The sequence below is a fragment of the Balaenoptera musculus genome, chromosome 14, assembly GCF_009873245.2.
Source record: "Balaenoptera musculus isolate JJ_BM4_2016_0621 chromosome 14, mBalMus1.pri.v3, whole genome shotgun sequence".
In the NCBI taxonomy this organism is placed as follows: Eukaryota; Metazoa; Chordata; class Mammalia; order Artiodactyla; family Balaenopteridae; genus Balaenoptera; species Balaenoptera musculus.
In genome coordinates, this window is record NC_045798.1 from 19,195,571 (window position 1) to 19,339,749 (window position 144,179).

The 144,179-nt window shown below is 46.5% G+C and overlaps 3 protein-coding genes and 1 pseudogene across 5 annotated transcripts in view; 3 read left to right on the forward strand and 1 right to left on the reverse strand.

Annotated features, from left to right (window-relative positions):
• Nucleotides 1–241: 241 nt before the first annotated feature.
• LOC118880101 (SV2 related protein) lies at nt 242–84,487 on the forward strand. Its single transcript, XM_036823482.1, is given in 18 exon segments — nt 242–468; nt 21,698–21,858; nt 25,016–25,101; nt 26,360–26,458; nt 30,627–30,698; nt 37,088–37,212; nt 49,799–49,849; nt 53,195–53,340; nt 55,200–55,231; nt 55,234–55,301; nt 55,303–55,327; nt 58,394–58,467; nt 70,303–70,379; nt 73,667–73,774; nt 77,366–77,477; nt 78,396–78,477; nt 81,330–81,419; nt 82,857–84,487. Coding segments are annotated over 18 exon segments (1,650 nt in total). The 5' UTR covers nt 242–433; the 3' UTR covers nt 83,064–84,487.
• On the forward strand, nt 59,647–64,580 carry LOC118880100 (annotated as a pseudogene).
• A 3,360-nt stretch (nt 84,488–87,847) lies between the features above and the next one.
• Nucleotides 87,848–107,529, reverse strand: DAO (D-amino acid oxidase). 2 transcript variants are annotated; one of them, XM_036823875.1, is made up of 11 exons: nt 107,331–107,529; nt 103,154–103,356; nt 101,671–101,785; nt 100,361–100,437; nt 99,649–99,714; nt 97,802–97,856; nt 96,460–96,564; nt 95,444–95,526; nt 91,977–92,094; nt 91,205–91,303; nt 87,848–90,004 (listed from the first exon to the last, which is right to left on the reverse strand). In XM_036823875.1, the coding sequence occupies exons 2-11, from the start codon at nt 103,345–103,347 to the stop codon at nt 89,873–89,875; spliced, it is 1,044 nt and encodes a 347-aa protein (XP_036679770.1). In that variant the 5' UTR covers nt 103,348–103,356; nt 107,331–107,529; the 3' UTR covers nt 87,848–89,872. The 2 variants fall into 2 exon arrangements, with proteins under 2 accessions (XP_036679770.1, XP_036679771.1); XM_036823876.1 differs by having other exon boundaries at nt 107,441–107,527.
• A 14,033-nt stretch (nt 107,530–121,562) lies between these two features.
• Nucleotides 121,563–144,179, forward strand: part of SSH1 (slingshot protein phosphatase 1) — a 55,535-nt gene continuing 32,918 nt past the window's right edge. The window contains exons 1-2 of one of the 2 annotated variants that reach the window (XM_036823362.1): nt 121,563–121,741; nt 126,207–126,247. In XM_036823362.1, the coding sequence (XP_036679257.1) occupies nt 121,673–121,741; nt 126,207–126,247 (110 nt within the window). In that variant the 5' untranslated portion in view covers nt 121,563–121,672. Of the gene's footprint in view, nt 121,742–121,901; nt 121,973–126,206; nt 126,248–144,179 lie in introns of those variants that run through there. The other variant, XM_036823364.1, reaches the window with a different exon arrangement.

Consider the following 144,179-nt stretch of genomic DNA (forward strand, 5'->3'; position numbering starts at 1 on the left):
ATATTATACCAGTAACAACCTTAATGAATCTCTACAAATAAACATTTAGAGAGGCGTCGTCAAGCAAAGAATGCTCATTGGTACCTAGACAGCCATTTCACAGGCTGGTGTGCCCCACAGGCATCCCAGTAAAACACCACCAGCCACAGACAGCCTGTAAATTCCGCTAACCTGAAGGGCTCTCCCCGCCCCCTCTCCCGCACAGCTAGCTCCGCCCTCCACCTCCTCCTCTCCGCCCACTCTCGCCGCGGCATCCCGGCGGCGGCGGCTTTGTCTCTTGGGCTGGTTCCTGGCGGCTGCCTCCCCGGAACAGCTGCCACCGAGGGAGGAAGCGGCGCGGTCCAGAGCCCTAGTGCTGAAGCCCCCGAGCCCTCGTCATCCACCACCACCATGTAAGGGCCATGAAAAGGGCTCGTCCTGGCGCAGCGCGGACATGGAGGAGGACTTATTCCAGCTAAGGCAGCTGCCGTGAGTATCCTGGGGGCGAGTGAAGGCAGACAGGTTTTCCTTTAAAAAAGGAAAACCTGCAGAGGGGCGTCTCAGCGTGGCTTCCTGAATTTAAAGGGAACTGTTTCAGAGGAGAGAATTAGGCCTGGAGGAGACAAGCCATTTTCCTACCCCATCAGCTCAGCATCTGTATCTCTGACTCAGTTCGATTTTTCAGATCCGTCGGAATCTTATGGGGACCTACCCGTGTTATGTTTTCCCTTATAATGGCTCTCAATCCGAAAGGGATTTTGAGGTCTGTGTTTTAAGAAAGCATTAGCTGCTGTTTTGAAATGCGGACTGAATTGATGAGTCCATGCAATGACATCGGTCCTTTCCAGTCCTTCTCCTGTGCTGTGAAATTCCGAATTTTCCTGCAAGGTCTTTTAGAAGGGAATGATACTGATGTTGCAAACTGGTTTCTAAAAAGCTGGGATTCCTTCCTAGAGAGGAGGCTTCAGCAGAGTCTTGTTGTTTATGAGGTGTGTGAATGAGAGGGCTGTGCATCGTTGCTGAAACCTCTTGCCTTCTTCTGAATGAACGGCTTTTGTAACAGCTAGCTAGAGTGAGACTCACTGTCAACGGCTATCCTTGGGAACTCAGGAATACACTGCTTAGAGGATTGGAATTTTTCAGGGATGCCAAATTTGCTCTGTAAATCTTGGGGGAATACAGTCAAGCAGTGGCAAGTACAGGGAGCTTGTAAAGGGGCTTACAAATTTCTCCTACCACAAGCTGATGGTGATTTGTTAAGCAAATTCCAAGAGTGTGAGATGGGGCATTAAAAAGAACATTAATGGGGGTTTTGTTTTAATTTTTAGAAGCACTAGCCATTTGGATGGTAAAACTAGACACCATTTGGAATTGTTGGAAAGGATACATTGGTTAATATGAGTGTATTTTCTTGACTTAAATGTTTTTTTCTCTCTAAGCCACTGAGGAATTCTCCCAAGTGACTTTTAGCGTGACTGATACAGCTCTCTGAAGCTATAAGTACTGAAGGGTATTGTAGTGTCTGCTTCTCAGTGTAAAATTAATTTTCGTTAAAATTTTTAATTAATTAAATTTTTACTTTTAAGCTTTTATTAATTGATCCTCAAATAGCATATCTTATGTAACACAGCATTATTTCACAAATGCTAAAGGACACTCAGTTATAATATCCAAAGCCGATCTATGAATACATAAAAATGTACATATGTGAGTGCAGATATCTCAAGGAAAACATACCACATTCATTGAAAATAAATATGTTTAAAAATGAACCTATTATCTCTAAATAAAAAATAATTCAGAAACTAAAATATGAAATTTGGTACTCAGAATAAGAATACATATTGGAACTGCAGTTTTACTGGGAGAAATTTTCAAATGCTGTCAGAGCATGTGAACTTTGCAAATTACTCAAACATTCATGTATATTTAATCTAATACATAGACATGATACTAGAATGACAATTCCTTCCTTAATTTAAAAAAGTAAAATTAATAAGAGGTTTTTACTTAAGCTTTAAATTAATTTAGTTTTTATACTAATATATAATATAATATACTAATATAATATATACTAGGGAAAATAAAGTTCAAAAAGAAGCACACACAAAAAAAGTCTCTCTCTTCCCAAACCCCAGTGTTAAGTTTCTTGATTATTTTTCTGATTTTTATACACATAAATACATATAATATCTATTAGAGAGGCCAAATTGTGTGCTGGTTAAGAGCACTGACTCTTGAGAAGACAGACTTGGCTTCCAATCCCGACTGTGCCACTTCCTGGCTGTGTGACTTCGAGCAAGTGACTTAACCTTTCTGAGACCCAGTTTCCTTAGCCATAAAATGGGAATCATAATAGTACTTGATTCAGAGGGTTATGGGGAAGATCAAATGAGATAATGTGTGCTAATCCCTGGCAGATACAAAGAAGTCGCACATATTAACTATTATTATTATGACATCTGAAAAAGAATTTATAAAACAAAATCTGTAGACTCCTTATACTGGACTCCCCCAAAATGTAATCTGCAAACCCCAAAGTACATTTGAATGATGTCAAAATTAGCCCTGAACTATGTTAACCTCCATTTATAAAAAAGAGTAAAAGAAAAGGAACAGCCATGTGAATCTGAGTGGGTTACACATCACGACATAGGTGTTTTTTAAACCACACCCTATATATATTATTCACAGATTGCTGGCAACAGACTGCCTGAGAGCAATATGGGTTTTTAAAAAATCAGAGTGCCTTGTAGAAGGTGGGCAAGCGTGGACCTTGGAACAGGCTCAGTCCCACAGGAGGCCAAGTGTTAATAGATTATAAGCTGCTAGGTAGTTTACAGGGTCAGGGGAGGGGGAAGAGGGATGAGGGTGTCTAAGAAATAGTCCTTTCCTGCACTTAGAGGCACCTTCACACGGCTCTAGGATGGGTCATTGGAGACCACAAACCACCTCTGCCTTTCACCTGCTGTCTACTCAGGCACAGCACCATGTACAGGAGATTCAGAAAGCTGAGATTTTATATCTAGTTCTGCCTTATTGTGAGATCTTATGTAAGTCAGATTTTCCTGGGTCTCTCCTTTCTAGGATGATTTCTTTTTTATTTATTTATTTAGTTAGTTAGTTAGTTAGTTAGTTTTGGCTGTGTTGGGTCTTCGTTTCTGTGCAAGGGCTTTCTCTAGTTGCGGCAAGCGGGGGCCACTCTTCATGACGGTGCGCGGGCCTCTCACTATCGCGGCCTCTCTTGTTGCGGAGCACAGGCTCCAGACGCGCAGGCTCAGTAGTTGTGGATCACGGGCCTAGTTGCTCCGCGGCATGTGGGATCTTCCCAGACCAGGGCTCGAACCCGTGTCCCCTGCATTGGCAGGCAGATTCTCAACCACTCTGCCACCAGGGAAGCCCTAGGATGATTTCTTGAAAGCGAGTTATGCAGACTACATTGATTGATTGATTGATTCATTCTTTCATTCATTCATTCATTCAGTGATTTTCCTGGGTACCATCCTAGGTCAAGGGATTCTACAACCAAATAAGATACATGGTCTTTGCCCTCAAGGAGCTCACAGTCTAGAGCTTCAATGTCCAATACAGTAGCCACTAGCCACATGTGGCTATTTAAATTTAAATTATGTAATTAGTATGTGAAATAATTTTCATGTATAATACACAATATAAAATTTGACTTATAAGTAAAATAAGTGATGTTTGAAAACTCCGTTCCTTAGTTGCATTAGCCACGTTTCAAGTGCTCAGTAGCTACATGTGGCTAGTGGCTGCTGTAGTTGCATTGTGACAGCATGGGTCCAAAACATTTCCGGAACTGCAGGAGGTTCTACTGGACAGCACTGGTTCGATGGGAGAGGCGGATGTTGAACACACAATTGCACAATAATTATGAGAATTGTTTTAAGGGCTACAAAGGACAAGTGCATGATGCAACAAGAGTAGTTCTAGATGGCGGAGGGGAGGGTCAGAGAAGGCTTCCTTGAGGAAGTGACATTGGAGCTGAACCCCCAGACATGTGTAGGAGTCAGCCAGAAAAAGAGATAGGATGGAGCATTTCAAATAGAGGGAATTGTGTGGGGGGAAAGCTCAAAATCAGGCCAGTGGAGCTTCATGAGCAAGTGGCGTGAGGGAAGAATGCAGAGGATGGCAGGGACCCGGCCACACAGGGCCCTGTAGTAAGGACAAGAAATTGGAACTTCATCCTGTGTTTGCTCAATCCACTCTCTCTCCTTTCTTACCAACCCCGTCTTTCAAGATTGAGCTTAAGTCCATCACCTCCATGAACCTTCTGACATCTCCTGGGCTTCAGCAGCAGCAGGGGTAAAAGTGTGGACTCTTGAGTCAGGCAGATCTGGGTTCAAACCCTGGCTCTGCCACTTACCATCTGGGTGGCCTTGGACTAATGACTTCATCTCCCCAAGGTTGGGTGCTCATCGGTAAAGTTGGGATAATGGCGGTATCTGCATGGCAGGGCTGTTGTGAGAATGAGGGAGGTCACCACTGGGAAGCTCCCAGTAGAGTGGCTGGCTCTATGTAAGGGCTTAACCAGTGGTGCTGGTGTTATTTGTCTTCCTGGCTCTGGACTTGTTTCCCTTATCCTCCAGCTTGTTCAGGTAGCAAAGTACCTAGAAGCCATGGTCTCCTTATCAGAATACTAAGAAATGTCCTAATGCCAGCTAATGGAAGCACATGCCCAAACTGGAACACCTGATCTTTCCTGCACTCTGCTCCTCTTTCAGCCTCACCCATACCAGTTGATGGTAACTCTGTCCATCCCATTTGGAGTCAACTTTGACCCCTCTTTCCCTCATATTTCACTTCAATCCATCGGGAGATTCTATTGGTCCTGCCTTTAAGCTACATCTAAACTCCTACCAGGGCTTCCCTGGTGGTGCAGTGGTTGGGAATCTGCCTGCCAATTCAGGGGACACGGGTTCGAGCCCTGGTTTGGGAAGATCCCACATGCCGCGGAGCGACTGGGCCCGTGAGCCACAACTACTGAGCCTGCGCGTCTGGAGCCTGTGCTCCGCAACAAGAGAGGCCGCGATAGTGAGAGGCCCCCGCTTGCCGCAACTAGAGAAAGCCCTTGCACAGAAACGAAGACCCAACACAGCCATAAATAAATAATAAATAAATTTAAACTCCTGCCACTTCTCTGCACCTCTACTGCTAATCCTTGGTTCAAGTCCCCATCATCTCTCACCTGGATTGATTCCAGTGGTCATCTTGCTGGTCTTCCTGCTCCTTCCCTTGTCTCCCTACGGCCCATTCTCAACACAGCAGCCAGAGGGATTCTTTTTTTTTTTTTTTGAAAGCTATTTTTTTTTTTTTTTTTTAGAAATTCACGTTCTTTTATTTATTTATTTATTTATTTATGACTGTGTTGAGTCTTCGTTTCTGTGCGAGGGCTTTCTCTAGTTGCGGCAAGTGGGGACCACTCTTCATCGCGGTGCGCGGGCCTCTCACCATCGCGGCCTCTCTTGTTGTGGAGCACAGGCTCCAGACGCGCAGGCTCAGTAATTGTGGCTCACGGGCCCAGTTGCTCCGTGGCATGTGGGATCTTCCCAGACCAGGGCTCGAACCCGTGTCCCCTGCATTGGCAGGCAGATTCTCAACCACTGCGCCACCAGGGAAGCCCCAGAGGGATTCTTTAAAAGTCAGGTCACATCCCTCCTCTGTTCAAAACCCTCCAGGGCTCCCATCTGACCTTGTCTCTTCTACTCTCCCACCCCCTCATGCAGCCATTCCGTCTCCTTGTTTTGCCTCAAACACACCAGGTAGGCTTCTGCCCCAGGACCCACTGTTCTCTCTGCCTAGAAAACTCTTCTGCAAAGTATCTGCTTCACCTTTGTCAAGTCTCAAATGCCACCATCTCACCAAAGCCTCCCCAGACCACCTCCTTAAAATTTGCAGCCCTCTCTCACAGCCATTAGGATGGCAACTACCAAAAATAAATAAAAATAACAAGTGTTGGTGAGGATGTGGAGAAATTGGAATTCTTACACACTGACTGTTGGTGAGAGTCACAAATGGTACAGCCTCCATGGAAAACAGTACGGTGGTTCCTCAAAAAATTAAAAATAGAATTACCATATGACCCAGCAATTCCACTTCTGGGTATATAGCCACAAAAGAATTGAAAGCAGAGTACTGAGGAGATATTTGTACAGCCAATATCATAGCAGCATTATATGCAATAGCCAAAAGGTGTAAGCAACCCAAGTGTCCCTTCATGGATGGGTGGATAAACAAATGTGGTCTATCCGTACAGTGGAATATTGTTTAGTCTTAAAAAGCAAGGAAATGCTGACACGTGCTACAACGTGGATAAACCTGGAGGACGTTATGCTCAGTGAAATAAGCCAGACACCAAAGGACAACTGGTGTATGATTCCACTATATGAGGTTCCTAAAGTAATCAAATTCATAGAGACATAAAGTAGAATGGCAGTTGCCAGAGGCTGGGGAAGTAGAGTAGGGGGATCTGTGTAGTGGGTACAGAGTTTCAGTTTTACAAGAGGAAAAGAGTTCTGTGGATGGACAGTGGTAATTGTTGTACAACATTGTGAATATAGTTAATACCACTGAACTGTACTCTTTAAAAAAATGGTTAAAATGATCAATGTTATCTTATGTGTATTTTACCATGTTCGAAAAAAATTGCAGCCCGTTTCCCCCATCTTCCAGACCGTGTTCAGCTTTTTCCTTTTTTATAGCACTTATCACCTACTAACATACCATGTAATTTGCTTACTTATTGTTTAGTGTCTGTCTTTACTTACTAGTATGAAAGCTTCACACACGGCGGGGGTCTAATGTATCCCAAGAACGTGGGGCATTGCCTAGATTCCATCTGATACTGGATTTCAGTATAGACCAGGCCAAAGGATTAAATAAGAACTGTATGAATGAAAAAATCAGAAAAATCTGTCCATCATCGTAATCATTCTCCTTGACAGTGGGGGCCACCATTATTAAGTTTTAGCAGCTAAAGCATTGAGTCCCCATGGAAAGATCACACATAGCCTTGTTTCATCCTATTTGCCATTCTGCTTCCCCATCCCTTTCCATTAAATCAGGGAGGTTGAGAGAATGCAGTTTGACTTACTGATTACATGTTCTTTGTGCCCATAAGGATTCATTCTTGGTTCTAGAGAAGGAACTGGAAGCATATTTTGTTTGCTCTAAATGAGGAGACTGGTGTACAGAGACAGGAGCAGAGTAGGCGGCTAAGGCCCACGTGGGACTTCATGTTGGCTCCCATCCCCCTGAGGCTCATCGGGGCAAAAGGAAAGGATTCCTGGCCAAGGAGGAGAGATGGAGTTTCACTGTCACCCACCTCAGGCAAAAAGTAGGGAGTTATTGTAATAGCCTAGGAATCCTCAAGGTTAACCCACCACAGGCTTTTAAAACCTCAAGCTCCATACAACTCAGTAACAAAAAACCAAACAACCCAATCGAAAAATGGGCAGAAGACCTAAACAGACATTCCTCCAAAGAAGACATACAGATGGCCAATAGGCACATGAAAAGATGCTCAGCATTGCTAATTAGTAGAGAAATGCAAATCAAAACTACAATGAGGGGACTTCCCTGGCAGTCCAGTGGTTAAGACTCCGAGCTTCCAATACAGGGGGCGTGGGTTCAATCCCTAGTCGGGGAACTAAGATCCCACATGCTGAGCAGCAAAATAAATAAATAAATAAAAATAAAGATAATACTAAGTTTCTTAGAACAAAACAAAAAAACTACAATGAGGTATCACTTCACACAGTCAGAATGGCCATCATCAAAAAGTCTCCAAATAACAAATGCTGGAGAGGGTGTGGAGAAAAGGGAACCCTCCTACATTGTTGGTAGGAATATACATTGGTGCAGCCACTATGGAGAACAGTATGGAGATTCCTTAAAAAACTAAAAATAGAGTTACCATATGATCCTGCAATCCCACTCCTGGGCATACACCCAGAGAAAAACATAATTCGAAAAGATACATGCACCCCAGTGTTCATTGTAGCACTATTTACAATAGCCAAGACATGGAAACAACTTAAGTGTCCATCGATAGATGAATGGATAAAGAAGATGTGGTGTATATATACAAATTGGAATATTACTCAGGCATTAAAAAGGAATGAAATAATGCCATTTGCAGCAAGGTGGATGGACCTAGAGATTATCATACTAAGCGAAGTAAGTCAGAAGGAGAAAGACAAATACCATGTAATATCACTTATGTGTGGAATCTAAAATATGATAGAAATGAACTTATTTGCAAAACAAAAACAGACTCAGAGACATAGAAAACATACTTACGGTTACCAAAGGGGAAAGGGAGTGGGGGAGGCATAAATTAGGAGTTTGGGATTAGCAGATACACACTACTGTATATGAAATAGATAAACAAGGTCCTACTGTATAGCACAGGGAACTATATTCAATGTCTTGTAGTAAACTGTAATGGAAAAAATATGAAAAAGAATATGTATATATATGTATAACTGAATCACTTTGCTGTACACCAGAAACTAACACAACATTGTAAATCAACTATAGTTCAATTAAAAAAAAAATAAAAAACAACTCTCAGGCTCAAAGCTGCTCACACCTCATCGTTTCAAACACATGCCAGCCAGCTTCACCTCTAGGGAATATGTGTTTCAGTGACTTAAGAGGAACAGTCTGGAGGCCAAAGAAAGAAAATCTCCTTGCAAAGAGGCCATTGCTTAGGTGGTCTTAGGCTTTAGAGAGGGTTGTTCGAGGGCCTACTGACCCTGACAGTGGCTTTACAGCCCAGCCAAGCTCTTCTCTGGGCTGTCTAAAAGAATAACAGATCTGAATGTGAATCATCATGTGATCTTTGGCAATTCATTTAACTTCCCTGAGACATAAGAGGGTGCCTGGGCCACCTTCAAGGGCATTTTTGGCTTTTTAAAAAAAATTTATTTACTTTATTTTATTTTGGCTGCGCCTGGTCTTAGTTGCAGCACACAGGATCTTCGTTGAGGCATGCGGACTTCTTAGTTGTGGCATGCATGCAGGATCTAGTTCCCCGACCAGGGATCAAACCCGGGCCCCCTGCATTGGGAGCGTGGAGTCTTACCCACTGGACCACCAGGGAAGTCCCCATTTTTGGCTTTAAAAGACTGTGATCCTAAGCTCTCTAGATGGATGTGCCTGGTACCATCTGGCTTATGTTGATTATTCTGGTGTCATTATTAAGAGCATCTCTTTCTTAAACATGGGGTTTTTAACCTCAACACTATTCACATTTTAGACCAGATGACACTTTGTCACGAGGGGCTGTCCTAGACATTATAGGATGTTTAGCAGCAACCCTGGCCTCTACCCACAGGATGTCACAACCACTAGCTGCCCCTCCAAGTTGTGACAATCAAAACTGTCTCCAGACATTGCCGGTATCACCTGGGAGACTGAATGGCTGCCCCATTGAGAACCACTGCTTGTTGAATGAAGGAGTGAATAAATAAGTTGCAAAGACAAACTGCCTGGAAAGTTGTCCCCCAGGCTTTCAGTTCCCCCAGTTAGAAGTTACCCATCCCCCCCACTGAGGCCACATCACAGAATGATTAAGTGTGTGGGCTCTCTGCTCAAGTAGACCTGGATTTGAATTCTGACTTTCCTGCTGACTTGGAAGGTAACCTTGGGCAAGTTACTTTTCTTCTCCGGGCCTCAGTTTCATCATCTGTAAAGTGGGGATAGTAATAGTGTCCACCTCACAGGGCATAAGGCACATAAAATACTTAGTGGAGCTCCCAGCACACACATGGTGAGGGCTTAACAAATTTTAACTATTTTATATATATATATATATATATATATATATATTTTTTTTTTTTTTTTTTTTTTTTTTTTTAATTTATTTTTGGCTGTGTTAGGTCTGTCGTTTCTGTGTGAGGGCTTTCTCCAGTTGCAGCAAGCAGGGGCCACTCTTCATCGCGGTGTGCAGGCCTCTCACTGTCGTGGCCTCTCCCGTTGCGGAGCACAGGCTCCAGACGCGCAGGCTCAGTAGTTGTGGCTCACGGGCTTAGTTGCTCCGCGGCATGTGGGATCTTCCCAGACCAGGGCTCGAACCCGTGTCCGCTGTATTGGCAGGCAGATTCTTAACCACTGCGCCACCAGGGAAGCCCTTAACTATTATTTATTTGTGTTCATTGCCTTTTGTCTAGAATATAAGCTATTGGTCCATTATCCAGGGAACAAGCTCAGTGCTATTCAGGTCAATGGGGCGTGGCAGGAAAATACAAAAAAATAAAATCCACAGAGAACTATAGTTTCCATTAATTATAGACTTCTAGACATTCAGGAACGGAAAGGACCTTAAAAGTCATCACTCCAACCCCTTATACCTCGTATTCTCAATTCCACGCAAGAGGGGATCCGAGTAGTGACTTCTAAACATCTGTGGCCACCATCAACATCTTATTAAAATTCAGATTCCTGGGCCCTGGTCTGCAGAGATGCAAAAGCTTTAGGTCTGGAGAATGGCCAGGAATTGGCATTGTAATTGGTTCCCTAGGGGGTACTCTTGTCCTCAGAGAAGAATCTGCTACTGGTTAAGATCATGGGTTCTGGAGCTACTCAGGCCAGGAACCTAGGATACTATATACACTCTAGGGGACTTGGACCAGAACCTCAGTTTACTTGTCTATAAACTGGGGATATTAATAACACCTCCCTCCTAGGGTTGCTGAAGAGATTATATAAGATATACATATGCTAGGGACTTCCCTGGCGGTCCAGTGGTTATGACTCCATGCTTCCAATGGAGGTGGCGTGGGTTCGATCCCTGGTCGGGGAACTGAGGTCCCACATGCCATGGAGCGGCGGCCAAAAAATAAACAACAACAGTGTGATTAAACTAGCCAAGATGACTAAATATAATGCCACAAAAACTCAAGAAAAAGATATATATGCTATCTGTATATTTACTGTATATAAGTATATATAGCATTTAGGCTTGCCCTTGGCATGCTGAGTGTTACATATTAAACATCATTACTCCTGAGTCCATACACGTGGACACCTGCCTTTCCTAGACCACCTTTCGTGAAGGGGAGCCCACTACCATCTAAAGCAGCCTTTTTCATCTCTGGACTTCTCTCCCTGAGAAGCCTCCTTATATTGAGTTGAAATCTGTTTCCCTCTTTATACCCAGCAGTTCAAGCTCTATCCTCAGGGTCCAACTTGAACACACACCTTCTTTCACATACCAGAAGTTCAAATATTGGAAGACAGAGGTTCAGCCCCTGAGAAGACTCTAACCAAATCAGACAGATGAGCGAGTCCCCAGGTCTTATCCTGAAGGAGACAAAGCAAGTCCATTTGCCAGTGACCCTGGCAGTTTCTGCTGCTCCAGGTCCACAGCAGCTAACCCCATTTGTCAGTAGGTTTCAGATTCCAAAGAGGTCCCAGTGTGATGTAGCTGAGTACCTGGGATGGAGCTGAGGGGTGCTGGTCATCAGTTTTGTTGACTGAGTTCCCCAAACATGAGGACACTTGTTATAACTCGGCCCTTTGCTGGTTAGCTTTGCAGATGGGCCTCCCTGTGTGGCTGTTTTCCTCTACTGATTGGAAAAGTGGGGGTCGGGGTGGGGAGGATGAATAATAAAAGCTTCAGCACCCCACTGCCCACCCACCCTGCTGTACCCCCTGGTCCAAGCCACCATCACTTCTCACTCAGCTGACCACACAGTCTCCCTGCTTTCTCTCCCCATCTTTGTGTGTTAATCATGCTTTTTATTTTCTATATTCTGATGTTTTGACATCTTAGGGCCTCAAAGATCCTGGAGGGCACTCCCCTTCCAGGGTTAATCAGTAAATAACTCACCTGCCAGTGTACTTTCTGTGTGCCAACCAAGCAATCCAGAGCCATTAATCCACCTGCCCTAATCACTCCAGAGCCAAATACCAGACAACTGGAGACAGTCCCTATGTTCAGAGCCTGGAGAAATTACTCAGACTAGCCAATCCTCAGCCTGGTGACCCTGCCTCACCTGTTCCTTCCTATGGAAACCACAATAAAGACTCTTGCCCACATTTTCCCCTCACTCTTGCCTCATTATTGACCCTGGTGCTTTCCCATTTGGCTCCCCAGGTGTGGTGTACCCCCTCTTCTTGGAATCTGTGAGTATAACAGAGTCTAATCTTTTCAAAGGCAGTTGTCTCCTGATCTGTTTGCCTTGCCACACCTAAATAATAATAAAACCTATATTTTAGGGACTTCCCTGGTGGTGCAGTGGTTAAAACTGTGCCCTTCCAATGCAGGGGGCGTGGGTTCAATCACTGGTCAGGGAACTAAGATCCCACATGCTGCGGGGCCAATAAATAAATAAATATAAGTGTGACAAAAATTTTTTTTAATAACCTATATTTTAAAACAGTCTCCCCAATCTGTTCCTCCTCTTGTAGAAAAATGTGCCTGAATGATCTTCCCTAAATCAACTCTGATCATCTTCCACTCTGTCACCCCTACTTGAAACCTTTCAATGGCATCCCATTGGTCTTAGGATAACATGAAAAATCCTCCCTGTGGTGTCCAGAGCTCTGTATAATTCAGCCTGTTTTCTCTGACCTCTACTCCTTGGTCCTACCTCTGGGTCTTTGCACTGGCTGTTCTCTCTCCTCCCCTGTCTGTGTGGGACTCTCCTGGTCCTCAGACCTCAGGGAAGTCTATCCTGACTACTCTTCCCTCCAATCATTCTTTATCTTGGCACCCTGTCTGTTTCCCTCTCAAGATTCATTCATTTGCAAATGTATAATGATTTCTTGTTTACTAGTACATTAACCGTCTTCCCAGCTAGGGCATCTACTTCAGGAGGGCAGGTGTATTTTATCTCCTATTGTATCCCAGCCTTCAGCACATAGTCAGCACTCAATAAACTTATTAAAGTACTGAAGGATGATGGTGCCAGGCTCTTTGAGATGTTCTGTTAACTCCTTTAGTCTCCATGGCAACCCTGTGAGATAGGAATTACCATCTCCCTTCTACCAGCAGGAAACTGAGACCCAGAGAAGTAAAGTAACCTAACCTCATAGCTACTGAATGGGGTGGGCAGGCAATTCACACCCAAATCAGTCTGTTTGCAGAGTTGGGCTCGTCTTTCTATGACAATCCCCCTCTCTTCAGACATTAAATGCTACCCTGTAATAGTCATACTTAGGTATAAGCTTCCTTTTCAGTCTGATAGATTCACGAACTCAGGGGATAAATATCCAGAAGCTGAGATGAAAAGAAATCAAGTCTTTACCCTAATCAAGTCTCAGACCCTAATTTAAGGTACTGAGGTGAATTACATGATGGTACAAGTGAGATCTTTGGGTTGACAGCTATTTCCTCAAGCTCTTATCTTCTTTCGATAGCAAAATTATGTAAAACAAATGTTCCCTGCTATTTTGGTAAATTATATGCTATATATACACAACAAATGCCAAGAAATGAGCCAGCTTGTTTCGAAGCCCTCATCTATTTAACATATGCCACTGCTATTTTCTTTTTCTGTCATATTACTTTTTTTTTTCCCTTGGGAAATCTTGGCTCATGTAGCTGATAACTGCTTTCAGGAACCCAGCTGATTCAAAATGTAGTCTGGCTTTCTGAGTATAATTTAATGTCAGAGGTCTCTCTTTACTTTCGTCTTAAAACAAGTAAAGGGCCCTGGCTTCTAGTGAATTGCCAGAGAAGGAATGTGAACACATCCTGGTTTAAAACTCCAGGGAGCTAAGCCATTTTCTCAAAGTCGAATTTCACAAAGGTCAGTGTACTCCACGCTCAAGGCAGAAAGGTGACTTGAACCAAGCTGGGTTAGAGGAAAGCCAATATTGACACCATGCTCCTCAGTTTCCCGTTCATCAATCTCAGTTAATCTTCACGGCGGTCCTGCAAGCCTGTCCTCATCCCATTTCACAGCCGAACGAGTCTGTAACGTGCTTAGCTGATGTTACAAGATCAACAAGAGCTCTGTGAATAGTCGCTATTGTGATTTATATTGATTATTTAACTAATAGATGTGCAGGTTAAAAAATTTACATATTGCAGCGGGATCCAAAATGAAAAGTTAAAAAAAAATGTCTTTCCCTTAAAACTCCCCATTCCCATCCAATCCTCCTTCCCAGAAGCAACCAGTCTTAGGCTTCTTAAGTATCCTTCCAGAATGTTCGACTGTAGAAGCAAAAATATTCTTGAGCCCACTTGAACATGCACACAGATTCCCTAGGGACCTGGTTAAAATGCAGATGCTGATTCAGTAGATCTGGGTCAGGGCCCGCCACTCAGCATTTCTACCACATCCCTAGGGGAGGCTGGGGTCTCTAGTTCGAGACCACACTTTAGTCTTAGTACTGAGGACCTAGATCACGGGACCATAGTCTAGCACGTTTAATAAGGAGCCCCAGCAGGAACTCCCTGGTGGTCCAGTGATTAGGACTCAGCACTCTCACTGCCGGGAGCCCGGGTTTGATACCCGGCTGGGGAACTAAGATCCCGCAAGCTGCGTGGTGCAGCCAAAAAAAAAATGAGCCCCAGCAATCTTTTCCTGCTGGTTCTTGCAACCAACATGTGTGTGTGTTTATTGTGTGTGTGTGTGTGTGTGTGTGTGCTTATTGCGTTAAAATATACACAATAAAATTTACCATTTCAACAATTTAAATTGTACAGTTAGCGGTATGAATTACATTCATAATGTTGTGTTACCTTTCCCGCCATCCATCTCCAGAATTTTCTTATCTTTCGCAACTGAAACTCTGTACCCGTTAAACACTAACTCCCCAGTCCCCTCCGCACCACCCCCCATCACCTGGTGACCACTGTTGTACTTTCTCTCTCTGTGAATTTGACTATTCTAGGCCCTCTCAGATAGGTGGACTCATACAATAATTGTCCTTTCGTGTTGGGCTTATTTCATTTAGCACTATGTCTTCAAAGTACATCCATGTTGTAGCACGGGTCAGAATTTCCATCCTTTTTAAGACTGAATAATATTCCATTGTATGGATAGACCACACTTTGTTTCTCCATTCATCCACTGATGACCACTTAAGTTGTTTCCACCTTCGGCTAATGTGGTACAGATCAATATAAATAAAAATTTTTTTTAACATTTTCTTTAGTGGATGTGCCATCATCTATCTAATTACTCCTTTCCTGAAGATTGTTTCTGGTTTGGTATCACCGCAGCAAAGCTGCAAAGAGTGTGCTAGCACCAGAAGAGAATACAGCAGAGTGGCTGGGAGCAGAGACACTGAAATCCGATGGCTTTGCCGAAGCCTGGACACTTACTGTGTGACCTTGGGCAAGCTGCCAGCCCCTCTGTGCTTGAGTGTCCTCATCTGTAAAAAGGGGACAATGAAAGTGGGAATAAATAAGATAGTTGACGCACAGTGCAAACACTAGACTTGACACACGCAAGCTAACAATCCACATCTGCCGTTATTTGTAGGGTAAATCGTTGCCTGCTGTGCCTGTCCCCACAATGAACTGCCAGCAGAACGCATTCTGGGTGGGAGCTCAAAGCACTGAAAAATTTGAAAGATAACACAGATTACCTTCCCAAAAGGTTGCAGTGGTCGCTGTTAGTCACAGAAGGAAGCACAGAGCCTTGGACGGTCCTGGGGGAGAGGATGTGATGAGAGGGAGAGTGTCAGGCCACATAGCCATCTCCTTCTGTGACGTTACCTGCAGAGTCAAGGGCGAGCCATGGGCCTTCCCCTCACCCCTGAAAAGGCATTGATGATGCACATAAATGTTCATTTTCTTACCGCGCTTAATAATTCTCGACATTTCTATCTTCTACAAATACTTTGGGGGACTGTTTATGTTTTTGATTTGGGAGGTTGCTTCCTGGGGACAGGGTGTCCTACTCCTTTGTTGTTCCCTCCCTGGAACCCACTTCGCACCACCCCTTGGTGGCTTGCAGAGTTGAAATGTCACCCTCCGCCCCCGCTAGCCTCTCACTGCATCAGGTTCGTTTTATTTGCAGCTTTTCTCACAATGTGCAGGAATATCTATGTAGTAATATATACATCCACATGTATTATATTTAAATACATATTTATTTATATTTACAAATATATTTAGAAACATTAATTTATATATTGATCTATAAATATACAAAATAATGTATAAATATTATATATAAATTTATAACTATATACAAATATATAATTATATACATATGTAATTATTTATATATAAAAATTACAAAATACATGTGGATATATACATAAAATTTTTTATTGAGGTATAGTTGATTTACAATATTATGTTGGTTTCAGGTGTACAACATAGTGATTCACAACTTTTAAAGATTAGACTCCATTTATATTATTATAAAATATGGGCTGTATTCCCTGTGCTGTATAATATATCCTTGTTGCTTATCTATTTTATACATAGTAGTTTATATCTCAATCCCATAACCCTGTCTTGTCCCTTCCCCCTTCCCTCTCCCCACTGGTAACCACTTGTTTGTTCTCTATATCCGTAGGTCTGTTTCTTTTTTGTTACATTCACTAGTTCGTTTCATCTTTTAGATTCCACATATAAGTGATAACATACAGTATTTGTCTTTCTCTGTCAGACTTATTTCACTAAGAAGTAATAATATCCATGGTAGTGCTAAGGGTTGAGGATTTGGGGCTTCTGGGGGGAGGGGGAATGGCAAAATACACATAAGATAAAATTTACCATCTTAACCATTTTTAAGAGTACAGTTCTGTGGTATTAAGTGCTTCACGTTGTTGTGCAACCATCACTACCATCCATCTACGGAAAGTTTTCATCTTCCCAAACTGAAACTCTACCTGTTAAACACTAAGTCCCCATTCCTTCCTCTCCCAGCCCCTGATAACCACCATTCTACTTTCTGTCTCTGAATTTGACTACTCTAAGTATCTTATATAAGTGGAATCATGCAGTATTTGTCTTTTGGGGACTGGCATATTTCACTTAGGATAATGTCTTCAAGGTTCATCCATATTATAGCATGTGTCAGAATTTCCTTCCTTTTTTGTTTTTGTTTTTTGTTTGTTTTTTGGCTGTGCAGCTTGTGGGATCTCAGTTCCCTCACCAGGGATTGAACCCGGGCCCTTGACAGTGAAAGCACGGAGACCTAACCACTGGGCCGCCAGGGAATTCCCCTTTCCCTTCCTTTTTGAAACTGAATAATATTCCATTTTATGTATAGACCGTATTTCGCTTGTCCACTCATCCCCTGATGGACACCTAGGTTGTTTTCACCTTTGGGCTATCGTGAATAGTGCTGCTGTGAACATGGACGTACCTTCACGTACATTCACAGTGTTGTACAACCTTCACCTCTACCTAATTCCAGAACATTTTCATCACCCCAAAAGGAAATTCTGTACCCATTAGGCAGTCACTCCCCATCCCTCTTTCCCCAGCCCCTGGCAACCACTGATCTGCTTTCTGTCTCTGTGAAGTTGCTTCACATAAATGGAATCATATATGTGTGACTCTCTGTGTCTGGCTTCTTTCACTCAGCATCGTGTTTCAAGGTTCATCTGTGTTGTAGCTTGTGACAGTGATTTGAGGACTTTTTACAGTAGTTGTGCTGGAGGCTGCTCACAGCTCTAGTGAGCAGATTGTTAAATATTCAGAACATCTCAGAGCCTGTTATTTAACCATTGAGAGCTTAAAATTGGTCCCAGTGGGAGTATTTACCCCACAGATATTGGCAAATGCTACACATCAGTATGGTTTGGGGGGTTTGAGACTCAGTTTGTGGGCACTGGCTTCAGAGCGTCCCCATAATCCCCATCAGCATCCCTCCAAAGCTACCCCCAAATAAATTTTGGGGTGGCCAAAAACTTCGTTCGGGTTTTTCATCATTGCACGGAAAAACCCGAACGAACTTTTTGACCAACCCAATACATACTCTGAATAAAATGGTGCTCTTGCTGTAAAAGTGTTGCTTAAATGAAGCCCCAGATTCCAACTTCATGCCAGATATCTAAGCCTAAGGCAGTCTGTCTCCTGGCCTTTGCTCCCAGGTGACACCTGCCTTCCAGCTGCAAAGGACACCCCAGCTCTGGACTGCAGGGATGTTGTCTGAGTCCTGTGCCACAGGGGTTCTGGGCCTCTCGGGTGAGGAGGGTAAGCTGCAGGCACCCAGCTCAGCCAACAGAGTAGGAGGCTCCGCCCCTCAGCACTAGGGGTGGGGAAGGTGGGGTGGGCAGAATTGTTTGCCCGCCTCTGATGCGCTAATTCGGTCGCTGGATCAGCCAGAGCAGCACCGCCTGGGAACGTGCTGGAAATGCAAAATCTCAGTCTCCAACCGAGACTTTCTGAGTCAGACGCTCTTGGAGTGGGGCCCCGACTTCTGGGTTGTGACCAGCCCCACAGGGATTTTGAGGCTCCATCCAGCTCAAGAACCCCTGCACAAACGTGACAACCTGAAGAGCTGTCAGCCAGGCTGGAATCGAGCTGTGCCTTTCGATTCCTGCTCCAGGTCACATCATTATCCACTGTCTGGCAAGCCCACCCACACAGGGCAGCTGAGTTCGGGCTTCACATTCATTTCCCAGACACAGGTGAATGCCTGCGAGAGGCACTGATGCTTAGTGATTAGGACCCAGGGCTCTAATACCAAAGACATCCAGGCTGAAGCCTCAGTTCTTTCAAGCTGTGTGACCTCAGGCAAGTGTCTTAACCTCTCTGAGCATTTGTTTTCTCATCTGCACAATGGGGATAATAACATTAACTAATTCATAGGTTGATCATCAGGGTAACTAACAGGAGATAATGTAAAAGGCATAGCTCTTAGCATTTAGTAAGTGCTCAATAAATAGCTGTATGGTTGGAGGGCTATTATTTGTAGCAGATACCCTTGGTGCCTGTCGCAGATTCCCTTTACCAGATTGATCATCCCCCAGCTGCTGCCAATCATGGGTGCTCACAGCTCACAGCTGCAGTCATCTCTGGAGGGTTTCCTTTGACTGAGGGGAGCCACTTCACCTGGGGATACCTGGGAAGTTATGCCTTCCATCCCTGGGGTGGCATGACCAGTGACTGACTGATTCAAGCCCAGCCCCCAGACCTCTGGGTGGGACAATCTCCATGGTACAATTCACACTCCAGAGCTCCCTGTGGGATCACATTTCATACAATGGAACATTATTCAGCCTTTAAAAAGGATGGAAATTCTGACACATGTAACAACATGAATGAACCTTGAAGATGTTATGCTAAGTGAAATAAGCCAATCACGAAAAGACAACTACTGTATGATTCCACTTATGTGGGGTCCCTAGAGTAGTCAAATTCATAGAGGCAAAAAGTAGAATGGTGCTTGCCAGGGGCTGGTGGGGAAAGGGGATTGGAAGTTAGTGTTTAGTGGGTACAGAGTTTCAGTTTGGGAAGATGAAAAAGTTCTGGAAATGGACAGTGGTGATTGTTGCACAATATTGTAAATGTATTTAATGCCACAGAACTCTACACTTAAACAGGGTTACAATGTTGAATTTAATGTTATGTGTATTTTACCACAGTTGAAAAAAAGAGAATCCCATTTTAGGCTCTGCTTCTAAGGAATTCGACCTATGACAAAACTATTACACCTAATTTATAGCAAGGTAAACTGAGGCTCAGAGTGACTATAGGTATATCTTATGCTGTGGGGATGGTAATGGTCACCACCTCTCAGGGTTATTGTGAGGGTGAAGTCAAATAACGATGCCTGTAAAGAGCACTGATCAAGGAAGAGTATTAATGATGAAAATGTGAGAGATGGAGACTGGAAAAGAGACATGGTGGCTTCAACTGAATTACGGTCAAAAGTTGGCAATTTCATGTGGTTCAACCTATTAGTAGTGTCTGGTCTTTAAGCTGGACAGCAGAATCAAAGACATTTCTCTCATTGTTATCTATTCAATCTTATATTCTTTAAATATTTCAAAATAAAAGATTTTGGATGGGGGGGAATGGAGTAAATGGAGAGTAATGGAAGGGTTTGAATGGTATCCTGTCTTTGGCCTGAAACACAAGGCTTTGATCAGACAGACCTGGGGGTGAACCCTGGCTCCATGCCTCTTTAGCTCTGTGACCAGGGGTAAGTCCTGTGACTTCTGGGCCTCAGTTTCTTGTCTGTAAAATGGTGATAATAATACCAACCTCATAGAGCTGTCGTGCAGAACAAGTGCATGGAAAGCAACACCTAGAACGAGGCACAGATGCTGCTAGACGGTGGTGGGCGTGGTGGAGATTGCAGTGGTGGTGGTGGATGGGATGGAGTGTTTGCTCCAAGCTTCAATCCCAGCCGATCCGCCTGCAAACCCCATGCTCTACACTCTGCTGCGTATTTCCAGCCCACGATGAGATTGACAGCTGGAGCTTTCCAAGCCCAGCCTTGCCATCAAATGGAGTTCAGGTATTTACAAAAATTGCCGTGATTTCATCTCTTTCTCCAAATTCACAAGCAGGGAGTGTTCCCCAGGCTTCTGGAATCTGAAGATTTACCCTTTCTATGCCAGAGTACCAGTTATTCTTGGTGAAATGTATGGAATAATGCAATAATTAATTGATGATGATGATGTTGATAGCAATATTTTTTACTTAGAAATTTGTCCATTTTTACCTTTTAAAAACGTTGCCCAGATTTGCCCTCCCGTCCCTCATCAGCCCTCGGCCCTTCATGCCCATGTCATCGCAGACTCCTTTTTTCAAAGCTCTGGGAGAAATGGGCATTACTCATTCCATAGGACTCTCTCCTGGGAGGGTAGGGACTCGTCTCTCCTGTTACTGCTGTCACCCTGAAACCTACCACAGGGCTGGCAGAGAGCAGGAGTTTTGTGTTTGGGGGTGAGGAAGTTGGAGGAGACACGTATTTTTGCCTCTGAGTCCCAGATTAAGAAGTTGCTGCTCAGAGAAGTCAAGGCGTTTCCCAGAGTAACAAGAAGCAGCACAGTGTGAAAGAATGTATTGTGTTGAGAGTGGAGTCCATGGGGTCTCAAACTCAAATGCCTACAGGGCCAGACAAAGGGGACAAAGTGCCAAGTGAGTGGAACACAGAGCAAGTGTAAAGATAAGTGGCAGGAGACTGTCAGGGCTGGAGGTTATTTGGAGAACACGAGACTGTGGTCACCTGTGCATCGTGTGTCCCATCTACAGGGGATACACTGCCCTGGTCTAGCCACGTTGGTCCCTTATTAGAATGTGTGCCCCAGATGGTCAGATATTCTACTTTTGAAAGAGATGTCAGGAATCTGGATTTTTATGTGAATTCTCCTAATTTTAAAACATTGGCATCCACTTTAAATTAAAAAAAAAATACTGTGTGGGCAACTTTTGGTGGGCATAATGTAACCCTTAGGTGACCAAGCTGTTACTTCCATTAGATATAGATAGAGGAACGTAAGTTCTGAAACACATGTACTTCCAACCAGTTTTTAGGTCTAGCGCAAGGATATCCTCATTCACATAACTTACCATGTGAACAGGGCTCCCCCTGGAGTTGTGCAGTGCCTAACCCATCCAACTGTACTAGGCAGCCCTTAAAGTTGTCACCCTCCCCACAGTCCCACTCAACAGAAATGCCCACCCCCACCTCTCCTCCACCCATTCAACTCTCTAGACCATGAGAGAAAGCTTGTCACCTGTCTTGGACACAACAGCTATACTGCAAGGCCATTGAGGAGGAGTTCTAGCCATCATGACCAGATTTGCTCTGTCCTCTAGGGTGGTGAAATTCCGTCGCACAGGCGAGAGTGCAAGGTCAGAGGACGACACGGCTTCGGGAGAGCATGAGGTCCAGATTGAAGGGGTCCGTGCAGGCCTAGAGGCCGTCGAGCTGGATGATGGGGCAGCTGTGCCTAAGGAGTTTGCCAATCCCACCGACGGTGAGGGGACCCTGCAGTTGGGGCATCGGCCCAGGCTACAGTCAGGGGCTCTGAGGCACCAGGGTTGCCTCTCCAGGTGGTATGCTCAGAGGGATCTTGTGAAGGGGCAGGTAGGAGGACCTGGAGGCCAGGGGTGACACTGGAAGTGTGGGGCTGGACCTACATGGCTTTCTTCAGCAGGCAAGGTTATATCATAATCCCTGACAGTCAACAACATTGACTAACACTTGGCTGAGGATGGCAGCCACAATGATGATGATGATGATGACGACGATGATGATGATGGTGATAGAGATGATAATGATGATGATGATGAGATGGTGATGGTGATGGTGATGGTGATGATAATGGTAATGATGATGGTGATGGTGATGGAGATGATAATGATGTTGATGATGAGATGGTGATGGTGATGGTGATGGTAATGATGATGGTGATGGTGATGGAGATGATGATGATGATGATGAGATGGTGATGGTGATGATAATGGTAATGATGATGGTGATGGTGATGGAGATGATAATGATGTTGATGATGAGATGGTGATGGTGATGGTGATGGTAATGATGATGATGATGGTGATAGAGATGATAATGATGATGATGATGAGATGGTGATGGTGATGATAATGGTAATGATGATGGTGATGGTGATGGAGATGATAATGATGTTGATGATGAGATGGTGATGGTGATGGTGATGGTAATGATGATGGTGATGGTGATGGTGATGATGATGATGATGATGAGATGGTGATGGTGATGATAATGGTAATGATGATGGTGATGGTGATGGAGATGATAATGATGTTGATGATGAGATGGTGATGGTGATGGTGATGGTAATGATGATGGTGATGGTGATGGTGATGGAGATGATAATGATGATGATGATGAGATGATGATGGTGATGGTGATGGTGATGATGATGATGATGGTGATGGTGATGGAGATGATAATGATGTTGATGAGATGGTGATGGTAATGATGATGGTGATGGTGATGGTGATGGAGATGATAATGATGTTGATGATGAGATGGTGATGGTGATGATGATGGTGATGGTGATAATGAGGGTGGTGATGATGGTGATGATGATGAGATGATGGTGATGATGATGATGATGAAGCTAGAGATGATGATGGTGCTGATGATAATGTAATGATGGTGGTGGCAATGGTGATTGTGAAGATGACAGTAGTGATTAGAGCAGCAGACACAGGCTGAGGATTTACTCTGCGCCAGGCACTGTTCTAAGCACTTTACACATATTACCCATTTAATCGTCACAACAGTTCCAATTGGAAGTATTACGATTATCTTTCCCATTTTCCAGGAGAGGACACGGAAGTACAGAAAGGTTAAGTATCTTGCCCAGGGTCACACAGCTAGAACTTAGCCAAGCTGGGTTTACACCCAGGAAATCTGGCCTCAGAGCCCACATTCCTACCCATGACCCTGTGCTCCCTCTGAATACAGATGGTCAAAAAGAGGACTTGAAGCGGTGCTAGGGACCTGGTCTCCCCTCACCACCTGATGATGCTGATGGATGAAAACATTCTTTGCATTCCTGAAAGAGATTCCCAACAGGAGAGAGGATTAATGGCTTGAACCCAAGGCCTGTTGTTGGCAGATCTAAGGAGGCAATGACTGGGGAGGGAGGGGAGGCAGAGGTTAGAAGCAGTGGCTTCAGGCTCAGGCTGATCTGGGCTCAATTCCCAGATCTTCAGTGTGCCAGCTACATTAACAGTGGGCAAGTCCGTGTCTTCCTCTGTAACATGGGGCTAAGACTGAGCCTTAACTAGTAGTTGTGACAGGGAGTAGATGAGATAATGTACATCAAAGCTCTTAGGGCAGTGCCTGACCCACAGGGAGCACTCAATAAATACACCATTATATTATTACTGTTACTGTTCTTATTATTGATGATGTTTTAGGACTCACTCTGCTTTCTCCTCAGTATTTTTACTGAAGGAAACCAGACCCTGCTGGTGTGATAAACACCAGCTCATACTTCTAGAGAAAATTATGATTGCTATAAGGGGCCCATGATTGAAATTCTGATAAGATGACAACTCCCAGCGGAGGCTGATGAGATCCTCAGAGGCCCCACAGGAAGGCCACCCAGCATGCTCCTGTAGTATTTTTATTTTTTAGTTAACCTTTTATTTTGAACTTTTTTTTTTTTTTTTTTTGACCTTGCTGTGTAGCAGGCGGGACCTTAGTTCCCCGACCAGGGATTGAACCTGTGCCCCCTGCATTGGGAGCACAGAGTCTTAACCACTGGACTGTCAGGGAAGTCCCTGGATTATTTTAAATTTACAGAAAAGTTGCAAAGATAGCACAGAGAGTTCTCGTATACTCTTTTTTTCTTTCTCAAAATCTTTTTTGTTTGTTTCTTATTTTTTCATATGCTCTTCATACAGCTTCCCCTAAAGTTAACATCTTACTTAACCATGGCACACTTGTCAAAACTAAGAAATTAACACCAGTGCAATACTATCCACGGAACTCCAGACTTCATTCAGATTTCACCAGTTTTCCCAGCAGTGCTGTTACAGGAACCAATCCAGCACACCACATTGTATTTAGTCTTTTCGTCTTTCTCAAAACACTTATGAGCTTCTAAATTATATCCTTATTTTTTTCTGAGTATACAAATAATATGTGTTTATTTAGAAAGCATTCAGACATGATCAGAATGTACAAAAAAGTGAACGCTGACAGGTAACCCTGTTGACAGTCTGTGGACACTTAATCTTACTTCCCGTGGTCCATCTTGCTTTGTTTTCTTTAAATTAACAATGTACTGTATGCATCTTTCTATATCTGCCCAGTTTTAAACAGATGGGTTGTATTTCATAATGTAGATATATAAACATTTATATATAATATATAAAATAATTTAACCAGTTCCCTGTTGATAGACATTCTGGGTTGTCCAATTTTTCCTTTTGTAGAAACGACGTTGCATTGGACTTTGCAGCAAGATATACCTTCATGCTTGCTGGAAGGTTTTTCTAGGATAAGTTCTAGAAGCAGCATGCACTGCCTTTAAAGAGCTTGGCCAGGGACACCCCCCCGCCCCAGGCCCCCCATACTAGGACAACTGCAAGATGCACTGACTCCTTCCTTCACCTCCCCCTTCTCCTTCCCAGATACTTTCATGGTGGAAGATGCGGTGGAAGCCATTGGTTTTGGAAAATTTCAATGGAAGCTCTCTGTTCTCACCGGCTTGGCTTGGGCAAGTATCTCTGGGGACAGTGACCTCACCTTCAGTTTCCAAGGAACACCGGTGCTGCTCAACTGTCTTTCCATGGTCTACATGGAAGGACACAGCTCCTTCCACATAGAGCCTTTGCTTGAATCAGCAGAGTTTGGGTTGAGTGACCCTGGGTGATAATGAAGGTCTGGGGGTTGGGGGCTGCGGAGGTTAGGTGTGGTTGACAGTTGCCCTCAAGGAGAAGTTGAAGCTTCTGGTTAATTAAGTGGTTCTCAACCCTTTGAGGCTCAGGGCTACTATAAGATTCTGATGTCATCTGTGAGGCTCACCCTAGAAAAACATGCACAGATCAAAATGTGCCTTCTGTTCTAAGGGGCTCGTGATCCCTCGTCAAACTCCCTTAATCTACCTAAAGCAAATAATGCATCTAGACCGTTAATACAACTGAAATTGATTTTTGTGACTAGTGCAAGACTGAGATTTAACTACATAGTTTCCCAAACAGTCATCAATTTCACCACATCATTTTTCCCACTAATTGCAGAGGCCGCCTTATCATCCACACATTCCCATGGCTCAATGGGTTTGCTTCTGGACTCTCATTTCTGTGCCATTGCTCTGTCTGTTTAATCCAGTAAAGGTACCACTATATTTAATTACCAGGGCTTCCTAGAATGTTTTAATAATGTTAAAAGGTCACTCATTAACTATACTGACAATTCTACATGAACAATGATCAAAGAGAAACTAGTTTTTAATTGAGCTATAAGAGAAAAGGTCATTGTCTCTCTACCTCTATAAAAATGTTTTTCTGATTTTCGAAATATGATATTTTACCACTTCATTCGGGGAGTGCCCCTAAGTTTTTTCAAACACGGGAGAACACACACACACAAAGAATGTTGAATGTCTAGTTGTCCATTCCTGCGTGGCACCACACTGTTTTAACTACCGGAGCTTTCAGTGTGTTTTTTAAATTTAATTTATCTATTGTATTTTTGGCCGCTCTGCAGTGGCATGCGGGATCGACATGCAGGATCTTACTTCCCCGCCCCGGTCAAACCCGTGCCCCCTGCATTGGGAGGGTGGAGTCTTAACCACTGGACCTCCAGGGAAGTCCCAACTTTCAGTGTGTTTTGATGTGTGATAGGGCATTCAGCAGAAGGTAGAAGAGGGATTTTTGTACACACACTCGCTTGGGGTCGTGGACTTGGTGAGGGGCCAGCCGTCCCCGGCCCGGCAGCATCCTGGCCTCATGATCTGTGCTTGCTCCCTGCAGATGGCCGACGCCATGGAGATGATGATCTTGAGCATCCTTGCGCCGCAGCTGCACTGCGAGTGGCGGCTGCCCAGCTGGCAGGTGGCGTTGCTGACCTCGGTAGGCAGCCCAGCAGCTCTTTCCTGTTGTGCACGTTTCTGGTCCCCTGGGGGGGGGTGTTCTGTAGGATGTCCCCCTCCTTCTTCTGCTGCCAAGGACTCAGCAGAAAAGACTTAAACCCTGAATGGAAACACCATTACCTCAGATTCCTCCTCCCGTCTCCATCTCACGTATCCTGGCAGCTTTGCAGCCAACTCTAACCCCTCCTGGGGGTTCCAGCTACCTGGGGGGCCCCAGATATCCTGCTCAATTGCTAGGAAGCTGGAACGCACCTGATCGTATCACTTAAACCTTATAAGCCTCACTCTTCCAAAAGGAGATGCCCGTTCCTCCCACGTGAGGGTGACTTGAGGATTGGAAACAACATAGTACATGTTCAATAAATCATAGGAGCTGCTGTTCCCTGGAACTAAGGCTTGGAGGAGCATGAGTCAGACGCTTAATTTTTGTCAGAGATAGTTCAACGGCAATCTTCTAAAAGGGAGGGGAATGGCCAGGCTGGATAAGAGGAGAAGAATAATGATACCCACAAAAGCTAATATTTATTGAGCATTTACAGTGCAAATGCCTTTATATACACTGTATGCAATATATGGGTAATATACATTGTGCTTTTTAATCCTCACAACGCTATGAGGTGGGTACTGTTGTGAGCTGAGGAAGATGAGTGCAGAGAGGTTAAGTCACTCACAAAAGGTCACACAGCCTAGCTAGTGGCAGAGTCATTGCTGACTAGCAATGCCTCCCAGAATGTTGTTTTTCTATGGACAACTGTTCTAGAATGGCCTGAGTGCCTTTGGCCTTTGGCAACAAGGCAGTAAGGAACTTCATAAGCACATACATCTGGATTTTTGTGATTTAGTTACCTTGAGATGTGTGACCTTGAATGAGACGCTTTCGGCTCTATTTCATCATCTGCAAAATGGGGGTGATAACGCCTGTTTGACTTCGGATGGTCAACAAAATCCCTAGAGTGCCTAGCACATAGCAGAGGTCGGGTAAATGATGCTTCTTTCTTATATTCCTCATTCTCACTAATACCTCCTAAGGAATCATCACAGGTCTGTGTTTTTGTGATGCGAGGCCTTTTTGATCCCTTGTCATTGGTTCCTAACAGCCACCATTTATCAACGAGCACTTATATGCCAGCATCTGTGCTAGGGGTTTTCCATGCTTTACCTCTTTAACCCTCTCAACCTATGAAAGAGGTGCTCTTATTACTGCTCCCATTTCTACAGATAAGGACACTAAGTCTCAGACAGGTGCGATGACTTGCCCAAACTCACACAGCCTATCAGAGGCAGAGGCAGGACTGAAATCAAGGCCAGGCAGACTCAGAGCCCCTGCCCCCAGCTTACTGCCCTGGATCACTTTCCTGTGGTATTAGGTTTGGACTCATGGGCTGGTAAAGCAGTGAAGTTCCACGGCCAAGTTTTCTGCAGAAAAGTTAGGGCACTGCAGGAGCTGCTTCAGCTGCATAAAGTACAGAAGAAGGATGAGACTGACCATCGTTGCTGTCACAGGTGATACTGTGTGAGATTACCGTAATTACTGTGATATATAACCCGTACTCTTCGGTGCCTAGGTCTCCCTTGGGAGAGTGAGAATGGGGGAAAACGGGTGTTTACAGGGATGCTTAACTCTTTCGGGATGTAAGGATATCATTTAGCACATGACTAAGGCCACACTTTACCCCAAGACAGTAATCATCAAACACTTTTGCTCTCGCTAATCTAGAAAAGAATTGTGTAAAAACTATGCAGCCCCCAGGAGTCTCACAAGGTTTTAAATTGACGTTAAAACTTTAAAATTATAGTTGCAGCTTATATAATTTCTGGAGTATTGAAATATTAAAAGTTCGAATAAAATTTTCATATCACTCTTTTCATTTTTTATTTTTTTTAAATTTATTTATTTATTTATCTATTTATTTATTTTTGGCTGCGTCAGGTCTCCGTTGCTGCGCATGGGCTTTTTCTAGTTGCAGCGAGCGGGGGCTACTCATTGTTGTGGTGTGTGAGCTTCTCATTGCGGTGGCTTCTCTTGTTGCGGAGCATGGCTCTAGGCGCGCGGGTTTCAGTAGTTGTGGCTCACGGGCTCTAGAGCGCAGGCTCAGTAGCGCACGAGCTTAGCTGTTTGGCATCATGTGGGATCTTCCCAGACCAGGGCTTAAACCCATGTCCCCTGCACTGGCAGGCAGATTCTTAACCACTGCGCCACCAGGGGAGTCCCATATCACTCTTCTTAATGTGTCCAATGGAATTGAAATATTTATCTGCTACCCACCATCACCTGTGTAAAAATAACATGAATAAGCTCTTCAGAAGAATTTGGAAATTTTGCATTGTCTTGTTTTCTTCTTGAACTGGTATTTTCATTCCATTTCTCCATATAATTTTATCTTATTGTAATGTTTTATTATGCTTGGAAGTACTTCATTTGTCACCCTATCATAATTTTTGTGACATTTTAAGTTATTGTTTTTAATTTTCTGAGATCATAAGGCTCTGAGTATTAAAATTTTTCTTCTGCAGTAAGTTATCATGATAATTTTTAGTAATAAACAACAGATCAAAACAAGATATAATTAATTTTGATAAATAATTGCTAAACATAAGTCACTTTATCAGGAACACACCTCTTCATGAGGGCTACGGAGTGTTTCCCAATTATGTCATGCATTCTTGAATCATTACTTATTGCTAAAATGAGACAGGGTACAGCCACTATGCTACTCCTACTTTTCATATTTATTGAATGGATACGAATATGAAAGGCTTTGTTCACATATAAAAACTTTGGGGGGAGGGAACTGAAGGAGTTTTGTAATAACTCAATAAACTAATGCCACTTGATGTTTTTCAACAACTTCCAAGTTTCATGCTGAAAAGCGCACAGCAGTCGTTTATGAAAAATTATTTTTAGTGATCTAATTTGCTGACAGCTTGATTAGGCTGTCCGGCAATTTGGTTAAAAATAATAAAATGGAATTGGAATCAAGATGACTTGTGAAAGGATTTGTAACTGTGTCATTGGTGTCCTTCTGGAGGCATCCTGGAGGGTTTAACCTTAAAGCAATGCGCTGTGAGGTGCATTGGGAGGATGCAGTAGGGAGAAGTGGGGGAGGGGTGGTTGAGAAAGGGAGGAGGGAACTGGTGAGACCCCTAACCTGTTCTCAGGAAAGAATCTCTATGGAAGTTGAGGACTTGGAAATGAATTCCTTTAAAACTATCCAAATCTGCTTCTCCCTTGGAACACCTCTGTGTAGCCGGTTTGGACCCCGCTGCTCTAGACCATGCCTGGAGGAATGCTTTTGGGTTCAGACCACACTAAGCAGTGCCATTCCCATCTCTGGGCCTCAGTGGCCTTATATGTAAACTGGGGATAATAATAGTACCCACTCCTTAGGGCTGCTGTGAGAATTAGGTAAGACATATGTAAAAAGCATTCAGTGTGGTGTCTGACACTTGGTGAGTGCTCCGGAAAGGATAGAACAGTGAAGAGAGCTCTAGTCAGCCTGCTTGGGTTTAAGACCTGTCTCTACCCTCTCCTCCCTGGGATAAGAGCAGGTTTCTTAAAACTTCTGAGCCTCAAGCTACCCATCTATAAAATGGGTATGAGCATTCATAACTCATCTGCTCTGATCAAGGGTTAACAACGGAACGAGGACTTTGCCCAGCACACAGTGAGCACTCCATGGTTGCTGTCTCTTGCTAATGGCTTACAACTCCCATCCTAACCTCCTGTCTCCTGTTTTCATATCCTCCAAACTCTACCTTGCAACCTTTAACATTTTTTTAGCCATAAGACATTTCTTGGGTTTGGTGAGAAATTGGTAAAATACTAGCTCTGCAGCCACGCAGCCTGATTCCAACCCGGGCTGCATCACTTACAATTGTGTGACCCTGGCCATGTGACCTCCCCTCTCTGAGTCTCTGTTTCCTCATCTGTGAAATGGGGATAATAATAGCACCCACCCTGTAGGATTGCTGTGAGGCTTAAACAGTAACATGAAGCATGTAGACTAGTATTTGCATCTCAACACAATCTCAGTAAAGCTTGCTTCATTCTTATTACAGGAGTGTGACGTCACACATTCAATTTGGTGTTCCCTTTCTCTGCGATGCTCCGTGTCATTATCTAACAGAAACTGTCTTTGCCCACACAGGTGGTCTTTGTCGGCATGATGTCCAGTTCTACCCTCTGGGGAAACATCTCAGACCAGTATGGCAGGAAAACAGTAAGGCAACTTCTCCTAAGCTCGTGTCCTCTGGGTTATCTTTGTGATGGCGTTGACAAAGTAGCAAAACTTGTGCTGACTGAGCATTTGGTGGGGGTCTAATTAATTCAGAGATACATTGAAGGGCAAAGAGAAGACGTTGCTCTGAGGCTGTGGACTCTTGAAATCACACATCCCTAGTGGGGGCCAAGGATGTGCATTTCAGAACGTAGAAGATGCTGTGGTGCCCACCCCCATCCCCTTGGCGCTCAATCTGTCTGTGCCTCAGTTTCCTCATCTGTAAATGGGATAATAATAGTCTTCCCCATAGGGCTATTACGGGGAGTAAATGACCCTTGTGACAGAAAGCTCTTGACACAGAGGAAATGTTTCTTCAATTTCCATTATCCTTCCTATTTGCCAAGCTCACGGTGCCAATAAATGGCAAGGCCAGTGTTAAAATGCAGGTGCATCTGGCTCCAGAGTTCACATCCTTCACCTTGACCTTGGCTGCTGGGAGACATCACTGAACGATTCCCTGGAATTCAGTTGATTAGTTGAACATTCATCCACCCCAGATAGATGAAGCCTGGAGGGGGCTGCCTGCAGAGGGTTCCTCCAGCTCTCCTGAGCAGCTTGCTAAATACCACACCCAACATAAAGCTGGCGTGACCGGAGAGAGAGAGAGAAAGTGCCACCAGATTGTACAGCCTCCTTCTCCCCAGCATGGAATTCTGGCCCAGCCTCGTGGAGGATGGATCCGGCTCTAATTATAAAGCTTCCCCAGAACTCCTCCAGGACCAGCAGGCGAGCCAGACAGCTGGTGAGCCTTGGCAAGCTCGGAGAACCTCCTCTTAGCTCCTTGATCTGCCTTGGCTCAGCTGGGAGGTTTCTGTGAGGGCGTCTGCTGCATGACTTTGCAGGAGAATCACATATGGGGTTAGGACTCGGTGGAATGCTTTGATTCCTACAGAAGTTTCTACAGCCTGGGGACTTGTGGCAGCTGCAGAAACGAAGGGCGACTGTGGGTGTGTGGCCTTGCGCAGATGGAGATAAACGCATCCGGGTTCATAACGTAGCTCCCCCTGTTGAGCGAGGTAACCTTGAGCCAGCTGCTTCACCTCTCTGAGCCTCAGTTTTCCCATCTGCAAAATAGGGTTGACAACAGTAGGAGCTCAAAGGATTGCTGGGAGGATTAAATAAGAAAATGCATATAATACACTTAGAACAGTATTTACAGATGCATGGTTAGCCTGTGATCAATGGTAACTACTTTTGGTTGGGACTCAAAAAAAAAAGATTTAGATTGTGATCAGGTCATCCTCTAGTTCAAAGGCTACAGGACCACGTTATCTCTAAGGAGGAAAAGGAGGTGGCTGGCAGGCACTGGGCCTCTCTTTTCAATATTTTGAAGATCCTCGGGTTTCCTTGCCCTGTGACTATTTTCCTTGTACTTGAGCAAGATTGGAGAGTACCAGGAGGCTTGAGTCAGACAGTCCTGCAGGTGACTGAGCAATGCTCATGGCAATGAGATCAGCATGCTCCTTTGGGGTTGCAGGCCTGGCATCCAAGTGGCAGCAAGACTTTCAGCTTCTTAGAGCAAGAGCTTAAAGTCTTTCCAGGCTACAGGTGGCAAACAGGTGGGCCATGAGCCAAATGTGGCCCCCAGATGTGTATAATTTATCCCATGCAATGCTTTATGGGATTTTGAATCAGTTGCCTCCGTTTCAAAAATGACATATTTTTGCATAAAAATAAAAAGAGGTGTGGGTTTTTGGAAAGCTGGGTTATCTGGCAGCTTGGGATCCACACTCTGTGATGTTAGCTTTCGGCTGGAGCTGAGGCTGGCAAGGCAGGGCAAGTTCTCTTTCAGTCACCCAGGCCCACCTGTCCTCGCTGCATTACACCTGCATCATGTGTGTATGTTCTCTGCCAGAGGTAATGGGGAGCCATCAAAGGTCCTGGAGAGGGGGAGTGGCTCATTCAAAGTACAGCTTTGGGCATTGGAAATCCTGGCTCCAGTTTTGACTCTGCTGATGCTGAACAAATCACTCAACTCCGTCGGCCCTCAATGTGCTGATTTATAAAGTGGACATGAAAATAACAACGTCTTTCCACAGGCCACTGTGAGGATCCAGTGTAATGATGGGGCTGCGAGTTAAGAAATGCAAATGAAAGTTCCATGAAGTCAGAGACTCTGGCTGTCATGTGGCCTGCCCTAGCCCAGGACAAAGCCAAGTGCTTAGCAAACAGCAGGCTGTCAATATGTGCAGAGTGAATGGATGAATGAATGAATAATGTACATTAGGACCTCAACTGCCAGGCACACAACAGGTGCTCAATACATGTATAGTGAACAAATGAGTGAATGAATGAATGATACATTTCAGTACCCCTACCTAGTGCTGGGCACACAGCAGGTGTTCGATACCTGTGTATTGAATGAATGAATAATATATATCAGTATCTCTAAGTGTCTGGCATACTGCAGTCACTCAATACATGCTTATTGTTGAATGAATGAATGAGCAAATTAATGAATGTATAATATCTATCCATCTATCTCTAGAGCCTGGTATACAGAGGATGCTTAATAAATATGGAAGGAAGAAAGGGAGGGAGGGAGGGAGGGAGGGGAAACAATCTAAAAGGCAGAACAGATGTTAGGTAGAACGACAACTGTAGTTAATGAGAAGCCCAAAGGACATTTCTGCAGAGTCCCCAAGCAGTGCTTAGATGGGGCTTGCTGGCAGTGCCGGTGCCTTTGCAATAGCTATAACAGTACTTCCAAATGGTTGCTGAGTCCTCATTTTCTGGGCGGCTGGAAAGCCCTGGCATAGGCGGGCAAATGCAGAGCCAGCTGCACTCTGCTATGACCTGACAGGACAGATCAGCCTGCTTGCCTTTGCTGCCTGGCATGGGGGCAGCCGGTGACCTCACTGGGATAGCACAGTTGCCAGCCCCGTGAGAGAGGCTTAGCTGCCAAGTGCCAGTCTGGGTGCCCTCCTCTCTCCCCTCTCCTCTTCTCCTGCTGTTTTCCTTCTGTTCTTTTATTTTCTCTGCTGCTAATGATGTCTTGTTACTGATTCAAGACTCTTTGGGTTCCAAGGAAGAAAATCCCTATTAAGTTAGCTTAAGCCAAAAGAAAGGAACCAAGTATATGTGTGGCAGGTACCAATATCATAGCCCTGGGTTTAGGGGAACAGAAAGGTTGCTTTATTAATTATTATTGTTATTTATTATTACAATAGATCCAGATTTTCCTGGACTTTAATAATTCCTGCTCCACCTGTTCTCTTATATACTTTATATCTTTCTTTATATCAACATTTTTTAAAATCCTTAAATGCATGTTTTTTGAAAAGGAAACTTGATAGAGAGTCTTAAATGGGAAATCAATAGCAATTGCACTAAATAGGAAATATCTGCAAAAAAAAATACAAAGAAAACAGTGTTATAAAATTCTAGCTGGGGGACTTCCCTGGTGACGCAGTGGTTAAGAATCTGCCTGCCAATGCAGGGGACACGGGTTCAAGCCCTGGTCAGGGAAGATCCCACATGGTGCGGAGCAACTAAGCCCCTGAGCCACAACTACTGAGCCTGCTCTCTAGAGCCCGTGAGCCACAACTACTGAGCCCTTGTGCCACAACTGTTGAAACCCACACGCCTAGAGCCCGTGCTCCGCAACAAGAGAAGCCACTGCAATAAGCCCGCGCACCACAACGAAGAGTAGCCCCTGCTCGCGTCAACTAGAGAAAGCCTGCGCGCAGCAACGAAGACCCAACACAGCCCAAAATAAATAAATAAATTAAAAAAAAATTCTAGCTGGTATGGTTGCCCCACTGCCCTCTCTGTTAAAGTGACAGATTAGCAGATGTTTAAAAAGGTGTTAAAGACAGACCAGCAGGGACTTCCCTGGTGGCACAGTGGTTAAGAATCCACCTGCCAATGCAGGGGACACGGGTTCAAGCTCTGGCCCGGGAGGACCCCACATGCCGTAGAACAACTAAGCCCATGAGCCACAACTACTGAAGCCCGCGCGAATAGAGCCCTTGCTCCGCAGAAGAGAAGCCACTGCAGTGAGAAGCCCATGCACCACAGCGAAGAGTAGCCCCTGCTCACCGCAACTAGAGAAAGCCGGCGGGCAGCAACGAAGACCCAATGTAGCCAAAAATAAATAAGTAAATTAATTAATTTAGAAAAAAAAAAAGACAGACCAGCACCACGTGGATACTTCCTCTTGGGCGTGATCAGACAAGTGAAGGTTAAAATGAAAAGGAAATCACATGCTTGCAAGGTGATGCAAAGTTATTTAAAACATTCTCTCTTCCACCTAAAATCGTTTTCCAAAAGACCTGAAATCATCTGGTAGACCTCCAAATTCCCTCTCTAGTCCCTTTTAATTCATTTTCATTTTAAAGCTAAAATTAGTATGTCTCACACTTTCTGCCTGAAGCATGGGGGTATGGGGAGCTGGCAGAAGGGTGAACTCAATCCTACAGATCTAGGAAGAGTGCTGCAGAGGGAGGTCTGCTCAGACCTCATGTGGCAGGTCTAAAATTCATGTTAAATTTGCATTCTACTCCATAATACCTTTGGTGTTGGTTGTGTTATAAAAACTCTATTTTAAATAACATTCACCCTTAATTTTTTCTCAGTCTTTAAGGGTAATTGAAACTCCAGGAATATGTACCAGGTTTGTCCTGCAGTATTGTGTTCCTAGGTGGTTTTCAACCGCATCAAATACAATGTCTTATTTATTTATTTATTTATTTATGGCTGTGTTGGGTCTTCGTTTCTGTGCGAGGGCTTTCTCTAGTTGTGGCAAGCGGGGGCCACTCTTCATCGCGGTGGGCGGGCCTCTCACTGTTGCGGCCTCTCTTGTTGCAGAGCACAGGCTCCAGACGCGCAGGCTCAGTAATTGTGGCCCACGGGCCCAGTTGCTCCGCGGCATGTGGGATCTTCCCAGACCAGGGCTCGAACCCGTGTCCCCTGCATTGGCAGGCAGATTCTCAACCACTGCGCCACCAGGGAAGCCCCAATGTCTTTTTTTTTTTTTGGCTGCACCATGCAACTTGCGGGATCTTAGTTCCCTGACCAGGGGTCGAACCCGGGGCATGGCAGTGAAAGCACTGGGTCCTAACCACTGGACCGCCAGGGAATTTCCTACAGTGTCCCCTTTATTTAAAAAAAATTTTAATAGTGCCCCTAATAATCCAGAAATAATTTCAAAGATAAAATAACCTAGCCACTTACACAGTTTTAAAAAAGAAATCAGGGACTTCCCTGGTGGTCCAGTGGTTAAGAATCTGCCTTCCAATGCAGGGGACGTGGGTTCGATCCCTGGTCAGAGAACTGAGATCCCACATGCTGGGGCAACTAAGCCCATGCGCCACAACTGGAGAGAAGCCCGTGTGCCGTAAATAAATAAATAAATAAGCTAAGTGGGGGAATGCCCTGGCGGTCCAGTGGTTGGGACTTCATGCTTTCACGGCCAGAGGCCGGGGTTCAGTCCTTGGTCAGAGAACTAAGATCCCGCAAGCCTCGCGGCGCAGCCAAAAAAAATTAAATAAAAAAATAAAAATAATAAAAAAGAAGTCAGTTATAATGCCCTAACTATGATACAAGGGAGAAAATTTTTAAAGGAGGTAATTAATAAATTTACTTTCAATATGCAAATATTCACACACAACTCTGCCTAGATCCTAAAAGGAAGTAGTTACTATTTGCTCCAATTATAAATAAGTTTGGATTTAATGGAATCTTATCGATGCTTTTTCTTTATGTCTGACGTTTTGAAATAAGATTCAGATCAATCTATTCATAGATACACATAGAAGCCCTATGAATGCAGACAGATGCTGAAGTGTTCCCTCAGTCACTCAACTATCACATGCAGTGTTGCCATTGGCAACACGGTTTTCTGAAATGATGAACCATTTTGTAAAATTCTGGATAAAACAAAGTGTATCCTCCTTTGATTTACCTAGAAGTTGCATTCCTGAAAAATTACCTGACCCACCTTCCAAAATCCTGTTTCTATGTAAACTAGAGTGAAGATCTAGGTGCCGATAACCATAAACAGTTTTCAGCTGCGTGATGGTCGGGTGGGAAGTTTGATTCGAGCTGGTGCAGGACACAGGATAAGTCTTTATTAGGTCTCACGCGCTGTGGGACATCTAACATCTCTGGGATGTATCTATTAAATGCCAATCATTGGGACAACCAAGAATGACCCACAGTTTTCCCCCACACCCCCTCAGGGTGGGCGCCACCCACGCAGAGAACCCCGGGCATCCCCTTGGCTGTGTGGATCACCCTTTACCATGACCCTATTGGTGACTTTGAACATGTGCAGGGGGCATGTGACCTGGAGATGCTGAGAAGCCCTGTGTCTTCCTTCTCCGCAGGGGCTGAAGATCAGTGTGCTCTGGACCCTGTACTATGGCATCCTCAGTGCTTTCGCGCCCGTGTACAGCTGGATCCTGGTGCTCCGGGGCCTGGTGGGCTTCGGGATCGGAGGGGTTCCCCAGTCGTAAGTAAAGACCCAGCTCTGGCCACCCAGCCAGGCAGCCAGTCAACTATGTTCATGGCCTCAGAGGGATGGAAAGATGGTACATACACTAGGGCTTCTGGTATCCAGGGGCTCTGATGGAGCCAGAGAATAGTGTCATTGTCAGTATTATAATGATTACCAACAGCAAAAGCAACACGGTAGCTGGAAGGTCGTAGATGTGAAATGATAATAAAGATAATAGAGCTAGCATTGATTGGACGTTTCTCTTTGACACAGCACAGCAGCCCCAGAAGATATTGGGGGGGCGTGTTGAATTAGTGCAGTCTCCACTTTACAGCTGAGAAAACTGAGTCTCAGCGGGTAAAATCATTTGCCCAAGTCACACAGGCTGCAGGTGGAACTAAGAACCCGAGTCTGTCCGCCTGTAACATCTGTGCCCTTAACTACACTGCATGTTGCCTCTTACCCTCTTCTAACCTAACCGGGAGGCAGGGGATGGGGCTAATTATCTGTAAGTTATGTGTTATTTTGTTGTTGCTGTTGTTAAGATGCTGAGAGTAGTCAGACTTGTAGGAAGAAGTCACTGTCTCCTGGGAGACTGGGGAATCCTGAAGCAGAGATTGGCAGGTGGTGGCAGGTGGGCCGAATCTGACCTGCTGACTGGGTCTCTAAATAAAGTTTTATTGGAACACAGCTGCACCATACATTTATGTATTATCTACGCCTGTTTTTATGCTACAGCAACAGAGTTGAGTAGTCTCAGTAGAGACTGTATGGCCTGCAAACCTGACATATTTACTATTCAGCCCTTCATAGAAAAAGTGTGTTTAGGAATTCTCTGGTGGTCCAGTGGTTAGGACTCTGCGCTTTCACTGCTGAGGGCCTGGGTTCCATCCCTAGTTGGGGAACTAAGATCCCGAAAGCGGCAGTGTGGCCACAAAAAAAAAAAAAGTGTGTTGACCCCACTCTCAAGGATGATGATTAATAGCCAATGTTTAGTGTTTATTAAGGAGCAGGTGCTGTTCTAAACAGTTTGCCCAGATTGTCTCATTTAATCCCCCAAATTTCCCTATGAGGTAGATTCTATTATTAACCCCATTTTACAGATAAAGAAACTGAGGCACAGAGAGGTGAAGTAGCTTGCCCCAGGTGACACAGCTACAGGAGGCAGAGTTGGAATCTGAACCCACTCCCTCTAACTCCAGAGCCTGGGCTCTAACCATTGCATTTTACTGCCTTGCTATGAAGGATTAAAAGGATTTGGAAAGACCCAGAGGAGACTGGGGAAGATGTAGGATATCTCATAGGAAGGGAATTTCATGAAAAGAGGAAGCCGTAGCTGAGTCTGAGGAAGGCTAATGGTCCAGTTCAGGTAGCTTGTTAGGCTGAGATACATGAGAATTGAAAACTGAGATGGGACAGGCAGACCAGGGCAAGCTTATTAAAGGTCTTGAATGTCAGGCCAAAGGGATTGTCTATAGACAGTGGGGAGCCACTGAAAGTTCTTGAGCAGGAGAGGTACTTTAAAAGTATTAATCTGGCAGTGGTGGGTTGGACAGGTTGGAGGAAAGGCACCCTACTGCAATAATTGAGGACAATTTTGCACAAGGACCAGGTGGTTTCTTTCTAGTTTATTCATTCATTCAACCAATATTTCTTGAGCTCCTGCTATGACGGGGTCCCGTGCTACGTGCTGGGGGTACAGCAGTGAGCCAAACAGGCACGGTCCCTGTTACAGGCTGGCATCCTGGGAAACAGACTGAGATAGAGATTTGTGTGCAAGAGGGGACCAGGATCAACACCTGTAAGGGAGTGAGAAAAACGGGGACGGGCAGAGGGAGAAGCTGAGTGGCAACGCGATTGTAACAGCTGATGGGGGCCTCAGCCGATCCTGTAGGGGTTCGGAAGCTGGGGTGGCCCTTTAGGGTTGTTCCAAATTGAGGCATGGGGGCTGGGCCTTTGTACCCTCACATCAGCCACCTTGGATGTGGGCTGTCCGCAAGGAGCAAACACGACCTTGGGGAAGTCAGCTATTTTTGGCCAAGGCATTTCCTGCAAGGGCCTCAGTTCTGAGCTCTTAGCAGGCAGTACTCCTGGTCATTCCAGAGGGACCGTATGCCTCAGCCCTGAAGGGGGAATCCAGGCGATGCATCACAGCGTCCACTACAGTCCATTCCCTGGACCCTTTGGATGCGCTTGCATCGTATAATAAGTTCACCCCACCTGGGAACAGCTCCTCCAGGATTCTGGTTGGTCTTTTCCCTGAAAAGACTTATAAAAGGATGGCTAGCGAGACAACCTACAGTCCCTGCTATGGCTGCCGGCCTCATGACTACAACCGATGTCTTATTCTCTGTCCTCTGCCACCTATTCTAGACTCTCCTCACCTTTGGCTAGTACTTCTGCTGATCTAGATGAGGTCCCTTGTTACCATGCCCTTCTCAGGTCATTGCTGCCGCTTGTCCGTTTCACACCAAGATTGGGCAGGGAATTACCAAGAGATGTCCTGTGTATCACCTGGGTACCCAAGTAGATAACAGTAATCCTACCACCTCCTGACGCTTAGGATCAATTCCTGGGACAGGATGATGACTCTCTTTCATGGCCGCTCATTTTCTTGACACAAGGAACCCAAAGTTACTAGGTGATAGCTGTTGCTTCAAGTTATTGGGATTCTTGCTGCGTACCCTGGTGGAAGCATATTCTCTCTGGGAACCAGGACCTCTAGACCCACAGAGCCTAGGAGATGCAGAATGGAGGAAGCACAAATCCCCCCAAGTGGGTCACTGGGAATGATGGCATTGAAGGCCACTTCTACTTCGACTCTTAGATTTCCAGAACCATGTCTTCTTTCTACACAGCACCATGTAATAATCATTGATTTAAGGGTATATTGTGTCCTAGAAGATAGTGCCCCGTCCTCACAGGGTATCATCTCCAAGCTGATGCCTCCACGGCACCTACAAAAGGCTGCTCCATCACTCAGGCCAGCAGCTTCAGGGTGGCATGTTATGTGAAAGGACCAGTGGATTCCATGGTCATATACCCACTGCTGCACCTCCTTTGTTATACATTGGCTCCCTTGGTCCCATGCACTAGGGGATCCTGTGTCAACGGGTCAAATACTTGGAAAGCCCGCAGATAATAATGCTGCCTGAGACCCTGTGGGCAGGAAAGGCAAACCAATACCCAGAATATGTGCCATTTCCAGTCAAGATGAATCACTGCTTCTTCCCAAATGGAAGATGTCCAATGTAAAAAACTTGCCACCAAGTGACATGGGATGGTTCCATCCGGAGGGCTCCATGTTGGTCTCTGTTGCTGGCAGACTGGCTTTTTGGCAGCAGAAATGGCAAGATTGGCTCTGGTGGGTGAAGATTGGGGTGATGCACCACTGTAGCCCCTGCCCTCCGAGGGTCAACAGCTCAGCGATTGACTTCTTGAGCCTCTGGAGTGTCACGGTTTGGGGAGGCTGGGAGAAGTGATCTCAAAGGAGAATGCTAATACCGAAGCAGGGTGCTTGGATCATGGGCTCCAAAACCAGGCTACCCTGGCCCTGTCACATAATAGCTGTGCATCCTTAGGCAAGTCATTAAGCCTTTCTACACCTCAGTTTTCTCATCTCTAAAATGGGGATAATAACATACCTACCCCATGGGTCACTTAGAATGTTAAATGGCAACGCATGTGAAGTGCCAAGGACAGTGGCTAGCAGGCACTCAAAAAATGTCAGCACGCAGCTCATCTGCTGAAGGCTTTGGTAAGAGGCTCAGGCATCAGTGAGATGGACGATGGACTCGGTGTATAATTATAGAAACAACAAATGTGGAGGAAAGGAGATGTGAGAACATGGACTTAACACAGGGACAAATCCAGACTGTCTGCCACTTAGAGGCTCTCAGTTCAACTCCGTCCTTCCCTCCCTTTTTCATTATTGATCCTCCAGGGCTGTGCAGAGTAGGTATTTGACATGGACTCCTGGATCTGGGATGAGCTTAAAAACCACTGGAGCTTAAAGCAGAGGCCATTAAGCCAAGCCCATTAATCTGGGCTGGCAGGGGCTTGTGGCCAATGTGCTCCACTTCCGGCCTGACTCCACGAATTCCTGTAGTTATAGCCACTGTCCCATTCATTCATGAGCCATTCATTGACTAGGGGGCCATTTTCCCCTCATGCTGGAAGGAATGAGCTCACAGAGGTACACATTAAATTCCTTTCCCAGGGATGCTTGGGGAGATGGCAACAGAACCAGCCTCCAAACAGCCCCCTGGATTTTCTTTCCATATGAAGAAAGGGAAAGGAACCAGGGATTCAGAATGTCCACAGTGATTCTTTTTCAAGATGGTGCCATGAGAAATGCTCTTTTCTACGTCCTCTTCTTCCACATTTTCTGGAAGTGACATAAAAGGTATAAGAAATAAATCTTGAAGAGTGCTGGAAAGCAAGAAAAAGGTGCTATCAGCAGAACAGAAATTTTGAGGAACCTCTGGAAGACTGTAAGCAGATGGGATTCCAATGGCAGAATAACTAGAGGAGAGGAAAAAAAAAACATCCCCTAAAACTGCAAAGGGAAGAGATCTTCAGGCAGACAGGACAGGACACCAGGGAAATAAAATTAAGGACACAGAGCAGCTGGAAGGGCCTTTAACCCCATTACCTGATGTCGTGAGGGTTCTGAGCTTGCCTACCTGCTCCCTTCCCCCACCCCCCAAATGTCATGCTTCCCCATTTAGCTGTTCATTTACTTAATGCTGCTATAGCCCTTCTGTCTGTTTATTGAGCTATTACTGCATTCCAGGCACATGACCATTTTAAACCCACAAAACCTTAAGACGTAGATATGATTACCTCCATTTTACAGGTAAGAAAACTGAGGCTTTAAAGCAGTAACACGTGTAAGGTCACACGGTTAGTAAAAGGAGGGCAAATAAAAACCACGAACAAAATTACGGAAAAGGGACTTCCCTGGTGGTCCAGTGGTTAAGACTCAGCACTTCCATTGCAGGGGGCACGGGTTTGATCCGTGGTTGGGGAACTAAGATCCCACATGCTGGGTGGCGAGGCCCCCAAAAAAAAAATTACAGAAGAAATATTTAGCCACCCCAAGAGACTCACTGGTTCCCCAGCACTTTCATGCCAGCTATTTACATAAAAATAATCATGTCTTAATTATGCAAAACTCTTATCTAGTTATAAAAATGGCTCCCCTAAGTTCATTATTTGGAAACATTTAGTCGAAGATATTTTTGTGTAAGTAAATGTAACTAAGAGTTTCCATTCATTCAGAAGGACTTTACCCAGTTGTGCCACCTCACTAAACCAAGTGAATAAGATTTTGCTATATAATTGTTAAAAGCTCAACAATCAGAAGTCCTTATAATGTGCTCAAATTTTTAGTGTAAATACAAATTATATTATTAAAAATTTTTAATTGAAAAAATGTTTTTCTTTCAGTTTTATTGAGATGGAATTGACATACAGCACTGTATGAGTTTAAGGTGTACAGTGTAATGACATATATCTTGCAAATGATTAACACAGTAAGTTTAGCTAACATCCACCAATTCATATAGAAATTATATTGTTAATAAGGAGCCCATCCCTCTGACCTAATTTTTGCCTTTCTAACTCCTCCTCTCCCTTTATTTCTTCTTTCTTTTCTCTCTTCCCTCAAAGCAGGTGTTCACATTGGTCCTTGGTGATAACAACAATAACATTAGTAGTGATGGTGATAATAATAATGTCATTGGAGTGCTTGCCAGGTGCGGGGCCCATGCTGAGCTCTCTCTTCACACTACCTCTTCTTGTCCATTGGACAACCCTACTATCCCCATTTTACAGCTGAGAAAACTGAGGCTCAGAGATCCTGAGGGATTTGCTTAAGGTCAGATGGTTTTTAAGTGGAATGTAGAGTTACCTTTTGCTTTGTAACAAACCACCCCAACACTTATGGCTTAAAATGATAACAATTTATTTAACTCATGATACTGCAGTTTGGCCATTTGCTTTTTCTGGTCTCTTCAGGGCTTTTACTCTTATGTCTTTTGTCTGCTGGTGAGTTGGATGGGGACTGGCTAGGCTAGTATGGCCACAGCTGACTCACCTCTGCTCCACAAGCCTCTCACCTGCCTTCCCCTTTGGTAACCATAAGTTTCTTTTCTATGTCTCTGAGTCTGTTTTTGTTTCATATATAAGTTCATTTGCACCTTTTTTTTAGATGCCACATATAAGCGATATCATATGATATTTGTCTTTCTCTGTCTGACTCATTTCACTTAGTATGGTAATCTCTAGGTCCATCCATGCTGCTGTAAATGGCATTGTTTCATTCTTTTTTATGACTGAGTAATATTCTGTTGTATAAATATACCACATCTTCTTTATCCATTCCTCTGTTGGTGGACATTTAGGTTGCTTCCATGTCTTGGCTACTGTAAATAGTGCTACAATGAACATTGGAGTGTATGTATCTTTTTGGATTATGGTTTTCTCTGGGTATATGCCCAGGAGTGTGATTGCAGGATCATAGGGTACCTCTATTTTTAGTTTTTTAAGGAACCTCCATACTGTTCTCCATAGTGGCTGTACCAATTTACATTCCCACAAGAAGGAAGAGACTTTAATCCAAGCAAAAGAGTTAAATGTAACTTTATCATTACAAACAATACACTTTTGTTTTAGAAAATGCAAATAGGCACCAAAAAAAAATAATCACCTCTAATTGCACATACTGCCTCACAAAAAATATACAAGACACAGGTTGGCACCAGGGCAGATGGTTTATTATTTCCAGTAGAGAGTGCTGTGTATTTCAGCAGAAATGCCACTTACCTTTGAGATGGAAGCCTGCCCTACCTGGCATCCTACGAGTGAGTGTTTTAGCCGCTCTTAAAGATGAATACCCCAGGTAGCTGCCCACCTGTTCTGCCTTGAGACCTGTCTCAGAAGTTGCTTCAGATTGGTGTCTAGAATGAGCTTGCTCACAGATCTGTCCTTGGCGCTGCTCTTTCCCCCAAAGACCAAGCAGAAATGCCAGACGGAGATCACAGGTCATTTCCTTCCCAGGCATGTGATCCAAATGGCAAATCTCTAACTGCCAAGTGCTGTAAATGCGATTATTTGCAGTGGGGATTTATTTGCGCCCGTATCAGCTGCTTCTTGGCATTGCTAATTTCATTGCTTATTCTTCAACTTTTCAATGTGATTGTAATAATCCCCATACTTTGGATGAAGCTCAAGCTACTCTTTCTCATCATGAACTGCTGTAAATAATGGCCAAATGTGGGGCACAACAGTTACAGGAAAAGATGTTCCTTGTGGCATAGGTTGCAAAAACAAGAAATTGAAAACGATGTAAGTATTAATTAATAGGGTCACGGCTGTTAAAAAATAATCTGGTAGCTCTACATAGATTACTATGGAAAGATTTCCAGACTGTCTTATCAGGAGCAGATCCTGACACAGAAATTCAAAAGCAAGGAGTTTCCTCTGGGAGACACTGCAACACATTCTCCAAATTGTCCCGTTCGAGGGACGAGGCAACTGTCATTTGTTAAGAGCTGCTCCTGGGAAGTTTAAATTCCTTGGCACTTCTGGTCTGCCACATGGGTTGGCAAAGCAAGCTTTAATGACCAGAGAAAGCACTCAGGGAAGAGGTGCAAGTGCTGGCAATTGGAAGTTGGACTGGCATAGCCAGAAGTGGTAAGAATCGGGGCATTTGTATGGGTGGAGCACCGGCAGTATGCTGCATGTGTGAGAAGAAGGGAAGGAAGGAAGGGAGGGAGGGAGGGAAGGAAGGAGGGGAAGGAAGGAAGGGAGGGAGGGAGGGAGGAAGGGAGGGAGGGAGGGGAAGGGAAGGGAAAAAAAGAGAAAGATACTATGTTGCTTAAATTTATTATTACTGTTATTATTATATAATTAATTCTAGCATATATTCCCCATACTGTACATTTCATCCCTGTGACTCATTTATTTTGCAGCTCGAGTTTGTGCCTCTTCACGTCCTTCACCTAATTCTCTCCTCGCCTCCCCTCCCCACGGCCCCAGGAACCACCTCTCTATTCTCTGTACTGTATCTGTGACTCTGTTTCTGTCTTGTTATGTTTGTTCATTTGTTTTGGTTTTTAGATTCCACATGTGAGTGAAATCATACAGCATTTGTCTTTCTCTGTCTGACTTATTTCTCTTAGCATAATACCCTCTAGGTTCATCCATGTTGTCGCAAATGGCAAGATTTCATTCTTTTTTGTGGAGAAAATTACAAAAATGGAAATTTAAAGGTTAGAAAGAATCCTAAAGTGTTGGACTGGTATTGAAAGTATCAGTATGAACTCATTGTTTTCTATTGTATATATATATATATTGATATAAATGCCACATCTTCTTTATCCATTTATCTGTTGATGGACACTTAGGTTGCTTCCACATCTTGGCTACTGTAAATAATGCTGCAATGAACATAGGGGTGTATGTGTCTTTTCGAATTAGTGTTTTCATTTTCTTCAGATTAATACCCAGGAGTGGAATTGCTGGCATGTGGTAGTTCTATTTTTAATTTTTTGAGGCACCTCCATACTGTTTTCCATAGTGGCTGCACCAATTTACATTCCCACCAACAGTGCACGAGGGTTCTCTTTTCCCTACATCCTTGCCAATGCTTGTTATTTGTTGTCTTTTTGATGATAGCCATTCTGACAGGTGTGAGGTGATAGCTCATTGCGGTTTTGATTTGCATTTCCCTGATGATTTGTGATGTTGAACGTCTTTTCATGCACCTGTTGCCATCCGTTATGTCTTCTTTGGAAAAATGTCTATTCAGTTTTAAATTTATATATTCATTTACATAGAAAAGGGGCTGGAAGGTTGCAAAGCAAACTGCTATTAGTCATGGCTTTGGGGAAGGGGAATGGAAACGGGTGAGGAGGAAGAGGAAGATTCATCATACACTCTGTATTCTTGCATACTGCTAAATTATTTACAATGAGAATGCGTTCATATACTAATTCTGTGCCTAAAAAAGAAAAAAAGACTACATGTTGTAAGTTCATTATAAAAACAAATCTTTGACATCTAAGGACAGGATTAGCTTTGCCCTTAGAATATGCTACTGCACATTTTTTTCATGGTTAGTAATTTGATTTTAATTTGGTGGGGAAAATGTAAACATGCTTCTTATTTTATTATCAGTATTGATGTTCTTAAAATAATATAAGCACACCATTTGGAGAATAGAATAAAATTTCAAAGTCATTCACGGTAATCACTGTAATCTTTTACAACCACTGCAATTGGTCTCCATTCTCAGAGCTGAGTGAATGAAATTCCTCATGGTTTTTGTTGAGAGAGGCACTTGTAGGACTATAAATTGGAACAACTCTTTTAGGAACCACTTTGGTGATATATATCAAAAGCCTTAAAATGTGTACCCTTTGACTCAAATTCTTTTACAGGAATCTACCCTAAGGAATCCACATTCAAACAAAGATTTAAGACGAAAGATGCTTATTGAAGTATTGTTTATAATTGTGAAACCACCCAAATAGGGAAGCGAGTGATGGGCTGCATAATATAGACAGACCTAGGTTAAAATTTTGACTCTTCTACCTACCAACTTACTAGCTACGTGATCCTGGTCAAATAACAACTTATCTGACACAGATATAAAGAGGAAAATAGGGATTAAAGATACACACACACAATGGGAATTATAATTACCTACCCCATTGACTTGCAGCATTTATTGAGTGAGATAATTCATGTACAATATCTAGAAGAATGTTTGGGCACATAGTAGATCCTCAATAAAAGGTAGCTATTATTAAGGAAAATATGGTTCATGAATATGATAGAATATATGTGTATAAGAGGATTTAAAATGGCATGGAAATACTATTTATAAAGTCAATAAAAATAGGGTTCAAAATTCTTGAATATGATCTCAGATAGGGGTTCAAACAGAGAGACAGAAAGAGATGAAGAAAAGAGAGAGAGAAAGAGAGAGACAGAACGCCAAAACAGAGAGAGAGGATTTACTAAAACGCACTGCGAAGTAAGACTAAATGACATTGACTTTTTCTCCATGCTTTCTCTACATAGAGTATATCTGAACTACTAAAGCCCTAGCTATCCCTCTGAGGCTCCTGAGAATTCTCCCTTCTCTGGACAGAGGCATCTTTTATCATAACCCCAAGAAAGACTTTTACCAGTGATAGAACTATTTCTAAATCTTAATGGTATTGCTGAGGCCAACATTTAAAAAGATAGATGCTTTGCAGGGAAAGGTGTCATGGGTTGGGTTTCATAGAAGCAGATGGACTGAGGCAGAGATTTTTTGTACAGGTAATTTATTCAGGGAATGCTCTACGGAGGAGCCTGTATAAGAGGGAAAGAGGCAAGAAAGCTGAAGGGAAGAAATTAAGCAAGGATATGGTTTCAGGTGACATCTAGACTCAGCTTGATCCCATAGGGAGCTCTGGAGTATTCATTGTCTCATAGGGTCTGTCCCACCTTGAGGCAGGGAATGAGCCTTTTGTACCCAACACTAGTCTTCAGCCTGCCCTGGAGAGAAAGGGCATAACTCCCAGATATCTCTGGGGTGAGGCAACTCCAATTACTCAAAAGCAAGCCTAAGAGAGGGTTGCAGGTAGGAGCTGTTAGAAGCAGCATCTGGTAGGTGGGCCCCATGATCTAGTAAAGAGATCCCAGGAGATCTAGATGCACCATCTGCCTCAAAAGGGTTAATGGAAATAAGCCTCCCTCTACCCCTCCTCCCTTATGAGGAGCCAAGAGTGTAAGTAACATGAGGTCATCTAGCAGCTCGGTTGTCTGGCTTAGGTGGGAGATGAGGGGAAAGAGAAGGGCTTATCTTCCTAGCACAGTGGAAGGGAGCATGGGGAGTAGTTTAGAAGTTTCCTTTTTTTCCCAGCGTGCCCATTAGCTGAGCAAGTGAAAGGGAGGGGAGGAGGATGTGGAGGTAGATGGAGGAGGCAGCCAATATGGTTGAGACATTGGTTACATTGAGTAAACAAGTGAATTGATTGAGCAGATGAGAAATATTTTGAGGATAATGAGACAGGGAATTCTCAATGTTGGAAAAGAAAATTACAAAAATGGAAATTTAAAGGTTAGAAAGAATCCTAAAGTGTTGGACTGGTATTGAAAGTATCAGTATGAACTCATTGTTTTTAAAAATACATATACACAGATAGATATAGAAATAGATATAGATGTATGGTGTGCATGTGGGAAGAGAGAGAGTGTGAGAAATAGAGACACCCAGAGAAAGGATGGATGAATAGATAATAGATAGATAGACAGATAGATAGATAGATGGTAGATCTCTTAGCTGTGTCCACTGGGAGGGCCTAGAAGCAATGGAAACCCCCATAGCATGAGCACACTGAGCACTCAGATCTTGGTTTCTAAACACCATCCTCTGCCAAAAGGAACCAGGACTTCTAGAAAAATGACTGACCCATGGTTGGGGCAAAGAAAGTACTAGATGAGCCTGGACATCTTTTTGTACAAGAAAGTAAGAAAGAGCTCAAGGAATGATGGAGACATGTCAAAAAGACATAGGAATCAGCTTGAAAGGGCTTCCACTGACCAGATCTGGGACAGTCTGAGCATCAAAATAATAAAGGCAGTAATGGATTACAACCCATTGAATAAAACAGGAATCCACAAGTCCATATTGATGAAATGAATGGATAGGTGGGTAGGTAGATAGATAGATGGATGGATAGATGGATGAGGCAGGAGAAAAGAAAGCTCTTCCTTACAGTAGAATGTCAACCAATAAATGTAGAAGGAGTTATGGAAATAATAAATACAACATCATCATAGTGGTGGTTGATTCAGGCAGAAATAGTCAAAAGATGGAATGCTAAAGCTGGTGAGTAGAGGTTCTATGGGGAGCAGGATATTGACATAATCTCTGAATGTTCCCCCATAAAGTACTTCTTAATCACAAATGGAAAATTGATAACTTTAGGATGGAAATATCTATCAGAAAACTTGACTTGGTCATGAAAGTTAATGTCACCAATGATGGGACTACTTGATGTCATGTCCCCAGTGTGAGGCACTGGGAAGAGTTCAGCATCATTTCTGTGAGGTTCTTGCCAAGAAGACATGGGCTGAGTCTAGTCACAAGGAGACATCAGATGGACCCGGGATGAGCGGCATCCTGCCATATGAAAGGCCTCTACTCCAAGACTATTCAGGACTTGAGTGATAGGGAAAATCTAAGGAATGGTTCTAGATTGAAGTTGCCCATCATCCCACCACTCTTTTTTCACCTACATTTACTGGGTTTGGGGGAATGCTCAATGAGAGTAGGTACTAAATTTGAGAATCATATGGGGTGGCGGGGGGGAAGTTGGTTAAAAATGCTGATGCCAGGACCCCACCCCTGAGAGTCTGTTTCTGAAGGTCTGGTATGGACCCTGGGGATCTGCATATTTAGCCATCATCCCCAGAAATCCTGATCTAAGTGGTCCACAGACCACCCTTGGAGGAAAGTTGGCCGAGAAATCCAGAAAACCATAGCAATCTTCCCACTCAGTCCCGACCTTAACGCCCTCTCTGTCTTTTGCATTCCCAGGGTGACGCTCTATGCTGAGTTGTTCCTTCCCATGAAAGCCAGAGCTAAGTGTATTTGCTGATTGAGGTAAGGAGGATGGTCTGGGATTCTGGATATTACTCAGTCTCTGAGCAGGAGATTCCCAGGTGTCTTGAAGCCATAGGAGAAGGAAAAGGAGTTTAAGAAAAATATAACGATCCATTATGCAAGGATTTAATGGATCATTTATGTTGATTTCAACATGGTTGTTTGCAATATAGATAAATTCTTCCATTGACAAGAAATTCAATCTACCATCCCTGAAAAAAATGGTAGCCGGCAGGTAGTATGTCCTTCCTGAACTAGAAATGACTTTTATCTGAAAGTTGGTGCTGAACATTGTAGCTTGAGTGGACCAAACTCCTGCCCCTGCACTAGATTGACTCGTGTCTTGTGTGAGATCGCCATTCATGGCCACATCTGTGGCGAGTAGGCTGCCTTAAAACTCTCTTGGACCATCCAGTCCCTCTCAAGCCCTCCCTCTGCCAGGGTCCTGTGACCCATTTTCCAACCATGATCTGGAAGATCTCAGGGCAAATACATAGCTGCCCAACAGCCCTCCTCCATGCAGTGGCAGTATTATTTGTCCCTGCTGGACACTGAGGTCCACAGTCACAACTGTCCCTAATCACCATGATTACATGACAGTATTGATCACACTGACCCCACAGCCCAACTTAACCATCCTGACTGTGTCTACCCCTGACCAATCAGGGTGGTAGTCAGCTGGTCCACACTGGTGTGGATGAACCAGTTTAAATATTGAAGTGCATCTGCCAGCTGATCCTGAACCCTGACTGGCCCTCATTGCCTGACACCCTGTCCTTTCTAAGGACTCCCTAGAACTCCCCATGATGCAGCAACTAAAGTCTGGTGAGGGTTGGGGGAGGTGTGTGACCAGGGTTCATTCTGATTGGCCAATACTGTATGGTGTCCACTCTGATTGGTCAGTGCTATAAATTGTTAGCCATTTTGACTGTCCCTCTGGTTGTCAGCAATTGAAATGGACTGTGGTTACTTTAAGCAAAAGGGGATTTAGGAAGGCTCCTGGGGGCTCCCAGATGGAGAAGATGAAGGACGATGTTTTGGAATGGACAATAGTTGTAGACTCAGGGTTGCAGCAGGAAACAACATACTCACATTAGGATAATTTGAAGAGGGTTTCTTTTCTTTTTTTTTTTTAATTTAATTTAATTTTTTATACACCATGTTCTTATTAGTTATCTATTTTATACATGTTGGTGTATAATATGTCAATCCCAATCTCCCCATTCATCCCCCCACCACCACCCCCGCTTTCCCCCCTTGGTGTCCATACGTTTGTTCTCTATATCTCTGTCTCTGTTTCTGCCTTGCAAACTGGTTCATCTGTAGCATTTTTCTAGATTTCACATGTATGCGTTAATATATGATAATTGTTTTTCTCTTTCTGAGTTACTTCACTCTGTATGACAGTGTCTAGGTCCATCCTCATTTCTACAAATGACCCAATTTTGTTCCTCTTTATGGCTGAGTAATATTCCATTGTATATATGTGACACATCTTCTTTATCCATTCGTCTGTCGATGGGCATTTAGGTTGCTTCCATGACCTGGCTATTGTCAATAGTGCTGCAATGAACATTGGGGTGCATGTGTCTTTTTGAATTATGGTTTTCTCTGGGTATATCCCAGGAGTGGGATTGCTGGGTCATATGGTAATTCTATGTTTAGTTTTTTAAGGAACCTCCATGCTGTTCTCCATTGTGGCTGTATCAGTTTCCATTCCCACCAACAGTCAAGAGGGTTCCCTTTTCTCCACACCCTCTCCAGCATTTGTTGTTTGTACATTTTCTGATGATGCCCATTCTAACCAGTGTGAAGTGATACCTCATTGTAGTTTTGATTTGCATTTCTCTAATAATTAGTGATGTTGAGCAGCTTTTCATGTGCCTCTTGGCCATCTGTATGTCTTCTTTGGAGAAATGTCTGTTTAGGTCTTCTGCCCATTTTTTGATTGGGTTGGTTGTTTTTTTAATATTGAGCTGTATGAGCTGTTTATATATTTTGGAGATTAATCCTTTGTCCATTGATTTGTTTGCAAATATTTTCTCCCATTCTGAGGGTTGTCTTTTCGTCTTGTTTATAGTTTCCTTTGCGGTTTATAGTTTGCTTTTGCTTTGAAGCAAAAGCTTTTAAGTTTCATGAGGTTCCATTTGTTTATTTTTGTTTTTATTTCCATTATTCTAGGAGGTGGGTCAAAAAAGATCTTGCTGTGATTTATGTCAAAGAGTGTTCTTCCTATATTTTCCTCTAAGAGTTTTATAGTGTCCAGTCTTACATTTAGGTGTTTAATCCATTTTGAGTTTATTTTTGTGTATGGTGTTAGGGACTGTTCTAATTTCATTCTTTTACATGTAGCTGTCCAGTTTTCCCAGCACCACTTATTGAAGAGACTGTCTTTTCTCCATTGTACATCCTTGCCTCCTTTGTCATAGATTAGTTAACCATAGGTGTGTGGCTTTATCTCAGGGTTTCTATCCTGTTCCATTGATCTATATTTCTGTTTTGTGCCACTACCATATTGTCTTGATGACTGTAGCTTTGTAGTATAGTCTGAAGTCAGGGGTCTGATTCCTCCAGCTCATATTTTCCCTCAAGATTGCTTTGGCTGAAGAGGGTTTCATAAGGGACTATTATAAGGTCCCTGAAGGGGCAAAGGGAGAGAGTAATTAGCAGCCCAGAGAGAGAGTGAGAGAGAAAGAGAGAGTTGTATGGCAGAGGCTCTTGGAAAGGAGCTGTGACCTTCAGCCAAGGGATGCAGCCAGCCCATGACCACCCTGCAGAGAAGAAGCCAGAGGAATACGCACCCAATCCCTCTTTCCTCCCCATCTCCTGTGGGGCTCCCCATTGGCTGCACCCAATGTGAAGCCAGAGGACAGGGGGACTGTGGATGCAGTCCATACAAAGAGCAAGGTGGAAAAGGATGGAATGTGATTCAGAGAAGCAGACAGAAGATATTCAGCCCCACAGGGGAGAGACAATTCTGATAAAGGATACCGGGGCACTGCTGGGCAAGGGAGATGGATGTGAGTAGACAAAAACCAATGTGTCCACTACTCTACTGGCCTCACACAGTATTGATCATATTGATCTCCTTAACCAGAGCTGCCACATTGCACACTCCAGTGGGCACCATGCAAATATACAGTGTGGATGGTACCCTCAGGAGATAGACAACATGGAGGCCCTGGCCCAACCATATGAGCCACAGGAAAAGTGATGGCCATTCTGACTTTCCTGACCCCCAAGGACCCCCTTACCCACACGGATAACGTTGTCTACAATGATCCTGAAATCGCTCACTGTGTTGACCAATGCTGCCCCATTACTGACCCCCATTCTCCCATGCCAGGTGTTCTGGGCCATCGGGACAGTGTTCGAGGTTGTCCTGGCTGTGTTTGTGATGCCCAGCCTGGGCTGGCGTTGGCTGCTCATCCTCTCGGCTGTCCCACTCCTCCTCTTTGCTGTTCTGTGTTTTGTAGGTATCCTTTAAGACATCTCAGCCTTTGTTACTTGGTCTCCTGCCGTTCATTATATTTTGGTGGGGAGGGTGTGGAGGAGGGCACCAAAGCCACTTTTAAGATTATTTCTTTTAATCAGGAAATGAGACGAAGGAACAGGGCCTGGGGTGGGCCCAGTATGGGGTGTTGGGTTTCCTCCAGGCAGACACTGCTGGGATATTCTTGAGGGAGATATCAAGGGGATGGGGGATACCTTGCTCCCTCTCCCCGCACTACAAGAGCTACACTTAAGGTGAGTGTATTTGGAATAGTTGGGATTCTTAAGTTGCAAGTGACAAAACCCAGTTCAAACTGGCTTGAGTGAAAGAGACATATGATAGAATATTAAATATCTGGCTTCAGGCATGGCTGGGTCCAAGGGCTCAAATGAGCCCTCCGTCTCATCTCTGCATAAACTACCCCCCCACACACAGCGAGATCAGACCACACGTTTATCATTTCATGTGAAGACCACATCCATGAAATGCTTTACAGCCAGTGGGCCCCAAAATAAGCCTGTAGGGAGGTAGGTCTCATCTATGATAAATAACATAATAATTACTGGTAATGACAATAGGTATTAATAATTACTTAGCATAACAGTGTAGCAGGCCCTATGCCAGGCTCTTTATATGCATTATCATATTTATTCCTCCCAATAACCACAGGAGGTAGGACTATGATGAACCCCTATATTAGTTAGGATGATACCAGCTGCTGTAACAAATAAAGCCTACACATTCAGTAACTTAGCACAATAGGAGTTTATTTCTCACTCACAGAACAGTCCAGAATGGGTGCTTCTATTTGACAAGTGTGATTCTGGACCCAGGGTTCCTTCCAGCTTGTAGCTCTGCCACTGTCTAGGGCTTTGGAATCTTCTACATGTAGACTGAAGAAGGGCAGGTAGAGATGTATACTTAAATAACTTGGCCAGGAATATTCTGCTCTCGTGCCATTGGTGAAAGCTTGTCACATGGCCATGCCTAGATGCAAGAGGTGCTGGGAAATGTAGTTTCTGGCTGGGCAGCCATATCCAAGGACAACTCTATACTATGGAAAGGGAAGCATGAATTTTAATGGATGCTAGCAATCTCTGCTATTTTCTCATTTTACTGATGAGGAAACTGAGGCCCAGAAAGGTTGATTGACTTGTCAAAAGACACACAGCAAATAAACAGTAGAACTCATTTGAACCAAATCTTCTGACTCCAAGTCTCATACTCTCTCATTTCACAGATTGCTGTTGCTTTGTTTTATGGAGAGATCTCTATCTAGTCACTTGGGTTTGGGACTCTAGTAGGCCTAAAGGTCTTTCTGATTTCTTTCTGTCTCTTAGACTGAGTTTGCAAGACGATTCTAAACACAGGTGAGGTGTAGTTTCTTGAGAGATAGGGATAATGATGATGATGGTGAGAGTGGTGGACTTTTTTTCTTTTTTGGTGGCAGTCTTAATTTAATTCAGCTGTCACCTGCAACTAAGCAGCACCAAATTACAGTAATAGCAACGGCAACAGGAACAGATATATTAACCCATTCCGGGCACTTGTGCTAAGGCACTTTGTCTGATTATCCATTAATCCTCTCAACAACCCTAAGAGGGGAGGTTCTATTATTATCCCCATTTTATAGATGAGGAAATGGAGGCACAGAGGAGGTCAAGTTATTGCTCAAGGTCACAGAGCCATTATAATCAATGGCAGTGCCAGGATTTGAAGCCAGGCTTCTGGCCCCAGAGCCTCCGGCCTTAGGGACTCCACACACAATGAGAGTGTATGGCTGTGACCCGAGCATTCTGTTCTGCCCTAACTAGGCCACATCTCGGTCTCCTGTCCTCATAGTGGCGCCAGAGAGTGCAAGGTATGATGTGCTGGTTCCGGAAACCAGGAAAAGGCCATCGCCACCTTAAAGAGGATAGCCACAGAAACGGAGCCCCCATGCCCTCGGGGAACTCATCATCTCCAGACAGGTTCAGTGCCTGGCGGACTGACTGTGCATGTTGCTGCACGTGCTGGGAGCATGTGCATGTGAGTGGGTGAGGGGTGCAGTGGGCAGGATCTGCAAAGAGGAATTTGGCAACCTCAGTCTGTGTATTTTCACTGCCAAGTCCTAAAAGTACCACCTGGAGAAGTGATTAGAGAAATGCAATATAATGTCCCATAATGGGTCCCGTAACTACTCCTGCTTCAGTTTCATCTTTCAACACCCATGAAGTCTGCTTAGCAAATGTGATTGATCGGCAAAGGCTTGACAATAAAATCACATTAGAAAGTGCCACGATAGACTTAGATCCAAGACCAAACCGCCCCTGTGTAGACATCCTTAATGGATGGTGCACCGCTCCCCAGGCAACACCATCAGGGAATCCACCACACTACAAATTGATGAGCACTTACTGCAGGTGCAAGTGGGGAGAAGGGAGCCAGATTAAAGGCTGCAGTCCCTGCCCTCAAGAATCAGCCACGTGGCTTAGAGAAACATCACAAATACCCTTAAGCAAACAACAGACCCTACGAGGAAATTATCATTATTATTATTTATAAGTTTATTATTATTATTTACTTTTGGCTGCGTTGGGTCCTTTGTTGCTGCAGCGGCTTTCTGTAGTTGTGGCGAGCGGAGGCTACTCTTCGTTGTGGTGCGCGGGCTTCTCATTGCGGTGGCTTCTCTTGCTGCGGAGCACAGGCTCTAGGTCTGCAGGCTTCCGTAGTTGTGGCACGCGGGCTCAGTAGTTGTGGCGCACGGGCTTAGTTGCTCCGCGGCATGTGGGATCTTCCCAGACCAGGGAACTTGAACCCATGTCTCCTGCATTGGCAGGCGGATTCTTAACCACTGCGCCACCAGGGAAGCCCTATTTTTTAAAAAATAATATCATTTTTCTGATTGTTTCTATATTAGGCAAAAAGAACTGAATGGAATTTCACCAGATTGAGAGGAAGTGCTAGGCAGGGTCTGACAACATAGAAACCAGGAGACATACCCCAAATCTGCTTTGGGAAGCACAGGGTTGGGGTAGGGGGGCATCCCAGAGAGTCTGGGGTGCAGGAGGCTCATTTAGTTGCCTTTGGGGAGGGACTGCATTCTCCCCTGTCCCTCCTGTGGGAAGATGCTCCGGATGGAGAAAGCATACAGTGATTTCAAATGTGTGTTGCAAAGTGACAGTGGCAAGCCTGGATGCTCCAGTCGTGGGCTTCTCTTTGGAAAGGAGCTGCTGCCGCAGGGGCCTCTCTGTGTTCCAGGGTACCCAGCAGCGGGGCCTGTTTTTGTTGTTGTTGTTGTTGTTGCTTTATGGAGGTCACTGGGGCAGGTGCATAGCTGATGCAGCCAGGAGCAGCCAGGCCCAGAGAGAGAGTTTCTCTCAGGTCCAGGAAGGCTCCAAGAAGGTGGTGAACCCCCATCACCAAAAAGAGAAGAGAAGGATTTTCCAGAAAGCAGACCACTCTCCAAAAGCCAATTTTCTTGCCATGTATCAGTTTACCAAAAACGTGTTTTAAGGATTATTCTTTTTGAATATATTTAGTAAATAGGAATAGATTTTTCCTATGTATATGCTAATACATATATCAATACATAGGAATATATTTTTCCTGTGTTTATATTAACACATATAATATATCCCGCAATACTATATTAATGAATTCATTAGTATATTAATGAATGAATCTATTCTAAAGTATAGTCAATAAATACAAACATGCTCAAATATATTCAATAAGCATATTAATGAGTAGTCTTTTTATTCAAGAATATATTACAAAATATTTTTGTTCACAAGACAATATTCATGGGTAGATTAAACCACCTATAACCCATAATCTTTTAAATTATTATTTATTTATTTATTTTTGGCTGTGTTGGGTCTTCGTTTCTGTGCGAGGGGCTTTCTCCAGTTGTGGCGAGTGGGGGCCACTCTTCATCGCGGTGCGTGGGCCTCTCACTATCGCGGCCCCTCCCGTTGCGGAGCACAGGCTCCAGACGCGCAGGCTCAGTAGTTGTGGCTCACGGGCCCAGTTGCTCCGCGGCATGTGGGATCTTCCCAGACCATGGGCTCGAACCCGTGTCCCCTGCATTAGCAGGCAGATTCTCAACCACTGCGCCACCAGGGAAGCCCCATAATCTTTTTAAAAAAACTTTTAGCATGTTTAAATAAGTGAGCACTCTCAAACTGCTAAGAATAATATGTTCATTAAATAATCTAAGAAGATAATCCCAGTCATAGAACATATTTTTAAATTATTTTTCTTGTTGATGCTTTTTAAAAAATTTTTATTGGAGTATAATGGATTTACAATGTTGTGTTAGTTTCAGGTGTACAGCAAACTGAATCAGTTATACATATACATATATACACTATTTTTTAGATTCTTTTCCCATATAGGCCATTACAGAGTATTGAGTAGTTCCCTGTGCTATATAGTAGGTCCTTATTAGTTATCTATTTTATATATAGTAGTGTGTATGTGTCAATCCCAATCTCCCGATTTATCCCTCCCCCCCCCCGAATATATGTTTTAAAATAGAACATTGTAAAGCAAAGATTTGATAAATTAATAAATTATATAAAATTGGCAAGTGAGTCATTTAGCTAATTGGTCTTTTGGCAAGTTGGCTTTTGGTGAACTGATTTTCAGCACATAAATTTTTGTCACCTTGACCTAGAGCTGGCTTTGGGTGGGGAGGGTGTGAAATGGCGGGCGGCATCTTGGACTGGTTGTTTGCTCCCTGGTCCATGGGATCGCCCGAGAGGCCTCAGATGGGCCAAGCCTCAGGGGCCTGCTTCCCGGCTCCAGGATTCCAGGTTGGGGTGGGGTGTGGAATGTCTCCACCTCTGGACATTGCTGAGTCCTGGCTGGAGGCCTCCCTGGGCTGGGGGGCTGAGTGCCGTGGATCTGAGTCCCGGGTTCCCGGAACGTGAGTGTCCAGCCCACCAGAAACCCCCCTCCCAGCCTCAGGTATCCACTGGTCTCAGGCTACCAACCGGTGCCCAGACATCCGCGGGGGAAGAGAGTAAATGGTATTCTTTGTCTTGAAACAGGAAGACCGAGGCAAAATGAGGGACCTCTTCACACCCCATTTTAGATGGACAACCTTGCTGCTGTGGTTTATATGGTAAGAGCTGTTTGTTGATTCTCGGGTCCCCCTCCTCCGCGCCCTGTTTTGGGTTTTAACTTGGAGGACAGAGAACTCTTCCATCTTGAGCAACATTTGCAAAACTGAGCATCACTTTCCTGACTTGTGTGTTATCCTGTTATTATTATTTTCTTAGCCTTTTAAAATTATTTTCTATACTATTATTTTCTTAGCCTTTTAAAAATTTGACTCACTTTTTACTCAGATAAATGTCTTTTAAAAGGAAACTTTGTGTATCTGCTTTAAGGAAAAACTTTAATTGCAGGCCGTAGACAGAAGTTGCTTTAATTAATTAATTAATTCTTACGGAAGTATAGTTGATTTACAATGTTGTGTTAATTTCTGCTGTACAGGAAAGTGACTCAGTTATACATATATATACATTCTTTTTCGTATTCTTTTCCATTATGGTTTATCCCAGGACATTGAATATAGTTCCCTGTATTACACAGTAGGACCTGGTTGTCCATCCATTCTATATGATATAATTTGCATCTACTAACCCCAAACTCGCAGTCCATCCCTCCCCCAGAAGTCGCTTTTAAAGATAAAAAAGTGGCCCTCCGTAGCTTCGGGTTCCGTGTTCATGGATTCAACCAAACCACAGATGGAAAAAAAAAAATTCCAGGAAGTTCTAAAAAGCAAAACTTGAATTTGCTGTGCACCAGCAACTATTCACATAGCACTTACACTGTATTAGGTATTATAAGTAATCTAGAGATGATCTGAAGTATATGGGAGGATTGTGTAGGTTATATGCAAATACTATGCCATTTTATATGAGGGACTTGAGCATCCAAGGATTTTGGTATCCACAGGGGGTGCTGGAACCCATCCCCCACGGATACCGAGAAGTGACCATACAGTAAAAAGTAGCTAGATTGCGACTTCCCTGGGGGCGCAGTGGTTAAGAATCTGCCTGCCAGTGCAGGGGACACGGGTTCGATCCCTGGTCCCGGAAGATCCCACATGCTGCGGAGCAACTAAGCCCGTGAGCCACAACTACTGAGCCCGCGTGCCACAACTACTGAATCCCGCACGCCTAGAGCCTGTGCTCCGCAACAAGAGAAGCCACCGGAATGAGAAGCCAGCGCACCGCAAGGAAGAGTAGCCCACGCTCCCCGTAACTAGAGAAAGCCCACGCGCAGCAACGAAGACCCAACGCAGCCAAAAAAAAAAAAAAGTAGCTAGACTGATGGTTTGCCAGGGGAGAACCACTGGTATTTAAGAGCCAGACAGAGGGCCCTCGGGACGGCGGCAGCGGACGCGGCCTGAGGGAGCGGCCGGCTGCCGCCTCGCCCGCCGCGGGGTCCATGGCCTCACCAGCCATGTCCGGTGCGGTGCGGACCCTCCGCCGTCGCCTGCTGCCGCCCGAGGCCAGCGCCGCCCGCGATGCGGAGCGCAAAGCAGGGCAGCGCAGGCGCAGCCGGGACAGCTACGCGGAGCTGGACCGCGAGCTGCGCGCCGTGCGGCGCCTCGTCAGGATCCTGCCGCTGGGCCCTGCGAGAGCGGCAGGTCCGCCTTCCTCAAGCAGAGGCGCATCATCCGCGGCCGCGAGTTCGACCAGAGCGCGCTTCTCGAGTTCCGCGACACCATCTTCAACAACATCCTCAAGGGCTCAAGGGTTCTGGTTGATGCACGAGACAGGCTTGGTGTTCCTTGGCAGTATTCTGAAAATGAGAAGCAGGGGATGTTCCTCATGGCCTCTGAGAACAAAGCAGGGCTGCCCGTGGAGTCTGCCGCCTTTCAGCTGTATGTACCTGCTCTGACCGCGCTCTGGAGGGATTCTGGCATCAGGGAAGCTTTCAGCCGGAGGAGGGAGTTTCAGCTGGGTGAATCAGTGAAGTACTTCCTGGATAACTTGGACCGGATTGGCCAGCTGAATTACTTTCCCAAGCAAGCAGGACATCCTGCTGGCGAGGAAGGCCACCAAGGGCATCGTGGATCATGACTTTGTCATTTAAAAAATACCTTTCAAGATGGTGGATGTGGGCGGCCAGCGGTCTCAGCACCAGAAGTGGTTCCAGTGCTTTGATGGGATCACCTTGATCCTGTTCATGGTCCCGTCCAGTGAGTACGACCAGGTCCTCACGGAGGACAGGCGCACCAGCCGCCTGGCGGAGTCCATGAACATCTTTGAGACCATCGTTAACAACAAGCTCTTCTTCGTCTCCATCATCCTGTTCCTCAACAAGATGGACCTCCTGGTGGAGAAAGTGAAGACCATCAGCTTCAAGAAGCACTTCCCAGGGCTTCCCTGGTGGCGCGGTGGTTAAGAATCCGCCTGCCAATGCAGGGGACACGGGTTCGAGCCCTGGTCCGGGAAGATCCCACATGCGGTGGAGCAACTAAGCCCGTGCGCCCCAACTACTGAGCCTGCGCTCTAGAGCCCGCGAGCCACAACTGCTGAGCCCGCGTGCTACAACTACTGAAGCCCCCACGCCTAGAGCCCATGCTCTGCAACAAGAGAAGCCACCGGGATGATGAAGCCCGTGCACTGCAACAAAGAGCAGCCCCCGCTCGCCGCAACTAGAGAAAGCCCGCGCACAGCAACCGAAGACGCAATGCAGCCAAAATTAAATAAATAAATTTATTTAAAAAAAAAAAAAGAAGAAGAAGAAGCACTTCCCAGACTTCAAGGGCGACCCCCACAGGCTGGAGGACGTCCAGTGCTACCTGGTCCAGTATTTCAACCGGAAGAGATGGAATCGCAGCAATCCACCTCACCACTGCCACAGACACGGAGAACATCCGCTTCGCGTTTCACGCTGTGAAGGACACCATCCTGCAAGAGAACCTGAAAGAATATTATGTTGCAATGAAAGAGGATGCCCCTCACTCTTGTGGTCCTTGAGCAGCCTGGCCGGCCACAGGCCAGATCTCCCCGGTGTCCCGGAGCGGGTTTCCCGAATCCGTGCCCTCAACACCTGGCTCAGGGATGCTGTGGAACCACCACGCCGCCGCGCTCTAGGCCAAAGGACGTGACACTTTGATGTTAGCTACTGAATCCTGGGGACTAGTGAAACTACTGAAAACCCCAGCGATCGCTTTGGTATTAATGTGTAATGCCTAATAATACAGCTTTCTTTCTTTTTACAGAAACTATTCCTTCTCTGACACAATGTAATTGAGGACTGTGTGTGTGTGCACGCATGCTCTGTCTTTAATGACAGAAACACAAAACCCAACGTCTTTGCAGATGGCTTTTCTCTCTAACTCGCGAGTGCTTGGTGAGGAGCGTTGCCTGGTGGAGGTTTGTAGGAGGTGAAAGGAGGTGAATTGCGGGCTGTCCCCGCCACCTCCCCAGGGGAGCGCGTTGCCTTTTAAGTCTCTTGTGCCAGTGGGTCCCGGCTGTTAGATGAGAGGGTGGGAGTGAGAGCTGGCGGTGTGGACTTGACTTAATGTCCCCACAACCTGCGCTTTCTTCCCGCCCTGTCAGATCACCCCATGACACGACAGGACGCGGGGTGGAAGGTGTGCACACGGACGCTGCCGTGAACGGCCCCCTCCCCCCTGCACAGGGCAGTGCCTGCTGCCTCTGTGCCCACCCTCCCCGCCCCTCGCCCGCCCCTCGGCAAAGACTTAAACCAACTGGCCTTGCAGAGGCGTTGTCTCCGAGAGACACCTGCAGTCGGCTGCGGGGAGCCTTTCCTTCTTTGGAGGAAGCGGAGAGCTCCTTTCCGCTCAGCGGCTTTCGAGAGCTGGCGGCATTGCCAGCAGAGCCTTCATTAACGCCGCCGGGCTCCGCGCTGCCTTCCGGTGGCCGGCCGAGAATCGAGGTTCTCATCAAGGTCTCTCGCTTCTACTAACAGACACAAGTTGCAGGAAAACTGTCGGATGTGATCTCCTCTGAGTGAAACTGCAGAGGCTGTGAATGTTGACGCGAGCTGGTCAATCTTGCACTCAGTTAACTTGTCCGGTTACTCTGTCCAGGTGTCTTTCACTGTGTAAAAAATACATTGCATTCCAAACTGGTCCCCGCTGTGTATGACTCTACTCAAAAGTGTCTGGCGTGTTGAGGATTCTGCCTAGCATTTAAAAGAGAAAAAAGCTTCCTCTGTCAGTGGCACCAGAATGTTCCTGTGGTTTAGTAACCGTCCCTGGGCCCCATCCCCAGGCCACACTGTTCCCGGTCCTGTGTCCCTGGTGAGTGGCTTGCTCGCCTTCACCCAGCACATAAACAGGGATCTTGTGGCAGATGCTGACCCAGAAGGAAAGGGAGGAAAAAAACTGCTTCTGAGTCAGCCTTGTTATCACAGGGTTTTAATGAGGAGACAACATGAAATCCTGTCTCTCTGGGCGCTCAAAGCTTCCTGTGGATGTTTGCTGGGGGTTCGGCTCTTTCTTTTGGCTGGAGAAAAGTTGCTGTTTTTGTACTGCTTTCTATGGCTCTTCATAAACTGAAAGGATGTGCCCCGGGGTCGGGGCCGATGACCGAGGTTTAAAGGAAAAAGAACATTCTCAATGGGCTGTGTCAGGGCGGCCCGAGACCCCGCTGTCACTGCTCAGAGGACCCTGTCCTGGGGCAAGAGCGCTCCTCGCCCGCCGGGTTCCAGGTCTCACACGTGTGTCGGGACCCACGCACTTTCTCACCAGCCTGGAAGCACTCCCCGTGGCCCTGGCGGAGGAGGCGGCGGCCCTCGCGGTCGGCATAGCGGGTAGAGGTGCCCGTCTGAAAGGCTTGCTGGCAAGTTGGGGTCAGTATGGTCAGCAAGCGCTGTTTGTCCTTTAAACCTTCTGACGCGGTTGCTGGTTTGCTTTCAGAGGCGGAAGCGAGTTGGTATAGACAGGGAAGCCGAGCGGACTGGGAAGCAGTGGGGGACGGCCCTAGGCGGGGGCTCCTGCCTGGCCAAGAACTGACCCGCTCTCCCCCTCTGCGGCCGGGCTCCCCTGTCTTCACGGCGAGCTCAGTGGACGACTTAGTCCTGCAAGGCTCCCGGCCCTCAATTCTGTGATTGGTCGGCATCCGAGAAGAAGATCGCTCTTTGCAAGGTCAACTGAAACCATTTACAGCCTTTCTACACATAGATTATAGTCACTTTTCTCTCCAAAACCTTAGGCTTTTCTATTTTATTTTATTTTAATTTCACTGTTACCCTTGATTATTGTCTTTTTTTTATTGAGATGTTGGAGAAGCAGGAGACAGTTGTGCCTCATCTATTATTACAAAAATGTAACAATAAACTTCCTCAAACTAAGATATTTTCCTCACATAAGGACACATGTCCGTTTTTTACTGAAATATTTTTTTAACCCTTCAGCTTGTAGAGAAATTGTTTCAAAGATATTGCGTTGTAGCTTTGTAATTTATAGAGATCTCTAGACTCCTTATTCTTGCAATTTTTTTACTTCTTTGATAAAAATGAGTCCGTTTATTTCAACTCCAAGTTCAGGAAATAATCTTGAAACAAGATTACTAGTTATGACTGACTAACTTGGGCATCCTGGGAACAGACATTAACTTGGTATTGTGAGTAAAGGCACCGTTAGGATGAGAGCAGTCGGAGTGAATTGCTCGCCGCTTACACTTTGCACAGCATTTTAGCATTGGCAGTAGGGGCTGGTTTGATGATCTGACCACCTTCAGTTTCTGGATGTTTATTAAGATAAATCCTTAGTTTTCCTTTGCTTAATAGAAAATATCAACTCAGCATTCGAAGCCAAGCCAACATTAATTTTTCAGTCCCCAAAATTCAGAGCTGTTGGGTAACTCAAACCCTAATGTTCCTTGAAGGTTCATTACTTGTCGATCACAGTTTTTATTTCCACATGGGACACAGGAGCGCTGTCACCAACACTGTGCTGAGTGGATGCCTCTGGAACACGACTTCAGGACAAGGAACAGCGGCAAACACACGTAAAGACACACCTGCTGCCCTGAGACCTGGGAGCCCGAGGAGAGGACCTGGTGATGGACGTGGACATGTCCAGAGACCGGAGGCTGGAGGAAGCCCAAGGGAAGGGAAGGGTGGGAACTCTTTCTCTGCAACCCCGTGGGGTGACTGTCCCCATCACAAAACGAAGAAACCACTGACGCAAAGTGTGAACCATTCCCAGTCGACAGAGCTCATGGAGCTCAGGATTCTCATGTAGAGAAGGCACATATGTATTGTCCAGTGGCCAGTGCCCAGGTAGGCATTGTGTGCGTCCACGTGTGGGCCCCTAAACTGCCCACAGTGGGGAAGGCAGAAGCGCACCTTCACCCCAGAGAAACGTGCACTCGTCATTATCCACGTGGCTGAGGGCCAAGCTCTTTGGGTTCCAGTTTCCCCATTTGTAAAAGTTGGACTAGATCATGATGCTCAGCTCTGGCGCTGCAGTCTGATCACCTGAGGGGCTTTGCAAAGCTCCGGGCTGAGCCACTCAGAGACCGTGCAGTACAGGCATCACATGGACGCACTCTTGGTTTCCTGCGTGGTTGCTATGCAGCCAGGGTCAGGAGCCATGAAGCAGAGGACCGTGGAGGACCCCCTCCAGGCTGCTGGAATTGTGGTCTGCAACGTAATGGCCCCCGAATCCTCCCCTCACTGTGACCTGCAACCTGCCTCAGGAAGAAAGTGATGCTGGGTTTTCTGTTGTGGTTTAAGTGAAGAGCAGAAGTTCCCACTAAGCTTTCGACTGTGTGTCGGGTGGTCCTTTCGGGCCTTTTGACCTCACCTTCTCCATAAGGCACATCAGATGCGCTCAGCAACCTCATTCTTCAGTGATGCCTGGAAATTTAGGGAGCTCTGTTTGAAGAAGAAGACAAGCCCTTTTAAAGTCTGCCTGGCAGCCCTAGGCAGAGGTGGGCCTTGCGTGTGGGATTCCTGCATTTCACGGACTCGGCGTTCTGGGTGCAGACCCTGGTGCCAAGGTTGGTGCTGGGCCTGCAGCTGGGAGGGCTGAGAGCTCAGCCCCCCTGAGCAGGGGCTGCTTTTACTGACTGCATTTGTGCAGCACCTCCTGGGCCCTGAAGAAGGTGATGGCGGATCCCCAGAGGAAAGAGCTGCTTGGTTAAGGCGGCTCAGAGGCCGGCACTTGCTGTGTTAACGGCCCTTAACGGCAGGTGGCACGTGGTACGCGCTGAGTTCAGGGAAGTGGTGAGACTCGCTGTGGGTGGAGTGGAGCCCGTGGGGTGTGGAAGGGCCACTCCGCCTCCTCGGTCCCACTGTCGGTGTCTGTTTCCTACCTTCTGCTGGAGGAGGACTTCAGGTCACGCAAGGCCCGGCTGCTCGTATGGGCCCTTGCTCTCCTGCCAGGTCTCGCCCTCCAGAACCCGCTAGAACTTAGAGTCTGGGTGTCCACTGGTGCTCAGGATGGCATATCGAAATAGGTGGTTTTGGTTTCCACACCACGTCGGCATCTCTTCAGGTGAAAACTTACTTGAAAGCACAACCAGTTGCTACCTGCCTGAAGCACCCCCAGTGCCTGCCTCTCGCTGGATGACACGGGATGCTTCACACCCAGAGCGGCTCCTCGGTGTGGACCGCACACCTGCAGGGGTTCTGCTGACCCTGACGGTGGTCGCGAGCCCCTAGGAGAGTGGAGCGCTGCTCAGCGTGGGAACATCCTACGCGAGGCTCCCGCCCCAGGTTACAACGGGAAGGAGCGGGATGGTGCCAGGCCCGAGTGAGTTCTCAGACCTCCTGGCAGGATGGACGTTCCTGGGAGTTGGCGTCTGAGTATAGCAAGGGGTAGGAAATGGGGTGGAACTCAGACATAGACCATGAGATTCCTGCCCCAAAACACAGTCCTGGTAGGCAGCAGGGCCCTCCCCGGAAGCCTGTAATTAGGGTGTAGAGTAGCTGAGAACAGGAGGGAACTGCTCTTGTATCCCATCCTGACCTCTGGTGACTCCCTCCTCCTCCTCAAATCCAGCAATGACCTTGGCACGTCACTGTGAGGTTCTTATTACAGGGCCCCGAAGACTTTGCATCTGTTGCCGTAAACGCGGCCCTCTGGCTCGCTTCACAGAGAAGCGCACACCTGGCTCCCCCTGGAAATTGGGTTCTCCGCTTCTGATCTGGTTATGAAGGTAGTGTTTTTATTCTGGTGGTTTTCTTTTGTGTGTGTGTGTGTGTAACACAAACCACAGTGAAACACTAGAGCAGCTACTGGGTGTTTCTGGACCAGCCCGAGTTTCCTCCTGGGCGGGCGAGCGGCCGGCACTCTGCACCCCCAGCAGAGTGTAGACAGGGCTGAGCCTCATGGGCTCACAGTCGTCCTGGTCTGTCTGTTCCAGGCTTGTCACTCAGGCGCCTTTTTATTAACACTGAATTCACTTTATTTTGTGCTTTCAGAAGCTGATTAATTCCCCCAAATAAACATAACCCCAGCTATTCACAGTCAAGGTGGAGGTCTCCCGCGGGACCGAATTTCCCGGCAGGTCGCAGAGCCAGACCGCTCTGGTGACCGGGGAGGCGTGGACCGCGCATCCCACCTGGTGAGGCTGACCCAGAGTCCGGCCGAGGGAAGTCCAATGTAGGGGCAGCTGAGGGCATGACCCTTGTGAGTCGTGGGAAACAGGCCCTCAGCTCTGGGTTCTGGTGCTTCCTGGTGCTGGTCCAGGGGCTCAGCTTTTCAGCCAACTTCAGAATTTCTCCAGTCGGGAAGGAACTGAGAATGGGGTTCCAGGAGGCCCCGTTTTGTGATGCGCAGCGCCCACCCTGAGTGGTGACAGGCCCGGTGTGCCGCCGTGGCAGCCTGGGCGCTCTAAGGCATCTCACGGAGCCGCCACGTGTCCGTGCAGGTGAACCCTCTGCCCTGGGGCCTCACCCGCTCCGTTCAGTGCCCGGGCCCCCAGGGAAGCCTCCCGCAGCCTCGGGGTGACGCTGGAGGTCTCCCCACCACCGCCTGTCAAGCTGCCCTCAAAAAAGCTCGGTGCCCACGGTGGGCAGAGAGCACTGTCACCTAGGAGACTCTGGAACTCAGATCACAAACGTGGAACCAGCCTTGATCTGACAGTCAGGCTAACAAAGCTGGTTCTCCATGGCTTCCCTCCTCACCCAAGCTTTCTGGTTGAGCCCGGGCACCTTTTCCAGGTTCACCTGCAAACAGGTGGCCGGAGCTCTCGCTGCGGAGTCTGTGGAAGCGGGGGGTGAGGCCCGCCCCAGGAGTGCTCACGGGCAGCCTGTGAAACTTTCTCCCCATCATCTTAACTGTTAGATTCTCTAACAAGCCTGTTTATCGAGAAATTTAAAATAGATCTCTATTGAGTCTGCCCATCTCTAGGATCTTAAAGCATTACCTTTTGACCTGTTATACAAATGGCAAAACATTCCAAGGTGTCTTTTCCTTCACTCCATTCGAAGCAGCTAAAATTGGCAGGCATGTTATTCTCTGTTGACACCACTGCAGCCAGGAAGTTCAGTGCTGTGTGCTCGGCCCCCTCCTCTCTGCCACGTCCTCAGCTGTGCTGTGCTGTGGCCCCTGTAGCGCGTGGGGGACCCCGCAGAGGGAGCAGGGCCGCAGGGGCGATCAGAGGCGGCGGCGGCTGCAGAAACGGAGCTCTGAGCTCTTCCGGGGTCTCTACACTCAGAAAGGAAATTCAAGGGCAACAGCCAAGTGCCAGGTCACTGGCGCCGCCCCTGGGGTGTCGCTGCAGCTCCACACCCGCCCCCATAATGGCACCGACAGTGGGGAACAGGCCTCGGTTTACGGATGCTGTGTTCCAGGTTAAGAGATACATGATGCAGTGTAAAAAGTGTATTGTATAGCTACGGGGGTTAGTTTAAACGTATTTTGTATATACGACTTTTATAAATCTGTTAAAATTTGCCTTAAATTACAAAAAAAAAAATAGAGAGAGGGGAGGTGTTAGGGACTCGTTAGCCCGTAAGTAAGACTGAGATACAATTAAAGAATCGAAAGGAAACGTAAAGGAATCTGTTTTTTTCACAAAGAGATTTAATACTTTTTCTGTATCCATCCCCCTCTCCATTCATATTGCCTTGGGTACCACCAGCAGCACAAGGCCAGTATTTTGAGAACCACTGATTTGGTCAACATGGGCATTCTTAGAACTTTCAGTTCTTGTTCCACTTTTTCTTAAATAACAACCTTGGCATTGGCTGGAGGGCATTTGTAGTGAGTAATTACCTTACAGTCCACAGCTAGTCAAATTTCAGCCCTTCTTTCAATTCTTTCTACCATTAATGCTGTAATTTCTACAGCATTAACAGTGCACAAAATTAGCCGGGTTGAGACTATGTGTCCTGTTTTCAACAGTTCTCACTTTTCCTATTCACCTTTGAGCAGAGGTGCTAATTAGCAGGGGAGTGTCCTCAAAGAGGTCAACTGCAAGGAAGAGGAGGGGAAAGCTTTGATAATACAAAGCACGGGGCTCCAGCTCTGCCCCCCGCATTCCTGAGATCTGAATCAACTCACCAAGCCTTTATTAAACACCTGCTGTGTGCCCAGTACAAGTATGGAGCTGGCAGGATATTTTAAAAGGTGGGGAAACAGAATTGAGAGCATCTATCTTTGAGTGCATGTGATTCTGTTGGGCTGACACTACTTAAATACTAAGCAATTAGAGACTAATTTTAGAATACTATAGAAATCACATTTGCGAGCGCGTGTTGTAACTCAAGGAAAGTAATCATCGGCTTCTGATTATGACTGAGCTCCCACATAACTGTACCACAGGATGAGAATATTCCGGCCCTACAGACTCGAGTATTCTGGTTCCAAGGACGGTCGGGAATTAGTTAACTGCGTCATTCTGATCTGAAATGCTCATGAAGTCTGCAGACTCCACATTTGACTGGGCACACAGCAGGTGTTTAATAAATGCTTGGTGAGTTGATTTAGCTCTCAGGAATGCAGGGGCAAAGTTGGAGCCCAGTTCTGCATACAGTTTTACCCCTGCTATTCAAAAGTAGAGCGTTGCAGTGAAAGCTTTCCTAAGCTGAAGTGGCATAAAGAGAAGTAATTACCTGAGGACATGTCTTGCTAATAAAAGAAACAAAATAAATGGAGGTAAAGCACAGATGCTCATAGACACAGTTCAAAGCTAATGGCAGCTTGAATCTGAAAAAGAATGTATATATAGGTATAACTGAATCACTTTTCTGTACAGCCAAAATTAACACAGCATTGTAAATCAGTTATACTTCAATAAAATAAATTGAAAAAAAAAAAAAAGCTAATGGCAGCTTGATGCTGAGGTGCTGAGTGTAGTTCCCGGGAAAGGAGCTTGGTGGCGCTACTCTCACTGCTTGGGGCAAGTGCTGCCTCTATAAAATAAGCGCTGGATGCTATTTTCGCTTTTCCCTTTTTTTGTAAAAGTGAAAATCCAAAAAAAAAAAAAAAGTGAAAATCCTCTTCGGATTTCTTCTGGCGAGCAAAACCAGGTACTAATGTAGGTCTTTCGTAAAAGCGAAGTGCAGTAAAGCAAACTTTCGAAAAAGTAGGGGCTACCTATATTATTAAATATATCTCCCTCCTCCTCCCTATTCAACTCAACCCAGAAGCCCTGACATCTGTTGACATCTGTCAAAATGACTGTTTTCTACCAAGTTTTGGTTCCCCCATGTTTTTCCCCTCCTTTTACCGGTTGACTGAACAGCCTTGGAGGTAGCTTTATCTGTGATAAAATTCAGTTCTTGATCTTTCAAAGGACACAGGATCACTTCCCTTTATCACATCATTATGCTTTGTACCAGCCATCTTCCTGCTCAAGCGGTCCAGGAAAGCCCCCCAAAGGCCCAGTGTGGCCTGAGCCCAAAGCCTAGTCTCTGCTGCTAAAACTGCAAGTCCTTCCAGAGGGGTTAGGGAATGGGGACCTGCATTTCTCCCATCATTTCCTTACCTTTCTTGCTTCCTTCCTGGCAGGTTTTCCAATGCATTCTCTTACTATGGATTAGTTCTGCTCACCACTGAGCTCTTCCAGGCAGGAGATGTCTGCAGCAGTGAGTATCAACAGCCCTTTAGCAGTTCACACCGTCCCCTCCCGCCCCTCCCCGCTTCCAACACACGAGGTCATACACACACCCCCAGCCCAGGTTCTGCCCTCACAGGGCCTGGCCTCGCACAAACTCCAGGGAGAAAGTTTCTGCAAAACCTGAGCATGAAAGAGCTGGGTTGTGGTTTCCAAGACGCTCTGTAGGAACCTGGACCTTCTTGTCTCGGTAGACCTGACATTAGAGTAGAATCACATCTTATGTCCCCTAAAGAGGTCCGTGAAGTACAGCCCTGAGTTTTATGGCTGTGACCCTGTGTAGCCATCCTCTGCGTGTGCATCAAGTCTGAGAATGAGGTTGGAGCTCAATCCTGGCCACACAACAGAATCACATGGGGGAGCTTTTCAACAAAGGCAGTGCCTTTAAACAATGCCCAGGCCAATTTAATCAGCGGCTTTGTGGGTAGGGCCCAGGCATGAGTGGGTTTGAAAAGCTCCCTAGGTGATTCTGTTGTGGAGCTGGAGGTGGGAAGCACTGGACAAAAGGAATGAATAAAGAGCAAAGTCTATATACTGATGTCTGGACTTCAAACCAATCTGTCTTTAAGGGAATATTAGATTCCTAACATTGAACCCGGGATGGGGGATAAAGGGATCAAATTCTTGCCTGTTTGTGGGATTTGTCCAATTATCTTTTTCATATGAAGCCTCTATAATCTGACTTAATAGTTTTGTTGATTAGTATAAAGTTTTAATAATACAGCAGAATCACATCTCGCTGGGAGGTGTGGGAGAGTCTTAACTGCCCTGAGGAAGCAGCTCAATTATAAATTCGGGGTTTGGTATTGACTGAGCCTAAATCCTTTGCCTCTGTGGCTGAACACAAGTTCCTGTGCCTGACACACAGTGAGGCCAAACAAACTGAAACCGTCGTAGTTTGGAGCAGAGAAAGGTTTATGGCAGGGCTGAGCAAGGAGGACGGGTGACTCGTGCTCAAAACCCCTGAACTCCCCGATGGTTTGGGGGGGGGAGAAGTTTTTAGAGGCAGAATTTGGTGGGGGGGAGGGCCGCAGGGTATGTGACTTTCTTCTGATTGGTTGGTGGTGAGGGAACTGGGTGATGTTCCAGGAATCTTCTGCTCAGCCTGAAGTTACCATCCTCAACCTGGGTGAGGGCCTCAGTTCCTGCAGAAGAACTCAAAGATATTGTTCTGTATATTCCTTGAGGAGGAACCAGGACTCTTCCCCAAGGCTGCACTATTGTTTCTTGACAGCTCCTTCTCTTTTTCTGCATCCCCTCCCTTCCCTGATTAGCAACTGTTTGAACCTGCCCTTTGGAACTCAGGGAAGGTCTAGGAGGCTTGAATGAAGCCTATTTCCTACAAGCAAGAAACGGGGGACATGGAAAGGATTCGTACCCAGGGTTTGCCCCACAGCCTCCTGCTTGGTTTCACGGCTAACTGTGGACCTGCTTAAGCAAAGCAGGGGATCCATTGGGATGTTATAGAGGAAGGGTTGGCGGAGTTTTTCTATAAACAGCCAGATAGTAAATATTTTAGGCTCTGTGGGCCAAACGGCTCTGCCATTGTAGCAGAAAAGCAGCTATGGATAATATGTAAACAAGCAAGCCTTGCTTGTGTTCCAAGGAAACCTTTTTTTTAAATTTTGGCCACGCGGCACGGCTTGTGGGATCTTAGTTCCCCAACCGGGGATCGAACCCAGGCCCTCGGCAGTGAGAGTGAGGAGCGCGGAGTCCTAACCACTGGACCGCCAGGGAATTCCCACTGAGGAAATCTTTTTTACAGCCAGAAATTTGAATTTCATATCATTTTTATGTCATGAAATGTTATTCTTCTTTTGATTTTAAAAATCATTAAAAAATGTAAAAACCATTCTTAGCCTGCTGGCCAGGCAGAAACTGGCAGGGGACCAGATTTGGCGTGCAGGCGGTCATTTGCCACCCCATTTGCCACCCCGTGTTAAAAGCTCACTCTTACACCTGGGTGGGAAAGTGATAGGGAAGGAGCAGTGGATTGTGTAATGAGAGGAACCCTGAACTTAGGGCACCCAGATCTTTTATACCAGATGATAAGCCTGCCAGCTCTTTGTTCTGCAGAAAGATGCTCTATCTTCAAAGGCCATAAGTAAACCTGCCCTTTGCACCAAAGGGAGATCCTCTCTATCTTTCAAGGCTGTTTGCTAAACTAAAATCCTTGAAAAGATAGTCCAGAACAAAGGCAGTTAGTGCCTCTGCTTATAAAACAGGCAGAGAACATGAGAGACCCATGGGGAATCGTCTGCTAACACCAGTAAGAGGTTACAGTTGGTTCAAAGGAGAATTCAAAACACACATGTATATAGGCAATCAGAAAAGCTGAAATGGATTTACACTTAGAGGCAAAAATTGGCAGTGTGCATAAGGCAATAATCAATTGCATCACCACCAGACACGGTTTGCATTTTTATGGACAAGAATTATTTGCACTGGTATTCTGTAACGTGAAGTTGTAAAAGAGCTTAAAGATCATGAAAGCTGAGATAACCTATAAGGGTTCACAAGGCAGGACATTTTGCCCATTTCAAAGTCTTTGACTCCATTTCCTAACAAATCATATGGGGGAAAAAAGATAAAGCGAGGTAAGAGAGGTCAGGAGTGTGGGGCAGAGTAAGGGGCCGTGGGCAAGTCAGAGTTTTAAGTGGGGTGGTCAGGATGGCTTCAGTGAGAAGGTGAGATTTAAAGAAAGACTTGAAAGAGGTGAGGAAATTAGTCATGGGGATATATAAAGTGCAATGGAGGACGAGAGCAGCCAGTGCAAAGGTCCTGAGGCAGGAAAGTGCCTTGTGTATTGAAGGGACAGCAGGGAGACCAGTGTGGCTGGAGTAGTTTGAGCAGAGCAAGGGAGAGAGAAGGTGGGATCAAGGAAGTAATGGGGGCCAGATAATATAGGTGGGGGTCGTTGGGGCCACCCTAGAGTCTGTCTGCCACAAAAGCACCTAGTATGTGTCAGTTCTGGGCCAAGCACATTCATATGCACAACCTGCTTTCAGTGTCTCAACCACCTTGCCCCGGGGTTTATTAGCCCCAGGTTTATGAGGAACCTGGGGCTTAAAGAGATGAAGCTCTAACACTGCTGGTTGGGATTCACACCTGAGTCTGTCTGAGTCCTGAGCCCGTGCTCCTTCCCTGGCATCCCAACCAAATCATACCCAGGGAAGGAGGCGTGGGGGGAAGGAGGCTGCGACTCAAGACTGCACATGCCTCTTGCTCTTTTTCTCTCTCTCTCTCTCCACCTCCCAGTCTCCAGCCGGAAGAAGGCGGTAGAGGCAAAATGCAGCCTGGCCTGTGAGTACCTGAGTGAAGAGGATTACATGGACCTGCTGTGGACCACCCTGTCTGAGTTCCCAGGTGAGGGACCTGTGCCACGTGGGCTGGGGCAGGGCATCCTGGGAATGCGGCTTTACCTGGTGCCGCCTGGAAGCAAATCCCATTTCTAAGGGAAGCCGGGGATTTGTTTTCAACCCTTAGCTACAAGTTGTCAAGAACTGTGAAGAGGCTGACATTTTACTCTGTTTGAAGGCTAACAAGTTAAGCTGCCCAGCTTCACACACACGCGGGCAGAAGACACAAGACCCCTGGGTCAGAGACAAAAGACTATTACTCACGGCACAGCAGGCAGCCTGAGTAGTATGTTAGTGCCGGCTCCTCTTGCCCCCAAGTCCCATGGGGATGATGAGGATGGGTCCAGGCGAATCTTACACGTGCAATGGATTTGCAACACAGCTCAGGCACCTCACACTTCGGGAACCCAAATCTTTTATAATGGGCTGCCGGAAACCTGCTCAGCCTTTGCCCTGGAGAGAGACATCATCTTTATTACATTGGGCAGTAAACAGACCTTCCCCTTGCTCTAGAAGGAGGCAGTATCTCTATCTTCCAAGGCTGTTGGCTATACAAACAACCTTGAAATGCTAGCCTGGAACCAAAGGGCAGCTAGTGCCTCCGCTCACAAGCTGTGCAGAAATACAAGAGACCCGTGGAGAATTGTTCCCCAACACCAGTCACACTGGAAAGGATCGGTGGGATGTTAAAAATCCAAACCTGCACATAAAGCAAAGGTGATCTATCTTTTTCCTTTAAAAAAATAGTATTATTACAAAAATAATAATATCTGGTATTTACTGATTGCTTACTGTATATATATCAGGCACTGTGCTAAATATTTTACAGCTATGGTCTCATTTAATCTTGTGAAGTAGTATCATTCCCATTTTACATCTGAAGAAACTGAGGATTGGAGAGGTGTAGCAAAAATGGTTCCTGCCAATTTCTGCATCTCTGTGCCTGAGGGCTATCTCAGGAGGAATTGAAAGCCTCAGTGTCTAAAAGCAAGAAAGGTGGCTGCAGGTGCCAGGGAGTTAACGCCTGGGAACAGCCTTCAACCAGTGTATAAATATCCCAATTTCCTCGCCTATCAGGTAGAATTCTAAGGTGCGCGTTCCGCACTGACTCCCAGAGCCCTCCAGTGGAATCCAGCAGCAATTTCCCATGGTGGTAACTTGCTTGATATGCACCCTTATTAGTTGTGTCCCTTCCCCGTTTCACTTCTCCACTCTCCTCCTGGTGCTTCCTTGGATGACCTCCCAAGTAAACACCTTGAACTCGGACCCTTGTCCCGGGGTCTGCTTCTGGGAAAAGCCAACTAAGACACTGAGTGTCCTACAGCTGGCAGAGCTAAGACCTGTGTTCCCACCCCAGAGCCCAGAGTCCACTCCTATACTACATTGTCTATCTTTCCCATATAGCTTAGCAGGTAACATTAAAGCCTCTGGCGTTAAACCCAGCATTGCCAGCTGCCATTTTCGGGACTTCAAGCATTCACCATTTCTATGATTTTACCTTTCTGAAACTCAGATTCTTCTTCCCTATTATTACATGTATTGTTTTGTTGTTTCGTTCACTGACACATCCCAAGCTCCTAGAACAGCTCCTGACACACAGTAGGTACTTAATGTATTGATTGAATAAAAGTGGGAAATGGGCTATTAGCATGCTTTGTAGAGGTTTTGTTTTTTAACGAAAGTCTAATTGATTTACAATATTGTTAGTTTCAAGTATACAGCAAAGTGATTTGGTTATTCATATATATATGTGTGTATGTCTATATTCTTTTCTTTATTCTCTTCCATTGTAGTTTAGAGGTTTGTTTTGATGATTGAACGAGATAATAGATGTAAAAGTGCTTGGCCCAGATTTTATTATTATATTATTATTATTATTATTATCAAGCAATATGCTATACCACCTCTACTGAGGTAGAGAATGTTATTTTTATTTAGTCCTACTTCTCCAATGAAGAAATTGATGTTCAGGGAATTCCCTGGTGGTCCAGTGGTTAGGACTCCATGCTTCCACTGCAGGGGGCATGGGTTTGATTCCTCGTTGGGGAACTAAGATCCCACATGCTGCCGGGCATGACCAAAAAAAAAAAAAGGAAGATTGAGGTTCAGAGAAGGCGAGGGACTAACCTAAGACCACATGACAAGTTAGTGGCAAGATGAGGTCTTAGAACCTACGTGTTTCTGACCCCCAGCCCAGGTGTCTGCTGCCTAGTTTCAGTGAATGCCACTATTCAGGCTTCCCCTGGTGCCTGTATTAGTTATCCACTGCTGTGTAACAAATTATTCCAAAATTTAGTGGCTTAACACAACACATATTTATTACATTTTCTGTGGGTCAGGAGCCTGGGCTTTCCTGGGTCCTCTGCTTCAGTGTATCTCACAAGGCTGCAATGGAGGTGTTGGCCCAGGGTCTGTGGTCTCATCTGAAAGCTCAGCTGAGGCAGGGTCTGCTTCATGCTCACTCCTGTGGTTGTTGGCAGGATTCAATTCCACAGGGTTGGTTGGACCACAGGCTCAGTTCCCCACTGCCTGTTGGCCAGAGACCACCTTCAGTTTCTTGCCAGGTGGCCTTCTCCATCAAGGCAAGTTCATGAGAAGAGCCAGGGAGAGGGCAAGTGCCAGCAAGACAGAAGTCAGTCTTGCATAAGCTCATCTCAGAAGTGACCTCCCTAGTGACATATGGATATATGTCTTTAAGACTGGCATAAATTGATTTTAAAAAGCTATAATCCTAATCACTGACTAAGATTCACGGATATACTTTGCAGTAGACATATAACTCAATGCATTTTTTTCCTTTTTTAATAAATTTATTTATTTATTTTTTGGCTGTGTTGGGTCTTTGTTGCTGCACGCGGGCTTTCTCTGGTTGTGGCGACCGGGGGCTACTCTTTGTTGCGGTGTGCGTGCTTCTCATTGTGGTGGCTTCTGTTGTTGTGGAGCACGGGCTCTAGGTGCGCGGGCTTCAGTAGTTGCAGCGCATGGGCTCAGTAGTTGTGGCTGGCAGGCTCTAGAGCACAGGCTCAGTAGTTGTGGCGCACGGGCTTAGTTGCTCCGCGGCATGTGGGATCTTCCCAGAGCAGGGCCCGAACCCGTGTCGCCTGCATTGGTGGGCGGATTCTTAACCACTGCACCACCAGGGAAGTCCCTCAAGGCATTTTAAGCAGTTTGTCAACATCTAGTAACATTAATGACATTTATGGAAAGTATAATTTTAAGTGATTGCTTTTACACTGTTGTAAGTCTTTTTCTCATAAATATTGATATAAAAACATTTTTTTTTTTTTTGGCCATGCCACGTGGCTTATGGGATCTTTGTTCACCAACCAGGGATCAAACCCAGTCCCTCAGCAGTGAAAGCACAGAATTCTAACCACTGGACTGCCAGGGAATTCCCGATATAAAATTTTTTGACTCAAAAAAATAAAAAAAGAAGTGACATCCCATCACTTCTGCCGTATTCTAGTCATTAGAAGTGAGTCATGAGGTCCAGCCCACTCTCAAGAGGAGGGGATTACACAGGGTGTGGTACCAGGAGGTGGGGTTATTGGGGCTCACGTCAGATGCTGCCTCCCATGGCTCCCCTGCTCCCTTGCAGGTGTCCTTGTGACTCTCTGGATTATCGACCGCCTGGGCCGCAAGAAGACCATGGCCCTGTGCTTCGTCATCTTCTCCCTCTGCAGCCTCCTGCTGTTTATCTGTGTTGGAAGGTGGGTCGTGAACTCAGATCTCTGGCCAGCAGGCTTACTTCTCAGCTTGTGGTCAGGTCTTTGTGCCTGCAGACTGTGGATTACACCCCCTGGGGTACCTGAAGGATCCCCCCAGCCCCTCACTAAGCCTGAGGCTCTTGGCTGCTTCATAACTGGACAACAGATTGGGCTCAAAGTGGGGGCCTCTGATGGGAGTGGGGGTAGGAGGGCACTTTGGTCCAAATTTTGCTCCGACACCATTACATTTAGACTTTTGACATCATCTCCCAATAAGATCATGCATATAGCTGTTTAATTCATATATGGGTTAAAAGTGTTCATTTGTTCCATGGCAATATTTCAAGGTCTTGTTTTATAATCCCCTTTTGGCATTTCTCCATTTTTTCCATCTATCAAGAGCCTCAAAATATGGAACTGGCCTGTGTTGATCTCCAAGAGGCCGCAGACCGAACCACAGATGAGAGATCTGTGAAAGGTCTGGAGATGTAACTTAGATCTGGAAATGTTGATATTCAAACACATTATGGGAACAATGGAACAGAGGGCTGGGGGTCAGGATTATCCTCATAATACTGAAGAGAAGTTTCCTTTCCCTGGTTCAGCTGGTTCCTGGCTCAATTCCTGCCCCCACTAGGTCCTATCTGGACTTTGGATTATTTACATCACTTCACCCCAGCCGTGCCCCACCCTGGGCACCACCATCTCAGCCTGGAACTTTGGAGAATGATGAACTTATAAAAGCAGGTCTTCTGAGAGACCACTGGGATGCGTGTGTCTGCGTGCCTGCCTGATGGTGTGTTGGGTGACATGGGCTTTGCCAGTTTCTAGGGTGTAAATTCTACCTGGGCAGATAAAACTTTGTTGAAAGAAACTGTCAGAAAAAATACTTGCTCATCTGCTTTTTTTTTCTCTTCCTAGAAATATGCTCACTCTGTTACTCTTCATTGCAAGGGCGTTTATTTCTGGAGGCTTCCAAGCAGCTTATGTTTACACACCTGAGGTAGGAGGAATGCCTGGGAGCAGCCGGGGTGGGAAGGGGGCGGTGGGCCCTGCTTCCGGAAACACCCGGCCTGGGCTCCTCTGAGTGAAATTTGTCCTTGAGTCTGAGTGGCGGCTGTGAAGGCCTTCATTATTTCAGGCTTTCGTTCAGTCATTGTTTTCTGCTTATAAAAGCTTATGGTCAGTGTACAAGTTCCAAATGTTACAGAACTGTATAAAACCCCCAAACTAAAGGGCCTCACATTCTGCCTTCCTAGCAACCGCCTTCTTGAATGGTTCAGTGTATATTCTTCCAGATTGTTTCCTAATTTATGTTAGTGCATGTATCAAATTGGGTAACTGAGCAACTGAGATGAGTTTAATAAAGGACGGATTACAGTGGTGTAGGATAGGGGTTAGGGAAACCAAAAAGTGATGGAGCGGTGCCCAGAGCTCACAAGGAGGTGGAGGTGGCTGGGGACACAGCTACCACCTAAGGCCTGTGGGGTGAAGAGACGGGGTGTTCAGGGTCCCAGGAGGGAGCTGTGCAGAGAAAAGCTGTGACCTTTAGTTGAGGGACACATGTGCCCTTAGGCAACCTAGAACGGAAGGAGCAGGAGAATAAATACCCTGGCCTCTCTCTCCCACCTCCCGCCCATCTCCCACTGGGGCTTCCCATTGGCTGAACCCAACTGGAAGGCAGAGAGCCTAGGAACCCTTGGTGGTCCACAGTGGCCAGCCCCCAGGGCAGAGAATGAGGTGGGGAAGGGTAGAGAGAGGTTCTGGAGGGGAAGATGGAAGACAAGGAACACAGGACATATGGACCTGCTTTGTTCTTTGTAATAGCTGCTATACTATACTGTTCTGTACAGTACTATATGGTAATCTATATACTATATTATTATGTACAGTCCTTTATTATACTATATAATATATATGCTATATATCAATATTATATACTATACTTTTTATAGAATATATATACTTTATATTATATAATATACTTTATTATACTATATCATATATATTATATACTATACTATATTATATAGTATAGTATGGGCAAATCATAATTTTGTAACAATTCTCCTACCAATGGATATTTGAATCATTTTCCAACTTTTCACTATTATAGTATGAAGGTAAACAGCTTTACCTATCCTTGTGCACATGTGTGGTTTCTTTAGAATAAATAAGATGTGGAATTTCTGAATTAAAGCCTATAATAAACATTACAAACATTGAGAAAGATTGAAAAAAAAAATCAACTTCTAAAATGTTGCCTGAACTTAACACTCTATGCGACAGCGTCTTAGAGTGTCCATTTTCCCACACTCGGGGATTATGGGTTACTTGTTTTGTATTTATTTTATCTCATCTTATTTTAGATAGGGTCAAAGGGAGGGAGAGGATAGTATGTACCAGGTGCTGTGCCAGGGGAAGAAGCCATCTAGATTGTCCCTCAGGTCCACACAGCACTCCAGAGCCCTCACTTTGAGTCATCATCCTGAGCCCTGCTCCCTCCACCCCACCTTCCAGGCCCAGCTCCAACGCTGCCTCCTCCAGGAAGCCCCCCAGGATCCACCCCCAACTTCATTTTGCCCTCAGTGTCTGTGCACCTCTTTGGTATTTTTAGTCATGCCACCTTGCCTGTCCCCCAGGGAGACTCCTACTAAGACTCCCTATGGGCAGGGCCTGGGTCTCCTACTCTGTGACTCTCATCTGGCCTAGTGTCCCCTCAACAAAGGCCTGTGGATTGATTGCTGGAGCCTCCCAGAAGAGTACCAGGAGAAGGCTGCCTGACCTGCAGGGACTGGGAGGCCCAAGGTCTACAGGGACAAATACCAGGGCTCAGCAAACTACGACCCACGGGCCACATCCAACCTGCTGCCTGTGTTTGGATAGCCCAAGAGCTAAGAATGGTTTTTATGTTTTTAAACGGTTGAAAGCAAAATCAAAAGGATATTTCTTGACATGTGAAAATTATATGAAATTTAAATGTCAGTGTTCATTAATAAAGCTTTACTGGAACACGCCACAGCCCTTCATGTGCTGTTGTTGTCTACAACTGCTTTTGTGTTACAGGGGCAGAGCTGAGTAGTTGCCAGAGACCAGATGGTCCACAGAGCCCAAATTATTTACTCTCTGGCCCTTTAAGACAAAGTTTGCTGACTCCTGGCTTAAACTAATCCAGCTGGCTATTCCTAACAATGAAGAATTGGTTCAATAAATGATGATTGATCCAAATGATAGAATCCTGTGCAGCCAATAAAAATTATGCTACTGGAGAAGATCAAATATGGACATGGGAAATGTCTGCAGTCTTTTTCTAAGAGGAAAATGTCTTCAAAGCAGCATATACAGAAATATCTAGTGGATGACATTATACCACCTCTAGGATTTGGCTTAGTGTAATTTAGGAGGGGAAGGAAGTGAGAGAGTATGATTGAAACTAACAGAGGTCCTCTAGGCTTGGTCCTAGACGATTGATTACACCATTCTACTTTAGTCTGTGCTTGAAATTCTCCATGACAGAAAGAAAAAAAAAATAGGAATTTAGTACTTATTCATTTATTCATTTGGATATAACCACCCAGGGCAGGGAGGACCCCCTTCCTAGGTTCCCACCCCCAGCTTGGCCTCTTGCCCTCTTCATGGGTTGAGTTTCCTGTCCCCTTCGGGGTGAGACTCCCCACCCTGCCCTCCCACCCCTTCTTGGTATCACCAACCCCTGAGGGATTGACCCTAATTCAGGCCCACCTGCCCCCGGGGGCAGGGTGTGGGGTGGCGGTTGGGATTCCCATCATTCCCCGAGGCGGAGAGGAGGGAGGGGCCTGCATTTTCTCAGTGCAGCCACTTTGGCGGCTGTTTCAGGTCTACCCCACGGCGACCCGAGCTCTGGGCCTGGGCACCTGCAGCGGCATGGCAAGGGTGGGCGCGCTCATCACCCCGTTCATTGCTCAGGTAGGTGTCACCCCAAATACAGAGGGGGTGGGCGTGACAAAAGCCGTTGCGTGGCAGGCTGTTACTGTACCCTGAGCCTCTGCACTGCCCTTGGTGTGCATTACCTGATCTCATCCCAGCAGCCCATCCTACGAAGAAGTATTGCTTGCAGATGAGAAAACTGAGGCTCAGAATGGTCAAGGGGCTTGTCCAAGGTCACACAGCTGTGAAGTAGAGGAGCTGGGAATCAAACTCAGGTCTTTCCGACGATTTGGCCGAAAACAATTTGGATGAGAATAAACAGGCCACCATGCCTTAGTGGGAAACAAATGTCCCAGTCCCTGGTTTCTGAGTTGGATGATTTGGTATCGTTGCAGAATTTTGCAGCTCTTTGTGTCTTGAAGCATTTCTCTCCTTTTGGGGGGAGCTTGTTTGGGAATCTTTTTGCTTTTTTAATATCCAATTCGTTTTTTCCTGTTTTTATCACTTTTTAAAAATTGAGGTAAAAGTCACCTAACATAAAATTAACCATTTTAATTCAGGGAATTCCCTGGTGGTGAATGATTTGGGGAATTCCTTGGCTGTCCAGTGGTTAGGACTCCGCGCTTCCAATGCCGGGGCCCAGGTTCAAACCCTGGTCGGGGAACTAAGATCCTGCAAGCTGCGCAGCGCAGCCAAATAAATAAATAAAATTTAAAAAATAAAAGTGAACAATTCCGTGGCATGTAGCACATTCACAATGATGGGCAACCACCATCTCTATCTAGTTCCAAAACATTTTCCTCTCCCCAAAATAAACCTCCGTATCCATTAAGCAGTCACTCCCCAGCTCCCCCTCCTCCAGCCCCTGGGAACCACCGGTCTGCATTCTGTCTGGATGAATTTTACCTCTTCTGGATATTTCGTGTAAATAGAATTCCAACACGTGTTTTAGCCAAGTCGTTCTGTCCTGGTACCATTGTGTTTGGCCATTGTACGTCACTGTTAACTAGCACTGGTTGACAGCTTGCCATGTGCCTGCATGGTGTCAAGTGAGGCATCTTCTCATTGGGAGATGGCTACTGCTCTTCTGCCCATTCGGCAGATGAAGAAATGAGGTTTAGCTCTGCTGTGTGATGTGCCCTGGGCCATAAAGCTAGGAAGTCAGCAGACATGCTGCTTTGGGAGAGAATAAATAGACTCTTGAGCCTGATGGGGTCTGGGTTCAAATCTCAGCCCCATCCTTAGTCTTTGTATGAACTTGGGTATGCTGCTTAATCCTCTTTGAGCCTCAGTTTTTCCCTCTGTAAAATGGGGGTGGAGGACATACCTGATGAAACTGTCGTGAGGACTCCATGGGAGTCCAGTGATAAAGAGGGCTTACAAGAGGGCCTGGCGTTCTCAATATTATCTGTATGGTTGGTGGTGCCTGTGCGTCAGAAGGGATGCTCTCACCGGCGTGCATCTCCCTCCCCCCAGGTGATGCTGGAATCGTCCGTGTACCTGACGCTGGCGGTTTACAGTGGCTGCTGCCTCCTGGCTGCCCTGGCCTCCTGCTTTTTGCCCATTGAGACCAAAGGCCGTGGACTGCAGGAGTCTAGCCATCGGGAGTGGGGCCAGGAGATGGTCGGCCGAGGGACGCACGGCACAGGTGTCGCTAGGTCGAACTCGGGCTCTCAGGAGTAGTGACCGATGGGGGGCTGAGCTGGTTTTTGAGGCTGTAGAGAGCGGGGAGCTGCTGGAGCCCGGCTGGGGCACCGATCGTCACTGCCCACATCAAGAACTCACCCAAAGGTACCACCTGGACCAACGAGGTTTTGTGTCTTGACTGTTTGCTCATATTTATCAAGATCCATCCGGGGATGGGGAGGCATTTGCTCTGGGGGGTTCTCCGTGTGTGTGGAAGTTTGTTAATAACCTGTGGATCTGCATGGGAAAAGTGCCACCTCAGCAGTGCCCGGTGACGCCGGTAGCCAGCTGGACACCATCCAGAGTCAGCCGGTCACAGCCTCGGTGAACAACAACCAAAGGATCTTTGCAGATACGCTCCAGGCCGGGACCCCTGTGAGACCTGCCACTCACCCACTGGACCTGTTCTTAGGTTTCTCCTGCATCCCTGGCCCCAGGCTTTCTTCTTTGAAATTGCAGGTGACCTGGATGTGGCCTGAGCAGCTTTTTCTTGGGTCTGAGAAATGCTCCCAGGGAAGGGGCCCTTCGCTTTGCCTTCCCAGGGCTGAGTAGCGGAGACTCTGGCCGATGGACATGCATTTGAACTTGAGCCGCATGCCTCCACCTGGCCCCCTCTTGGAGTTGCTGTCCCTGGCTCCAGGGGATCCAAATGTGGCCATGGGGACAGCTGGGCTTGCACTAGATGACAGCCTCAGAAAGCTGTTACCCCCAGGAATTGGGGATGGAGGCAAAAGGGAGGTGAGAACCAAGCCCACGACCAAAGCAGGGGCCTCCCCTTTGGAAGGAGCAAAGGTCACGCCAGGGTCTTCTTTTCTGGCCCCCTCGTTGGTCAGGCTGATTGGTGACTCTTGGGGCAAGAAAACAGTTAAGTCAGGTTTCAGTGCTTTGGAGTTTGAGTGCAGTGGGTGGCCAAATGGACCGAGAAACAGAAAGATGCTCCCCCCAGCCACCTGCTCCCGTGCGGGCCAGGGGACCAGGAATCCTTCCTCCCTGGATTCTCTGCCGTCCCTGCTGTCAAGGGGTGGCTTGGTCTTTCCACAGAGGCAGCTCCTGGGGTTCCAGCGATGGACCCCACGGCATGGATACCATGGGTAGGGAGGAACGGGAGGGCCCAGATGTGTGAAACATGTACATTTTCAAAGAAAGAGAAGGGAGGTCAACTGGATTTGGGGGTTGGCCTCCAGAGGAAGGCCTGATGCTGTGTCTCAGCAGACAGCATCCACCTCCAGGATTTGGTTTCCACGAGCCTTTTCCCCGTCATGAAGGCAGGAACCTAGGGAAGGAGAGACGAAGATGCCAGATCCCATCAAAGGCCAGAGAAGACTGACCGTCTGCTTGGAGATATCTGCTTGAAGTGAACATTCCGAGGAAGCCAAATGTGTACGTTCACCTTTATTAAAACATGTTGGTGATGGACGTTGCAAGGGTTGAAGTTTGTTCGTTTGTCACAATATCCTAGTGACGGTTCAGCTTAACGGTGTTGCTGACTTTGTCCATGTAGGGTGAGCTCAATGCTTTCATTTGCTTTAATATGACAGTCTTTCCAGCAAGGGGGAAAAGGTGCACAGTTGGCGGCCAACTTTGAGTCTATTGGAAGCAACGCTTCCTTCTAATGGTGTGGAGGTCACAGTGGGTGACTTCTTCAGGTCCAGGTCCTAGATCGACTGCAAATCATCCCACATCCCTGAATATATGTACTGCAGCCCTCTAGGCCCAGGCAGTCAGAGGGGGCAGCTTGGCAGAGCTTCCTCTCTCTGACACCCACATTTCCCTGGACCATGAGTGGCTAAAGCTCTAATTACTTCTGGTCTGCTGAGCTCTCCTGGGTAACTAAGAACCTTTGCTTGTCTTTTTTGCCTTCCAGCTGGCCAGACACTGCCGGATGAGCAAGTCCATTCGCTTCACCCTCAAATAACCTGGAGGATCTGGGGGCTGCGGTGGGGAAGGAGGGCTTGGTGGGCAGAGGTGTTTTCCAGGGGCTGGAGTAAAGAGGCTTGTAGTTGTGGGTTTTCTCTTGTTGAGAAAATGAAAGGTGAAAACTCTTGGCCTTCTAAATTGCCTGCCCTTTTATGAAATCGATATTATTGAATGATACAAGAGCTGCCACAAAAGTTGCCCAAACCTCTGAAATGCGTGAGACCTTTAGCTGAAGATCTTTGTATCTAATTTTGAACTGTCCAAAAGCTCCCCTTTTCATTACTGGAAATGTCATCTGTTTCTCTCAGTGTTAGGAAAGATTTTAGAAAATGGCAAAAGATGTTCAATGTAGCCAGGATTATATGGTTTCTTTCTTTCCCTTCAAGTATGCTCAGGAATACATAAATGGGATGTGTTGGCAGTGAGATAAAAGAGTATCTTAGAGATGGATTTTGAAATGAATATGGATATGCATTATTTTTAAATAATGTTAAGCAACAGAGAGGCTTGAAGGATAAGATCATCCCTTGGTTACTACAGTAAACATCAAAGGACTGGGATAACCTTGAGCTGCAAGCAACAGTAAAACCTACCGATAGTAGTTTAACCCATTAGAATACTAATTGTTCATTTGACAACAAGCCCAGAGTCAGAGAGTTCCAGGGAAGGCTCAGCAGCTCAACAATGTCATCAAGGACCCAGCTTCTTTTTGCCTTTCCTCTCTACCGTCCTCTGCATGTTGCCCATTGACCCTATGTGTGAAACCTCATGGTCACAAAATAGCTGCCAAAGTGCCAGGCATCAAGTTTTTTTCAGAGATGTTAGAATGGGGAAGAAGCAGTCACAGAAGGTTTTCTTTCTAAAGGGTCTATTGTTTTTGCTTGGAAAGGGAAATCCTGCAGCAGATTTACCATTGCTTTGTATTGGTCAAACCTGGGTCACATGCCCATCCCAGCATGTGCCCCCTGCTAGGGCTGGAGAAGGAACGGCCTATCTCCCACAGGATCAAGGGATACCCACAGCCTCTTTTTTTTTTTTTTTTTTCCCACAGCCTCTTGAACACAAAATTGAGATTCTGGTAGAAGGAAGACAATAGTGGTGGGATGGGAGATAGTTGAGAGAAACCTTGACAGAGTTCTCATCAAGGCTGTTTTAGTTGCAAGGAATAGGAATTGTACTCAGATTAATTCAAATCAAGCACTACAGATTTAATATAAGACTGGGAACAGTAGTTAATTTCCTGGGGACTATAAATGTGGGAAACAGAAGTGTAAGGAACAACAGGAAGAGGGGAAGTTTGTGGCAGAGTATGGGACATAGGGGGCAGCTACTACTCAGCTCCAGCTGATTTTGTTGTACCATAGAATCGCCTGATTTTCAAGACAGGAATCTGGATTCTTATGTGAAATCTCCAAATTTTAGTATGTTAGATCAATTTTTTTTAATTTTATTATGTTGGATTGTTTAAATTTTTAAATGTGTGACTCCAATAAAATTCATCTGTAGGCCGGATTTGGTTGATGGGCGACCAGTTTGCAGCCTCTGAAAGGTTAGAGAGATCACTGAAATAAATGGAACGGGGACCTGGAGAGCCACCAGGGCCTGAGGCAGCCCTCTCTCTGGATCCGTGGCCCTGGTTTCTGTCCCTCTCTGCAGACTGGCTTCCTATTGACCCCTCATGGCTGCTGCATATGCCTGACTATGCATGTGGCTCGGGCTCACCAGGGCTCGGCTCTGCAAACACATCCGACTCAGCTGTTCGGTGTCCCACTTCTAAAGTCTCAGGAGAGAAAGCTGATTGGCCCAGTTCAGTGCTGGTTCCAATCCTGGTCCAATCAGTTGGGTCAGGGAGAGGTGGGATCAAGAGGCACGAACATGGCAGCTTTGGCCATGACAGCTACTGGTGGCACAGACAATTAATGGTATGCCTGGAACCCACAGCAGCACATAGGTAAACTTTGGAGTCTGTTCATTATAACTCTATTTTGGGTCATGTCATGGCATGTGGTCAGTATACACGGAGTATCCACCATGTATCGGCATGATATTCAACACTGAGGATGCGAAAAAGAATTGAGACATGGTCCTTATCTTCATGCACTCACAGCGTAGTGGGGAGAACGTAGATGCGTGGGACACAGATTGATATGGGCGCTAATGGAGGGATGCAGAGTATTGTGGGAGGCACACAGGATGCCAATCCCAAAGCTCTAGAACATTCTGAAGCACCTTCCAGCTCTTCAAAGATTCAGTGGTTACAGCCGGATTTAGTCACCGTTGGTACTTTACTATATTCTGATTCCTTGACATTTGAACATCTGGATACATCACGTATAATCATTCTAAATTAATCAAGAATATTTTGATGATGAACCACTTCAAATACCCCTACCCCCACCATGCCAGAGAACAGAGCGCTTCCCAGATTCATCAGTAAGGACACAGTTCCACCCGCAATAGCATCAAAAAGGATAAAACGCTTAGGAATGAATTTAACAAAAGGAGTGCAAGACTTTTGCAAACTACAAAATATTACTGAAAGAAATCAGAGATCTGAATAAATGGAGAGACATTCCATGACCATGGATCAGAAGACTTAAAATTGTTAAGGTGTCAATCAATACTCCCAAAATTAACCTTATAAATTCAACACAATCCCTGTCGAATTCCCAGCTGGCTTTTTTGGGCAGAAATTGGCAAGCTTATCGTAAAATGTATATGGAACTAAAAGGACCCAGAGTAGCCCAAAAATATCTTGAAAAAGAAGAGTAAAGTTGGAGGACTCACACTTCCTGATTTTAAAACTTAACTACAAAGCTACAAGTAATCAAGACAGTGTGGTCCTTGTACAGCAGAAACTAACACAACAGTGTAAAGTAATTATACTCTAATAAAGATGTATTAAAAAAAAGACAGTGTGGTCCTGGCATAAGGATAGATACACAGATGAATAGAATAGAAATGAGAGTCCAAAAATAAACCCCTACATTTATGGTCAATTGATTTTTGACCAAAGTTCCAAAACAATTCAATGAGAAAAGATAAACTTTTATAAACTCAGCAAGTGGCCAAGAATTCATTGTAAATATGGTTGTAGATCACCACTGGGGAAGGAGCAGGAATGTTAAGTGAAGAAAAATGAAGACATCAAGGCACATGTCCTACAGTGCCATGTGGATTGCAGAATTTCCCCATGCTCCTTCTATTCTGAATCTTGGAATGGAATCAAGAGGAAACCACATTGCAAAGAGGTCTTTACCATTTACAAAAAGGAGGGTCACTTTGGGTCTGAATAGAGACTTTCCTGGCCATGTATTTTTGTGAGTTCACTGTGTTCTGGGCCATGTAGTGTTCCTGCTGACAATTAACCTCGACCAGTAGGGGTCACTTTCCCTGGGGAATTTTAGGATGGGCAATCACTTTAGTCAAAAATGGTGTTCCACTCCAAGCACCAGGAAGTGTCCCTGACTCCAGTCTGGTGAGAGTCCCCTGATCTTGGCCCAAATGTGGCTGTGAGGAGGAGAGACCTGGTTCCTTTACAGTGTGTTTGCAGAAGTAGTTGGGGAGGAGGCCAACCGATTCCTTCATAACTATATATTTCCCCCCAACCTGGGATTCAGTGTTTCATGGTGGTTGAAAGTGAGGCACTGGAATCACATAATTTCTGGCCCTGAATCTCCATTCTACCCCTTCCCAGCTGCTGACCTTGTATTGCCTCTCTGTGCCTTGGTCTTCTCACCTACAAAATAGGAATAATAGATACTTCATGGGGGTGGTGGGGGTAGGTTGTAAGGAATAAATGAGTAATGTTTGTAAGAGTTTAGCACCAGTAGCCAGTTAGAATGCAAAAAATTATAACTATAATAAAAATAATAATTGTTGTTATTATTATTAGGGCAGGAATTCTAAGATCTTGGCTCTTATACCCTGCTTAGCTTAGGGCCAGCCAAAATCTTCATGGCAGATGCTCCATGAAGAGCCCATCACGTGAAATGGCATGGATATAGATGGCATGGGCCAGTCAAGACCTCTTCACGGCACATAGGGTGTCACTGGTCCCAGATGCATGAGGAATACTAGGCTCTGGTTTTTACCAAAGCCCCGGAGAGATAAAAATTCACCTCAGAGGCTGAGGCAGATAATTAGGGATGAAGGTGCTAAGGTGCCATCTGGGCTCATTCAAAGCTCTCAGAAACATCTGGAAGCCTGTTTGCTATCCCAGAGTGTGCTAGCCAGAAGGTAAGGGACACGTTCAATCTGCTTGGTGAATTTAGTTATCTATAAAGGGGTTCCTTTGGGGATGACCCCCAAGGGATCCTCCTCAAGGGTTACATAGTGCCCGTGGGGCCGCTAGTGGGCAGCTGAAGCCATTAGGAGTCCTGGATGTGCAACAGGCATCACGTGTTGCTAGTTCAATGGCTCTCCTCTTCTGCCTTCTCTATACCCCCGTTCTATGTATAAATTCCTGCAGTGAAATCTGATACCAGTTACCTCAAGTGCATTCTGTGGCCTTAGAGAACCAAGGTTGCAAGAGCCTCCATCACCCGGATCTCCCTCGCTCGGGGCTCCCTCACAGGCTCCCTCACAGCCTCCCTCACTCAGAGCTCCTTCGCCACTTGGATATTCTGAGCTTCCCTTCCTCTGAGGACTCATGGGCTAACAGCCTCCAGCTGTTCTTAATGTCAGGCCTGGAGAGGGTGGAGAGACCTCAGCCATCAGAGGGCGCAGGACTCTCCTTCAGGAATTGACCTTGTGGTTTCCTCTTCTCACCTTGTGCTTCTTGCAAAAAGGAGTCAGGGGTGGAGGGGGCGGTTAACAATGGGTGCGATGAGTAGTTGGCTGAGGGGAGCAGGGAGTTTTTGTGGGGGAGGCGGAGGTCACTGGTATCTTCAGAGGTGGGATGGTGGCATCCTGAGCAAATTCCTTTCTTCCAGGATTTTCCCAAAGATCTTGGCCACCTCCAGGGCACAGCCCCAGTGGATGGTGAGCCCATAGCCTCCGTGGCCATAGTTGTGGATGACCTGGGAGAGGCAAGAGAGAAGGTCCAGGTCTGCCCTAGAAGATTCAGGAGCTTCCTGAAGTATCCTAGGTAAGCCTGGGGGTACCAGAGCTCCTCTTGGTACCACCCCCGGTGGGATGTGGGAACCCCTGGCAGGGTAGTCGGGGGAGTGTTTGGGGAGTTGGAGGTCAACACCCTAGACTCCTCTTCTGTTTAGGAGGCAAACCTGCTTTAAGCACTCAACACAGAAAAAGTAGAATCACCTGGAACTTGAGGTCTGAGATTCCCCCCACCACATCAAATTATCTGAAGTTCCCTAAATCACTTTCCTTGTTCCCATCCTGCTCCAGACAGGATGTTAATAGGTAGACTCATCTACCCACCAAAGAAAAGAAGGGGCGCTGTATGGATGGACCCTGGAGAGAGGCAAGACGCCAGGGGTTTTTTTCAAAGCTAAAACCATCAGCAGGGAGTTCAACTCTATATGTGACTCTCCCCCCAACCCCACTGCCATACACACACACACACACACACACACACACACACACACACACATAATGACCTCTCTACAGACAGACACACAACGCTTTATGGACACATGACACATCCACAAAACTCTTCTATACACCCCCCCTCCAAAGGATCAGAATAAAGGAGGAAGGGTGACCTAGATTCCTTCAGCCCAGGACAACCCCTGCCTTTTCAATAAGGCCAATTCCTACCCCATGAGAGAGGACACGAGAGGGGAACCCAGAGAGGTGATGGAGCAGCCACAATGTGGACATCTGGGAAATGGCTCTGGGCTCAGATTCAAACCACATCCCAGCCTTGCCCCTACCACTGGTCTGATGTAGGCAAGTTGACTTCCACTTCTGGGAACCCCAGTTTGCTCATCTGAAGCATGGGGTGAACAGTCCCTATCCCAAAGAGCTGTAGGGGAGATTCAGTTAGGTCATTCTTGTCATGGACACAAAGTAGATGCTCAATAAAGTCCCCTTTTCCTTCTATTCGACCACAGGCTCTAGCAAATCGAGGCACTGCCCTCTATGTAAACTTGAGCAGGCCCTTTACCATCATTGAGCCTCAGTTTCCCCATTTATAGAGGAGGGGATATTAGCCACCACTGCCCCCACGTGAGTTCAGCATGACTGTTCCCCCGAAAACGCCAGAGACTTCTTAGGAGTTGGGGGATGGCATTGCTTTCCTTGCCAGGAGAGCATACCTCTGTGTTTGAAGATCCAACATGAAGCTCTTCTCTTTCTAGTCGAACCTGGGGGCGTACTGGCCGGAAGCCAGTGCATTCACTAACAATTTTTGCATCCTGGAAAGAAAAGTGTTGGTAATTCATCTCTGGATTTTTTTTTTCTGATGCCATTTTTAGGTGATAGAGGGTTAACTTTTGGAACTTCATTACCATCACCACCACCACCACTATCATAGTCACTTTTGTTAATTACCACTAAGATCATCACCACCTTTATCGGCCACCAACATCATTACTATACTACTACCATCTCACCACCAGTTCTATCAACTATCCCATCTTTATCAGTCACCGTCCCCACCAGCCACCACCATAATATCGCCTCATTACCATCATTATCACCACTCTCAGCGTTTTCATCACCATCAACGCCAACCACTACTTCTACCCTTGTCTTCATGACCATCACTATTGTTATCACCACTAGCAGGCAATTGTGAAAACTGAGATTTCTGCAACAAATACATTTGCTCCTTGTGAAGACAGACTAAGGTGTTTAAGGGATGTCACCTCAAGAGAGAGCAACTCTTAGCCATGACCAGATAGGTTTCATCAACCCACAGCAGGACTTCCCTGTACATTGTCAAATTCTGGTATAATCCAGAGTCCCCTGTTGGAATTATTTTGCCCAGTTATCCCAGTCATGATATCTTCCCATCTTCAAGCGTCCTTATGATCATCAAGCTGCTAGGATCCTGGTCTAGGGCACTGATATCTCTCCCCACCTTACCTTCAGTGTGGGCTCCAGTCTGCAGCAGCCTTCCCAAATGGTGTTGTGGTCCTGGATATTGTTTGTCTCACTCCAGTTCCCCAGCTGGAAGATGCCTCCAAGAGTCACTGCCTGGATCCTTGATAAAAGTGGGCAGGGTCAAGGATGAAGGAAAACGAAGCCTTTGAGATAACGGGGGGAGGGTCATTGCCATGCTCAACCTTACCACCATGTTTGCCTAAATCAACTTCAACATTATCATCCCACAGGTATCAAAAACAAACTTATGGTTACCAAAGGGGAAACATAACGGGGAGTGATAAATCAGGAGCTTGGGATGAACACACACACACTACTATATATAAGATAGATAACTAACAAGGACCTACTGTGTAGCACAGGGATGTGTAACCTATTGTGTAGCAATAGGTTATTGCAGACTACTCAATAGTCTGCAATAACCTATATAAGAAAAGAATCTAAAAAAGAATGAACATATATATATGTATAAATGAATCACTTTGCTGTATACCTGAAACTAACACAATATTGTAAATCAACTGTACTCCAAAAAAATTAAAATATTAAATAAACTTAAAAAAACATTATAATCTCTGCTAATAATACTGTCAAAAAGAATAAAATACCTAGGAATAAACCTACATAAGGAGGTAAAAGACCTGTACTCAGAAAACTATAAGACACTGATGAAAGAAATCAAAGATGACACAAACAGATGGAGAGATATACCATGTTCTTGGATTGTAAGAATCAATATTGTGAAAATGACTGTACTACCCAAAGCAATCTACAGATTCAATGCAATCCCTATCAAATTACCAATGGCATTTTTTACAGAACTAGAACAAAAAATCTTAAAATTTGTATGGAGACACAAAAGACCCCAAATTGCCAAAGCAATCTTGAGGGAAAATAATGGAGCTGGAGGAATCAGACTCCCTGACTTCAGACTATACTACAAAGCCACAGTCATCAAGACAATATGGTACTGGCACAAAAACAGAAATATAGATCAATGGAGCAGGATAGAAAGCCCAGAGATAAAGCCATGCACCTATGGTCAACTAATCTCTGACAAAGGAGGCAAGGATATACAATGGAGAAAAGACAGTCTCTTCAATAAGTGGTGCTGGGAAAACTGGACAGCTACATGTAAAAGAATGAAATTAGAACACTCCCTAACACCATACACAAAAATAAACTCAAAATGGATTAAACACCTAAATGTGAGACTGGACACTATAAAACTCTTAGAGGAAAACATAGGAAGAGCACTCTTTGACATAAATCACAGCAAGATCTTTTTTGACCCACCTCCTAGAGTAATGGAAATAAAAACAAAAATAAACAAATGGGACCTCATGAAACTTAAAAGCTTTTGCTTTTAAGCAAAAGCAAACTATAAACCGCAAAGGAAACTATAAACAAGACGAAAAGACAACCCTCAGAATGGGAGAAAATATTTGCAAACAAATCAACGGACAAAGGATTAATCTCCAAAATATATAAACAGCTCATGCAGCTCAATATTAAAAAAACAACCAACCCAATCCAAAAATGGGCAGAAGACCTAAATAGACATTTCTCCAAAGAAGACATACAGATGGCCAAGAAGCACATGAAAAGCTGCTCAACATCACTAATTATTAGAGAAATGCAAATCAAAACTACAATGAGGTATCACCTCACACTGGTTAGAATGGGCATCATCAGAAAATGTACAAACAACAAATGCTGGAGAGGGTGTGGAGAAAAGGGAACCCTCTTGACTGTTGGTGGGAATGGAAATTGATACAGCCACTATGGAGAACAGCATGGAGGTTCCTTAAAAAACTAAACATAGAATTACCATATGACCCAGCAATCCTACTCCTGGGATATACCCAGAGAAAACCATAATTCAAAAAGACACATGCACCCCAATGTTCATTGCAGCACTATTGACAATAGCCAGGTCATGGAAGTAACCTAAATGCCCATCGACAGATGAATGGATAAAGAAGATGTGTCACATATATACAGTGGAATATTACTCAGCCATAAAAAGTAATAAAATTGGGTCATTTGTAGAGACGTGGATGGACCTAGAGACTGTCATACAGAGTGAAGTAAGAAAGAGAAAAACAATTATCATATATTAACGCATACATGTGAAATCTGGAAAAATGCTACAGATGAACTGGTTTGCAAGGCAGAAATAGAGACACAGATATAGAGAACAAACGTATGGACACCAAGGGGGGAAAGCGGGGGTGGTGGTGGGGGGATGAACTGGGAGATTGGGATTGACATATATACACTAATGGGTATAAAATAGATAACTAAGAAGAACCTGCTGTATAAAAAAAATAAAGTTCAAAAAAAAAATCACTGCAATTGCCATTGTCATTACCATCAAACACCATCACCTCCACCATCACCATTAACATCACTGGCATCATTGTTGTCCCTTCTAATGTACAGCATAGTAATGATCGTTGACAATACTGTATTATATACTTGAAAGTTGCTAAGAAAGTAGATCTTTAATGTTCTCACCACACCTACAAAAAAACTGTAGTTATGTGAGTTGATGGATGCGTTAACTAACCTTATTGTGATAATCATTTCACAATATATACATATATCAAATCATCATGTTGTACATTTTAAATGTACACAATGTTATATGTCAATTATATCTCAATAAATCTGGGAAAAACATTGTCATCTCCATCAACAACATCATCTTCACTACTGCCTTCTTTGCTACCATTAATATATCATCACCATCAACCCCATTCACCATTTCCACCACCACCATTATCATTGCCATTGATACCATCATCTCCGCCACACCACTAACATCGCCATTGAGGCAGTCAGCACAGTCACAACATTAACATGGCCTTTGAGACTGTCATCTCTGCCATATTAAAAGTCATCATTGATAACTGTCATCTTCATCAGCACCAACTGCCACCCCCAACTCCCACTCACCACCACCATCAACACTGATCTCCTGTTCTGTAACAATACTATCTCCACTACCACCATTCCTCTATCCACAATATTATCATCATCAACCCCATCACCACCACCATTATTGCCATTCACAACACTGCTGGTGTCACTGCCATCACATCCACTACCTTTGTCTCCAGCATCACCACTACTGTCATCCCAGATTATGTTCAAGATAGAACCCAGGAGCCCAGGGGAATTCCCTGGTGGTCCAGTGGTTAGGACTCTGCACTTTCACTACTGAGGGGCTGGGTTCGATCCCTGGTCAGGGATCCCACAAGCCGCACGATGTGACAGTTAAGGCTGAGTCCTGTCTTCCCAGAGGTTTAATGGCTCAACCTCACTTAAAAGCATTGGAGGAAAAAACCTGAAAAGACTTAAGAAAGAGCCCTGGAGCAGGCAGCGGGGGCATAAAAAGAGCAGGAAGGTGCTCCCTCTTCTGCCCTACAGTATCAGATTTTTACCCCGGGATGATGTACGGGGACTTATAGATGCCTCTCTCTGGGTCATGGGTGATAATGAAGTGCTTCATCCACGGGGCATCCACCTGTTGATTGAAGACAGAGAAGTCTCATCAGAAGAGTTAAATCAGTGGGCTCCCATCGCCTGCTCCCCTCTATGACCAGATGTTCTGACAACAGTGGCAAACATTCCTTAGCCCTCCAATGACCCCTCTGTCCCAAGTCTGCACCAGACTGCTTGCTTTTGTAGGAAGAGCTGCCCCGACTGAGAGCCACCCCAGTCCCTGAAGCAGCACACATTCTCATCCACAGAAAAGCCCAACACATGTGTAAATGCACGTACACATTAGCCCACCTCGGGAACACACGTACCTGTGAATGCACTCCAGTACTCACATGGGCACACACATGCACACATACGCACAAATAGGCATGCCTCAGGCACATGCACACATACACAGTGAGAGGTGGTGTGGAACAATGCTTACACACCTGGGCTCTTAAACCAGGTTACCTGTTCTAATCCCAGTTCCATCACTTACTATGATGTGAACTTGTGCAAGTTACTAAATTCCTCCGTGCCTCAGTTTCCCCATCTGTAAGATGGCGATGGTGATGTGATAGTACCCATCTCAAAGGGTTGCAGCGAGGATCAAATTAATTAACACAATGAAGTACTTGGGTCTGTGCCTGGCACTTAGTAGGCATTCCATAAATGTTTGCTCTTTTTATTATGACAGGCATATGCAGCTTCCACATATGGACAAACACACACACACACACACACACACACACACACACATGCTTTACTATTAAGAAGAACCCCGCCCAAGAAAGAGTATGTTTGGGAGGGTCATGTTGGTTCTTCTTGTTTCTTTAACATGCAAATTCCCTGAACACTGGGGGGGGGGGTCCTCTCACAGATGTCCCCCGATTCAGCCTCTATCTTTGGAGATGAAATAAACAGGCAGAAACAATCTTTCTGTCAACAAAAGCTCATCCCTCACCTTCAGACTCACCTTAATGATCTGCCCCCGGCCTGGCTGCAGCAGGGGATCTGGTTGCAAAGCCCCAGCCCATACCCCAGTGCAGTTGATAATCACATCCGCTCCTCCTCTTGCCACCTGGTAGCAATCAACAGGGCAGGTGGGATGGGAGGGGATGAGGACCTTAGTATCCCTTGCATCCTCCCAGCCTGCAACTCTCTACTCCCTGTGGAACAGCCAGGAGGGGACTCAATGAGGAACCCATGGACCTGCCTCCAAATTCCGCTCTGCCATTTACCTACTGTGTGATCTCAGAAATGTCCCATCACCTGCTCAAGTTTCAGATCAGATTCCTTAGCTATAAAATGGGGCTGGTAACATCTGTTCATAGTGTGCTGTGAGGCTCCAGTATGACTCTGCCTATAAAAGTGTTTGGAAAAGAATACTACGGAAGGGGGAAACCTTCTTGGAACCTTCTAGAAGAAGTCAGAAAGGACACAGAGATAGTCTTCTTCCTCCTTCTGACTCCTTTTTATTTCATTCTCTTGTCTTCTACTCTGCCACGACATCTGAGGAAGGCACATTGGAAGCCCCAGTGCCGTGCATTGTATGGGAAGCTCCACAGCTCAAGGATGTAGCATGATGGGCACCCAAACTCCCAGCCCAGCCCCAGTGACTCCCCTCACAGGTCAGTCCTGGGTCACACTGCTATTTTTCATGAGCCAGTGTTTGCCACACTGGGCTGTGAGCCCCTTGGGATTGAGAGCTGTGTCTAAGTCAAGTATGTATTCCAAGTGCCCCTCAGGGCTTGACCTAGAGCAGATGCTCGTACACGTTAGTGGCTGCAAGTACAAGAGTCTTCCATGTGCCAAGCAGTGTCCTGGGTACTGAGATTGAGTGAGGTCATACAGCAAAGCTCCTGGTACATAGCCAGTGCCTGCTGATGGTAGCTGCTACTATCATTATTATTGATGGTGGTGTCACTCTGGAGGTAAGTCAGTGGAGGGCCTTGACTTTGTAGGAACATCAACCCAGATGTTGGTAAGAAGCAACCAAGCATCTGGAACTTGGGGGTGTGGTACAGCTGATATTGAGAAGAGGCAGCCAGCTCTCTGGCCCTAAAACTCACTGAGGCTCAGATATAGATATAGCCCCTAATGGCCACCATGATCCCACTGTCCCTTTGCTTCTGACACCAACATCAAGGCAGAATGCCTGAGTCCTTCTGGGATTAAAAATAGACCTAGAATCTGGGACAGGCCTCAAAGGGATGCTAGGAGCCTGAGAAGGGGCCCCCCAACCCTACAACAGGAAGCAAAGGCCTCCCCTCTTCTCCTCTCTCCCACATCCAGCCCCTTCCAGCCCGGCAGCTCACCTCCTCAAAAGACTCCACCTTCCTTAGGAGGAATTTCACTCCTCTCTCAGTTAACCTGGGATGATCAAACACATAAAAAAATCCAGTATTCAGTTCTCTGTCCCATCCCTCCAAGAGGATGGCGTGGGGGACATTTCCCAAAGAACCTTTTGTGGATGTTAGTCCCACAGGATGCTCCTTGAGAATATGGCTGTGTAGTCCAGTTCATGAGCACCTTGATGGACTAGTGGTCCACGAGATGTCCCTTAGGAGACCTGAGATGGTCCAAGCCCCACGTTGGGCAGATGGAGATGGGAGAAGGGCCTTGCTGAAAGTCATACAGTGAGTCTATGATGGGATTAGGACTCAAACCCAGGCCTCTTACTACCACCACCCTGCTTTGTATTATCAAAGGGAATGAGATGCGGGGTGGAGGAGGGGCAGGGTTGGGCCAAAGCCGAATTGCTTCTTTATCTGAAGCAGAGCATGAGGAAGGATGTGGGCTGGGGACACCCACACCTCCCTAAATTTCACAGAGAAAAAATATATATCACTATTAGAAATATAGTAGAAACATTAAAAGAATAGGAAGTAAACCATATGCAAGCTAAAGCATAATATCAGGATTATTTTATCCACATGGTTTCCTCAAGATAGAAAAACTGGGAGCATTCTTTCCTGGAAGGGGCTGGATAAGAGTCATAAGCGTCCCAAGGTTAGGAGACATAACCATGTTTTAATACAATGGTTTCCAAACCTGGCTGATAATTACAATGACTTAGGGAACTTCTTACAATACAAATTTCTGAGCCCCACTCCAGAGAATCTGATTCAGTAGATACAAAGTGAGGTCCTGAAATCTATATTTTTAAAAACCTCCCCAAGTCATTTGATAAAAGCCACCATCCATTCCAGTTTTTTAAAAATCTTAATAAAATAATAATATATAGGAAATATATGGAATCTTCCTTAATATGAATGTATGTGAATATGAATACAAATTGTATCTCTCAAGCTAATGTTTGCTAATTTAGAACACTACAAGATTCCTATCAACATAAGGAACGCCCTTAGCACAGGGACATCCTCTATCATCTGTATTAGTTAGTGTTATTCTAGAGGTACTGGCCACAGCAATTAGACAAGAAAAAAAAATGAGGTATAAAAATAAAAACCGGACTTCCCTGGTGGCACAGTGGTTAAGAATCCTCCTGCCAATGCAGGGAACATGGGTTTGAGCCCTGGTCTGGGAAGATCCCAAATGCTGCAGAACAACTAAGCCCGTGTGCCACCACTACTGAGCCTGCACTCTAGAGCCTGTGAGCCACAACTACTGAGCCTGCATGCCACAGCTACTGAAGCCTACGTGCCTAGAGCCCGTGCTCTGCAACAAGAGAAGCCGCCCGCAATGAGAAGCCTGTGCAATGCAATGAAGAGTAGCCCCTGCTCACCGCAGCTAGAGAAAGCCCGCGTGGAGCAACAAAGACCCAATGCAGCCAATAAATAAATTAATAAAAATTTTAAAAATTAAAAAAAAAACAAATTATGTTTTGTAGATGATGTAAATATATCTGGAAAACTTAAGAGAATCTATTTAAAGCTATTACACAGCCATAACAGATTTTAGTAAGGCTGATAATAAATACTGTATCACATGTAAAAAGCTTCCCAGGTGGTTCCAACAAGGTGTGGAAGCCACTGTCTTAGTGCACAGAGGTGGTCAGAAACAAGGATAGCTCCCACCAAACCTAAAGGTTTTCATCAACATTTGGGGTTGGTCAATACAAAGACAAATCCCATGAACAATCATCCACTACAACCCTGGTCCCTGAGAGGTGCTTTCCTCAAAGTGAAGCTGAAAATCTCACCTTTCAGTCAGCCACTGCAGATACTTCCTTCCCTCCAGAATCAGGCTTGTGTTGAACCAGCCATAGCTAGAGTCACAGGAGGCAAAAGGTGGGAATAAAGGATCAGAATCACAGCTATATTTGAAGGCTATCATATGGAGGTGGGAGCTGTCACATTCTTTGGGCCCCCAAAGGGTAGAGCAAGGACCACTGGGTGACATTCAAGGAGGAAGCGGTTTTCAGCTCGAAGCAAGGGAATATTTTCTATCAGACAAAGCCATTCCTGACATTGGGGTGTGCAAGTGGAGATTAATGTGCATCTGTAGAGAGGGTTTAGACATGGGGTGAGGTGAAGAGAGGACCAGAGAGGCATCAGGCTATAGCGAAAAGAATAGAGGGGTTTGGACTGGGTTGGAATCCCATTCTGGCCACTTGGCTGTGTGACCTGGGGAAGTGACTTGGCCTCTCTGAAGCTCAGTTTCCTCATCTACAAAATGAGATAGTGTTATGGAACTTCTGGGCTTGAGATCTATGATTCCGTATCCCCTACCTCCCTAGTCTAAGGTGCAGTTTGGGTGGGTGGGCTCTCTGAAAGAGCTGGACAGAGCACTGGGAGACCAGAGTATGGGGCTCTAGACCAGGGATGGAACAGGAAATTTGGTGCCTCCATCTTTTGGACAAGCCTATCTGAACTGTGGGGCCTCAGCTCCTTCACCCATGGCAGTAACCTTACCTGTAATCGGGAAACATGTCCAGCTCTCTCGGAGTCAGCTTCCGAAATCCCAGAACTACATCCTTCCAGTAAGGGTCCTTTAGAAGAAGAGAAGGTAGCACAGGGATAAATGAACATCAATAAGAATGATAATAACAAAAACTTATATAATGTTTTCTGTGTGTAAGGCACTGTTCCACGCATTTTACTCATACCAATCCAATAATCTTTACAACAACCCACTGAGGTAGATACTATTTTTAGTTCCATTTTGCAGATGGGCCCATTGAGTCTCAGAGAGGTTAAGTAACTTGTCTAAGGTCACACAGCTAATAAATGGTGGAGCTGAGATTCGAACCCACACAGTTTGGCTTCAGAGTCCATGTTCTTAACCATGATGCTATATGAAGGGTAAGAATAAGGCTGAGGATGAGTGATAGGGTAAGGGTCATAAATAGGGGAGAAAAAAAGGGGCGACAGTGAAGGTCACCAAAGGATGAGAGTGGGAGGTAGCAGAGTGGAGGGTCAGACAACCTGGGGGTAGATTTTGGCCTCATCACTGACCACTTTGAATTCTCTGAGACTCAGTTTTCTTATCTGTATAATGGAGTTAATAATCACTCTTGGAAGGTAACAGATAATGAAAGTAACGCCCTTAGCACAGTGCTAGACATTGAATAAACCTGGGAGAACTGGCATGGGATTCTGGGCACCCAGCCAGACCACCCCTTCCAAACAACCATGGCTTTGCCTTTCATTCGAGCTGGGTTCAAATTCGAGCTCTGCCACTTAAAGCTTTGTGAGCTTAAGTAAGTTACCCCAATTCTCGGAGCCTCTAGTTTCTCATCTGCAAAAGGAGGACAATGATAACACTTACTTCCTGGTTATGATGAAAATTTAATGAGTCATTAGTTATAAAGTGGTTAGGACAGGGCCTGGCACATAGTAAGTACTTCAGAAGTCTGTGCCAGGGTGAGTGTTTTAGTCCATCTTAATGGAAAGTCCTGGAACCTCCAGGGGAGCAGGAAACCTTTTGGCTTCAGCGTCAAGTGCCTCCCACTCCAGGATGTGTCTGTATTTCACCCATACCACTCAAGAAGGGCTAGTTTCCCTGGTTCATCAGAAGATTCTTTGGTCTCTGCCAATTTAATAACAAAGTTGAAAATGAAAATGATTTTGAAAGCAAAAATAGAAATTAAAGTAAACCTGTTTTGAACACAGGAGTCTTTGGCTAAGAGGCTCAAAGTACCACCTCCCCCCACCCCCTGCCACACCCTGGTCTCTGATCAAGGCTCTGCCCTTTGGTTTATGGTCAAGGACTCCTCACTCACCGGAACGACTTCATGGAAGAGGTTGTAGCCTGAGACTGGGGCCAGGCCCATGTCTGCCGCGTTGGGAGAACCGATGTGGCTCAGGAGATAGTTGAAGGTCTGCTGGTTCCAGTGCCTAGAAGGATCCCCCAGATCTCAGTCACCTAATACCTTGAGATGGACAAGAAAGCTCCAAGGGTTGGCTTGCGTGGGGCTGTGATCAGGTTGGTGGGATGTGTCCAAATCCAGAAATCCACCACGTTCACTCTGCAGTGCCCCAGATGCTACGGTCTTCCCCCTCCCCAAGCTTTCTAATATTTTCCCATTAAAGGGAAGAGGGGTAACAAAGGATGCTCCATCAACATAGAGGACAGTCTTGTGGTTGCCAAGGGGGAGGGGGTTGGTTGGGGGAGGGATGGAGTGGAAGGCTGGGGTTAGCAGATGTAAGCTATTGTATACAGAATGGATAAACAGCAAGGTCCTACTGTAGAGCACAGAGAACTATATTCAATATCCTATGATAAACTATAATGGAAAAGAAAAAAAAAAGGAATGTATATATATGTATAACTGAATCACTTCGCTGTACAGCAGAAATGAACACAACATTGTAAATCAACTATGCTTCAAAAAAAAAAAAAAAAGATGCTCCATCATAACGATTTGGAGCCTACCTCTGGCTTGGGATCATGTAGCTGCGAGTTTAAATGAAAGCTTTGACTGCTTTGGGGACTGTGCGCCTGTGTTCAGGCTCACTCTGGGCACCCCCCACTGTAAACGCCAGTGGCAGGCATCACTTACTGCTTCTGAACACTTTCTCTCCCCTCCCCGGGCACACAGCTCAACAACATTTCCTAGACTCGCTTGCAGATAGGTGTGACCATGTGGCTGCGTTCTTGCCAACGGACCCTAACGTCTCCTCCCAGGTGGTCCTCATGCTGTGCTCCTTCTACAGGCACTGGCCCATGGCAACATCGGAAGCCACAGGGAGGACGGCAGAGCCATGAGGTGGAAGGAGCCCGGGCCCCTGAATTGCCACCTACTGATCAGGAATACTGGTTTTGGAATTTATGGGCATGAGAATGAAACTTCCGTTTGAGCCGTTATTCATTGGAGGGTTCCTTTGTTGAAGCAGCTGGTGGTTTCTAAACTGACACAATGACCTCTGCCACTTTGCTAAACTTGAACATCCATCCACCCACTCAGAGGCATTCCTGATGGACAGATGCATTCAGCATCCACAGCCACCGGTTTAGGTGAGGGATGGAGACAAAGCCTCCATCTGTCTGGCACACATGGCTTCTTAGCCTTTCGGCCACAATCAAGTATAGCATCTGTCTGGCCCACAGCAGGGACTTAATATTTATGCGTACTGTCTTTATAGCATGTCAGGCCAGAGCCTCCACAAAGGGCTGTAATTGGTGACGGGAACCCTGAGAGGGAACATCCTCTCTGCAGACTCAACCCCTCTGGCCCCAGGCCACCCTCCGGGACCCTCACTCACGCCTCCTGTGGGTTGCTGGGCTCGGAGAGGTAGGGCTGCCAGAGGCCGGCAGCCACATCAGTGTTGGTGAGCGGGGTGAAGCGTTCTGCGTAGACCTTCACATCCAGCGACTGCAGGACCGAGTGGTAGCGCTCATGGATGCAGAGGGCGGTGGACAGCCCGATGACACCCGCTCCGATCACTACCACGCGCATCGTGCCAGCCTGCGGGAAGTCAGGGTTGAGGCATGCCACCACCACCATCGCTACCATCCACTGACGGCTTAGAAGATGCCAGACACCGCCCAGCCCTTTTATACTTGATTCCCTCAGTGGCCCTTACACATAGGAAAATTGAGGCACAGAGAGGCAAAGCAACTTGCCTAAGTTCACACAACCAGTAAGGGATGCAGCTTTCTCTGGGGAGTCTCCTCGAATACCCTGTCCCCAGGCTGGGAAAACAAAAAGGGCCCAGCAGAGTGCCTGGCCAGCTGTAGTCTGGTTAGTCTAGTGGTTAGGACAATGGGCTTCAAATCTCAGATCTCAGCTCTGCTCCCTGCTGGCCATGACTTTGGCCAAGATGCTTCTCAAGCCTCAAATTCTTTTTCTGGAAAATGAGAAAAATAACTCATGCCTGGAAGAGTAGATGGGAGTTTTCACAAGATGGCAAATGTAAAAAGCTTAACACGGTGTCTAGTGCAGAAGAAGTGACTTCCTGACATTTGTGGAGCACCTACTGTGTGCCAGCCCCTGCGCTAAGTGCTTCCCAAGCGTCATTTCATCTAAGTCTCCCACATTCTTAGAAAGTAGGGGCTGGTGTTATTGGCCCCATTCTACAGATGAGGAAACGAAGGCTCAAAGAGGTGGAGTAACTTACCTGAAGTCACACAGCCAGTAAATGGTGCTGCCAGGATTTAATTTTAATTCAAGTAAACTTGATACACAATGCGCACCTAGTGTGTGCTAAGCTGGCAGCTAGTGGATGCAGCTGCGAGCAAGTCAGATGCAATGTCTGGCCTCAGAACTCAGATCTTCAGCACATCCCATCCAGGCCTGCCTTAGGGTGCTTGGCTGGCTGGGTCCTCAGAAGTTTAGAAGACCTACCAGCTTTTGACCTTGAAGCTGCTTGGGCCTGCACAGCAGGGAAATATTCTGCAGGCTCCTGCTAAGGCAGAACAAGGGGACTTTTTGTGCCCGGAAGGGCCAAATTCAACTTTCCCTCCTCTCTGCTCACAGCTCTCCTCCCACAGACCTTGCCTCCTGGCAACTGCGGCCCGTGGCCCTGAACGGCAGGACATTCTCAATATGGCCTAGTTTTGTAAAGGGGAAAATGGCTCCAGCCCACAAGAACTGGACTCTGTTGGGGTTTCAGCAGCCAAGTTGGAGATAAAACCAAAAAACGGAAAAGCCTCGTTCCTCTGGGTGATTCTGCTTCCAGACTCGAGCCTGGGCTTAGTTGCAGGGGGACCCTCTCAGGGACCCCTCGCCTCCTCCCCCATCCTTTGCCTCAGGAGATGCAATCTCCTCAGCTGTGAAATAGGGTTAACCCCATCTCATGGGGTCAGCCTGAAGATTAAATGACTAGCCTGGTCAAAGTTCCTGGTACAGGACCTGGCCTCAATCTATGGTGGCCTCCTTCTGTCCCCTAGCACCTTGAAAATAACAATGCGAAAAACACTGGCTGTGGAGGAGGGGAGAGGCAGGAGGGAGAGTCAGACTTGGCTTCACTACCGGCTTGCTGTGTGACCTTGGCCAAGTTACTTCCCCTCTCTGGGCTTTCTGTCTCTGCATATCCTCTGGAGATTTGACCACTTTTGACATTGACAGTAAGAAGGCAGGAATAGAGGGTTTTCCTGTATTTTCCAAATTCCCCATAATGAACCCAGGAGGCGGTGTGGCTTGGAGAGGTGGCAGTAACAGCCCAGGCTGGGGGTTAGACAGCCTGGCTCTGGCACACACCAGCTGTGTGACCCTGGGTAAGTCACTTCACTTGACTGAGCGAGAGGTTTCTGAGCAGGGAGAAAGAGACTTCAGACCGAAGCCATCACATGGCACGTCTCCAATAACAAGGCTGTGGCAAAGCCTCTGGTTAGAAATGGTGGCACATGCCCAAGAGAAGATCATGAGGGGGGGACCCAGAGCAACTTCTGGAACCAACTGGCCAAGACAAAGAAGGACAGGTAACAGCATAGGGCTCAGTTTCTCCAATGTCTAAAATCCTAAAGATAAGCAAGATGGCATCGTGCAGAAGGGGAAACTGAGGTTCACAGAAGGGGAGCCACTCAGTCAAAGTCACATGTTTGTGATCAAAAAATTTGTACAGTCTTGGGGTTTAAAAGTCTCTGTGAAAGAAAAGACCTGGCAGTGGGGAGATTACAATAGCAGCTGCTAGCTTTTCGACTTCTAGTATGTGTTACTCATTGTGCTAAGAACTTGACATGTGGGACTTCCCTGGCAGCGCAGTGGTTAGGAATCTGCCTGCCAATGCAGGGGACATGGGTTTGAGCCCTGGTTTGGGAAGATCCCACATGCCGCGGAGCAACTAAGCCCGTGAGCCACAACTACTGAGCCCGTGTGCCACAACTACTGAAGCCCTCGCGCCTAGAGCCAGCCCGTGCTCCGCAACAAGAGAAGCCACCACAATGGGAAGCCCGTACACCACAACAAAGAGTAGCCCCCGCTCGCTGCAACTAGAGAAAGCCCGCGTGCAGCAATGAAGACCCAACGCAGCCAAGAATAAATAAATAAATAAATAAATAAAAAGAAATGGACATGCATTATCTACTTTAATCTTCTAACAACCCTCAGCGTTGTCCTTATGCCCATTTTACAGATGAGGCAACTGAGGCTTAGGCACCAGCTGGTGAGAAGCAGAGCCCAGGCCGGCCTAACTCTCAAGGCTGTGTGCTTACACCCCATGCTAATCCCACAATTTGAAAAACCATCAGGTCAAGCAGGCAAAGAAAAACAGCCAAGGCTTCCGAGTCCTGCGTTGAAAAAAAAACACGAAATACAACGAGTACAGGAATTTTATTGTGTTGGTGATAGGCATAGAATTGAAAAGGGAAAATGTGTGTCCTAAGTCAATTATCTTAGTTAAATAAATGAATCAGATTTGATACTGATTGTAGCAACCATGTGTGTGTGCATGCATTTAAGTGGAATATAAATGCATAAGGTTCTTATCAGAATTGGCAGCCAGACTGTAGGATCTGACAGACCCAGCCTCGGGTGAAATCATTCATGCATGTGGGTAATGAACTCCTGGACTCGTCTGCACACAGCTCTGTTATCGTTCAACCATTTTCTTGTTGTTGCTGACGTTTTTATTAGTGTTGCAGTTTTCTGCTTTGTGCCATTACTTCAAACAAGCGTGCTTGGAGTGTGCATTCAGGAAGATGCAAACAGCTGGGGTTATTATGTGTGTGTGTGTGTGTGTGTGTGTGTGTGTGTGTAATTGTAATGTCTATGTATTTGTGGAGTAGGAAGGGAATTTTGGCCATCTGCCACTTGCCAGACACATATAGATGCAGTACAGACATCCTCTTACTTTATCCTCTCAACTGCTCTAAGAAGTTCTATAGACGCAGGACTGAGGTTCAGGGAGAGGAAGTCACTCCCCCAAAGTCACACAGCCAGTGTGGGACAGCATTCGGATCTGGACCCAGTTCTATCTGAGCTTTTCTGTGCTGCGCCATAGAGCTCTTTAGGCGGCCGGCAAGAAATTGGTGGCCGGCAAGAAATTGGCAGCTGACACCTTCCGCTTACTTTTCAGTCTTGTATTTGTTTGCTTATAACTTGCCTTGTCCCTAGAATGAACCTTGAAGCAGCTCATGCCTTTGATGGCTACATGTGCAAAAAATAGGGAAGACTTGCTTTTTTAAAAAAAATCAACAAGTCACGGGTGAGGTATTTGAATGAATATAATCAGCTCCATGTGGCTAACTCTTATGAAGCTTCAGAGTTTATCTTTAAAACAGAACAGATTCTGTAAACGCTGGAAAACCAGGCTACCAGCTCCCAGACCCCCAAATAATAGTAATGGCCGTTTATTGAGTACCTGCTATGTGCCCAGTTCTGTGCTAAGCCCCTTATAGTCATCACCTCTTTTTATACTCAGATTAACCCTGGAAGAGGTGAGTTATGACCCTTATCTTCCAGATGAGGAAACTGAGGCTTGGAGAGGTGAAGGCACTTACCTGTGGTCCCTGCAAGGCTGTCACTTGCGTCAGGCTCTAACGTGGACCTTCTCTGTCGACACTGGGAGGACACTCAGATCTGCTGCGCCACCACCCCTGCCCCCGCTCACCTGGCGTGCCAAATTTCTGGAGAAAAGAGGCAGCTGCTATGGGTGCAGGGTCCTATCTCCTAAAGGGAGGCTCCTGAGGCTGGGGCGTCCTGTCCTCAGCTGGGACTGGAGCTCAGGGTCAAAGTCTGAAGTTACGGACAGGGCACAGCAAGGGGTGGGGCTGGACACCACGCTGCTCTCAGGGGCTGGACCTGGGCCAGGCTGGGAGACCTCACCTCCCCTCGCTCCGGTCCCTGAAAAGTTGCCTGACTTTTCTGGCTGATCCTAAGTCCCTGTGGACAGGCCTTTGGGGAGGGAGGGAGGATGGATGGGGGTTCTTGGAGGGCTGATGGGCACAAGGAGGTTTGTCTCCCGGGCCAGCTGGAGACGATCCTCTTTCTTCCCTCTTCCTGCTGCCACCCTGGGGGAGGAGAGGGTGGCCCCCTGAGCCACTGTGAGTCTGCACAGTGGGGATGGTCAAACTGGCAGCCCCTGAGGTGAGGCCAGAGGTATAGGACAGGGGCTCCTAGGGCCGGCCAGCCAGCCAGCCTAATGCCATTCTGGGATGCTGGGTGGATGAGGCCAAGGAGAGATTCAAGGCGATGCCTGTTTGGGCTGTAAAGATGTGTCGCTCTTTGCTCCTGTATCCCAGAGACACGAATGGCTGGACGCCAGGTCCCTCCTCTGCCAGAGCTAGACCTGGAGCAGTGATTATTAGAGCTCAGAGAGCATCAGGCTGCCCACCGTATGGATGGGGAGACTGAGGCCCAGAGAGAGGGACCAACCAGCCCTGGGTGAAGCATCCTTTGGGTCAGCTTTGAAGGTCCAGCCTGTAACCCCTTACCTTCAGCATTATCAGATAAAAACGTGCAGATGCCATAAGAAAATGCATGCAAAATACTAGTGCATACTCTTTTCTCTAATAATAAAAAAGATGGGGTGAACTCCACCTTTTACTTATATGCTTCCATTTCATTTGAATTTTTTTTTTACAATAGTCATGTGTCACTTTTATATCCCACAACCTTAGGGAAATTCCTTGTGCCTCTAATTCATTATGGGAACACTTAAAAGTTAACAAAAGTTAGCCAGATAACTTTATTCCCATTCCCATTCTAGCGATGATTTGTGTTTTGTGAATTTCAGTGTGCCAGTTCTAAATACTTTACCTGGATTATCTCATTTAATCTGGCAGCAGCCCTAATAGTAGGTGCCGTTATTATTAACTCTCTCTTCATAGTTGAAATTCAAAAACTTGCTCCCAGTATCCACTATAGCTAAAAATATGTCCAGCCTATAACCCAGCAACCCTACTTTTATGTACATACCCAAGAGAAGTAAAGACATCCGCCAGCCAAAAGGCTTGTACAAGAACATTCATAGTCCCAAAGTGGAAATAACCAAAATGTCTATCAGAATGCATAAACAAACTGTGTTTTCAGACAGTTCATGCCATGGAATATTATACAGCAAAGCAAAAATTAAATACTGCTACACACAGCAACTGGGTGAATCTCACAATCACTACGCTGAGTGGAAGAAGCCAGGCAGGGAAGAGCCCATACTGTGCGCTTCTACAGATGTGAAATCCAAGGAAAGGTGAAACTCATTGGTGGTGATAAAGGCTATGGGAAGAATGATTACCTATGGGGCACAAGGACATTTTCTGGGATGTTAGAAATGTGTCCCTTAATCTGGGTGGTGGTAACAGGAGTGTATGCCTATGTGAAAAGTCATCAAGCTGCATATTTAAGATTAAGATGAATGGATTGACAAAATTAGAAAGAAAGAGTGGTGGGGGGGAGAGGAGAGGAGAAAGAAAAAAGAAGAAAGAAGGAAGGGAAGGAAGGAAGGAAGGGAGGGAGGGGGGAGGAGGGGGAGGGAAGGAGAGAGAAAAGAGAGAACTTGCCATAATAATATGGCTCACAAGCCCAAATTTGAAGCCAGGTTAGGGTTCCCAGATCTAGCAAATAAAAATACAGGACACCCTGTGTTATATCTGGCAACCCTCACCCAGGCAGTCTGTTTCCAGAGGTGGAACACTCAGCCACCACCCTGGAGAGCTTTACTGAGAGTTGAGAATGGTTCCAGGCACCCAGGACTCCCACACCCCAGAGCCAGAGGTGGGCCTTGGCTTCAGAGAGTCCTGTGCTGTGTGCAAAAAGCAAATTCAGTACAGTATTTAATATTGGAAAATGAAGTGGAGTGACACCCGTTGTTTCCATGATCCAAACTCTAGAAAGTAAAGTTTCACAGAATATTCTTGGCTCTTGGAATGAATAGAAGATATCCCCTAGGAGGCATGTGAGATTTTTATCTTTATCAGAAGGGAGCATGAGTTTCATTTTGTTTTGAAAAAAGGAGGACTTCACTGGTGGTCCAGTGGTTAAGACTCCGTGCTTCCACTGCAGGGAGCACGGGTTGATCCCTGGTCCAGGAAGATCCCACATGCCACGCAGTGTGGCCAAACAAACAAACAAAAAAATGTGAGAAACACTGAGCTGGTTGAATCTGCCATTTTACAGTTGGGTAAAGCGAGGGCCCAAAGAGTGGCAGGATGTGCCCTTAGTCCCACAGGGGTTGTAGGGCTTACTCTGTCTGTTGATCACAGGGACAGTGAGGAAACTACTTGAAGCCTCCACCAGTCCCAAAGTTCACTGATCATACTGAGAGGAGGTTCCAGAAGGCCCCCAAAGGACCTTTGGAAGCAATTTCTGTTGATTTGGCTGGAGCTGTTGGAGCTGAAGATTCTTCTGACCCACTGGCTGGTTGATAAGGACATGGCCTTCTAGCAGCTCTGAAATACACTCAGGCCAGGACAAAAGGATCCTTGGCTGGGAGAATTCTCTGCAGGAGGCAGAACTCTGTGGAGGGCCAGGTGAAGTTAGAGAATAACCAGTTAACCTCACACACCCACACATACATTCTCAGATGAAATTAGCATTATTAGAACTTTTCTAAGTATTAACATCATCATAACCTCTGTAAATGTATAAAATACAGAAGGTAGAGAGAAGAAAGTACTAATCACCTGCTACCAACCCCCTCACCAAGAAATAAGGGCCATTAACATTTGGGTGAATGTCTCCAAAGTTAACATAAACACCACCTGGGTGACAAAAATGGGCTCTTGTTATACGTGCTGTTTTGACTTCCGTTCTGTTCTGTTACCAATATGGCATGTCCTGAACACCTTTCCATACAACTGTAGAACAATGGTATCCATTTCACACAGGTTACCATTGTATGTGGACGTAACAATTTTTTTTTAAATTCTTGGATGTAACAATTTTTAAAGTCGGTCCCTATGGGGACTGTCCCTGTCATTTTTGATATTACAAATATCCTAGATGCGTTTCCTTGGCAACACCTGTCTATTTCCCTGGGGTCGAGTCCTAAAAATGGAATCATTGTGCCAAAGAGTTTGCACATTTAAAATATTGATCCATTTGGCCAGACAGCCCTCCAAAAGGACTCCATTAACTGACAAGTTTAAGGAGGCACGTACCCTCAGGTGCCCACCCTGTACTTGCACCATCCTGAGAGTGGGAGCCTTCTTAAATTTGGCACACATCCAGCGCTGCTAACAAGACTGCAAATCTTTTCATACATTGATGGACCTTTAGATTTATTTCTTTATAAAGGCCCCTTTTTGGCCCATTTCCCTCTTGAAGTGTGTTGGCTATTTCTCTTATTAATTTGTAAGAACTCCCTTTATATTTATGGGTATTATCCTTTTGTTGAAAAGATTTCCCCCAATCTGTCTGACACTCAAAGGTTTTAGAACTTTTTGGGCAGCAACATGGATGGGCTTAGAGATTATCTTACTAATTGAAGTAAGTCAGAAAGAGAGAGGACAAATGCCATATGATATCACTTATATGTGGAATCTAAAATATGACACAAGTGAACATATCTATGAAACAGAAACAGACTCACAGACATAGAGAACAGATTGGTGGTTGCCAAGGGGGAGAGGGGTGGGGGAGGGAAGGGTTGGGAATTTGGGATTAGCAGATGGAACTATTATATAGAGAATGGAAATAACAAGGTCCTACTGTTTAGCACAGGAAACAATATTCAATATTCTGTGATAAACCATAATGGAAAAGAATATTTAAAAAAGAATGTATATGTATAACTGAATCACTTTGCTGTACAGCAGAAATTTACACAACCTTGTAAATCAACTATTTTCAATTAAATAAAAACCTTTTTGGAGTCAAATCTATTCATCTTTTTGTTTTTCCCTTTTATGGTTTCTGCCATTGTCATATTAGAAACCTTTCATCCCCTCCCCTCTCTGTCCCATTTTATAAATTACTCATGCAGACTTCTAGAACTTTGAGGGTTTTTTTTTTAACATTGAAACATTTGATTCATATGGAATTAATTTTGGAGAAAGAAGGGGGTTAAGGATCCAGCTTGACTTACTAGACAATGGCACCAAAACCATTAGTTGACTCACTCATATTTTCTCTACTGATACTTCCCTGCTTTTATTATTCACTAAACTTTCCTGTGTGTTTGGGTCTATTCCTGGACTCTCCATTGATCTGTCTGTGGCTTTCTAAACCAGTGCTCATGCTGTTTTAATTTCTGCAGCTTTGTCACATGTTTTAATATCTGGTAGGACAGATCCCTTCTTTCTACTCTTCCTTTTTGGTGACTAGTGATTAAGACTAGGGACTCTGGAGTCAGGCAGGCAGACTCAGCTGGTACCCCAACCTTGCCCTCTCTGTGTGGTCTTGGGCTGGTACTAAAGGAAACCAGAGAACAATCGGGAAGGCACATGGCAGGAGGTCCAAGAGCACACGTTAGTGTCAAACACACATGAGGTCAAACCCGAGCTCATCCTCATGGTCCCCAGAATCACAGACAAGTCTCTTCTTGAAGCTTTATATGTAGAATTTGTGGTAGGGGGTGGGGGGAAGGAAGCTAATAACAGTTTCTTGCTACTGGAAAAATTAAATAACAAGGGACTTTGCCCTATTGTGGAATTAAGATGAAATAGTGATCGAAGAGGACACGATGCACAGTATATGTTCAATAAATGTGTTATAAAACAAAATTCAACTGAGTAAAATGTTAAAGCTCTAGTTGGCTTTAGTCAATGATTTATGAATTGGGCAGTATCCAATCTAGCAGATAGAAAGGAGTTCCCAGGAGCCATACAAAATGAAAGACTTGTATAGGTAGAAGGGAGCAGGAACAAGGAAGTTATACTGGGCAGAAAAGCAGATTGGATATTGCAAGGTTACTTTCCTTTAGGGGATGGCAGGGATCTACCAGGCAGATAACCTAACTAGTGCTGATCAGGTGATTCCTGGCTGGCTGATTTAAGATTCCATTTCTGGGAAAAACAAAACTGTAATTAAGACGCAGTTTGGTCATGTGGGGCTTAGCGTAAATGACTCCATTTTGGGCTTGTTGTCTTGTCTTTAACGATTGTCATCTCGTTCAGTTATCTCTTATCAAGATCCCTTACACCCAAAAACATCAGGTTGGGATTTTCATGGGAATTGCATTGAATTTAACTTAGAGTGATTGATAATTCTACTATAAAGTCTTCTCCTGCAAAAAAAAAAAAAAAAAAAAAGAAAGAAAGAAAGAAAGAAAATCCTCTCCGTCTCTCCATTATGTCTTCTTTTTGTTCTTGGTAGAGTTTTATAACTCTTCGTATTTTTTCTTCCAAAAACTGGGATGCTATTGTCATATAGTGATTGGTAACCTACTTTATTTCCCCCCAACTTAATATTTTATGAAACTGTTTCTCCAGTAGTGCATTATATTGTAACATATTTTTATATGGCTGCTTTATTAGTTATCTATGGCTGTATTAGTTATCTATGGCTGCATAACGCATTATCTCAAAATCTACCAGCTTAAAACAGTAGTCATTTATTATCTCACATGTTTTCTGGGGGTCTGGAATCTGGGGGCAGCTTAGCTGGGTGCTTGTGGCTCAGGGTCTCTTGTAAGGTTGCAATCAGGATGTCGGCTGTGTCTGCAATGTCATCTGAAGGCTTGATCGGGGCTGTAAGATCTACTTGCAAGGTGGTTCACTCACGTAGCTGGTAGATTGGTGCTGGCTGTTGGCAGGAGGCCTCAGTTCCTCACCATGAGGATCTCTCTCCATAGGGCTGCTTGAGCATCCTCATGACATAGTGGCTGGCTTGATCATCCAGAGTGAGTGATCCAAGAGAGAGCAAGAGGGAAGCCACGGTGTCTTGTATGACCTAGCCTCAGAAGCCAGAAGCTGCCACATCTGCAATATCCTAGTGCTTACACAGGTCTATTCATTGTGAAAAGGTCTCCAAAATGGCATGAATACCAGGAGATGGGGATCATTGAGGGCCAACTAGGAGGGCCATCATATGCATGTACCCAAATTTATTTAACCAGTGACCTCTCATGGGACATTTAATCACTCCAAATTATAGGCTGAGATTCCAAGGCCCAGCAAGGGTCAGTGTGTTGTCTGTGGTCACACAGCAAGTTAGAGGCAGAGTCAGGCTAGCCCAAGTCCTGTGAGTACACCCACTGGAGAGGGGAGCGGAGGCCTGGAGGGAGGCAGAGACTCCCCACCTCCCAGGGAGAACCCAAGCACACAAGTTAAATCAAGGGGTGAGTAGAGGAAAGGAGGCTTTCACCAACTCCACACAGGAGCGAGGAACTTGCAGTTGCCTGGCTGTTGGTACCCATCAACCCACCCAGAGAGATGCCTTATCAGGAGCCCTGGACCCCAGCAACTGCCCAGGCCCGCCCTGGACACTGTGGGCCAAGTGGCCAAGGTTTTGAGTCCCAAACACCATTCCCTGCACATGGGGGCACATCCAAAGTTTCACCTCTCAGGCTAGAAAGGCCAACTACCTACACATGGGCCCCGGGGGCTGGTCAGCTGGGGTTCACATCCTAGCTGTGCTCTGGACCTCAGTTTCTAGAACCAAGGAAATGATAATATTAGGTGTATTCATTTCGTAGGGCTGCTGTAACAGAGCACCACAAACTGGGTGGCTTAAACACAGAAACTTGTTTCCCTCACAGTTCTGGGGTCAGACATCAGAAACCAAGCTATTGGCAGGGTTGGTTCGTTCTGGGCTGTGGGAATCTGTTCTGTGCTTCTCTCCTGGCTTCTTGTGATCTACTGACCATCTTGGGTGTTCCTTGGCTTGTGGCCACAGATTTCCCTGTGTCTCTATCTCTGTGTTAAATTTCTCTTTTACTTAAGGACACAGTCATCTTGGATTAGGGCCCACCCTAATGATTTCATCTTAACTTGATCATCTGCACAGACTCTATTTTGAAATAAGGCCATATTCACAGGTCCTGGGGGTAAGGACGTCAGCATCTTTGGGGCGGACACAATTCAACCCATGACATTAGGTAACGTCAATGAGCAGGACAGCACAATGTGCTTTTCATGTGCATTATTGTGTTCAAGCCTCAAAACCAACCCATGAGGTAAGTGGTCCCATTCTCATCCCCATTTTACAGAGCAAGAAAGTGAGCCTCAGAAAAAGGAAGCACCTGACAGCTCCAAAGTCAGGAGGCCAGTCTGAACCAGGCAGATCCCAGGATCACCACACCCTCCCTGGTGGGGTTGTCATGGTGACTCCTCTGCTCAAATATCACCTGTCCAGAGGTTTCCCTGACCACTTGCCTAAGAGCCCCCTCCACCACCCTCTCCCCCAGACTGATTTTTCCTACTTGACATCATATTCATTATTTGACACTGATCTGTGCATGTCATGTTCTAAGAACTTACTGACAGGGATTCATTTAAAAAATGACATATTTAAATATTCATATATTATATGAATATATTAGCATATGTTATAGTAAATATATTACTTTTTTGTTTGGCTAGATCTCCCACCTGATTGGACACCACCCAATTATATTCATATATTTATTTAAATATATAGTATAGGAATATGTATATTTAAGTATTCGTGTTTATATGCGTGTATTAGCATATGTTATAGTAAATCTATTTACTTATTGGTTGTTTGGCTATATCTCCCCACTTGATTGGACACCGCCCAAGGACAGTGACTCTGTGGTGTTCCCTGATGGACCCCAAATCTAGACTGGTGCTCAGCAGAGCGTAGGCACTCCATAAATTCTCGTTGAATGTACTGAGTGAATGTGAAAATGATACAATGTCCAAGAATTGCCTGGAACATATTGGATTATGACACCATAATATTTTTTTATAGCTGTTAAATAACAAAAATTTAACTGAGTTAATTTTAAAGATCTAATTGGCTTTGTTGGATGATTCAAGAATTGGAAGCATCCCATCTAGCAAGTAGAAAGGAGCTCCAAGGAGCTGTACAAAATGGAAGGTTTTTATAGCAGAAGGGGGGAAAAGAATGGATTGTTTCAGGCTTAGGTAACCTACTTATGGAGGACAGAAGGGGGCTACATGGCAGATTACCTCATTAGTGCTGATCAGAAAATTCCAGACTGACCAGTTAAGACTACATTCCTGGGGGAGGTTGTAACTGCAATTAGGTTAGGTATTAAGTCTTGGTTTGCTGATGTGGGGTTTAGCACAAGTGACTCCATTTTGAGCCTGTTGTTTCTTTTTTAACACAGTATACGTGTAGGTTGGTTTTATATTCATTTTCTATGGCTGCTGCAACAAATTACCAGAAATTCAGTGGCATAAAACCACAGGAATTTATTTTCTTATAAATAGAGGTCAGAAGTCTAGAGGTCAGAAGTCTAAAATCAAGGTGATGGCAGGTCTGCATTCTTTCTGGAGATGATGAGGTAGGAATTCACTCCTTTGCCTTTTTCTGCTTCTAGAGACCTCCTGCGTCCCTTGGCTCACGGCCTTCCTCCCATCACTCCAACCTCTTTCTTGTGTCATCACATCTCCTACTTCTCACTCTGCTCCTTCTGCCTCCTTCTTATAAAGACCCTTGGGTTTATATCAGGCCCACGTGGATAACCCAGGATAATCTCCCCACCTCAACACCCTTAATTTAATCACATCTGCAAAGTCACACATACCAGGCATTGGAATATGGACATCTTTGGGGAACCATTATTCAGTCTACCAGAACTTTGCTACCTCTGAACTGCAAATTAGTTGCTCTAAAAAGGGAACTATTGGCAGAGTTCTCGTCCCTTCTCCCCTCCTAGGCTATCCTGGAAGAACCTCTGTCTTTGAGTTCTAAAGTAGAAAAACATCTGTCCCAATACCAGCTTCACCACTCCCTAGCTATGTAACCTTGGGTGTGTGACTAACCCACTCTGTGCATCCACTTCCTCAGCCATGAAATGAGAACCACAACAATGTGACAAGAAATAAAGAAAGAGGCTCAAGCCAGGAACAAGCAGAGGGGCAGCAGGAGCATAGATAAAGGGTACCTACCTTCCAGCCTCAGGTCAGGGAAGGCTTCCTGGAGGAGGTGGCCCTGGAGGTAGAACGGGGGACTTCACATGTTAATAAACCCTGTCCCCAACACACTGGCAATCACTTTGCCTACCGCCTAGCAGACAGCAAATAACTCCATAACTTGCTGTTTTTAGTCCCTTGCAAAACTGAGCTGAGACTACAAGGTCAAAGATAATTAAATAAATCATAATGAAAAAATAATTATGATGATACCGAATGGAAAGGGCTCTACTGGATGCAAGAAAACTTTGGAGTTGCCTCTTTCAGTGGGTTCCCCTCCTCCACTCCTGAAGCCTAGACCAGGGGGCTCTCACTTCTCTTTTCCCTGCCCCACCCCCTTACAGGCCACAAGTCAGGCCCACAGGCCTTTTCACAGAAGGGTTTTCACGAAAGGGTTTAGAATGATCAAAATTTTAAATAAAGACAGGGTCAAATAAAGACAGGATCAATAAAAACGCCTTGCTGTGCCATACTGGAGCCTGTGGCACTAGGAAGATCAGTCATATGGTACTGGTCCCTTTTCTTTTTTTGGCCACACTGCTGCATGGCTCGCAGGATCTTAGTTTCCCAATCAGGGATCGAACCCGTGCCCCCTGCAGTGGAAGCACAGAGTCCCAGCCACTGGACCACCAGGGAATTCACCCAACTCCATTTAAAATGTTGACATTTCCTTCATCGAGGATTTTTTTGCATAAATTTTGATTCTTTAAAAAATAGTCTTTCTCTTGGTTACTGAGGTTTCTTGTTGTTGTTGTTTTGGTTGCCCCCTTATATTTTGTGCCCTCATCTTGGTCCCAGCCCAGCTCCTGAGGTTCTTCTTAGAAACCATGTGACAAGTCAGAGAGATAGTTGTGACAATGTTGAGTGATACATGCTGTGTGTCTGGGGGTAGGTGGGGGGATAGCAATGAAATCCTGGGAAGGACGCTGAGTCCAGTCTAGGGGGCAGGGAGAGATTTTTGGAGGTGGTGTCTGGCAAGAGATAGTGTGGGAAGGAAGAGGGCCCCTCAGCTGTAAGAGGAAGTGAGAAGGGGTGGGATGGTCTCTGGACCAGTGGGGTGGGTAGAAAGCTAAGTTGGGCCAGGGTAGAAGGATTAGGGTTTAGTGGCCTTCTTGGATGGCAGGATCAGATCTTCTTTTCTTTTTTAAATTGAAAGTATAGTTGATTCACAATGTTGTATTAATTTCTGCTATACAGCAAAGTGATTCAGTTATACATATATATATATACATTCTTTTTTTAAAAAAATATTCTTTTCCATTATGGTTTATCATAGGATATTGGTTTTTTTGGTTACGCCATGCGGCATGCAGGATCTTAGTTCCCTAACCAGAGATCGAACCCATGCCCCCTGCAATGGAAGCACGGGAGTTTTAACCACTGGACTGCCAGGAATCCCTATCATAGGATAGTGAATATATGTGGCCCTGTGGCTATACAGTAGGACCTTGTTGTTTATCCATTCTCCATATAAAAGCTTACATCTGCTAACCCCCCAACCTCCCACTCCAGCCCTCCCCCAACCCCTGGCCCCCTTGGCACCACCAGTCCTGTTTCTCTATGTCCGTGATTCTGTTTCTGTTTTGCAGATAGGTTCATTTGTGTCATATTTTAGATTCCACACATAAGTGATATCATATGGTATTTGTCTTCCTCTTTCTGAGTTACTTCACTTAGTATGATAATCTCTAATTGCATCCATGTTGCTGCAAAACGGCCATTATTTCATTCTTTTTCATGGCTGAGTAGTATTCCAGCGCATATATGTACCACATCTTCTTTATCCACTCATCTGTCAATGGACATTTAGGTTGTTTCCATGTCTTGGCTATTATGAATCGTGCTGCTATGAACATAAGGGTGCATGTATCTTTTTGAATTAGAGTTTTGTCTGGATATATGCCCAGGAGTGGAATTGCTAGATCATATGGTAATTCTATTTTTAGTTTTCTGAGGAACCTCCATACTTTTTTCCACAGTGGCTGCACCAACTTACATTCCTACCAACAGTGTAGGAGGGTTCCCTTTTCTCCACACCCTCTCCAGCATTTGTTATTTGTAGATTTTTTTAATACTTATTTTATTTATTCATTTATTTTGGCTGTGCCAGGTCTTAGTTGTGGCACATGGGATCTTCTTTGCGGCATGTGGGATGTTTTTAGTTGCAGCATGCATGCGGGATCTAGTTCCCTGACCAGGGATCGAACCCCAGCTCCCTGCATTCGGAGCGTGGAGTCTTACTCACTGGACCACCAGGGAAGTCCCTGTAGACTTTTTAATGATGGCCATTCTGACCGGTGCGAGGTGGTACCTCATTGCGGTTTTGATGATCAGATCTTGGTATGGATTTCTCGATGGATAGGAGAGGAAGGGTATGCAGGGAAGACCAGTAAGGAGGCCTTGGCATTTGTACAGGGAGCGGTTCTCAAACCGAGGTCCCCATACCAGGACCATCAGCATCACTAGGGCATTATTAAAAACTGAGTGAATCGCCAACTCTGGAGGGTGGGGCCTCCAAATCTGTATTGACTCCAGGGAATTCTCAGACCTTCCCATTTGAGAACCACCAGCCTAAGGTTCTTGACCCTAAAATCCCACACCCCTTTTACAACTAGTGTGTGATGATTCCTTTACTCTTTGGCAACAAATTCATAAATGATAAAGCCCACCTCCACATGTAATGTGAAAAAACAAAATGTATAATGCCCTAACATAAAAGGAAAATTCATCATGATGAAACAACATCCATTTCATTATGCAAAATCTTGGGCACAACTCCCCTGGAGGACAAAGGGAAGTCTCAGTAGTGTGTCTGGTTTTATCTTTTTTTTTTTTTATTGAAGTATAGTCAATTTACAATGTTGTGTTGAAGTGTGTCTGTTTTTAATGAATGTGTTCAGAGTTGAGAAGTAAGATAGTCACTAGTCAACTGAATATTGCCCATAATTTTGTCCTACACTTGACATTTTAAAATAAGTGCTAAATAAATATGGCGGTCTGTCTACAAGAGCACAGCTACAGATGCCTGTTTGTTGGGTCAACTGCTCCAATATTAGGAGTGGTGTTTCCCTCTATAAACTCTTTTTCCCAAATCGTGAACAACTCTAGACAAAGCTCTCAAACAAAACAAAGTATTTTCTTTCCTCTATTTAAACATAGTTGCATTTCTGAAAATTCTGTGAAAAATACTTTGTGTTGATATGTAAAATGGAATTAGGTTCTGGCTTCAGATAACTATGAACGGTGTTTTCACCCACACAGGTGTCTTGTGGGAATGAAGCAATTCTCCTTGGGCGGGGGCAGCGTCACTGTCCAGTGCATTGCACGACTTTTAGCGTTTTTAGCATTCCTGGCTCCTGCCCTCTGAACACCAGAACCACCAATAGCTCTCCCCATCTGCAAGACATTAAAAAATATTCCCACAAGTTAAAAAACAAAACAAAACAACAACAAAAACAAAAACCCCACAACACTCAGTGGGGGCTATAGTAACCCCACTGAGAACCACCTTTGAGATGAATGATGCTGAGGGAATATGCAGGAGGTCCCAGCCCCTGGACCTGGGGGAAGCAGCTGGAGAGATCCAGGAGGCTGCTGGGTTGCTGGTTTGGCAGTGAGACGGATGGGGAGCAGGACTGGACCAGTAAATCTGCGGAGGCTTGTGCAACCTGCGTGGGGCAACAGAGGGGAGGGAGGGGATTTGAATGAAATTGAAGCTATTACTAAGTCAAGCCAGTACCACCTCTTTAGTATCTTACTCCATGTCCCTCTCTCCATCCCCATACTGGTCACCTCCTCCCAGGACGACAGCAGCGGCCCATCCCTGGTCTCCCTTCACCCCTCTGCCCCACAGTCCCTTCTCCAAGCGGCAGCCGGAGCTTTCTAGAGTGCACCCTGACTCCCTCCCCCTCCCTTCCCTAGGATCGGGCCTCTGATGGACAATCTCCTTCCAGTTTCCGGGCCTTTAGCTCCCCCCACCCCCCAGTCTCCCCTCCCTTCACCCGTTAATCCTGCTCATCCATCAGGCCTCTGAGCAAATGCCCCCTTTTCAGAGAAGCCCTTCCTGTCTTCCCAAGGAGCTGGCTGGGTTTCTGGACACATAGAAAGAATTCATGTAAAAAGACTGGCAAAATAATTTTTTTTAAGTGCCTAGTAATTTGACTCACTTCTGTCTCATCCCTGAGGTCAGGCCTAATCTATGTTGCTCACGGTTGAATACTCCGTGCCTGGCACTTAGTAGGTGCTCAATAAATATTTCATAAATTAATGAATGAATGAACGAATTAATTTCTGCAGACCGCTCCTCGGGGTTCAAGGCGCAGGGACCAGGAGTTCTTTATTTCCTGGTCTCTACACCTCCCCGCCCTGAGCATTCCAGGTCGTGCGGACGCCGGGCCTCAGTTTTCCCTCCTGCGAAGGGGGCTGGCCTCCGGGGGATGGACTTGCTCGCCACCAGGCGCGCCCCCGCTTCTCAGGCTGGAGGGCCGGGCGCGCGGCCCAGGCGCGCGCGTCGGGCGCGCGGGAGACGTGACTGGCCAGCCGGGGCCTCCCGCCGCCGCTCGGGGGATCCCGCGCCGCGCACGCGCGCCCCGCCCCGGCCGCTGCCCCTGCCCGCGCTCAGGCCCGGCGCGCGCCGGCGCGGGAGGCGGGAGGCGGGGGGCGGGGGCGGCGACAGACGCCGACAGGGAGGGGCGGGCCCGGCCCGGCTCGGCCCGGCTTGGCCCGGCCGCCCGTGAGCGGCTCCTGGAGCGCCCTGGGCCCGGCCCGGGCGGCGGCGGCGGCGGCGGCGGCGGCGTCTCTAGCCCGAGGTTTCGGCGGCGCCCGCGCGCCGCGCCGCAGCCATGGCCCTGGTGACCCTGCAGCGCTCGCCCACGCCCAGCGCCGCCTCCTCCTCCGCCAGCAACAGCGAGGTGAGCCCCGGGCCCGCGCCCCGGCCTGGCCGAGCAGCCGCCGCGCCAGGCCTGGGCCGCGAGTGCGGGGCGCCAGGGGCTGCGCCAGGGCAGCTTCAAGGGGTCCTCGGCCTGCGGGGCCCCAGCGGGACGACCCAGCCTTGGCAGCCGGACTGGGGTGACTGTGCAGGAGGCTGTGAGCGGGTGTGACCCTCGTCTGGGGGTGACTGTGTGTGTGACCCCCATCGAGAGGTGACTGTGACACTGACCCCCATCGGGGGTGACTTTGTGTGTGTGTGACCCCCATCTGCGGGTGACTGTGAATTTGAGCCCCGTCTGGGGGGTGACCGTGAGTGCGTGACAGTGTCCCTCGTCCGGGGTGACTGTGCGGGGTACTGGACGTGGGACCGGGACTCCTGACTGGGTAACTGCCTGAGATGCCGGTTGTAAGATTCAGGACCCTGTGGCTTGTCGCGGCGGCCCTTTCCCTGTGTGCCCGGCTGCATGTGTGCATGTGTATGCCAGCCTGTGCGTGAATCTGGCCTGTCCCCTGGGAACCGTGCCTGTGTGATGCTGGGGGAGAGGCTGCCGGGTGACCCTGTGAATTGTGAGATTGTTTCTCCCGACTGCACGCCCCTGGAGTTCCGGCTCTGGGTGTGAGTGGCCGTGCCTCTCGGGGGCCGGCGTCACCGTGTGACAGTGGCTGAGTGAGCTCAGGGTGCTGGGTGACTGTGTGTCGTATGTCTTTGTGTGCAGCTGAGTCTGGGTTTTTCTTGCTATGGTATCTTTCGGGGCTGCATGTTTATGTGCATCTGGCTGTGTGGCTGCGGCCGATTCTGGGGTTGCTGGGATTGCACCGGTGCTTTCTGGGGCTGAAAGTGCATCTTTGCGCTGTGCGGGTTTCTGTGGGTCTGCGTGTGACCCCAGCCTGTCCTGGACTGGCTCCTTCTTGCTCTGGGGTTACTGGGGAATTGGTCCTCTGAGTGCACAGTTGGGCTGGACCTTGCCAGTCTGGGCCTCGGGCCTCTGAGCAGGAGAACCAGTTGGGTCTAAACTCACATCTGTGGCCGGACCGAGTGATGACCTGCAGACACAGCAGGCTGGAGGAGGAGGCGGGGAGCTGCTTAGGGAAGGGAGAGGAGGCTGGAGGAGGGGCCCTGCAGGCCCAGGAAGTGGCCCCGCCAGCATCTGAGCAATTCAGGCCCCTTCTCCCTGGGGGGAAGTTGACTGATAACATGGAAAGGTTTGTGTGTGTCTGTGAGAGAAGAGGACCTGTTTGGGGTTTAACAGCCCTGCCTGTCCCACCAGCTCCTGGTGGGGCAGCTCTTCAACCTGTTTTGCTGGGACTTGCACTCTCAGAGTGGCTGCAGGGTTGAACCTCACAGCCCCCTTCTCTCGAGGAGAAGCCATTAATGAGTTATCTTGTCTACAGACAGAAGATTCTAACAGTTCCTGCTCTGCACGGTGGCCAGTAGCCTGCAGCTGAGGAGTCCGCAGTAGCTTCTGGCCCCCGCACAGAGACATCTGTTCCCCTACATCATTTCTACTACTGCTGTCTTGCAGTTTACAAAGTACTTCTCTGCACTTAATCTCATGGTCCCTTCGCAAAAACAACGAGTGAAGATTTCAGCTCCAGGAAGAGGTTAGACAGAGAGCCTCTCAGCCTAGGTCTCCGATTCTAAACCCCACATTCCCTGCGTTACTTTGCACCTGATCTATTTCTGCTTTAGACACATTTAAAACTTTTTATTTTATTATTTCATTTTTTAGCTGAGATAGAATTCACATACCATAAATCCACCATTGTAAAGTGTACAATTCAGTGGTTTTTAGTATATGCACAAGGTTGTACAAGCATCGCCACGAATTCCAGAACATTTTCATCACCCCCAAAAGAAACCTCACACCCCTTAGCCATCACCCACAGCCTCCCTCCCACCACCCCTGCCCTGCTGTCACCAACTCTAGGCAACCACTAATGTACTTTCTGTCTCTATGGATTTGCTTATTCTGGGCATTTCATGTAAGTGGAATCATACACTATGTGGCCTTTTGTGTCAGGCTTATTTCACTCACCATCATGTTTTCAAGGCTCATCCATGTTGCAGCACGTGTCAGGACCTCATTCCTTTTTATGGCCAAGTAATATTCTATGGTATGGATGTACATTTTGTTGGACATTGGGGTTGTTTCCACTAGGCACATTTTAAATGATTATAGAAAGCCTTATTTTCACCAAATGCCAGTGACTCCAAAATAAGAATAAAATTCAACCAGCTTTTATTCAACTTGAGTAAATCAGCGGCATTAGTTGCCCAGGGAGCCAGCAGAGGCTGGGATGTTCCCTGGAAGGTGAGGCTTTCTTCCAGGTGGGGCGAGGTACGAAGATGCAAGAAGGAACAGAGAGGGCAGGCGTGTGTGCACAGGATCAGGAGACGTGGGCCAGCCGGCTCTGCCTCTGGTCCGTCCTTCCTCAGGTTACTTCCCTTCTCTGGGCCTCAGCTCATCTGAAAGGGCTGGCTTCCCTCTAATGTGTGTTCTTTGGCCTATGTAGCTTTCTTCTCTGGAATAACTGACTTTGCGTTGCCTTTCATCCTGAGAATCTCAGAGAGTGAGCGAGAATGAAATGATTTTGAAGTCTGTATCCCCCCCCGCCGCCCCCTCCATCATTTCCTTACTCCTCAAAATGTGCATCCTTCGTTGAATCAGAGACACTCAGGGCATTTCTTTCCTTCCCCAGCCCGTGGTCCTGCTGCACGGCGTGGGAACTAAGGGAGGTCACAGCCCGACCTGCCAAGCAGTGCTTCCCTCTTTTTAAGTTTTGTTCCTTTCCCCCCAATCTTTAATTATCTCATTTATGTCATTTTACTGTTAATCTTGTCTCATTCTTTTGTGAGAACAGGCAGAGAGCCCACGGATAGGTAAAGCAGCAGCTCTCAGGAACGGGTTGTAACGTTGTGATTTTTGACAAACGTTCAAGGTGACTCATTTTCACGGGCAGATCTCCAGTCCCTTTGAGGTGGCGGGGTTGGATGAGGGTTGCTCAGCCTCGGCATTGCCGACGTTGGGGTGAGCCGTCTGTGGCAGGGGCCCGTCCTGTGTGTCGGAGGAAGTGTAGCGGCGCTCTGACCTCTACCCACTAGATGCCACTAGCATCCTCCCAAGAAAGGCTCCAGCCTTGCCTGGCGTCCCCTGCTGAGATCAGCTGCCCCCGGTTGAGAACCACTGGGTTAGACCCAGCAGTCTCTGCTAAGTTTGTTCCTGCGGTTGTGTGAGTTGTTTTGTGTATGTTTCACTTCGGGACCGAAGTCGGTGGCCCTGTGGTCAGCAGAGCTGTCCCCGATGTTTCCACTTCTCCTTCATTGTCGGGTGGGGAGTGTGGGAACTAGCTGATGGTCTCTGCCTCTGCCCAGTGCGTTACATACATGATCTTATGACGGCGTAGGGGTTCCAGGACCCTCTGCTGGACTCATTCCTTGGTGAAATTGCCACCTGTGGTGTGTGTCCCTTGCTGCCCAGACCTCTCTCTACATGATCCCCGTAACCCTTTTCCCGCCACCGCTGGCTTCTGTCTGGTTTCTGTCCTCAGTCGGCCTTGCATCTCTTCCAGCCGTCACTGCTTTCCAGGTTTCCCTCTTTCCCATTCAATGGGCTCCTCTGTGTAGCACACAAAACATGCCAAGTCCCAGCGGTGCAGAGTTGTTGGGATGTGTGTTTTCTTCTCATTTGAGTTTTCTCCTTGAAAGAGAAAAAAAAAAAAAAAGAAAAATTGCAGTCAGGGCTTAAATCGTGGTTACTTTTGGAGCCTCTAACCCTCTTGGCCTTGTAACATTTAGGAAATATTAAATGTCTCTTTCTCTCATGTCTATAAATAAACCAATAGCCTAGAAAGTTTTATATTAAACTTTAAGCCTTTTAGAGAACCACCAAGAGCTTCGGGACCCACAGGCAGCCTGATCCTGGCCACCTTCCATTAAGAAAGACTTGCCTGGAATGGTGGTGGTGGTGGTGGTGGTTTTATTTATTTATTTTTTAACTTGTGTGTTGTGGCTTAAAATGGTGTTGATCACTCAGCTGTTGCCTAGCTTGAAGGGAGGAAACAGCCTCTTAAAGACATTGCCCCCTCCCCTTAAAACAGAAAAACAGGATATGCTCCAAAGCAGCCCTGGAAAATGGAGAGCTCAGGGCTGAACAAGCGTGTGGAGAGCAGTGCCGGCCGGGAGCGCTCTGTTAGGAGGCATTGGTCTGCGATGCCTTGGGGAGGCATGTGGGGAAACATCAGGAAACCTGAAAATTCCTCCACGGAAATTACTCAGGGGAGCAGCAGAGCAGGATTGGTAAGGAGAGGGTGCGGCTCTTTGGAAGGAACCAGGTTTCCTGGACATCTGTATCTGTTGCAGACACCAGAGCAGAAAACGTGAGCCTTGTGTCTGAGGCTTGTCGATAGCGGCATCTGGGCCGTGACATTCTCTTTCTTTCTCTGCAGTTGGAGGCTGGCAGCGATGAAGATCGCAAGTTAAACCACAGGTAAGCAGACTTAGTGTTTTCGTCCTGAAGTCTTTCTTCCAAGCAGGTAAGAAATACTCTTGTGCCTTTCCAAAAGAGAGGACCCTCGAGAAAGACTACACCAGCTTTTTAGTAGTGCTTTAAAAATGATCCAGAACACATAGACAGGAGGAGAGCTTTACAAGTGATCCAGATGTTTAACTATAAACAGCTTTAATAACATTATGTAACATTTAGAGAAGAAAAAAAATAATTGCCAGCATTCCACCCCCCTGGCTTTACCGTGATGATGAGTATCTTTATAAACTTCCTTCCAGATTTTACTTCTGCTTTAAAGAAAATAATCATTTTAATATGTTCTCACTTTTCCATCCTGCTTTTGGGAAGGTATTCCTTTTGAGGTAAGCACATTGCTGATTTGAAACAGACATTCAACTCCTCAGTTTATTAATTCAAGGTGTTTTGTGTGTGTGTGTGTGTGTGTGTGTGTGTGTGTGCCAGTGAGAAATCTTTACGTATACTCATTTGAGAAGTTTCTCAAGCTTGTAGTCCTCAGTTGCTATATTCACAAGTAGACGCCAAAAGCACGTTTGTTTTTCTTTGCCAAAAATTGGGTGTTTTGTTGGTTTACAGAAGATTTAGCACTTCATTATATAATGTATTCTTCTGCACCAAAGAGCTAGTCTTAAACTCTGGCTCTTTGAGTGTAAAAAAGTGAACAGCTAGATTAAAAAAAAAGAATTAAACAGAATTTAAAGGATATTGTTTTTCTTTTTTTTTTTTTTTTCCTCCTGCTGTTTTTCTTTTTTTAATGTCTGTTTCATCTTGGGAGGAGGAGGAAAATTAATTGGAAAAGGAAATACGTGTTCAGAAACTGGGGTCAGCTGTTCATTACTGATAGCAGGCTATCCTCCTGGTTCAACTCACACGCGGAAGTGGTAGAACTCTGCCTCACCTGTCTTTGAAGTTTTCTGTGTGTTTGAGGGAAGGGAGGCACCATTTTTTCTAAAGCTCGTGTGTAGAGAAATAGTTGTCTTATTACAATTGTGGGTCCTCGTTTTCACGTTATGCTGGAGGGAGGAGCAGGGGCAGTGACACATTTGCTCTTCAGACCGGGGGTCTGGGTTGCTGGGAGTCTCAAAGGCTGGAATCAGCTGGATTCCCAAGTGGTGGAGGCGGGGAGGGGAGGAGTGAAGTCTGCTCCGGAGACTATGGGGGAGGGGGAGCGGGGCGGAGGGCCTGCTGACCACCTCGCGGGGCACCATCCCCGCACCCCCAGCTCCTCTCCAGCCCTTACATGGACTTGGACTCTTCTCCCCCTCAAGCCAATCCTTTTCTTCCAGGCCTCTTGCCCCAGAGATGGCATTTAAGCCTCTCACTTAGACGGCCTTTCGTTTTTCAATTGCCCTTCCTGAACTGGCAGCATAGTGTTTTGAATTGTTTCCATTAATAAAGAAGTTACAAATAGCAGTGATAGGAAAATGTGTATGTGCTGCTGGCCCAATAAAAGGTCCCTTTCTCTGCACAGCTTGGAGCTGGAGAGGACCGTACAAAGGGAAGTGACGGCAGCTCTCTGCATTGCCAAATCTAACCCTCACAACGACCCCAGGAGGTGGGGTATTCCCCGCAGGTCGCAGGTGAGGAATCTGAGGCCCAAGGTTGCCTTCGAAGCGGGGCCTCCGTTGCCCGCAACACCTGAGTTTGTCACAGGACACCACCTTCCCGGGGACCAGTTTCATGGTTCAGTTGAGCAGCTGTGTTGCATGTACAGGCGTGGGAACTTGCTGCGCTCGCCCAGGTGGGTAGAGGCCGCAGCAGGGCTAGAACCCAAGAGCCCCGCTGACTTGTGATGGTGCCTCCTAGGAAGTCAGATCGCCCCGGTGACCCCTGTGAGTCCCTCTGCGCTGCTCTCAGTGGGTCCCCAGTGCCATCGTGAGCTCTGGGAGACCTGGGCTGGTGGGGGGGTCCTGGTCTCTGAGCCCATCCTCACAGGCTCCCCTTTCCTCCCCTCTTCATTCACCTTGACGTCCACGCCCCGTTTTAGGCAGTGGACACCGTCCTGGTTTCTAACCCTCCGAACCAAACAAGAGAAGTCCTGCTGTCCCAGTGTAAGCTTTGACTGAAACTCATTGGCATCTGCGTGTGGATTTGCATTTTCAGGCCTGTGCTCCCTAAGCTTCTCCTAGAGAAAAAAAATGTGTGGAATGGTCCCTCATTCGTTGCTCGTCTTGGGGAGGAGAGTTGGGGAGAGGAGATTTCTCTTTGCTTCACATTCATCCTGAAGTTAATCTGACCTGATTTGGTTTCTGAAGGGTGCTGGGGAGGGAGAGAAACTGGGGCCCGCAGGATATTCCTCTCTCCTTGCCCCTCTGTCTACCCTTAATTGACAGGTTCATCTTTCGGGTCCTCCAAGAAGTGATCTTAGACCCACATGTAGCCAGTAAATTGCTGAATCCGTGGATTGGATCTTCTGTCTCACCTGCCCTCTTCCTCCCCCGTCCCCCCCGGTGGCACCATCAGTCAGGTCCTTGTACCTCCCCTGATGCACTGAGGGGCCACCCATCAACCCATCCCTCTGCGTCAGTTTACCATCCCCACTGTCAGAGGGACGCCAGTCTGGAAGCGCCCCTGCTTCTTCCTGCTGGTCCCCACGCTCTTTTCCTCCTTCACCCTCGTCACTGGCCTTTCGTCAAATGAATGTGCCATTTTTCAGTCCTACCCCTGCTCCCTGACCAGGCTCTTTCTCTAAGCCAGTTCCCTTTCCAGTTGGCCGCAGTCCTCATGGCCAGCTCAGCATGCTCCCATCCCAAACCTCTGTGGCTTCCCTCTCCTCGGCAGGTGGCTCTTGGTTTCTCTCTGTGCTGGGTACCATATCTGCCTTCCCTGGCAGGTACCTGTGTGTTTGTCTCGTCCCTAACTGTTGGTGCCATCTTAGTGACAGGGTCTTAGTTCTCTGCCTGCACATAACACTTCAGTGGTTTAAACATATTAACTTTGTTTTGATTCTGCAGCAAATTGCATTCATGTGTGAGAAAGATGTGTCGAGGAAAGATGTGGACTTTGGAGTCAGGCAGATCTAGACTCGGAGTCTGGCTTCTGCACTAGTAGAGGTGCCAGCATGCATCTGGGAGTTACTGTGCCTCTGCGGGTCTCCGTTCTTCCATCTGTAAAATGGATACAGCTACGACCTTTCAGGGCTGGCGAATAGTTTGTGTGGGGCTCCTTGCACAGAGCCAGGTCCACGATGGGCGTGGAGGACAGTGGCTACGTTTGGTCTTCAGAGGATGGCGTTCCTATCAGCGTTAGGTTCACGGCCCAGAAGTAGAGGCCCTGACCCCCAGCAGGTGCCGCGTCCACTGTGTGGGGCTGAGAGGGCCACCCCCGTGGATGCCCTGTGACTTGGACCAGCCTGCGTCCTTTACCCAGTGACATCCCTGTAAGGTGTAAATAGGAACGCACCTTCTGCAGAATCTGTATTGTCATCCGGACGGTTGCGCTGAAGGCCTTCTGGCGGACATCTCGAGAACTGCTCAGCGCCCGCCCAGAGGGAAGCTGAGTGACGCAGAGCCGCAGACCCAGCTCTCGCTCCCTCTCCCCTGCTCTCTGCGTGTGCAGATGGTTGCCGGCCTCCAGCGGTCCCCTTTGGGAAGCTGCGCTGCTCAGGCTGTGGGAATTGGTGAGCTTATGGCCTGCTGGCAGCAGCTCCTGGCTCCTTCACCGTCCTGGGAGTCGCCTCAGTCTGGCATGAGGCGTAAGTGGTTGTGTGCCAGGCAGGGCCCTGGGGAGGGAATATGGTTGTGTTGTTTCCAGAGTGTGGATCAGGAGTGAATGTTTTGCTGTTTTGTTTTTTGGGGGGTTTTTTTCATCCAGTATTTCAAGTCAAGCACGTGAAAATGATCATTAGAGTTCTTTTAGTTTCTTTTCTTACTTGCCCAAGCACACGTTTGGGCCAAAGCAGCAGGACTTTGTCTCCTCTGTTTTATCTGGTTTCAGTGGTAAACTGTGAACTCCCTCACACCTCTGCCTTTCCCTCTACCCTCTCCTCCTTCTGGTCTTGACCTGGAAATCCCCAGAGGACCCCGCTCTCCATATAAACTTTTCTCCCTCCCCGACAGCGTCAGGATGGGGTGGTGGTTGGTGTGTCCTTGCTCTGCAGATCACACTTCCCAATCTTTATTCACAACCTCTTCTTCGAGGCCTGTCCACCCTTTGAGGTTTCTCTCTGCCTTTCTTGACGGTTTCTTAGCCGTCAAGACTTGACTGTGACTGTTGAGAGTCTGTCCATTTAAGTCCTGCCAAGAGGTGTTGAGCATTTGCGGCATCCGGGCTCTGTGCAGCAGGCCGCTGTATCAGCTATCTACTGCTGTGTAACAAGCTACTCCAAACTCAGTGGTCCAAAACGATACACGGTTATTCCCTCACAGCTCCTGTGGGCCAGGAACCCGGACATGGTTGAGCTGCGTCCCCTGCTGGGGGTCTCACGTGGCTGCAGTCAAGGTGTTGGCCAGGGCCGGGATCTCATCTGTGGCTTGGGTCCTCTTCCAGGCTCTGGTTCTTGGAAGAATGCGTTCTCTTGTAGCCGTAGATGCCACGGCTGGTGGCTTGCTGCTTCAAGGCCGACAGGAGGATCTGATGCCATCAGGGAATGCCGTCAGGAGAGGGACCACCCCATCACCTTTGCCGTAGGGTATAACCTAGTGAAGGGAGCAGCTCTCCCATCCTGTTCCCTGGTCCCAGCACCCTCAGCATAGCGGGCTCATCCAGGGTGCCTGCACCAAGGCCTGGGGTCCTGGGCAACCTCAGAATCTGCCCACCAGTCTCAGTCTGTGGGAGTTCTTGAGATGCCCCAGTCTAATGTAGAGAAAACAAGACATGTAACCGAGTAGGTTTCTGTTCAGTGTTACAGATGTGGCAGGGTGTAAAGGCATCACTTATATAAAGGCATCATTGGCTGGTAGGAAGAGGCCAGGAGCCCCAGAGAGCCGGCAGGAGTCGACCACATGCCAGAGACCGTCATGTTCTCCACTCAGCACCCGTACGCTCCTTCACACCTGGAGGCTTGGCATCTCTTATGTTTGCCCCATGTTGCATATTGGCCTCTGCAATAACACCTCCAATGACCCTTAGACATTTTTTCCATGAGCTTTGGCCTTGGGGAGGGACAGGCCTGGGTTTGGCTTCCACCTCTGTCATCTGTCACCTCACCTGGCTGTCATATGACCTGGGCAGGCCTCATTTTCCAATGGGCAAAATAACCTGCGGCATCATAGACGTTCGACAAACGCCCCGCCTCTGCCTCCTCAGGTCGCTTCCTGTGGTCACTTCTGACTCTTCTTTTTTTTCCCCACAGGCATTTATCTCTCCTTAGTATTTCCTTGAGACTTGGGACTTGTTGTGTAGTACTTACCGAAGTACATAAATGTTCTCTGCTGGGAGGATCGGCTGTAGAATTTGTGGAGCCCAGTGAAAAATGAAAATTGTGGATCCACTTTTTAAAAAGTGATGATGAATTTCAGGGTGGCAACAGCAGAGCATTAACCAAGCTCGGAGCCCTTCTGAGCACGAGGCCTTGAGCCACTGCCCAGGGCGCCTGCCCACTTGACCATGAGCCCACCCTAAGGACAGAGCCTTCCCCGCCTCTCCCGTCACCTCTCCCGGTGCCTGGTGTGCACTGGATGGCCTTCGAGGTCTTGTAAATTGAATTTTCCAAGTTCTGTTTCATGGTGAGGAACTCAGAGTGGTCTTGGACGACACACAGGAAGCAAAGGACAGAGAAATTTTTCCTGCGATTTCCCCCTGCAGTTTGGCAATACAGGTGCTGTTAGCTCAGTCTCAGCACCCCCGTCCTGATCTGCTTACTAGCCATTCATTCACCAAATCTTTATTGAGCACTTACTGTGTGCCAAGCACTGTCCTAGCAGCTGAGACTATAGCAGTGAACAAAGCACAGAAATCCCTGCTCTTGTGGCTGACATTCTGTTGGGGGAGACAAGACAGTATGTAGGATGAACAGGTACATTAAGTGTGTTAGCAGGTGCTGAGGAGGAAAAGTGAACCAGGGACGGAGGCTGTGGAAGTGAGCCCTTCAAACGTGCTCTGCTCTGTGAGTTGCCTCATGGGCGTTGTTTTATTTAGTCTGTGTAAGGAAAGCACCACTTCTGTTCCCATTCTCTGGATGAGAAGACAAAGCCTCAGGGAGGTAGCTGGCCTAGTAGGAAGTGATGGAGCCAGGACCCTCTTGCTCCGAGTCTCTTTGACTCCAAAGCCTGTGCTCTGAGCCTCAAAATTCCAGAGCCATCTCCGCAAGCCCGCCTCCCGTGGCTTTGCCATCCTCCCTTCTGGCCGGAACCCCAGGGGCCCCACCGTGAGCGGTGTGCCCTGTCCTGTGAGCTCCCTGACCTTGACCTAGAGTGAGACTTGTACTCGATGCCCCTTCCCATGCAGTCGCCTGGACGGGCAGCAGGGAGGGTGAGGGGTGCTCCTCGTGGCTCCCGTTCAGCGGGGGCCTGTAGGTGCAGGCACTGGGCTGGGAACTTGATGCAGCTTGTCTCGTTTCTGTCACCCCCACGAGGTGCCTGCCCCATTGTAGGAAACTGCAGTTCCCAGGGGCCGGAGCCAGGGTTTAGATGCAGGTCGCTGTGACTCAGAAACCTGTGTCCCTTCCTTGCCGCTCCTGTCCCCACAGGGCACCTGCAGGTTTGTGTTCAGCTCATCCCTTCCTGTCCCCACCCGCGTGGCTTTAGAGGCAGCTACCTCCCGTCGACTCCCAGCCTGAAACACTGTGGTGCACACACGTGTAACGTTCTGGGGTCGTTGTACCATTCTGCTCTTCCTGTCGGTTTAACTCCGGTATTCTTCCTGGCAGTTTGTTGGAACGTTTGATTTTAAAATCAGAATTCGCCTTCAGTATGTGTTAAATACTTTTTGTTGTCGTTAGAAAACTCATCCTAGAATGGGGACACGTGAGAACAGAGGTGAAGAGTTAATTTGATTCTGTTGGAACATAATTAAAGTTATTAAGGTTAACTTAAAATGAATTTTGCTCAGAGTCTAGTAGGTTTCATTAAACTTTTGAAATACCAGTGCTTAGACTTCAAAAGAATGCCTGGAAGCCCTGGTCTCATTCTTCCTGCGTACTTAGCACACCGGGGGAGCGTGTTTGCACAACAGGGGTGCCTGTGTGCACACCAAGAACGCTCGTTCATGCGAGCTCTTTCTTCCTGGGTGATCGTGGTACCCGATCACCCTCGTGGTAAATGGAGCAAAGCTGTGAGAGGGAGTCAGAAAACCTAGGTTCTGTCCTACAATGTGTCATCTGCTGTGCAACCTTAGGCCAGTCACTAAAGGTCTCTGGGCCCCCACTGCCTCCTTTGTAAAGTGAAGAGATGAGATTAGATTGTGGCTTCCAAATGCAAGAACGAGAGTCCTCACTCACACCCACCAGTCTAGTTCTGTGTTACCTTGTTACCACGTCTAACCATTCTCGGTAGCTTTCTAACAGGCCGACCAGAGTTTCTCCTTTCTTCTCAGGCTGAGAGTGAGGTTAGCCCTGTGTGGGGCGTCTCGCCAAGTCACGCTGAGATGGAGAGAACTGGTGTGGCTGCTGAGAGGAGGTGGACGCTCTGCTCAGACCCACTCCCCCCTCAGTGAGCATCAAGCCAGGCGCGCTTCACCCCGGAGCAGGGCCACACGCACGGCGGCGGCCGTCTGAACAGAAGGGACCCCCGCCTTTAGAATTCATACTTGGCGTATGTCGTGCTGTGGTCAGATACCCGGGATCTGGGCAGTGCAGTGGGAAATTCCTAAGGCTAGGAGGACATCCACGGGAGTCTTTCTGTTTCAAGGAAGGCTGCAGGAAGAAAACAGGATTAATCAAAGAGGATTAATCAAAGCCAGGAGGAGCCATTTGCAGGGCGTGCTGAGTGATGGGGCTGGGGGCTGGGGGCTGGGGGCAAGACCACGCGTCTGGCCCGCAAGGCTCCCACTCTGGGGTGTGGAAAGCCCTGGCGGTGGTTCCCACTCCCGCGGCAGAGGCAATGTGCTGATGAGGCACCCCCCGGCCGTCCTGCCCCGCCGTGTGGGGAGAGGATCAGCAGTGCCCAGACCGCCGTGTAAATTACGGAATTGTGCCGTTGGCTGTGCCTGGACGGGCGGGGCTGCTGGGTCGCGTCTGTACCCACCACCTGACCGCCTGTGACCTCGGGCCAGCCCCCTGCCCTCCCCGAAACAGGAAGGGTCCTCCTCGGTTCAGGGGGCTTCGATGAGGCTGAGAGGGTGTCTTGCACAGTGTGTAGTGTCTGGTCCTTGCCAGCCACAGGGCACCGTTATGTTCATAGATGGTGGGAGGCGAGAGTCCCTTCTGCCGCCTTCCTGACGGTGTTCCCCCCCAGACCAAAGGCCAAAAGGTCAACTGAGTGGAACCCAAGGGAAAAAACAGCCAACGCCTGACCTGTTTCCCTCCAAGTTACACTGAGCCTGGTACCAGGCGAAGCATGGTGTCTTGTCCGCCTTTATTTATTTATTTATACAGATTAAAAAAAATTTTTTTTCTCCTTGAATGGCTACTTTTTGAAGCTATTTTTAAAAAGACTTTGTTTCAGAGAAGGCCTCAGAGGCCCCGCCTTAGGAAACGTCTGCTGCCCTCCCTGCCGGGGGCCTCCCCGCGCTGGCAGAAGTGATTCCCACACGCTTGCCGAGAGTTCTCAAGGCACGAGTCCCCAGATCGGGACCCACAAGGGAGGGGACTGCTGGTGTGGTTCGGGGAGAGCCGGGCCCGCTGCCGCCTCTGGAAATTGCTTGTCCCTTCTTCCCAGATGTCCAGGCCCGCTGTTCCGTGTCTTGTCCGAAGGAGCTGGAAGTTGGGAGTGGCTGTTCGCTTCTGGGGTGGAGGCCGCTGCGCCATACGGCCAGGGGGCTTCCTCAGGAGCCCGGGCGCCCTGTGCAGGACCCGCCACACGGAGTGGGAGGGAGATGTTGCTTACGAAGCAACCTGGTAACGGAGGTGGTGTCTATTTAGAGTTATATTTGCCTTATCAATCCAGCCAGTGTATTGAGTTGGCCAAAAAGTTCGTTCGGGTTTTCCATAAGATGTTATGGAAAAATCTGAACGAACTTTTTGGCCAAACCAGCGTGTTTGGTACCTATATGTGTATTGGTTTCTGTGCTGAATGCTGGGGATTCCACGTTAAATAAAAAAAGAGTCCTTACCCTCCAAAGGTAGCATGTGTTCTGTGTCTACCATAGCTCTGCCCAAAAGCGATTTGAAACAGCTTATAACATTCAGAGGGAACAGTATGATTTAAAATTGGAAAAGTGGAACATGGTGAACATAGGGGAAAATAAAGCAAAGTGAGGAGAAGGTTTGTATGTGGAATTCAAGGCATAATGTTGGTATAGTTACCAGAGTTTGGCTACACATCTGACTTTGAGCTTCCTGGGAGTCAAAGCAAAGAGAGAAACAAAATCAGTTGCTTGACTCATGGTGTCCTTAAAATACCGCCAGGTCAGTTTCTCTGAAGAACTGTTCCTGGTAGATACCTGCGGACGGGTATTCGTGAGGAAACCCAGTGAGATGGGCAGACAGGCAGGTTTTCTTAGGTTTGGCCCTGAGGTCCACAGGGAGAGCTGATGCCACGGGCCCATCCCACCAATTAACCTGGGTATCTGTGGTCTTGAGAGGTGAAGTCAGCTGCAGTGCTTGGTGCCAAATCTGCTGGCCACCCCAGCCGTTGAAAACAGGATGCTGAGTCACATCCTGCAGGTCTGCAGCGTCCTGACTTCGCGTGCCCGTCACAATGGGAGGCTCGCCCAGGCAGGTTGGCCCCCCACTCTTCCGAAAGTGTGGTCTCAGAGCAGGAAAACGCTAAAATTAGGTCTTACGTGGGCCAGGGCCGTGTGTGTGCGAGGCTCTCGAAATCTGGACAGCCGTAGACCGAGAGGAACCCAGAGAAGGGAGCTTCCCATCATCCTCCACTGCCTTAGGCATGAAGCGAGGCTGCTGCTGTTATGGAAGCACAGAGGGGAAATGGTCCTGAGGCAGGGAGAGATCTCAGGTGCTGCGGGTCGGAGCGTCCAAGAGGGAAGCAGAGAGCCAGGACGTCTGCCAGTGATGATGACCAGTGAGAGGGTCTTAAGTTTTTAATCACTGGCAAATAGAGAAGAATTAAAAGGAGTGTTTTTGCCAAAATCCAGTTAAGTGGAATTTTTTTAAAAAATTTTTAAAAAGTAATTTTAAAAATTCAGAAACAAAAACTTACATAAAAGTTGCAAATGTAGTACAAATAACATTTTTCTAATCCTCAGACCCCATTCAGGGTCCACCATTGGTCCCAACAGTGTCCTCTGTTGCAAAGGATCCAGGTCAGGATCGCCTGCTGCATGTTGTGGTCCTGTCTCCTGACTCTCCTTCAGTCTGGGACATTCCTTAGTCTTTCTTTGACTCTCGTGACCTGGACACGTTTGAAGGGAGAGGCCCGTCAGTTTGTAGAATGTCCCTCAGTTTGGGTTTGACTGATGTTCCCTCAAAATTAGATTCGGGTCGTGCAACGCCATGTGTCTCATCACCAGTGATGTTCACCGTGGTCATCAAGGGGCTTTGCCTGGCTTCTTTACTGCACAGGTATTCTTTTCCCCCTTTATCAAGAAGTGTTTCTTGGGGGGGAATACTTTGAAATTAGGTCAGTACCCGATGCCCCCTCAACTTTTCCATTTATTTATATCTGTGTGGACTCCTGTTTGTCTGTTTCATGCATCGGTTCATAGTCTGTTAATTGTATTCTTGACTTCAAGTTTCAAATTGTCCCCGATTTAGCCTGTGGGGTCTCATTCAAGCTGGCTTCCCTGTCCCTTGACGTATCCACATCTTCCTTTAAGCACTGCTTTATTTTCTGACACCAGATGGCAGACCTCATCTTGTACTTTCCATCCCCCATCTCTGGAATCCCTCATTTCTCCAAGGAGCCCTACCTAGTTCCTCTTAGTAGAGAATGGAATTTCAAAACCGAGGCAGGTGGTGATTATTTTGTGAATCACTATCTTGTGCACCTGGAACTAACAGTGGTGTAGGTCAATTATACTTCAACAAAAAAAATTTTTAATAAAGAATTTATGAAGCATTTTAACCCCTGTGAATAATAATTGGAAGGGATAATTGATGGATGAGATTAGAAGCTGGGGCTGGACCTAGAAATCTGACAGTGGAATGCAGAACATGGAAAGCGGTAGATACAGGTTGTCACGTTCCATTTATTTGGGTTTTAGTTGATCTATGGGCATATCTGAGAACTAAATGTCCACTAAGTTAAAAAAGCAGAAACTATTACATTCTTTTTTTCATGTACTCTATATAAAGATTCCTTGAAACTCTTTCTACTCTTTAAAAACAAACAATATTAATTAAGGACTTTTCTTTTGAAGAAATAGAATTATACCAAATTAATCGGGAAAACAAAAACAAAGAAGCTGAGGTAAGTGTAGTTATTATTACTGTTGGGGGCATTGCTCTCCACAGGCCCTTTCAGTGGGCAGAATTAGGGAATATGTGGAGGTACGTGCACACACAAACACACACGTGCACGCACACGTTTGCATCTGTATTTTTTTCTCTATTTAAATATATTGAAAACCATGAATTCAAGCTAATACCTTCAATTCTGATCCAACATCTCTGGGTTCATTCTAGTTTTTTCTCTCTCCATATTTGTAATCCCTTTTCTGATAGTGAGGAACCTGGCTCCCATTGTCCCTAAAGTGTTTACTTGTTTGATCAACCCCCCTATCTGCAACCAACCTCCCATCTCTGCAGCCACCTCTCCGCTGCTCGCCACACCCTCTCCCTGACCCAGAGGCCTGCCTTGCTCTGCCCACCAGATGGTTTTCGGTCTGAATTGTTGGGGAAGAGAAGCAGACTTACTTTCTTGACTCTGTGTTTCCCCATGGGTGTCAATTCAGCAGAGGTTCGATGCTTACAGGTGAGACTCCTGGTGTCTTCTCCTGCCTTTTCCACTTTTTGGCCACGTGAATTTGGACAAGCGACTTGATGTCTCTGAGCCTCAGTTTCCCCGTATAAAATACTCGTAGGTGGATGCTGAGGATTAGGTTAATATTAGGTTCACATGTATGACATGCCCAGCACGGCACACAGCAAAGATGTTTCCTATCGGTTTCACATTTACTGAGTGCACATCTGAGGGGCGTCCAGAGACGGAGAAGTCGTAGCCTTGGCTCTCAGGACTCCAGTGAGGCAGAGAACTTAGTTGTGTTGTTTGAAACACTTGGTTGCCAAGAGGACCTGACTGTAACTGCATTTATGCAGTGAGTCTTTTGTTTTTCCCAGAGGTTGTAATGCTTAGTTAGAGGTGTCTGATAACTGATTGAAGCTTGAGAACTATTTTCGCAGGTTACATGTTTTAGTTGAGTAATAGGGCATCTTTTTAATTTATTTTTTTATTGAAGTATAGTTGATGTATAATATAAGTTACAGGTTACAATATAGTGATTCACAATTTTTAAAGGTTATACTCCATTTATAGTTTTAAAAACTATTGGCTATATTCCCTGTGTCGTACTATATATCCTTGTAGCTTATTGCATAACATAATAGTTTGTACCTCTTGATCCCCTACCCTAATATTGCCCCTCCCGCCTCCCGCCTCCCCACTGGTAACCACTGGTTTGTCCTCTGTTATCTGGGAGTCTTATCTGTCCTGTTCATCCTGTGTGTGTTGAGCACCCACTGTTGCAGCTGCTCAGAGATGACCAAGGTGAGTTAGTCACAAAATGCTTTGAGGCTGGAGAAGGGTACAGCTCGGCCAGTTTACGAGTATTTACTTCTGAGTATCGACTCTATTATATGTCAGGCAGGGAGGGAGACTTAAAAAATTACGTGTGTCCTGGCCCTGGAGTCCCATCGTGAAGTTAAAATATACTGGTATGAAGATAACATCACCACCCGTTAGTAGGTAAATAGGTCCAGGAACATAGTCTGGGGCCTTGGGTTCCTATCCCTTTCTAAGTATATGACCTTGGATGAGTGACTTACCCTCTGAGCCTCGGTTTCTTCACCAGCACGGTGAGAGAAGGTGCTGTAAGATGTCGAAAGGGAAGAGCATGGCTTGCAGCTAGGGTGGTGAGGGAGGGCTTCCTGGAGAAGGCGTGAACGTTGGAAGGTGGACGGGACGTGGGGAGGCAAACAGGAGAGAGGAGGCTGTGCTAGAGGCCCAGAGTAGGAGAGTTGATGAGGACGATGACATAGACGGGGATGGAGCAGAGAACGCGTGGAGTGTGGGAGGGATAGTGTGAGAGCTGATACAAGGAAGCTTTTTATTATAAATCCCTTTTGCTGATTGCATGATAAGCTCCCTGAGGTCAGACAGTGTTGGAGGAGTGAAATTTAGTTAGTGACATGGCATGGCTAACTGGCTGCCATAGAAAGCAAGCACAAGGACTCTGGGTTCTATAGATAATGCTGCATCATTGAAAGTTCTGGAGCTGGGACATAATGTAACAAGAGCAGTGGCTGGGAACTAAGGCACGGGGTCCTGTGTTCTCTGCCCTGACTCTCGTTAGGCTGCAAGCTCCCGGTACAGCTGTGCTGTCGCATATCATAGCTGGTAGCCGCACGTAGCTAATTAAAATTCAATTAAAATCAAATAAAATGACAAATTCAGCTCATCAGTCACACTCATCGCATTTCAAGTGTTCAGAACATGGGCCTCTATGGCCGGTGGCTGCCGTATTGGACGGCACAGGTGGAGGAGATGTCCTTTCTCTTGGACAGCACTGCCCTGCAGGGACCCCGAGGACCAAGCACAGAGCCGGGCACACAGTGAGTGGACGTCGCATGGCTCACGGGGCTGGGGGACTGGGAAGGAAAGGGCGCCCTGGAAAGGTTAGGACTTGGCGACCCATGAATATGGCATGGGCTGCATCCCAAAGAAAGGGCCGAGAACCGGGGACAGCTGAGACAATTCGTTCTTGGAATTTTTGAGTTATTTCAAAAACATTTCCTTCGTGTGCCTGTTATTTCTGGCTGGCTAGGTTGCCTCTGCTGCCATTGCGTTTCCTGCACAATGTGGCCTTTCTCTCTCTGCGCTCACGAAGGGGGCTTAGATACCGGTGTACCAGACGTTCACGGGAAGATACACCGGCTCCGGCTTCCACAGACGGGGCCTGAGGGCTCTTGGGGGCCGTCGAGGAGCTATCCCAAGGTTTGTGAAGCCAATCCAAGGTGTGTTATTTGCTGTCTTACTTTTCCGGGGGGTGTGGGGGGACCGTCCCGATTTTGCGAGCTTGTTGGTATATTCAGCTGCTTGCTCCTACCCATGGGTAGGAAGGAGCGCTGTGTAGCTGGCTGCAGAGAATGTCTCTTACTGTCCAAAATACTTCTGGACATTCCTTCTCTCTGAGAGAAGCCTACGCCTTCTAGCCAAACAATACATGCCCCAGCAGCAAAGACATTTGTGACGAGCCCTGCCAGCGTTTCTTGCCAGTGACCCCGTTCCCTAAGTATAAGGCCCTGCAGGGCTGGAGTTTCCCTGTTGTCAGCATCCTGTGTGGAGGGGAGCTTCTGGGGGGCTCTAGCTGATCAGTGTGTCAGGTGAGTTGTTTGCTTAGGCCCTGAAGAATGGCATATGGGACAAGGCCTTGCTGAATGCCCCGTAAAGCACAAAATAAAAATAAGGCCTCGGCACATCCCGGGGTCTTTGTGACCTTTGAACTTGAGTTCAAAATGAGGGAGGCACCCATGGGAGAACAGTGGAGAGAGTTTTCCGTCTCCACCTGCCGGCTGCTTACCTTACTCTGTGTACAAGTCTTCCGTCTCCTTTGCATCTTTACAAACTTCATTTTGGTAGGAAGGGGGTTCTGGATCCATCTAAACCATCGCCAGGAGTGGTCTTAAGGTAGACTTGCATCCATCCAGCTCTACCTGCTGCTCCTGTGGCTGCAGGTCACACCGTCCTGCCATCTGACCTTGGGATTCTACAGGAAGAGCCCCGAACTTGGAGCCTGTCAGTCTCGTCCGGCCCCTTATGGGCCGTACGACTGCAGACACGTCGTCTATCTTCTCTGTTTTGGTTCTTTCATCAGAAAAGTGGCATTGTAAGAATTAAGTGAAGAAACGTAGGGGCAAGCTCTCTGTAAATTATGAAGCCCCATTCGGATTGGAGGTATCGTTGACTTACTTAAAATAACCCTCGATGAGTGGCTACTAGGCCTTCGGGTGCTGAGAACTCCTGGCTCAACCACTCGCCCAGGGTTTGATTGTTAGCTTTGCACGTTCTGAAACTGGAATATTAGTTCACCCAGGGATGATCAAGTTCTGAGAAACCAACTCATGCTAACCAGACTTATAAGGAACTGACTTATAAACCTGAATAGACATTTATGAATTCTCAGTGGAACCTCTTACCACAGAGACCAGATCATCCTCCTGTGTTCACTGGAGGGCGCGTGTAGCAGAATCTTCCTACTCTCCTGCTCCTTGCTCTCTTTGTCCCTGTTTACAGGTCCTTCGAGGCCCAGCTTGGTGGTGTTTCAGGGAGATCTCCCTGGACCCCCAGGCTGGGCTGGGCATCCCTCCTGAGTGTGTGTGTGTGTGTGTGTGTGTGTGTGTGTGTGCGCGCATGTGCGTGTGCGTGTGCATATATGGCACCTTATACATCCCTGCATCATGGGACCTGCTGCGCTACATGGCAGGTACTGTCCTGCGTCTGTCTGACCCACTAGACTGTGCTGTTGCTCCGGGGCAGAAACCGTTTCTGTTTCACTTCTGAATCCCCAGGGTTTAGCACTGACCAGGCGCGGTAGAGGCACAGTCAGTATTTAACCTAGATGGAATTAATGGAACCTCCTCTTGGGAGTGTTCACGGGCACCACCTTTTCTGTAGTGACAACGTTATATGCATTCCATTTTTTTCTTGAATTATCGTCAAGTCCACTGGACAAACCAGTGTACTCAGTAATCACTGGGCAGAGCTGAGTGCGATCGAGGGTTAATTCTATCCATGCAAAAGTATCAATAGTTCAGTTCGTTTCAACCAGTCCAGTCAATTTGAATCTTTTTCTTTTTTTTTTTTTTGAAGTATAGTTGATTTATAATGTTGTGTTAATTTCTACCCTTTTTTGAGCCTATACTTTTATGCTCATTTTCTCTGGGGTTTTTTTTTTTTTTTTTTTGCAAGAGGTAGCATCAGAAATCCTAAAATCATAACCGGTTAATAACTTCCTGTTTTGTCATCTATAAAATGAGTATACTAATGCCTGCTCAGCCTGCGTAGGAGAGCTTCATGAAGATCAAATAGGCTGACATTAGCCAGAGTGCTTTGTCAACAGCAGAGCTTATCAGAGGTCTGATCCCTCGTTATGATTGTCATCTCAGACGACTGTAATGCAGGGCTGCCTTTCACGGGCAGGAACACCTGTGAGTCTGAACGTATTGGTAGAAGAAGGGCACGTGCAATTATCTGCTAACCTGTTTTGCTGCTTCCAAGGAGGGTATTATTTTGTTTTTTTGACCTCGTGTGACCTCCCTACGTTGCACCTAATTGTGTTAATCTCCTTCCTAGAGGACCACACGTTTTTATTGGTGTTATCTTCCACCAGCAGAAACATTTATCGTGTACCTACTGTGTGTAAGGTACTCTTATGAAGACCACAAGGGGAGCCAGTTTCCTCTGTGTCTTCTGCTATTGTTAAGTTCAGGGGCTCTTAGCCGTGGATGTGCATCGGGACAATTTCTGGGACTTTTAAAAAAGCAGATGCCGAGGACTCGTCACAGACCTTCCGAACTAGAATTGGCTGACATCAGACCTGGACGTGAATATGTTTTAGAAGTTTCATAGGTTCTTCCGATGTATGGCCAGAGTTGGAAATTAGGAAAGTTCGTATCATATTCTGTAGTGTGATGTTTCTACACCTGATGTTTCCCTTCTTCAAGGAATTATGTTTCTGAGTGGCCTGGCACACATCCAAACTGCCCAAACATAAACCCATCCCTTAAAGATCATTATCTTTGCCCGGTCGACACTCGTACAGGCTTGGCTTAGCGTGGTTCTCCTTAGTCTGCAAATATTTGGCTATTCGAATGAATGAACAGAGAGCCCTGTAAGTGAATATCAGAACATACCCATAATAGACCAAGCATTAGAACCCAGAAATATGGATTCCCAGACCAGTGCCTTGTATTTTCTTAGAACTTCCATGTGCACCAGGGTCACCAAGGGCCTTGGTTGAAAAGGAGGTTGCCCAGGCTCTCCCTGGGACGCTCTCAGGAGCTGGACTGGCTTCCTTCATTTGTCAGAGAGGCTTAAAGAAGGCCTTCCCCGCAGAGCTTGGGAATTAGACGGGGTGGCACAGCTGAGAGCCTCGTGTGGGAGCCTCTACCGCGTGGTGGGCTCTCGGGCAGTGGCGGTGCTCTTGCTGAGAAGCAGCTTCTTGACCAGCATGGCTGTGCTGCTGCCCCCCACCCCAGCCCCCCAGGATCCCCATTCAGTCCAGAAGGACCGAATGATGTGTCCTGTCCCATAACTGTGATGGTGGCAGCCCTGCTGCTTGCCCCCCGGGGGCTGATGCCCAGTCTTCTCTTCCTGAGGTTGTTTCCCTGCATCTTTCCTGCACCTGATGCATTCACGCGCTGGGAAGAAGGACTGGGGATGGGTCCTATCCTTACTCCTTGGTGATGCTGCGCTTGGCCGTCAGGGCAGGCAGGGCAGAGGTGGCTGCGGGGTCTCCGCTCTGAGTCTCACTCTGGACGGGCAGGGGCGAGGGCGTTCCAGGGGTTAAGGAGGTGGGCGTGGGCCCGAGAGATGTGGGTCTCATCCCATCTTGTAAAGGTTACACTCCTGCAGCTGAAGTTTCCTCAACTGCAAAATAAGCATAATCATAGTGTATGTTTCACTTAATCCTCTTGTGTGAGGATTAATCGATCATTTGGGAGCTGGGAGAACCTTCCAAG

Excerpts from the sequence above, each read along its gene's own strand:
- DAO (XM_036823875.1), bottom strand. The coding sequence starts at position 103,347 with ATGCGCGTGGTAGTGATCGGAGCGGGTGTCATCGGGCTGTCCACCGCC. Across the intron at positions 100,438-101,670 it reads TCTTCCATGAAGTCGTTCCG|GACCCTTACTGGAAGGATGT; the intron begins GTGAGTGAGGAG and ends CTTCTTCTAAAG. Across the intron at positions 91,304-91,976 it reads GACTGGAGCCCACACTGAAG|GATGCAAAAATTGTTAGTGA; the intron begins GTAAGGTGGGGA and ends TTTTCTTTCCAG.